The sequence below is a fragment of the Enhydra lutris genome, unplaced genomic scaffold (assembly GCF_002288905.1).
Source record: "Enhydra lutris kenyoni isolate GAN:26980312 unplaced genomic scaffold, ASM228890v2 scaffoldscaffold4, whole genome shotgun sequence".
NCBI classification, from domain to species: domain Eukaryota; kingdom Metazoa; phylum Chordata; class Mammalia; order Carnivora; family Mustelidae; genus Enhydra; species Enhydra lutris.
The window spans coordinates 3,838,064-3,982,242 of NW_019154088.1; the positions used below are offsets into that span (position 1 = coordinate 3,838,064).

General features: G+C 43.2%; 3 protein-coding genes across 7 annotated transcripts; all 3 read right to left on the bottom strand.

The window, feature by feature from the left end:
* Positions 1 to 2,073: 2,073 nt before the first annotated feature.
* LOC111140644 (gremlin 1, DAN family BMP antagonist) lies at positions 2,074 to 13,180 on the bottom strand. Of its 3 annotated transcripts, none has more exons than XM_022492841.1 (2): positions 13,014 to 13,180; positions 2,074 to 5,001 (listed from the first exon to the last, which is right to left on the bottom strand). In XM_022492841.1, exons 1-2 carry the CDS (start codon positions 13,178 to 13,180, stop codon positions 4,446 to 4,448), a joined length of 723 nt encoding a protein of 240 aa, XP_022348549.1. In that variant the 3' UTR covers positions 2,074 to 4,445. The 3 variants fall into 3 exon arrangements, with proteins under 3 accessions (XP_022348549.1, XP_022348550.1, XP_022348551.1); XM_022492842.1 differs by lacking the exon at positions 13,014 to 13,180 and having other exon boundaries at positions 2,074 to 4,763; positions 4,887 to 5,892; XM_022492843.1 differs by lacking the exon at positions 13,014 to 13,180 and having other exon boundaries at positions 2,074 to 4,763; positions 4,974 to 5,889.
* A 22,885-nt stretch (positions 13,181 to 36,065) lies between these two features.
* On the bottom strand, positions 36,066 to 87,854 carry LOC111140432 (secretogranin V). Of its 2 annotated transcripts, none has more exons than XM_022492693.1 (6): positions 87,720 to 87,854; positions 86,046 to 86,278; positions 52,040 to 52,189; positions 48,072 to 48,181; positions 40,271 to 40,324; positions 36,066 to 36,644 (listed from the first exon to the last, which is right to left on the bottom strand). In XM_022492693.1, the coding sequence occupies exons 2-6, from the start codon at positions 86,269 to 86,271 to the stop codon at positions 36,549 to 36,551; spliced, it is 636 nt and encodes a 211-aa protein (XP_022348401.1). In that variant the 5' UTR covers positions 86,272 to 86,278; positions 87,720 to 87,854; the 3' UTR covers positions 36,066 to 36,548. The 2 variants fall into 2 exon arrangements, with proteins under 2 accessions (XP_022348401.1, XP_022348395.1); XM_022492687.1 differs by having other exon boundaries at positions 48,072 to 48,184; positions 87,720 to 87,776.
* A 2,620-nt stretch (positions 87,855 to 90,474) lies between these two features.
* Positions 90,475 to 114,435, bottom strand: LOC111160501 (Rho GTPase activating protein 11A). Of its 2 annotated transcripts, XM_022523655.1 has the most exons (13): positions 113,751 to 114,435; positions 110,037 to 110,107; positions 107,897 to 107,993; positions 106,726 to 106,979; positions 105,949 to 106,112; positions 105,616 to 105,762; positions 99,988 to 100,062; positions 99,054 to 99,221; positions 96,473 to 96,602; positions 95,439 to 95,547; positions 93,489 to 93,627; positions 92,685 to 93,082; positions 90,475 to 92,642 (listed from the first exon to the last, which is right to left on the bottom strand). In XM_022523655.1, the coding sequence occupies exons 1-13, from the start codon at positions 113,877 to 113,879 to the stop codon at positions 91,491 to 91,493; spliced, it is 3,033 nt and encodes a 1,010-aa protein (XP_022379363.1). In that variant the 5' UTR covers positions 113,880 to 114,435; the 3' UTR covers positions 90,475 to 91,490. The 2 variants fall into 2 exon arrangements, with proteins under 2 accessions (XP_022379363.1, XP_022379358.1); XM_022523650.1 differs by having other exon boundaries at positions 90,475 to 93,082.
* Between the last annotated feature and the right edge of the window lie 29,744 nt (positions 114,436 to 144,179).

Below are 144,179 nucleotides of genomic sequence, written 5' to 3' on the forward strand. Positions count from 1 at the left end.
TTAAGGTAATCGTAGTCATTAAATGTGAATAATCAGGAGCTGGACCTACTTTTAGAGTGCTATGTTCTGTCCTTGTAAGAATAACTGATGTAAGTTGAGAATATCACAATTTAATGCTTAAGGGCACAGACAGGTATTGCAGTGAAACTGTATGAGATCACTACCTCCTAGCCGTGATAATAATGGTATACATACAATCTACGAAGACTGTGGGGAACAATTCAAATAAAATCTTTAGCAGAGTCTGGCCCAAGCACTCCATACCTAGTTGCTGGGATTTTTATCACCATTGTCAGAGCACCAATGCCTACTAGAAATCTCATAGCACATGTCCAAGTAGGAAGGGACCTCAGAAATCTGCCAGTTCCACTGCAAACCCAGGACATTAACTCGCTTTACCTCACATCCCTATTAAATGAGCTCCAGCATGTGTTTTCATACTTCTAAGCACCGGGAATTCACCATCTCAAAGGCACCTCATTGTGTTGACAAATCACTCTCATTATCTTCCTTCTAGTGAGCCCCAAGTCCTTCTTTCATTTTTCTCTTGAACACTTTTCAAAATTGAGCTCTTACCATTTCTTGAGAAGTTGCATGACAACTCTTTCATTACTGAAGGGTTCGGAAAACACTCCCCAGTCTTCTTTCTAGCTTTGGGGAAGAGGCTGATGCTTTCCATTGCATATCAACTCCTACCCCCTCCCCCCCCCCCCCCCCCCCCCCCCCCCCCCCCCCCCCCCGCCGCCTTCCCCCAACCACCAACTGCCATGCCCTAAGTATCCTCCTAAAACCTTAAAGGCCTAGTTGGAAGAAATAAGTTCCTTTTGAGATACAAGATATCTATTTATCTCTTTCCTACCTCCCTTCCCATGATAAATTAATCCCTGTTCTGTGAACACAACCAGTTCAACACACACATGTGTACACACACACACACACACACACACACACACAAAGAAGAGTTTCAATTTATTGGTTGCTCTTTGGGAAAGGTGATATAGAACATAATTGGGATTAAAATCAAATTCTAGTTACAGATTCATAAAACTTTGCTTTAAACCAAATTAACTTTTATGAGACTATTAAATCGCCTCTCATCCTCATACATTAACAAAGTAACTCAGTCATAATCTATATAATCCTCTGTTGGTTTTCCATGATTAAAGCACACATAATACATAATGCAGCTGATATTAAATATCTTGAGAATGACAAGTCAATAGAACTCCTTCCACTCTTAAGCATTAGCTGGTCATTTAGACATGTTCTGTACATACACTTTTCATTTAAGATTTTCTCCTTCAAAGGACTTGTGAACTATTCATTATTATGTGCTATTTGTATACACACATCAGATGTCATCCAAAATTACATTTAAAATCTCTCTTCTTATTGCTTCAGAAATGTTAACCTTTAAGGAACATTTGATTTAAAAAAAAGCAAAAGTTCAGATCCTGACTCTTGCAACACATGTTCATATGTGTCAAGATTTTATTGTTTCCCTCTGACCTGATTAAAGCCTCCAACAACATATAATGTGCCACTTTCTTCTTTGCTCAACTCAGAGGAAGTCAAATAAAAAGAGAAAAAACAAATGCTCAAAATCACAGTGACCAAGGATTTGAATTAATAATTACATTAAATAACCATAACTTTTTGTTTAACTATTCACATTCCACACAGTGGAAATTATTGTTTCCTCCAGATTTTTCACTTACATTTTTAACTTTGAAGAACTACAATAACAAAAAAACAACTTACAGACTCACAGGATGTGTGTTTTTCTCTTTTAATGCCAAGCACAAAGTGTACATCATAAAATTCATATTTGGTGTTTGGCATTATTTTAATAGGAAAGATAGATATCACAAGTATCTTGCCATAAAAAATTCTACTATAGTAATGAAAAAAACATACTTTTCATCAGTGACTCCAATACAATATGTAATAGATATGGCACTGTCAATAAATGTTGGAAGACACACCATACTTTGCTAGTCTTAATATAGGCACAGTAAGAAAAGCAGACATTTCCCTCTTGGCTAGTGCTGTGTTGGGGGGTTGTGTTTTTTGTTTTTTTTTTTTTTTCAGGGTAGTTATGCTGCCGATTATCCCAGTGAAGTTAATTTTGAGGAAATTCTCTTTACTTAAGCCAAATCTGACTTACATGCAAGACTGTGGTACAAGCTACTAAAAGAAGATTACTGCTGCCAACTTAAATCATCTCTTTTTAACAAAATTGCATGCTTGTGGCAGAGTTAAGACAACAAGAGAAATTCAGTGTCTGCTGGTTCTGAATGTCATTTTCCTTTCTAGTGTGGTTTTACATGTTCAGCTCCTTCCCCCTTCTTTTCCTCTCCCCCACCCTCAAAATTCTGGCTTAGTATTTGTGTGCTTAATTAAATCCATTCTGTGCTTTTTTGTTGGAGGATGTGGATGATGGAGAGATTAAGGGCGGGGCCATACAGTGTACACGAAATACACGGACTGTGTGTTCGGGCAAATTTGCCTCGTGTGGAATCATCAGTAGTGAGTTCGAAAGTTTCAAAACTCGACCCAATATTTTGGGTGTTCAAGATAACTTCTGCCTCAAAGTATGGTTCTGGCTTAGCTGATAGATGGAAGAGCGCCACACCAAAAAAATAAAATAAAATAAAATAAAATAAAAGCAGGCTCTTTAGTGCAATGCTGGCACCTTAGATGGGCAACTAAAATGCTAAGTCAATGGTGCTTGTTTTCCCTATCACATGTGACTTGGCTAGCAAGGATGAGAAGGTACAAGGCAAAAAAAGGGTTCTGGGGGGTGGGGACAGATTTACATAGAAAACCTCAGGCTTAAAGAGCCAAATCCAAACCGCAGTAAGGTCCACCTGCCCCACACTTTGGCCATCAGATAAATCCTAAGTAGGGATGGGGAGGAGCCAGAGTTTAATCAGTGGAGGGGTCTACCAATAGGTTCTGGATGGTTACAGTGTTGCCCGAATCCCACCTCTAGCAGAGAGACAGCTAACGCACCCAAATGCTCGGATTTTTTCCCCCCGCAAATGCTCTGATTCTCAACTGGGATTTCTCATTAGACCCTGAGAAGGCAAGGAAAGATGAGGAAGACATATCCTTTACACTTCCTCCCCGTATTAAACTACTCCTTAGCCAGAGGCAGTCTCCTTTATTTCTTTATTCTCTTCTGGTCCCCTGCTCAATCTCCTACCAATGACTGAAACAAAAAGACCCATAATATACTTCTAGCTCAAAAGGAGCAGACCCTCAACTCTCCCCTCTTAGCCTGGTTCACTGACAAGGACACAGCAAAGGGAGAATCTTTCTAATACAGGGCTGTGGCTCTCACAAGCATTACACAGAAATAATAAGCTGGGAAAGAGGTGGTTACAACCAAGCAAACGGAAGGATACGGGGACCTTCTGCTTATGAGGTGTTCGTTTTCTTCCTATCGCTGCACAGGGGTTTCTGAACTACGTCTATTTTCTGCCTGAGGGGCGGAGTCGGGGGTGGGGGTCCTCTTGGTTTCGCTCACTCACCGGGTTCTGAAAATAAGAGTGGCCAATATTTATGTTTTAAGTGTGGTGTTGTGTTACAGCCAATGTCAGCATATCACAGTGACAGCCAAAGTTAGTGATTTTTTGGCAATTTCATTTTTCCTCTGTTCACTTGGTTTCTGTTAAATACCAGGGAAAAACTCGCTGAAGCATGGGTTGCACTGTTTGGGGGTTGGCCTTTCAAGACTCTGCAGGTCTCCCGCGGGAACTCGTGTTGCGCCCAACTGGTTCCCCCACCCGTCCATCCCACCCACCTCTCCCTCCTGTGTCCCTCTTGTCCTTTGCGCACACCAGCCTCCTGGAGTCGGAAGACCCTTCCCAAAATGAGAAACAGTCACGTCTATGGTGGAATGAGCTAATTAAGAGTCCCGGGCAGAGAAGGAATTAGACTGAAATAGTCACTGAGATCCTCAGAAGGGATGGACTGTGGAAGGGGGAGGAGGACGGGAAGAAGCAGGCGCAGGTGGAAATACCTTTTCCAAGTATAAAGCAGCACTAAAACAGGTCTCTTGCCCTCAGAGTAGCCTCTTGCATTAACATTCATTCAGAAAGGAGATTCTGGTCCCAGGAGGACAAGTGGAACACCCCGGCAGAGGCTGACCGCAGCCCCGCCCCTTTTCACGTGCCTCCCCCAAGTGTGGGCTTTCCGTGCCAGCCCCCTGGAAGCGGATGCTTTTGCATAATAGGAAGCGTGCTCCTCTGGTGTCTGCCACCCCCCAGACACCCACGCACACTCATGCACACAAACTACGCACTAGCAGGCTCCTGTCAGAAGGCAGCTGCTGGTTCTTCTTGCTTGTAAGTTGAAGCCAAGTAAGAATCAGGTCGTTTTAGGTCTGGCTCTGGGTCTGCCTGAGGCTGCATCCCTAAGACAGGCTGGGTGTGCCCAGCTTAATCCAAATCGATGGATATGCATCGACACTGTTTGACTCGCGTGACCCTCTTCTTCTTGGTGGGCGGCTGCAGTTCGGGGCAGTTGAGCGTGACCATCATGGTGGTGAACTTCTTGGGCTTGCAGAAGGAGCAGGACTGGAAGGAGCCTTCCTCCTTCCGGATGTGCCTGGGGATGTAGAAGGAGTTGCACTGGCCGTAGCAGAAGCGGTTGATGATGGTACGGCTGTTGCAGCCCTCCTCGTGGATCGTCTGCTTCAGCGGCTGGGTTTTGCACCAGTCTCGCTTCAGGTATTTGCGCTCGGTCACGTGCAGGGCCTCCTGGCTGGACTCCAGCACCTCCTCCCCGGGCATGGCAGTGCCACGGCCTTGGCCACGCCCCCGATTCCTGGAGCCCGGTTGCTGGGGAGACTGAGTCTGCTCGGAGTCATTGTGCTGGGCCTTGTCTGGTGGAGGGATGGCACCTTGGGACCCCTTCTTCTTTCCTTCGGCGGTGGGCAGCAGGGTCCCCAAGAGGAGAAGCAGGGCTCCCACAGTGTAGGCGGTGCGGCTCATGCTAACAGAGGGAAGCACAGAGAGGGGAGACACAGAAGACAGACAAGTCAATTTGAAAATTAACAGCATTTAATGTTTTATCAGGCACTTCTTAGACCCTCTATGTAAGACATTTCATTTTCTTCTGACAATATCTCTATGAATCTGGTATTATTATTCTCATCCCCCACCTAGCAGTCAAGCCACCAAGTACCTTGCCCTGCCTCACCGGTGAATAAGGCAAGATGGCAGCTCAGCCAGGCCCTATCGCTTCATGGCATGTCCTCCCACCGCAGTTCCTTCCCTGCTGCTGACAGCAATCACTTCTGACGTTACCTTGTGGTCACTTAATGCATTCTTGTATTGGGCTGAATTACCTTTGTACCTCTCTAGGGAAACCCAATTTTCTGTTTAGTTTTACAGCAAGGCAAATCAACCTCACTGTCCAGGCTTCATCAGCCAGGAAAGGATCCCAGTCTCCTTTTCTCCCCAACTGGCGTGAGTGCTTCTTGAATTGTGTCTTGTGTGTTTGGTTGGATGCTTGGGAGATGTTCGCTGATAGCAGGCCTTACAAGGAGAACCCTGGCAGAGCCAGGCAAGCTGTGGAAGGAGGGAGATCACTTAGCAGGAGCAACACTGGATCCAAAGTCAAGACTGGGTTTCCAGTCCAGGTCTTGGGGCAACAACTTACCATCTGACCTTGAGAAAATCACTTTGCTTCTCGAGAAATGACTTCTTGTAAGCTCATCTCCCCAGACAGTTTGTTCACATCAAATTTGAGGTTCAAACAAAAGCAGTTTGAGAACTAACCAGATCTATGGCAGGATCTCAGACAGAATGAATTACCTTTCCAGAAAGATCACATTAACTCCTAAGACTCCTGGACTTCTCACTTGTTCTCATTTTTAAATGGGCATAGCTATTGATTATATCATTCATGATATCATGATATACAGTTTTCTACCTTTAAATGATGAAATATGTCATTTACATGTGCGTGTATCTGTGTGTGTGTTTCATCTAGGAGGTAGAAAATGGCATAAGAAAACAGGTATATGCAAATTAATTAATTATGGCATTAATAAATGCCATAGATATGTAGAATAAATTAATGATAGTGAATTATTGTGGATGGGCCTGGACTTAGACATAGGTCAGAAAGGGCAGTGAACAAGGGCAAAAAAATTAGAGAAGTGGGGGAAGGCAGAGGGAAAACTAATAAAACAAATAAGAAAGCAAGGATGGAGAGACAGAGAAGAAATGGACTATGGAATCTAAATCAGAGAAAGGAGGGCTCCTAGGGAGGCAGAGTGTTAAGAGAAGGTAGAGTGGACAGAGGAGAAAGAGGAGAAGCCAGAACATATTTTTTTAAGAGGGCAAGCATCACGCTATTGAGATTCTCTTGACACAGTGCCTCTCAACCTCAAGGAGCAGAGGATCGCCTGGTGGAGTTGTTAAAATGCAGATTCTAATTCAGTCAGTCTGCCTTTCTAACAAGCTTTGAGTAGCAAGGCCTGTAGCTCTGGCAACCTTGGGGCACAGAAAAGAGTTATTAAAATGTGGAAGGATTTTCTTTTCAAAGAGCGCAATTGCAAATTCACAGCTTTCCTCTAGGGCCATCTAACCAAATCTGACCTACATCTTGAGGCTTCCCCCATTCCCCAGCCCCCGTGCCCACCATGGTTCTGAACCTAAGGGCAGATCTGTGAGTACCCATTTCCCTGTTCTCTTTTATAGACCAGCATTACATATAATAATAAATGCAATTTAATAGTAACCTTATCACGTCCCCCCAAAGAGCTATACGAGTTCGTATGATTAGCTAAAGCAATCACCTTTCAAAGACAAAGGCCTTGCGGAATCTACATTCTCTAAGCAACAGTCCCTGTAAGTAAAGACCATGCAACCCTAAGGTTAATGTCGAATTAAGATAACTTAATATTAAATTTAAAAGATCCTTAAATGGCGCCATTTTTCTAACATTAACCTAATACTCTGGGGCAAGTTCAAGTTTGGAACTGATAATGTGACATTTAGCTCCTGTTCTTTCGACTGTAGACTCCCTGGCTTTTGTCAGTTTATGTTACAACATCCCTGTTCTTTAAACAGAGCCTTTTTTGCCTCAACAACAAAAAAATTAATTTCCTTGTTTTGTCTTTAAAAATCACTCATGAGAAAAATCCAGTTATAAGACAGTGCTGATTTTCTCCAGAGACCGGGATAACTTGAGCCATGACAGTTCAGTCTCCTAAGCAAATATATTGTGAATTTGAGAAGCTTTAACAAATTTCTTCTATTTGTTTAATTGGGGAGCAGGACCTAAACTAAAATTCAGTCTCTGCCCATTTCAAAGAGGAGCACATGAGACAGCCCTAGGCTTACACCCACAGTCTTCCCTCATCCCTACTGAAAATGGCCCCAAGGACAATTCAGCCCTCCCAGAGCAAGACCCTCAGAGCCCAACATTACAGAGACCGATCTGAAACTGACTGGGGATATATATTGCATGTGACAGTTCACGTCATAAAGCCATCCCCTCCCACACACATCTGCCCAAAAAATGCAATTTCCTTTCTCCAGACCAACATAGGACTCTTTTTATGCTCGACTTTTCCTTCCTGGCATTTTCACATCTGTCATTAAATAAATATCTAGTCCGAAGGTCGTGAGGACTTAGACATTGCCTTATCCTCAGCGCCTGGCTCAGAGTAGGTGCTCTTTTGTTAAATGAGTGCTTGTTATGGCCCACGTTGATTTACAGAGTCTCCGTTTTCATTTTAAGATGCTTCATGTGTGCCGATGAGCAGCCGAGCCTAACACAATATTTTTGATTTCGGAGAATCAAACTCCTTCTAGCCTAGAAGTATCTTAATATTTGTCTTTCTTTTTCTAGGAAAACTTCAGATAGACACTACTTTTCACCTGGTCCCATGCAGAATGCTGTGGGTTTCATTTTCCAATTGAAGCCACTGTATTCCCTGTGGCAGAAACCAACAATAAAGCAAGCAGTAAATTCACAATTAGTCAACAGTGGTTTTCAGTTTTAATTTAGACAGACTTCCTGTTCCTATGGGAGCTTTCGAACTCTGTAAGCCAAAGGGGTCTAGAATGACAGACTGTTTTCTTGTTTGGGGGGTTTTTAAAGAAAAGTAAATTTTTCTCAAAATAAGATTTATTAGGTGTGGAAAATGTTATAAAATGGTTTCTCATGTCTTAAAAAAGGCAACTTTTTAAGATCTTTAGTGCTTACTGTGAGGCTTTTGACTCTTTAAAACTTAAAACTAGCTATTTGGAGAAAAATAAAAACCAACTTCAGGAATCTCAATCAACACAGACCTCAGCTTAAAGAACAGTGGTTCTCTGAAGGACTCTGCACATTCCTCATGAGTAAGAGTTAGAAGCTTGAGAATTCTAGTAGTGCTAGAACCAGGGCTCTGTCAAGTCATTGTGGTCAATCACCCAACCTCCCCCCACACACACCACAGACTGGTCATGATTACTCAGTGAAGAAAAAGGGACTGTTTTGCTCTTGAAATCCCAATTGTATCGCCACCAAATAATCCGCACTTTGTAAATATCACAAGCATGCAGGAAATCATGAAGTTGTAAATTTCTCGAAAACAGTTCTTTTCCATATCAACACCTCGCAGAAAACCCCATTATCAAAAATCAGTCTAAATCTTAATCAAACCTCATGTTCCTATGAATTATCCCTCATGCCCAAGCATGAGCTGCAAACATTTTTGGTAATTTGCATCCATGAAATGACCCACTGACATCATTGAAGTTGAGCTGCAGTTTGTGGGTCCAGAGTGCATCATGACACCCACAAAGACCTCCCTTTATACTTGTTGCAGACAACATTCTTCTTTTCAAACCCTGCCTCAACTTCTCCTTAATGCATTTCTGTTTTCTCCACGTAATGTGATTTTTCGTGGCAAGTATTTTCGGCAACTGCTCTCCATCAGCAAGACCTGCCTACCCTTACCGTTTTTTTCCCTTTACTACTGGTCCTCCCCTCCAATCCACTTGTGCCTGAGCACATAGATACTCTCAAGGCAGTTCTTCTCTACCTGATGCTTTTCTTCAGGTTTCCCTTAGTGATCAAGAGAAAACATCCGCATGCAGGATAAGCCAGATCAGCCACCTCTGTCCGGTGTAGGTCATGGTGATTTAGTCCAATCTTCATAAGGCTCTAAGAACACAATCGTCTAACTCTAAGGAATCAGAAATAAAAATGCTGTGTGTGACCTGTATCCAATATTTTCAATGTCTTTGGGAACGTTTAGGCCAACTCCTTGGGGCACCCTTCTTACCGTATTTCTCATTTTAGCTAATCAACCTGCTTATAATCAGTTAAATGGAGTGCTGAGTGGGAATTACAGGGAATTGACAATGGGTCAGCAAGCCAGATGTCTATGCCTGAACATCTGATCCACTCCTCCTGATGAATTAAGTTTTAGAAAGACGCTCAACAGGCATGACATCAAATTATTCTCCCAGTAGAAGAAAATAATTAAAGTGACAGCAAATGCTCTAAATGCAGGCCAGATTTTAGAATAATCTCTTCCTTTTTCTCAGAACTAAATCTTTGAGAAGGGAAAGGTTATTTTTAACTTGATCTTGAATTTTTAAAAAGATAGCTTTTAGAAGTTAAGTAGAGAATTTCGTAAGAATACACTGGGTCAATTTTTTTTTTCCCAGACAAATCGAAAAAAGAAGATAGAAGAATTACTTGCTGGCAAACTAGTAGAGGATAAAGTCTCATCCTGTATGAGTCGCAAGACCCTAACTACAACCTCCCTATTTAGAAGACCATTCAAGCTAAATCAGGTTGGCCACCCACAACACACAGGACAGAAAGGAAACTTCCAGGTGGTTAAGTATCTCAACAGGTCTATGCCCACGGGAAGATTTTTTGCTGAAATGAATGATTGTATGCAATTTTTGAGGTCAACAGGAAACAAGTTAGAAAGTAATAAATATTCACTGAGCAGCACTATTGAGAGTTAATCTATAGGTTCTGTTTTGGGATGCAAGACGGGTGGTAGTCCTTATATGCATGGAATTCAGGACTTAATTTCAGAAACAACTTATAATATATCTGGTGCCATATCATGTTACTGCCTCTTCCAATACCATCGCTGATAATTAGAATTATCTCTATATTTGAACCCTGAGCATGTATGCTAAGCATTGTGCATAAATCAGACCGTATTTTATCGAGAGAACATGAGGTAGATAATATTGTCTTCCCTTTATCAAGCAGGGAATCCAGAGTCAGAAAAGTTAGGAATCTGCCCAAAGTCAAACAGCTCCTCAGTTGGAGAGTCAGGGCTGGAGACCCATTCTACCGAGCCACCAAACGTGTCTTTAATCACTGTTCTGTGGACACCTGGCACAGTTCTTAACAAGGGGCACATGAACTTGTTTTTAATACAATACAGTTTGAAGAATATTGTAAGTCAAGTAATTATCTAGTTTGTATCTTCATGTTCACATGTGAAGAAAAAACTTCTGTTGTCCCAGGAATTATTGTTGTGCTTTGCATTTCTAAGAGCATATGTTAAAACTAAAGAAAATTCCTTGCAGATGTAAGGCATGGGCTGGTAACACTTGTGATCCGTGCCTTTCAGTTGGATGCCACAGTTACCTCCCCTAACCGCCCCCCCCACCACTTTTGGTTACATAAAAGGGTTAGGTTTTCCCATCAGTCCTTAACTCTCTATTCTAGACATGCTCCAAGCTTCATTGTTGACAAGCATTTCTTCGGAAAGGGGTCTGTGGCATAAAACTTCTTGGCCTTATTTTGCTTGTGATACTTGAACATTAAGAGCAAGACAGAGGCTTCAGTTTAGAAGACAAGGCAGGCAGCTCTGGTTCAAAGATGTGAGGACTCAGTAGGTTTCTACTCTCCTCTGTGCAATCATTTCCATAAAGGCTGTGTCAGCCAAATAGGATTTCCTAAAGATCGTGGGTTACCAAAACATTTCACTCAAAATGCACTTTTAAGAAAATAGAAAACCTGTAAAATTACAAAGTTTACAAAACACTTCAATTCCTACAATGACCTGAGGGTTAAGCACACACACACACACACCCCAACTACAGTTCTAAAGAACCCTTCAATAATTAGTTAATACTACAATTGCAGAGTGCAGTTTATCCAGTGGTAGCAATAAAATCACCTACTGTTGTAGACTTGTTGCTTTGAAATGCCCATCTCTTCAAGTCCCCCAGCCCCCCCTTCCAAAAGAAAAGAAGAGAAAAGAAAAGAGAAAATTAGAAAAGAAAAGAAAGGAAAGGAAAAGAAAAGGATGGAAAAGGGGAAAAAAAAAAAAAAAGGAGGGGTAGGGGCTGGAAAGCCCTGGGGTGAAAGAAGACTCCTAACTGGGGACTGGGGTTATCTTAACCTCTTCTCTGCTATTTATTTAAGTTGTGTGTACAGCCAAAAGGAAGCCACCACTCTGGGGTCCCTGGGACAGCTTAAATCCCCGTGACCCACTTAACACAATAGATTGTTTTAATCAACTCGTGTCCTGGCACCATCTCCAAGGGGAACATAAAGAGACGCGCACATCGCTCAGATCTGCTTTTTCCAGCGGGAGATCCAATTACCTACCAGTGGTCGCCTCTCTGCCCTCGTATCATTTAAGGAGAGATTTTAACCCCTAACGTCGGGGCTGTATTTCTATGTAAAATTGCTGGGGTTCAAAGTAGGCAGAGGAGGAGAAGGCGGCAGCAGGATTCAACCCGGGGAACCGTTCGGGCCAGCTCCGGGCGCGCGGCAAGGGCTTCACGGCAGAGGCCCGGTCACCTCCTGTCTGCCCCCGCCTCGCCCGGGGACTGTCGCCAGAGCCCGCTGCGGGGAAACACCCGGCTGGGGCACCCCCAAGGCGGACCTGGGATCCGAAGGCAATGCCAAGCCAGAGCGGTGGCGAGTCCTTTCTTTTCAAGCCTGAAGTCTACAAATCGTTCCGGCCGGCAAGGTGACAGCCCCGACGCCCCTCCGACCCCGGACCTGGCGACGGGGTCACCGAGACGGAGAGAGAGAAGAGACGAAGACTGGGGCGTCTAAGCCGCCAGTCCCGCGTTGTCCGTCGCTAGCGAGACTCAGCGAGGAAGGCGGGGGCCTCTAGGACACAAACTAAAGAGTACAGGGGAAACGGGACCGGGCGGCTTGGCGCTACCTGGCCCCCGGACGTCAGCGCTTCAAGCGAGGCGCGAGTGGTGCGGGGAGAAGCCTGAAAGAGGCACCCAGCCGGCCGGTGGATGTGTGCGGTGTTTGTGGTGTGAGCATTGCAAGCTCGCTGGACTCCTGGTCCCCGACCGCCCACAGCCCTTCAGCCGACCCGTTACCCGACGCTCCGGTTTCCACCGCGGCCGAACTCCGCGTCTCTGTTCTCGCCCGAGTCTCCATCTCACCTTGACGATGGGCCAGTGGACCCTCCGCTGAGTCTCCGGTTCCTCCAGCCCACCGCGGGATCACACCTGGGACTCCCACCGGAGCCCCCAGAGGTCCCGAGCGGAAGCGCCGGGCTTCGGACACTTGGCCCCTCTCAGTGCGGCTGGCCCCGCGGTCCGAGGTCGAGCCGCAGGGCCCGGCTGCTGCCCACCGCTCCCGCTCGCCACCCCTCCGCGCTCGAGGGGTGCCCACCAGGGCTCCGCGCCTCTGAGGTGCCGGCCGGGTTGGCAGGAGCGACTGCCACACGCACCAGGAGCGCGCTAACTGGGCCCCGGGAGGTGGAAGTGGGATGCGGGGCAGTAGCTCTCGCTCCTGACATCCTCCTTGCCAGGCTTTCCACGCGGACAGCGCAAGGTGAGGTTACGGCAGCCAAGACGGTGGCGGGCAGGACCCTGGAGTTTTCTGCATAATTCGCCCCGGGGAACTGCGGCCTCCGTCTGCGCGTCTGGAGGGCTACCGCGCGTCTGCACCAAGCGGGACGCGGGAGTCTTTTGACGGGACCCTTGCGCTCTCTCTCTTTCTCTCGCTCTCATTCTCTCACTCACTCCGACGGGAGCCCCTGCACTCACCTGTCAGTGCTGCGGGTCTCCGGGGCCTGCGCTCTCGACGCGGGGCGCGGTGTGCGACCGCGGCCCGAGCCGCCCCGGCTTGGCGCGGGGTCAGCCAGACAGAGAGTACGGCTTTCGCTGCACACTGGGTCGCCCGGTCCGCGGAGGGCGCACCGAGTGCGGGGCATCTCGCCGTCTCGGGTTTAAATGCCGGCAGCCGAGCCGGACGCCCGGGGCCGCGCCTCTCCATTGGCCAGGCGCCGCCGCCGCCGCGGGACCCGCTATCCGCCCCCTTTCCCGGTACTGCCCCCGCCCCCCCGCACCCCTCCTGCCTCCCCGCGGGGTCCCCTCTCCGCCTGCCTCGCCTCTTTGTCTGCTCCCCCCGCCCAGGCCGGCTGGGAGAGGTCACCCCAGGGAACCGCGCCTGGAATGCACAGCAAATCACATTTTCCGCTCCCGTTGGAGGGGGAAGCGCGGGAGGAAATCCCCCCGGCTCCAGGCCCCTCATTCCTCCTCCGCCCCAGGCCTGGGCTTTTCCTCTCGCCGGCCCCGCTCCGCCTGCGTTGGCCCCGCAACGCGCTCCGTCGCAGAGGCTGCCCTGGAACGAGCAAGATCTCCGTAGGATCTCGACAGACGAGGCGGTTCTGGCCCCGTGGCGGGAGCGGGCCTGCAGGATGCTCTGGTTGAACTGTCGCCGCGGCTCCGGCGCGACTCGGCCGGAGGCCCCCAACTTCGAGGGCGCTGACCCCCGCGCCCCCGTTAACCCCGGCGGGCTCGCCGGCCGCCAGCAGGAGCCTGTCTCCAACAGGACACCCTCCTCTCCTCGCCCGCCGCGGGTTCTTTCAGCTCAGATGCTGACGGCCTCGGCCCCAGAGTGTACAGAAGGGAATAACAGGGTGAGAGTAAACCTAAAAGGACCCTCGCAAATCAAGGTTTCCATTTCTAAGCCATCTTTAAAGGGGAGAGAACAACAGCTATGCGAGAAGAGGCTTTCTGTAGCATGTTCAAGATGAACAAATCAGGATAATAAAACGTCAGGCGAGGAAGGTACTCCCAGGAATATAAGACAAAAAACCCCCGGTTTGTGAAAAGGCGGCGTCACATTCTGTATTTATTACTGAGAACCCAATGGATAGCGGCGAACACACTCAGCGCATAAATATTTTTCGAAAGATGAGCGAACACTTTCATTTGTTCTCTGAGCTTGAAAATTGGTTCCTCAAAGAAGCCGTAAATTCTGTGTGTCGAAGTTATAGCCCGTGCAAAAATCAACCCGGCTGCGAGGTCTGCAGACCGGCTCCACCGGCCAGGTCAGATGATGGCTTCGGAAAAGAAAAAGAAAAAAAAAAGAAAAAAAAAAAGGTTATAGAAGGAAATGTGAAGGTGCCTGTGCTCACTAAAGCAAAATAAACAAAACAATGAAACCCAACAAAGGTACTTGGGAAACAGTCCCGATTTAAGCACTTGGATAAGAAAACAAAACAAAACCCCAGAACTGCATGATTTTTTTCTCTTTAGGCAGTCATTGTGAGGAAGCTGCCAGAACACTGAACACCTACTAGATACTCTGAAGAACTTGAAATCAATTTTTCAAAATCAATGAAACAAGAAAGAAGTCTGCAATAAATCAATGTCTGTCTAGAGAATCTTCATCAGGGGAATGTTTTGTTTGTGCAGTCTGCAGTTTCTACCCATAAACTCTGTCCTCCACTTGAAATTTAGTTTCCAATAATTTTTTGTTAAATCATCCCATGCAGTTTGTAGTTGCTTGCAGAAGACGAACATTCAACGGGGCTTAAAGGTTGAGGCTGGTGGAGTGGGCTGGAGGAGATTAGGGGAGGTCAGAAATATACAAAATGTTTAGACAAGTAACAGTCCAGCCAAAGCCCACCACCAATCTGTAGAAATCAGTTGTTCTCTTTGGGGGTCAATTCTGCCTCAGAAGAGAAAGGGGCATATTTTACAAATGCCATTAACTCCTAATTTAAAATCAATGTTTTGGTCACCGTTTTGTTTTGTTTTTCCTCCAAAACTCATAAAAGCTGCCCCAAATAAAAATACATTGACAAGGGTTTTCCTTCCGAATTGGAAGTAATTGTTTTGGAGCACTGAGACTGTAGTTTGATATATTTCTATCTATCTCTGCGACTGTTTGTATCTCCGTCTAGTAAATGTTGAGATCACTATGACCCCTCTTCGGAAGGCTTTTGAGACCACAATGTCTACAATACAAACACTCCAGTCCTCACCCCACCACTCCACAGCTCTATCCCATTTCACCGAGCCCGGTCTCTTTAGTTTCACTCATCTCTCCCTGTCACTACAATGGAGGCTTCATGATGGCGGAGACTTTGTCTATAGTAGTCACTCAGGTTATACCAAGCTCATAGAATACAATGCCCAAGACAGATTTAGGATTCAACAAATAGCTGTGAACTAGGAATGTTCAGCCCACGCCCACTAACTAGGATTAGCGGCTGAGCCGAACTACAACCATCATGAATATGGTAAACACGGACCTTCACCTCACAGAGTTTATAGTCGAGAGTATTTGTAAATATTTATATAGATATCCAAGTTTTTGGCCTCATATTTGTGTTTCCACAGCTCTCAACCCGTCATTGCAAACCATTAACCAATCAGGGTGAAGGCATAAGAGTAAAACCTCTTCAGGCCTCTTTAACCATAATTACATAATTGAAACCTGCTCTTAGTAGGAGGGGGAAGAAGTAGAAGGACTCCATGTAGTCAAAGTTAAAATTTTAAATCTGGGATGTCTAAACAGTGATCACTAAGTGATAAATGTCACTTACAGAAACAACTTGCAAATTACTTTGAGGCTTTGAGAAGTGTAAGTCATGCTCAGCTACTGTTTTTATTAAGGGAGAATCTATTTCTCTTGTTCTACTCACCTATCTGTAGCATGTGTTTGTCTCCATCTAATTCCCAACATGTTAAGATGGAGTTTCTCTTTCAGATTTGGGGAAGAACCTTGAAGTCCTTCGTAGGGAAGTCTTTGCTCAAAACCGCAAAAGCTGTTCACCCAATTGTGGAGATGACGTATGGCATCTTGCATTGGATTAAGGAAGAAAAAAAGCCATTCACCCATCTGGAACTGACCTTGGTGCCCTTTCTAAAGGAAAAAAAAATAAACGTGATAATGGACCTGACAATAGTTAAAGAAAAAGATATTTGCAACAGTCAAATAACAGCTAAATGATTCCTATCTAGAATGAATTTCACTTATACACTAGTAAGAAAAAAAAATCCTCAAGTCACCCAATAGGAGTTGGCAAAGCACATGACTGGGCACTTCACAAAGGTAGAAACCCGAATGACCAATAAACATGAAAAGGCACTAGATTATACTAGTAAATAGGGAAAACGCAAACTGAAGTAAGAAGATGCCCTTGCTGAGCTCGCAGACTGAGAAAGACTTAAGTCTGCCACTATCCAGTGTTAAAGAGAATATGGAGAAGCAGGCACTTAATGCAATGGCAGTGAGCGTGTATTGGTAGGACCATTGCAGAGAGTAATTTGTTGACATGTGATAAAGTTCACCATGCCCCTAGTATACCACTCAGCCATTCTACTTCTAGGTAAGCCCCTTATAAGAACTTGAGCACATGTAGGAGGCCTAGAATTGTGTGAGTGCTTCCACTGCAGAATCATTTGTAACTGTCTCAGCTCAGGGTTGACTCCTGGCCATGACTCTTGCTCTCTGTGCATAAGCAGCAAAACGTTGACCAGTGTCCAGTATATGAACAATGCACGTACATGTGAAAATTCCGAACAATGCCGCCAAATACATGCATGTGAACAAATAAATCATGCGGGCCATTTTAACACTGTTGGGACCTAATGCCATACAAGTGTTTATTGTGTACACTACCATGTGCAGTGCAGTATAAAGAAGGCAAAAAGTCTGGACATGGTCCTTCACAGTCCTTACGTAGGCCCAGCAGAAAAAGCACTGAATTTGGAGGCAAAACAAAATCAGAATAAATTTCTGACTCCTCCTCGTAGGAAATGAGTGCCCCTGGGTTAGATATTTAAACCCTCTGAGCCTAAACTCAATCATCTGTTTTTATAGGAATGGTAATAATACCTACCTCTGGATAGATGACGGAATTAAGTACAGTGAGCTCCGTGAAAATGCCAGACACATAACAGACGCTTAATAAACAGGAGTGACTGCTTGGATACTCTAGAGCAGTTGGAAGCTGAAACAAAGACAATGGAAATGTAATATCAGCATGGGTCATGCGTTAGGTATCTCTATACTCACAGTGCTTAATGCACTGGATGGTATATAATAGGCAGTTGATAAAGTTACTAAATGAGTACATACAGAGGGGAAAGGAAGGAAGTGACAGTGACGGAGGGAGGGAGAGGATGAAGGAATGTGGGAAGGAAGAAAAGGAAAGGAAAGGAGGCAGGGAGAGAGAAGGCAAGAAAGGAAAGGCAGGAGTGAGGCAGGAGTGGGAGCGGTGGGGAGGGAAGGGAAGGAGATACCCTTCCAGTAAATGGCACAGCAGCTTCTATTTTTGGTAAGACCAGCAAATGGCATAAATATCCTAGAGAGGGGCACAGGCTGGACAGCAAACCCCCCTGGCTCTCTTTTGCCTGCGTCATAAGAATCACTTAGACCAAAAGTTAGGAGTTCTCCGACTGTGTTCACTGCAGGGGCAGAATCTGAGAAAGAATCCAGAAGATGCCTGAACGCGTAGCAAGAGAGGCTGGACTTCCCATGTGGAAGGCTGCTGGCAGAGATGTGGGAATGCAGCAGACAGAAAGGCAGACAGAAATGGATTTCTCAGCAAAAAAAAAAAAAAAAAAAAAAAAAAAATTCACATACCCAGTACCCAACTATAACGGAACCTGCTAGAAATCAGGCTCCCACCTTCATCTGCAGGCTGGGTGGCTCGTTAAGTCTGGAAAGTTTCTATTTGTTTTGAACTCTTTGATGCCACTTCACTCTTGGAAAAATTTGGATGGAACTTTAATTAGTTATTGATTCTCTGCTTTTCCTTAGTGTTTGAACGGCTGTGGGTCTTCATTTTCTAAATCTTTCTACCTACGCTTTCTAAGAAAAGCTCATTCTGCTGCAATTTTAAAATGCCAGGGCTTATTAAACTGAAGGTCCTCTGGGCTTTGCCCCATTGTCTTTGGCTGCCCTGCCCCTTTCTTTTACTTTTGGCTTATTCAACTCATTTCCAGCTTTTGTTCCCTTGAGATCTCTGCTGTTCAATAGAGGCCATGTTCTAAGATTTACCTTTTCACTTTTTTTGGTCCTTTTCTAAGGCATGGGAGCTCATGTGTCATTTTGCCCTTGCCATAACTGTCCTAATCAGTCACTTGTCCTGCATTGCATCTTTTAAAAGATTTTATGACATTATAAATATATGAAACTCCTCCCTGAAAACTTAGAAAATAAAGAAAATCAAAGAAAAATAAAATCTCTTATAATCCCACAACCCCTAAATAACCACTGTGTACACATACACAACACACACACACACACGACACATATATACATATAACATATATAGGTTTCCTTCCAGCTATATGAAGTATATGTGTGTGTCTTAAAGTTGGCTTTGATTAACTACTTAATATGTAATAAACACTAGGCTTTTCCTGCATTATCTAACTTAATCCTCACACCAATCCTATGATGGTACTATTATTATTTGTTCTTTTTTAAAGGTGAGGACACTGATGTGCAGGGGAGTCGTGTCACTGTCTCCAAGGCACACAGCTGTATAAGGCAGAAGAGGAGTTCATGGCCAGCTGATATGTATTCTCCCTTCACTTACTTTCTACACCCATTGTGATGTAGTTAGTGTCGACGTCGAACACTGTTAGAACTGATATTCAAACACCATGATTACTTCACACACAAAAAGAGCACACAAAATGCCAAGCAATTAAAATAATTTAATAGCCAATATTGTCAAGACATTTGACTGTGTAAAAGATGGACATATATATGAGGATTACAAGTTGGAATTCTACACGACTGTATTTATAACACATGGCCATTGACAGCTCAGATATGGCCTATCTTCTTGGGTTTTTTGTACAAACGCTGCCTTACTTCTGTTACCATGGGTTTTTTTTTTTTTTTTTTTTTTAGATTTTATTTATTTATTTGACATGGAGGATGGGATGGAGAGCATAAGTAGAGGGAGCAGCAGGCAGAGGCGGGAGAAACAGGCTCCCCGATGACCAGAGAGCCCAACACGGGGCTCCACCCCAGGACCCCTGGGATCATGACCTGAGCCAAAGGCAGACGCTTAAACCCTTAATCGATTAAGCCATCCAGGCGACCCTCCATTATTATTGTTATTAGTGACGCTGTAAGTATATTTTTTAAAATTAGGAGTTCATAAAGTAGTTCAGTACTTTGGGGACTAAGAGCAGAGAAGCATGAATCTGAAGGTGGAAAGTCAACTCAAGACCTGCTTTCCCTTCTAAAGATCAACATGAGCCCCTATGCCGATTTGCACTGACCTCACCAAGGATCTAAATTTAATTTTTAAAAAAATCTTGGTTCCTTCTTCACGACTTCCTTCCTTGGCATAAAAGGTTGGATCGTCTGGAATATAATTTCTCATTCCTCTTTAAAAGAAAGACAAAAATGTAAACCATGGGCTCCTCACTGCTTACAACAGAGCCGTACAAGAGCGCTTTATATAAACTAACCATTTGTCCATTAGTGTTTGTAAGGAGCTTCGTAGACATACAGCATTTGAGACACACTCTCTAGAGAAATGTGCCTTTGGGAAGAGGATCAGACAATGAAGAGACCAACGGTAAAAGAAATTCCTTGCTACTGACTTCCAGAACGTGAACAGATGTTGCCGGGGTGAGCACTGAGCTGCATTTTCCCCTACGTGGAAGGCCATGGAAGCCGGAGGGAAACGCTTCCAGAGACTGAGAGCCTTGTCTGTAATTTGTGTTCCTATATCCTACGTTACTCACCTGGGTGACAAGAAAGAGAAAACTAAAAAGGACATACTTCGGATGGGGCAAAATGGCCATGTGTCCCCAGCTCCTGGCTTCCAGATGATCTCCCAGGAGTCTCAGTAGTGGCAGGAATTTCCTGACGATTGCCCTCCCCATCAGTCTGAACGTCCAAGGGATCTCAGGATGTTCCGGCAGCATGTACCTGTCTGCCCACAAGCCAGCTGCGTTGTGGGAAAATGCGGGGCTGAGCACAGGGCAGGCTCCTCAAAATGGTAAAGCATGGTTCTTAGTCACATGGTTCTTAGTCCACAGAAAGAAAAAAACCTTTCTGAAAATAAACCATAACAATTCTTGCAGCAGCTACTCTGCTAACCAGAACAATCCATAATGTCTGTGGACAGATTAGGATGTACTTCCCCTAGACAAATCTCTGTGACCACAGCTCAGCACCAGCAACCTCAAAAAGCCCGTCCAGCCAAAATTTGAGGACATTAGCCTGAGTTCCTTGATATGTTTCCAGTCTTCCTTGACAGGAAGAGAGGGAGGGAGAGGGGGAAGAGAAGGGGAAGAGAAGGGGAAGAGAAGAGAAGGGAAAGCATCAATCCTTTCAAATAAGAAAGACAAATTATTTCAGAAATCAGCAGCTTCTCTGAATAGGTACCTAAGCTTCAGCTCTGTAGTTCTGAGCAGCTATCTCTCTCTCTTTTTTTTTTAATATTTTATTTATTTAACAGAGAGAGAGAGATCACAAGTAGGCAGAGAGGTAGGTAGAGAGAGAGGAAAGCAGGCTCCCTGCTGAGTAGAGAACCCCATTCGGGGGTTTGATCCCAGGGCAGAGGCTTAACCCTCTGAGCCACCCAGGCACCCCATGAGCAGCTATTTGAATAGCAGTTAATACTGTGTGAACCCTGTGCTAGCAACCTAGGGGGAAGAATCTTGTCATCGGGAAGAATTTCAAAGTGAGAGTTTGCTTTTCCTATAAACATTTGATACAGATACAGAGTTGCACAAATACCACTAAAGACATGAAAGGAGCAGGAGACTGAGTGGTCAGTGTCTGCTCCTACCCTTGGGGTACCCTCAGGCTCACTCTCTGCAAATCCAACACTTGAACCAAACACCCTGGTCCCTGAGTACATGTCCCCAGAGTCCCACTTCCATGCCTTTGTTCCGGCTTCACTCCACTTAGGATTTCCTCCCTTCCTGTTGAATTCCTTCCCTTACTTCGAAACCCTGAGGCATTTTCTATGATTCCTGTCATGTTTTTTACTGTCTTTTAGACATTTCTTCTTGAATGGAAGGTAGACGGTGTGAGTGCTGGTACCATTTCTTTCCTCATCTTTGAGCTCTCCGCGGTGCCTAGAACAGAGGAGATGCTCCCTCAGTAGACGTTGGTGGAACTGGAAGCAAGGACTTAGCTTAAAATAAAGGAGGCTGAGTTGAATCGTAATGAAAGTGCTCCAAAGCTCATGATTTCCACTTGAGTGTTCTGTTGATCGCATGGACTCTGGGAGCTTCCTCAGAACTATGAAGTGCGAGAGTCTATTCACAATGTGGTTGCCAGCTATGGCCCTTCAGGTACGTGGGTGGGTGTCATGCCTTCACTGCAGCCCGCCTCCCCCTGGCCCGTCACCGCCCAGACCCCCGGGGCCGGCCACCGGCCACCGGCATGTCTCATCTTTACTGCTCTCTTCAGTCCCACTGATGCGTGCTCATGGCCGCTGACTCAACTTCTCAAATCACATTGCAGATCATGCCCTTCCCTTCCCTGAAACCCTTTCTCCCTGGCTCTTACGAAACTCGGAAATTATTTGGTTTGCTAGCTGGCTTCGTTTTCTTCTGGCTCCCTCACATGCCTGCAAGTTCTGTGGGGGCAAGAACCATCTCTGTCCGGTGCGCTGTCCCCCGGCCTCTAGTGAGGAGGCTTGGAACATACTAGATGCTTACAAACCTTTCTTGAGGGAACCCATAAAAATGCAGAGTTGTTAAATCATTCTCCTTCACGCTATAAGCCCTGTTCCACCTCCCACTCTCCTTGTCCCTGCTTCAGTTTCCACACTTTGACTGGCACTCACTGGTAAAATGAACTGGGCATGGCTCTGGAGCTGAGCCCTCCAGCAGAACCATTGTCTTTAGTTCTGTTGTGGAATCAGAGAGCACATCCCTGTGTTCTGTGCTCACCCCACCCACCGAGGAACAGCCAGCAATCGTGGCACAGACTCGCTCTTGGAAGTTCTGCCGCAGCTCTAGAAACTTCTTTTGTAAAAACCAATCGTGAGACAACATTCCAAAGATCCCAGAGATGTGGCTTAGTGTTATGGCCTGTCAGATGAGAGAGTATCCACTCTCCTGATCAAGTTTTGTGAGAAATGCCTACTGTACTCTTCCCCCTGTTTCTGGGACATCTTAAACACTTGTTGGAGGCAGGTATTTTGGGTTCTCTGCCTGGTCAAACAGAGCACAAAAGACAGACGGTATTGAATAAAAGAAAGAACATTTGTGCATGCGGCCAGGATGCATGCACATTTCGCTACTGGTTTTATTGTTTACTTTTTTTTTTTCCCAAACAGAGTCCCATAACTGGCCAAGTAATTGTTCAAGGCATCCATAGTTTCAAATGCCTGTTTGGTTTTTTTTTTTAACTATTTCTTGATGGAGACCTGAGTATCTCATCTTAATTCATCTTGGGAAATCTACAGTGTGGCAGAAGCATTTTATCATGGTGGCTATGGCTTCTGAAAGCATAGTTTCAAACCACAGGAGTGTCTGATGGCCATCTGAGGGGAGGTGGGCTGATCAGGAAGGTCTGGGGTTTTAGAAATAAAAATATTTATTCCTAAATATTTTTAGAAAGAAACCCATGCAGGTAATGCCAAAGCCTGTATTTCCAATCTAGAAGGATTGTCAGAGGCTCCTTGTGGCCGCAGTAGTTTGGAGGTTGGTCCCACAGCAGGGGCATTCTTCCATTCCTTGACTCCACCCTCAAGCCCCTCATCTTCACCCATTCCCATGCTATTTGGTCGTAACTTCAGCCATCGTTTCCCTATAGATGACCATGTCTCGGAGTCACTGGAAGAACTTAAAAAGTATTTGATTCTCAGAGTTTGCTCTCGACTACTGCATCAGAATCTCCAGGGCTTGGGTCCAAGAATCTGTATTTTTACAAAACTCTTACGATGATTCTGACAAGTAGCCAGGATTGGGAATCACTGTTGTAGTGGAAAGAATTCCATTTGCACCTAAACTCAACCGGCAACTACTCAAGCAACTTTAGACAGGTCAACTCTTGGACCACCAGGAAAACAGATGAAATGACACGTAGGTAATAGAGTTGTTGCAGAATTAAACGGAATTACGTACGTGAACTCTGCATTTATGTGTATTTCGTAGATTGAGTTAGTTAATACTCCACTTGTGACCTAGAAGCTGCCCAGAGTCTTCGTCTGAAATCGTGTTGAGCTTCCTCTTCAGGGTTTAATTCGTTATGGAACTTGGTTTCTCCCTTTGTCAGTCACCAAGCATAAGGCCATATGTAGATGAATCATAAGCCCATCATGCCATGTGTTCTAAGAGCCTTCCAAGTTCATTGCTATAAGAAACGCTCAACATTTAATGCATATTGTTTCTTGATATCTCTTTCTAAATTGCCAGTACAGTTTCCATTTCTGGGAAATTACATAGACATGTCTGGATCCAACTCTTTTATCTTTGCATTTCCAACTGCTCTGTTTTCCTTCTTTCTTCCCATCAAATTCTCATATTTTGACAGTTTTAAGACCAGCTCTTCCTTGATCTTTTCCTTCCTATAATATATTGAATTGAAATGAGCCCATTCTCCTTGGTGTGCCTTCTTTCCAAACACAGAGTACTCTGAAGTTCAGATTCTCTTTCTGTGAGCGGGTTAACATCACAAAAAGTTTGTGGTTTTATCCATCATAAACAAGAGTGTTTTAAATGAACTCTGCTTCTTTTCTCCAAGCATCACAGAAAGGTTGGGACACAGGGAAATGAATTTTTCCGTAAGAAAAGTTACTTATTAAAAATAGTGAAGATAAACGTATGTAAATTGATTCGGTAGGAAGAATTTGTAAAATGCTTTACTTAAAAAGAAATACTCCTGTAGGCATCCACAGTGAATCAGAAGGAAACCACTCTGGTCTCTTGAAAAAGATGATTACTCTGTTCAGTGTTGACAAAATGTATCCAAAAAAAGCTCTTTCTGTTAAGAAGGGGAGGAAGAAGGCAAACTGCATGTGAAAGCATTTGATCCTATTTCATTTGGGAATGTTACAGCTTTGCTTGGGCACCCAGCTGATCTGAGCACATCAACAAACATAGTATTAGCCAGCAACCGTGTTTTGTATTGAACACACCCATTTGTAAAAATAGAAGAAATATTATAGTCACATTTTCAGTCCTTCTCTTTATTAAAAAAAAAAATAAGGCAATGTGGTTTGAGTTGTGAATCCATTGAAGACATCTTTGATGAATCAAGAGTCAGGGCATATGTAAAAAGTGATTCAGAAAATTTCTCATGGGTTGTGGGTGGGGGATGGGGAGGAATAGACTGTTGGGGCATAAGTCCATTGTCTTTCTGGCTCTTCCATTGACCCCTCTCACTCTCTAAGTTCATCTGCTGTTACAATAAAAATAACCCCCTCTCTCCTTTGCCAACCTCTCTCAGAGTTCTCTGGGATATGATTGATTCATTGCAAAGTAATCAGATCTCATTGAGTAACTGGTGTCATCTAAATATGATGCATTAGGGGGCACCTGGGTGGCTCAGATGGTCAAGTGTCTGCCTTTGGCTCAGGTCACGATCCCAAGGTCCTGGGATAGAGCCCCAAGTCAGGTTCTCTGTTCAGCAGGGAGTCTGCTTCTCTCTCTCCTTCTGCCTGCTGCTCCCCCTGCTTGTGCGCACTCTGCCTCTCTCTCTCAAATGAATTTTAAAAAAATATTTAAAAAATATAATGCATTCGTCCCCATCAGACACTCTAGCATCATCCAATCAGCAAGCTTCCAAAAGCTGTGTAGGACAAATCAGCTAACATCGCAGTTCAAAAACCAACAGCAATAAAAAGACCAAGGTACAGTGAAAAAAATGAAAAAGAAAAACTTCCATCTTCACCTGTTTTGTTCATGTCATTGTGCACTAGGGGGAAAAGTGATTCCCATGTCAATACTAATGATAAAAGTTTGAGTTTGAGTTTTACTTACATTCTTGCTATAATTATTTATTTTCTTTAGAACATACTTTATTGCATCAAATAAGTAGGTTGGTTTCCTTTTTTTAAAACAGAGTAATCACAGGGTGCCTGGGTGGCTCAGGTAATGAACCCAGGGTCCTGGGATTGAGTTCCACATCCCTCCCTGAGCAGGGAGCCTGCTTCTCCCTCTCCCTCGGCCTGCCACTCCCCCTGCTTGTGCACTCTCTCCTTCGCTCTCTCTCTCTGTCAAATAAATAGAATCTTTTAAAAAAAGAAAGAAAGAAATACTGGCAACAAAATCAATAATCAAAAAATGAAATCAGGTGTGCCTGGGTGGGTCAGTCGGTGAATTGTCTGCCTTTTGCTCAGGTCATGATCGCAGGGTCCGAAGATAGAGCCCTGCATTGGGCTCCCTGCTCAGTGAAGAGTCTGCTTCTCCCTCTTCCTCTGCCACTCCCCCTCCTTGTGCTCTCTCGCTCTCTCTCTCTGGCTTGCTCTCGCTTTATCTGAAATAAATAAATAAAAATTTTTTTAAAAAGTGAAATTACCTCAAACAAATGAAAGCAGTAGAACAATGTATAGAAAAAGAGAGAGAGAGAGAGAGAGCTAAGAAGCCATTCCCTGACTAAAAAAAAACAAAACAAAAATCCACAAAAAAGTACCCCCCCCAAAATAAAAAGATAAAAGAGGGTAATCTCTGAAATGACCACACTTTCTCATTAGGAGCTATTATAAAATGGAGAATTTGTGAACTGAGATGAGAATAACTAGGCTAGACCTTTGAATGAGGCTTCTGTTTACCTGGGTGTCAGTCACGCCTGTATGGAAAATACAGATTTCCTGATTATATAGTTTAGACAAAGTAGAGAAGGAAAATATGATATAGACGACCTCACTCCTCAGAATAATAGTTTATGAATGCTGGCTTCGACTTGTGTATCTATTACAATCATAGTTAACATATAAGACCTTACCATATGTTAACACTGGGACAATATTTTAAATACTGTCATCTGATACACAATATTTACTTCCATCAACTTCTATGTTCCTTTCTGTGTTACAAGGGCTAGAAAGCTAAAAATGACATTAGCTGACTCCCTGGCAGCTAGGATTCTGGGAGCAAACTAGAACACCAAATAGCTACACTTCCACGAGATTTTGAAGATGGAAGACAAGAGAGAGAAACTATGTTTCTGCTGATATTTCTGCTATGAGAAGCAGTAGCTGCAGGCAAACTCAGCATTCCTGTGTCAAGACAATGGCTTTGGGGATGTCATACATCAGTCAGTCATCAGAGTGAGAGCAGTCAGCGCTCCGTGATCTCTGGATCCTGGCTATGCTGGTGACTAGGTAAGCCCAGCTGTGGATCCCTGCCCCTTGCCCCTCCACATCTTTAAGTAATTCTGTAATCACCCAATTCCTTGCATCAGATCACTTTGATCTGGGATATCCGGAGTGAAGTCCATGTTTCTTGCACTGAAATCTGACTGATTCTGAATTTGATATCCAAACCAACATTTAATACAGGGGTTGTATTGCGGGGAACTTATCCTCACATCAATGCGATGAGGTAGGGATTACCCTTTGCCAGTTGTCAAATGGACAAGTAAAATTCAGTGGGATGAAATAACTTACTCAAGGCCGCACGACTTCGCACGACTTGTAAATAGCAGAACCCAAGGTCAAATGCCAATCTAATTACAAAGTTTCTGTGCCTAACCACTCCGCTCAGCTGGGATGGTACAGGATCAAGTATGTAACAATTTGCGTACAAACAGCTAAACATCGATTTCTGTATTTTTCTACAAACTACAGGAAGGAAGAGTCTGTATATTGTACATCTTTGAATAAGACTCCCAAATCCCAGAGCATGGCTTAGTATTGGGTGCCTAGAATAGGTTCTTGGTAAATTATTGCTGAAAGAATAAATGAATGAAGAAAGGATGGTGACGTGACAAGTCCTACTAAGGAAAGTGACACTGAAAAATGAAAAATTCGTATGATGCCCTCCTTGTGGATAAATCACTGTAATTGCCAAATTGTTTTCATTAAGATGTTTCTCACTCTTCACGTGTTCGGTTGCCTCCGCTAAGAGTTATTGCAAACATTTTTAGGTTTCCTTAGTATACATTTTTGGTTTCTGTTGGTTTCTGTTTCTCAACAAGGTCTACTGCCATATTATTAAATTCATCAAACAATGGAACATTGAGTCTGTTAGGTTGAGCTCTTAGGTCTATCCCATTCCAATTTCCAGCACTGCTTTTCCTAAAAGAATCTTTCCTTCTAACTTATAAGTCAGTATTCTGAAACCCAAATTCAAGGACCTATGTCTACTAGAATCTTCATAAACACCCTGTCTTTGCTTACAAGTTTCAGAAGCCAAGGTGCACCATCCACATGTCTCTTGCCAATTTTCACCATGGTTCCTTCTGCGCCCATTAGCAATCAAGTTTTCTTTCAGGAAATAGTTATGGTAACTCGGGCCACCCCCTTCTCGCAGGGCCCGTGGCCACCAAATCTGCTATATTTGTACACATTTTATTTTAATTGTCAAACCGAAGTGTATTTTAGAAGGAAATTTGATCCATATGTTTCTGATTCATCCACAATGAAGTCACCAGACTCTTTGGAGAGAACAGCCCGACAGCCACAAAGTCTTTTCCTTTAGAAACAGTAAGTTAAGTAGGTAAAGAGCCAGCATCTTGAATCTCGCCATGTTTAGGCCGTTGGTAAAGCCCAGGCTTCGGAGAATATTACTTTTTTAAGATATACGCCCCTTCAAATAGGTCTGGCTTTCAATGGACCTCATGAATGCCCTGGACATTCTTTTGAGGAGCGATGGAACTGACTCTTTTCAAGGACTTCTCCTTGGGGCTCTCTTCCAGGCCTCTAGGAAAGCTCCCCATCAACTGGCCAAAGTTTCCCAAAGTTTCTTTGTTCTAATTCCCAAAGCTGTTACCAGAGCACTTGACATAGTTCAAGGCGGCGTATGCCCCATTTGCTGCCGACATGGTTCCCAGATATTTCCAGGGTCAGAGGTCACGAGCAGATGAAAGCCTGTGGTGTAACCTGATGCAGAGCCTGCCCACAGATTCGCCCTCAACGTAAGCAGGACCACTGTAATGGTCCGGTCCCTTTCGCTAAGAAATGGGTCACACACAGCACTCCCTGGGGTGCAGCACATTGAGATATTTGGTTAGAATTCTGAATTCTGTGCCCTGACATTTTTTAACTGCTGCCATTGGGCAATGCCTCAGGAAAGAAGGGAGAAGGTCTACTGGCTGGGTCTGAAAGGATTTGAGAATCGTACACACAACTTTATGCCCGTCTGTCAACCCTACCGAAGTAAGAGGTGAAAATACGACCCTTCCCTCTTTATACATGTTCTACATGATCAAACTTCTACGACTTCTTTAAAACATCCCACAGAGTTCATTCTCAGCAGTTACGGCTTTTGTCAGGCCCTTAGCCAGGTCCCAGGAGAGAAAGAAAAAATGGGTAGAGTGAGGCAGACATGTGATAAGCAAATAAGGATCTAGTCGCAATGTGTACGGGGTGGGGGAAGAGTGTCCAGGAGACCTAAGGGCCAGTTCCAGCTCTGCCACTTCCTAACTGTGGAGGTTTGGTTAAGTCATGTAACCCTTCGGCCTCACATGCTTCATGGGAAAAACATGAGGAGGGAGGATTAAATGAACCGCATATATAAAATGTGCTCTGTGTAGATAGTAACACTTCTTATTATGGCCTGTTCCAGAGAGTGTATGGAAGCGTGTGTAAGACCTCCCAGGAACACGGAGGAGAGTGCTAAGAGAGCCAGCACTACCTGACTGGGGGGAGAAAATGACCTCTAACCTGACTGTATGTCTAGGGGAAAACTGCTGGGAAGGATATCTACCCACTGCATTGGGGTTCCTATTCTCCCAGGATTAAGCTTTGGTACTCTGACACAGTGAGACAAAGTTGGTAGACGCACCCAACATCGAGTCTGTCTGCTTCACAGGTAGCTTCCAGGGCTCGTAAGACCTGGAATTTCTCTGTGCCCTGAAACGTCAGCATTTCTGGTCCCCTGGCTCTTGCCTTTTTCTGCTCTTTCTTGTCTGGATGACAAACTTGAACAGCCTTCGGCCTCGCCGGCACACCGTCCCTAGGGATCTTTCTAAAATACGAACTTGATAATGCCCTGACCCCTTACAGAATCCTCTCGGGACTCTCATCCTTCTCGATAAAGCCCACACCATTCAGTATTACCCATGTGGCTCTCATAATGCCGTCTCTGCCTCTGTCACCAGGCTTACCCCATAACTTTGCCCGACCTATTACCCTTTACATGACCACCAGACTGAACTCCTCCACGTGCTTTTGTCTATGGTTTTGCACATGTGTGCATGTGTTTCTTTGCCTGAAGCATTCTCCCTCCTGGTTTTGAAAAACTCTTGGAGACTCAGCTTGGGTGTGACCTTCTGGCTTCCTCTCCCGATCCACCCATCGTGGGTCAGCTGCCCCTTTTGTGGGTTCTCGTTATACCTGCACAGATCCTACTGTGTCTCTTGCTACCCTATCGGGCTCTTGGCACAGTGGGTTCCTTGGGCTCATAAGTCATTTTTGTCTCCCACCTGGCACGGCCATGATGCCTGAGGTATTAGTGAATGAATCACAGAACCTCAGAAAGAATCTCCGCTCTCCTCTCCACCCGTACGTGCGGAAATCCTCTCTGCAGTGAGTCAACCGGGTGCCCCATGGAAGGGCTCTTTCCAATGCCAGCTTCTCTAGTATCGTGGATCCCAGTGTCCTGAGAGAGGGCATAACTAGACCTAGTTTAATTCTGAGGGGTCCTTGGAGGGAGGGCGATGGTAGAGGCTGGCAGGGTGGCACATACCAGACCAGTTCTGCCAGCTTCCAGAACTGGATTGTCCTCTAGAAGGCAGCTGTGACTGGGCATTCAGCATGTTTTAACTTCACAGCCTGGCTCCAGAGCCCCACATCAGCCATCCGGTGGACGGAGTCTGGCATCTCACTAGATAACTGTCTAGACATTAGGCAAGGCCAAGTTTCAGTGGTAACGCTATGGCAAGAAATGCCTGCGGCGGCTGAGGGTGCTCAGGCAATCCCCGCTCCCCCATTCCAGACTGATGACGGACCCTGGGGTTCTTAGGCAATTGTTTGGAGGAGCCCTAGGGAGGGAGATTCTGGACCACCTGCCGGGGATATGCTTGAATAATTACTGAATACATAAAAGACTGCTGGGTTTATGGAGTTGTTCTTGCTGATCGCACAGCGCCGAGGAACCCAGTAGCCCACCAGGTGCTCCTTGCAGCTTGCATGCTCTCATGGACAGCTCCCTCTGCCCCCTTACAATAGGTGTTTGCTGACTCCCACCACCATTGCTAGAAAAGGGCTCCAGGTAAGGTCTGGCGAAACAGGTGCTCTTCTTGGGTGTCAGAGAAAGAGCAGGAACTATTTTGTTTTCTTTTGCTTTAGTTTTGTAGTAAGAATGAGATCACCCACCCTAGAAATGGGGGCTTTCACAGATGAGGTAATAACTAGGCTTTGGACGGGAGCTGCTGCAACATTCTGCCCAATGGTCCGCCGGCTTGGCACCCTCTGCCTTCATCGTCTTTATTTCCCCTTCCATTGGACCCCACGACGCCACCGCCGAAACGTTCACCTTTGCACACCACGCTGGCTTCCTTGGTCTAGCTTTACTGCCGCTGCCTTCATATCTCTTCTCCCCACACACTTACCTTATACATCCATCAGTATTTGCTACAAGCCATTTAATGAAAACCCCCCATAAGTGTGCTTCTCAACCATACCCCACCCACATCCCCTACTATTTTTTCTTTGTTTTCTGTGCCTGCCTCCAAGCCGTAAGTATAATGGTCAACCACACCCTTCCCTCCCCCACCGCCCCCTAAGGATTCTGACAACTGCCCCGCAGTTGTCCCAGGAGGACTGACTTCCTCTAGCCATCTACCTGACATTTGCTGTTTTCAATAAACGTTGCTGTTTTCAATAAATGTTTCTGTTTTCTTGGCTCCCTTGTCCCTCTGGGCCAAGGCGGTGGCACCTTAGTGATCGCCCTGTGATGCTGTGGCAGATACGGAAGAACTGGAGACTTCTGGTCCCAGGGCCCCATGCCTCTGGCTGTGGCTGTTATCTATGACATTTCTCAGGGAAGCTTCGTATCTCTGAGAGATTTCAAAGGAAGGGGGAGGAAGAAAGGATGGTTCTGCTGCCCTTTGTGTCTACCTGAGTAAATAGGAAAAGTCCTCTCTCTCTCTCTCTCTCCTGGCAGCCAGAATGGAGGTAATTCTCTTCTAGAATGCTCCCATTGTAAACTCCTCCAGTGCTAGGGTGGCCTGCCCTCTCCATGCTGTGTTAACTCTTCCCCGAGGTCTCCTGATGGTTATGCCCACAGTGGGAGTTCAGTCTGATGGTGATGGTGCTAGTGCTTAGGCCTTACATTCTGGCCCGTGTTAAGTATTCTTTTTTCTTCCTTCTTTCATCTTCTTTAGTTCACTGTGTATGTGTGTTGGGAGCAGATGGTGGGAAGAAATAACAACCTTCCTGGCTTTTAAGATCTTTGGCTGGAGGGGCACCTGGGTGGCTCAGTGAGTTAAGCCTCTGTCTTCTGCTCAGGTCATGGTCTCAGGGTCCTGGGATGGAGCGCCGTGTCGGGCTCTCTGCTCAGCAGGGAGCCTGCTTCCTCCTCTCTCTCTGCCTGCCTCTCTGCCTACTTGTGATCTCTGTCTGTGTCAAATAAATAAAATCTTAAAAAAAAAAAAATCTTTGGCTGGAACATGGCAGAAAAACTGACAGATCCCAGAGGTGAGTTAATGACCCAGCTCCCAGGAGAACCGATGGGTTTCTTCTGTAGATGCATCCCAGTCTCCCCCAGAAAGAAATGGCCCTTTTGAATCAATCAGTCTGATGAAGGTCTCCCTTCTTTACTGCTTCAAGTCACCTTCCACTTTTTATGAGACTCCCATCTCCACCCAGGGACTCTGACCCCTCACCATCACCACCACCAGATTTTCTCTTCTGGGAAGACACTGCTAGGTCCCTGCACAGAATTTCCAGGGAAATTCTCTTCATTAATCTTCCTGTTTGGTTCCTCACTTTTTCCATAGCCTTCTCTGATAAAGCTTTATACCTTATCCTACATTGTTATTTCTAGGTCAATGCTTACCATACATAAACTACTCTTATATTTAAACCATTAATTGTGATTGTATTGTAGAAACTTCCAAATAATCACAAATGTAGAGACAGAAGTACAAATCTCCATGTACCATGACCCAACCTCAACAGTTATCAGTTTATGCCCAAACTTGATCTATACCTCCAATACCCCTCCCACCATCATTACCAGTGGCTTATTTTAAAGGCATTCCAAGACAGCTTATCATCTATAAACAAGTCAGAATTTATCCCCAAGAAATGAGAGCTCTTTTAAAATATATATATATAACCATAATACTCTGTATTACCAAATATCCAGTCTGTCACTAGTCAATTGTCTCTTCAATGTCTTTTTAATTTGATTTGAGTCGGGATACAAATAAGACTCACACATTGTATTTGGTTTGTTGTGTCTCTTAAGTCTTTTAACATCTATAATAGCTCCCCCCACAACCTTTTGTTTCCATCGCTGCCATTCATTCATTCATAAAAGCTAGGTCCCTTGTCCTATAGTCTCCCCCATTCTAGATTTTGGTGACTGCTTCTCAGCGGTGTGTTTACCATGTTTTTCTACTCCCTATGCTTGCTATTGGCAGAGACTTCGATCTAGAGGTTTGTGATAAATTGTTATGGCAAGAATATTTTGTTGACATTGCTTCTCATTAATCAACCACAGAAGGCACATAATCTCCATCTCTCCTTGATCTGATTTTCCGGTGGGTTCAGATGCTGCTGGCCTGATTTAGCCACTAGGAATTGACTTCTTGGTTTTTCACCCACTGTTGTAGAAGCCATTGATAATGATTGACCATGACGATGCCCTTTTGAAATCCACATGAGAGAAGTTATTCTGTCCTCTTCTTTCTTTCTCAAGGGCCCCTCATGACAAATTTTTATATTCCGCAGTGACTGCCAATGTGGCTCATACCATGCTACTCTTGATAGTGATTTCTAACCTTTTGAGGGTCACAGATCCCTTTGAGAATTATAACTTTATAAGAAGAAGATAAAGAACATATACGCATGGGCCGTCAGGAGTCCAATTAGTGGCAGAATATCTTGGATCTCAAGTTAACCCTGCACTCTACAAACTTGTGGTACAGCTTTGACTTTGTACAGAACCTGGGTACCTTGATCTTCCCCTCTCTAATTTGACCTTATCTCTCGCATTGATGATTCTGTCTTTTGTTCCCTGACTTCATGGTTTTTCCACTTCTTCAAGTCCATTGGTCTCTAGCTCCACTCAATTCTAACTACTTTTTTGTAGTTGTCTCAACTGAGACATTTACGGTCATTTGAAAATTTTCCTTTGTCAAGAATCCAAACTCCCCTCCTCCACCCCCAACTGCCAACTCCTTGACTTGACTTTGGTCCACATGATTTCCTACATTCTTTTGACTTCTCAAATCATTAGTCTCTGCCCAATACATAACAAAGTCTCACATCTATGACAGGGCATCTCTATGTGACTTTCTCTGAGGGTTTCAGATCTTTGACTTGTTTATGTTCTACCATGGGGCCCACTCTCTTGTCTGCCATCTGCTTTTCTTCCAAAGGTGCTGAGAGTAGCAATGCTGTCAGGGTCCTTATAAATTCAGACTAAGTTAAACTGGTCTCTCGGAGCAGTTCACCTTCTTCCAGTCATCTTTTCCTACTCCCCTATTTCTGTGTTACTCAGATGTTGTTCATGGACCATCATGAACATCACCTCCTAGCAGTAGCATCAGCATCTCCTAGAAACTTCTAAGTAATGCAAAATCTAAGGCTTATCCTGGTTCTATTGCATCAGAGTGTGTATTTTTAAGAATAGCCCCAAGTGAATCCTATTCACATGAACAATCAAGAAGTACCATCCTATCTGTTCTCCACCTTGGTCGTTCCAAATTTTTCTCACAGTACTTAATTCTTGATTGCCCTGATGGATGACTCTATCAGGCAAGGTCCAATCAGGAAAATGGAAAGCACTCTAAAGATTTCAAACAAAGGAATTTAACATAGAAAATGGGTCACAGGGTGATGGAGGGGCCAGGAAGCCACACAGGGTAGGGGAAATAACCCGGGGATGACCAATATGGCAGCAGCCATAGCCTCCTCCTGCTACAGGGACCAGGGGAGGAGGCAACATGACTGGAGCCCAGAGAGCATGCTCACCTAGCAGGAGTTGCGTCCTTAGAGAAGATGCAGCTCCTGGGAGAGAAAGCACAATATCTTGGCTCCTTCCATTCTTTCATCCTCTCCTCTCCTCTCAGTGACCTCACATTAGACGTGGACAGAGCTCTGCCAACAAGAGAGTCTTGGAAACCCAACCTGCCTTTCAGAGAACAACAGGGCACATCTGAGGGCAAACAGGCCAAACACAAGCACAATGACCTTACCTCCTCCTGCTTCACCTACACTTCCGTCTTCCCGGTCTCAAAACATCTGCTTTTAGCCATTGTTCTTTCCTTCTGTCCAATCACAGAAAAAGAGATATCCTTTGGTTTTTCTGTGAGAGTTAAAACTGGTAGGAAAAAGTAACTAAATGCCAACAAAACACAAGATTCATGGGGTGAGCCCTCCCAGCTCCGCAGGGCTCTAGGACACATGGGAATGATCTTTGGGAATCTGGTGGCCAGGGCGCTTCGGAAATCATGCTGTGAAATGTGGGGAAACTGACTGCAGAAGCTCTCTAGAAAAAATGTGTCCTGCTATGAAAAAGATGCCAATGCCTTTCTTGATTTTTATAAATGATCATAACAGACTCACATGTTAACTAAAGACAATTTAGGCTCTTCCTGTTAGATAAATTGCCGACGTTCCGACTTAATGTGCACTCATTAAAATTAAAACCAAGAATGATCCATCTTCCTCCCTCAGTGCCTCCTCACTGCTGTCTCCCTCTCAGAGACCAGGGGGCTGAGGCCAGTGATCTCAGAGCCTGAAACTGTTGTCTTCTTTATAGTGAAGGGTGGTAAAGTACACGGAAGTAATCTCACAGGTGCGCTGAATCCTGCCAGCCTTCCACTAAATTGGCTTTCTGACTTGGGAGGATTCAGCTGAATGAAAACTGCCCACCTTTTCAGAAATAGGCTGGGGAGGGACACCTGGGTGTCTCAGTCTTTTAAGCGTCTGCCTTCGGCTCAGCTCATGATTCCAGGGTCGTAGAAATGAGTCCTACATTGGGCTCCCTGCTCAGTGGAGAGTCTGCTTTTCCCTTTCCCTCTGCTGCACCCCCTGCTTGTGCTCTCGCTCTCTCTCTCAAATAAATCTTAGAACAACAACAATAAAACAAACAAACAAACTGAGGAGCCCACTGGTCACGCAGAGCGGAGCTGACTGACCAACTCTAAGCTCACTGAAAGAGGTTTTGTGACCCGGATTGTAGGCTCTGCTGCCTGAGAACCTTGGTGGTGTCAGCCCGAGTCCCCAGTGTGCCCGCAGAGCCCAGCCCTGTGCCTGGCATGTGGCAGAAACCCAATATTTGATGAACAGACACAATAACTCAAAGTCAAAGACCTCTGTCACCATGTACTGACAAGTACCGGTTCCAGCTTTTCACGGAAGCCAGGGGTCTTGGTCCCGCCATCTGTAAAATGGAGTCATGGTACCAGCCCCCGTTTACTTCACAGTATGAGTGTTCAGACCAGATAAGATCGTATCTGGGAGTTTGTTCTAGTAAGCAAATAAATTGTTTTTATAATGATCTAAATAAAAAAGCTTCCCACACCAGTGCTCGCATACACATTTATTAAGATGTAGCCAAGTGAAATGTGTCTGCTCCTCCTCTTGAGTGCAGTCTCCTTTACTGACGTGTAACGATGCCCAAGGGCCGGGGGAACTACATAATCAAAATCAAATGCCAGCTTTTCACAGACTCGGCCAAAAGAGTGCGGCCCAAAACACCATTTTAAACTGCAAGAACTCCAAGGACATTTCATTCATAGTCTTTCTTTTTACTGTTGGTGATATAGACACTTTAATTTTAATGCCCATTACAGATCCACATTTAAAAAGAAAAAAGCTCTTCTTCTAATTTAGTAGAAAGCAGAGCTGTCCGCGTGAAGGACAATGCAATATCAAAATACAGCTGCTTCTCATCCATACTAGTCTAAATTAGAAACATGCTGCCGTTCACAGGGGCTCTAATCACACGTGCACATAAGCCATACCGAGGGCTAACAGGCGGTGTGGGTTTCTACCCAGCATCTTCACTTTATTCTGGGTCCTTATCCTCTTCGGAAAAATGGGGGACCGACTTCTTGGCGACCACATTGTCCAGTCTCTGTCCTTGTAGGTATGGATTGACACTCTGAAAAAAAATATGGTTTGGTATTATACGTGAACGTCAGATAGAGACATCTCACAAAAGACGTGAGTGAGAATTGCTTCTGGCCTATTGGGTTAGAAACAAGGGAACAATGGTACCTACCACCTACCTAGTGATCACTCCAATACATCTACAATACCTCAGCGTCTGACAGATGTGTCTGTGTCCTTCACGCAACCAACGAGTTCTTTATCAGATGCAATATGTCTCGCTCCTGCTTCTTGGCACAAAGATTTGGCATGAACCAGCTAATAAGTTCTCACTACTTAGATGCCAAGCCCCATTCAAAATAACATTATTATTCTATGGCCTTCTTTAGTGGGAGAGAGCATAGGTAACGCATTAAATTAGAAGACCATTCTAAAGAAGACGACAGATCAGAAACAAGCCGGAATTAGCGTCTGCAGACTGGTCATAGGACATCCCGTTGCTGTACTGGTTCTTCTGCGCCAATGTTCCACCCCAAGAGGACTCAGCAGTGGCCCAAGCAATCACTTCCACCTTCCCTCAGTCAAGTTCTAAAGCTAAAGAAAAGAAGTAAGCTATACACAAGGTGCCTTTATTTTTGACTAAAGACTTCATAGTCTGAAATCTTTCATCTGTTGCTTCCCTGAATGAGTCAAGGTTTTTCCAGTCCTCCTCTAATACATATCTATTTTTTGAGGTTTGGATGTGAACTAGTAATTGGAGCTTTACAACATAGTATTTAGCAAGCAGAAAGAATTTCAGAAGTTTTGGAAGATATTTGTTTATTGAAGTCACCTTCCGGTAACTGAACAATAATATAAGGAAGAAGCAACGGTTGCAAATGGTCAGCAATCCCAAGTCCCCGTGAATGAAGGGTGGCCGTTCACAGGTGGGTCTCTCTTGCCAATGGGACCTTGTCTGCCTTGGCTCTTCTGAAGGGTGAGCAGGTCATTCTCCAAAAGGAATGGACCCTTATTTGTAAATGTCTTCCCACATTCTCACAGCTAAAGCCATGCATCATGAAAGGCCCTACTCACCCAGCAGAAATGCATTACAAACAAGCTGAGATTTACAAAGCGTGGGATGTCTTCAAATCTGAGAAAGGATACGTCACCAAAACACAGTACTTTGCCGGGAAGGCATCTTTAAAATACTTAAAATAACGAAAATACTTTTTATAGCAGCAATGGTCCGCTAGAATGGCCTGGCTTACTCCTGAGAGTCATGTAAGAACCTCCGGGTAGATGAAGCAAGTGGAGACTGGAAAAGTGTACTCAACACCATGAATGTCTTCATTGATTTTTGGTAATAATATTTATTCTGAAAATTCCAAGATATTAAAAAGGGCATGAGATTTTCATATTTATCAAGTATGGGAATAAAATGTTGATAAACCCTTTAAATAAGATCAGTAGTAGATTTCAAATATTAACAGACATCTTAACATGAGTTTGCAAAGGTGACCGTTTTTATGTATAAAGGGGAATTGACCTTTTCCTCATGAAGCAACTTGGAATTTAACTGGGTTTGAGTGAATCCAGAAAGTTACATAAAACCCACCGAGGGGTCTGTTGTAACTCCAGGGAGGATACCTCTTGGGAAAGGGACTTTCACAGGAGGAAGTCCTTCTCCCAGACCCAGAAAATGACAAATATTGGAGGGCAGGGGAAGTAAATTAATGAGGAAGCAAAGGGAGCAATCACTTGAGCTTTTTTGATAAATGTTCATTAGTACTGAATCCTATACATAAGAGGAATAATATTAATGATACTTGATCCTCTGAAGAAATCAAGACACTTATATATTTGTCTTCTCTCCTGGGTGAGAGAAACTGGCTAGGTTACAGAGAGATCGTTCTTTCTATTTCCTAACTGGAAGAACCACTAGGATCAGATGTTTGATCTTGATGTCCCTTGGAAATCACTGGAGAAGGCCTTGGTGATTGGTGCACTTGAGGAGGTGAGTAAATTCTTTAGTTAAGTGGAAACATCACCTGAGGCTTTCAATGAGGTGGAAGTATCACCTGAAGCAAGTTCTGTTACCCCATGGGTCCTGAGAGGGTCAGGATTTATGGCATGGGCCATGAGTTTTTGTTACTGTCTGAGAATAGGAAGAACTTGATACCACTGGGTCAAAATGACCCTTATTTTCATAAATTCTGAGCCTTTCCTATGTGGAGGAAGTTGAGGCCAAAGTACAATCCTTTATAACATGTGTCCTAGCCAGAATTCTGAGTTTTAGTAATCACGGGTCTCATAGAAAAACTACCTAAATCCTGACCCACGGTCATTAACCAAGTCAGGGCAAAAGGAATGGTGAGCCAGGAAATAGAGACAATTAAAGCTTCATGCTAAGTTATTCATTTTGGGTTGGTCATTGGTCTTATTTGGAAATGTTCTTGTTGTGCCACGGGGAGATATTCAAGCCATCCTACTGGTAAATTATGTGTATTCTGAGCTCCTGAAATAGAATTTCTTGATGTTCTCTCAAGACCACAATATACCCTTTGGACCCTCTCTGCCACCACTGGCCATTGGAAACTGTGATCACCAAGAAAAACCCCTAATAACCCTATGAACTCTTGGGAAGAAGATCTGTCAATTAATGTTACAACCAGAAAATCGACACCTCCTCGAGCACCCCGACCGGATCCAGCAAAACCATGCAGGACGGCCACAACTACCACTGTCCAGATTCCCAGATGTTGCCAGGATCCAGGCACTTGCTATTCCAAAAAAACAGTCAGTGGCCTTGGGTCTACGGCTTGGTTTGCGTATCTAACATGTTACTCTCTGGCAGCACTATGCCACGGAAAAACAGATCTTGAACTTTCTCCTCCACCTGATCAGAAGAAGGCAGGGGACCAGGCACTTCTGTCCACGAGGGCACCAGTGGATTATCAGAACAGACACTGACCACTGATTCAGGCTCCAGGACATAAAATGCACTGAGAACTCAGAGCAAACTTGACCGTCAGCTCTACAAGAGGCAACACCACAGCAGCTTGATGGGCAACACCCAGACCGATGTGCCACCCTGGGCAGCCCCAAGATGGTAAATACCTAAGCCTGCCAGCAAATTCACCAGCCAGCAAGCAAATACGGCAGATCTCATGGACTGGACATCAGTCTGGCCAGGCGAAGAAAAAGGTATGCAGGAGGAATGAGGTTTGGTCATCTCATCTTTTGCCCCTACATTCCTTCAGAATTACTGCCTGGAGCTTGCAGTGCAGCAAGCGCTTCCTTGTTCCTGTCTTGTGTTTTTATATAATTGGTGCAGATGTGTGAGCAGTTGCCCCCAGCAGCCGAGAGCCCCTCTGGGGACAGACACCCTCATGGGCTCCCTGAATTCCCACAACCCAGGGGCTGGATGCAATCCACATTTCGCAAATGCAATGGAGGTGGCGAGATCACCAGCAAGGAGGGCTCCTCGAGGAACCATGTGCTAAATCGTGGGCAAGCCAACGCAGGAGGCAAGGGCATGGACCTTGCTCTCCGGGACCCCAGTCATGCCCTCCCAGGATGGCACATGAAAGGCTTCAGCTATTTTCCAACAACGGAGAATGAGTTACACTCTGGGAAAGTTACAACTCTGGGAAAGCTCCAGGTGTCCCACCCATAGCCCAGCCAGCCACACGTTACCCTCCGCTTTCGTGTCTGTCCTCCCTTCATCTTCTCATAAAGGAGTTTCTTGTTCTAGAATGGGGAGAAAAAGAAGACACAAATGCACAAGTATGGATCAAATTTGGTGAACGTCTATTTTAGAAGCAATACTGGTGTGTCCCCCTGGATATTTGCATACACATATTTTGGAAACAAAGCTAGATGAAAGGAATGTCGTGTCAGAAAGATAGACCACAAGAGAAAAGCTGGTGGTTGTGTAGCTTTTAATAAAGTTCTCTGCAATGCCCCGAGGCACCCCAGTGTCACCAACAATCATATAAACAGGAAAATACGACATTCTAAAACACACGGGGCACGGGAAACTCAACTCCTCAGTTTGAACAGCCTTTGTTTAAAACAAACAGTTTTATCTCATTTTGCTTTTGTATCCAACTCCCTTTTTATGAGCCGTACACATAAACTGTTCTCTAGAGGAGTGTCTATTAATAACAATCCTCTATGTAAATAAATGAGACATTCTGACTTCGACGACCTTTCCTCCTGTGGCTTCAGTCAGTGTGTGCCCCCAGTCAAGACAATCGGAAAACCATTTGGTCTATAACATTTTTAATAGAGTGAACCTTTTAAAAACTGCCAAAAAACTTCTTGGCAGGAGGAAAGCGATGTTGGGGGAAAAAAAAAAACAGGCTCTGTTACCACAGTTTGTATAAGTGTTTCCACATATTGCTGTATTTCAAACACATAGTGGGCTTAAATGAGCTCTAGAATATCAGACACATGCTCCGCAGATTTTTCTTCTACTGAAATTATAAAAGACAGAACACTTAATCTGAAGGCAGAACGGGAGAAGGGCCATTGGGGGGACATATTTGTGTTGTTTTTTTAATTGGATTTTTTTCATCAGAAGGGAAATAATGTATAAAAGAGATGATTCATCTTACTCTAAATAAAATATACTGAATTTTTTTTTTTTTAAAGAGATGACAGCATTCTGTTAAGGAACAAGTTTTTACAATGCTTCTATCCTCTGAACTGTTTGGATATAGTGTCTTTTTTTTTTTTTTTTTAATGGGAGATTTGGAAATGAAAAAGACAAATGCCAAGAATGAGCTTCATAATTTTCATGTTCATTAAAATCTACCCCACCCGCAATTTACAATACGTATCTCTTGCCCAGCCTCAACTATGCAGGGAGATGGCGCCAGGGAGTGAAGGGGCCTCTGCTACTGGAAAGGCCAGTACTGGCCGTAGCCTTGGTCTCCCGCTCACTTGGGGAACTGGTCAATCTAATACTGGAAGGGAGAAAAGGCAGACGTGCAGATCACACCCTCGAAGAATGAGCACATCACCGTGAGGCTCATTCTTGTCGTCTGCAGTTGCCTTTCCGGGGACGTAACCACTCCTGTTGCACAGAGAACGTCTGGGAGCTTGTGCCAAGGCTGGGGGGGTGGGAGGTGGGGAGGGAGACTGGGGGCGAGGACAGAGGCTCTTCCTGTGTCTCATCAGGGTCCGGGGCCTGAGTGCGTGGGAGGGCATGCGGCCTGGAGCCAGGAGGGTGGGTGGGGCAGCCCCTCTGCCGGGCCTAAGCTCCACTGCGCCACCAGCAGGGCAAAGGCAGCGTCCTTGTCGTTCATCTCCTTTAGAAGGTCCTGGGGCAGATGATACCCATGAAGAGACTTCCTTCTAAAAGAAGTGCAAAAAGTCTAGCAAGCCTTCCTCTCAGAGATGGTCCCTGGGTTTGCCTAAGAGCCAGGATTAGGATTAGCTGGGATGAAGCTTTCCCACGTGTGCATGGAAGGGCCTGGGGCATTCCTGACTAGCTCTGCTATTGAATGGTTTGGGAAGTGAAGACTGGCAGCGCTCAGCCCCCTCCCCTGACACCCGTTCCTTGTAGGTGGGGTGGGGTTGGGGGAGTGGTGAGCCTGTTTTCCACATGAGTTGCAGGTTCAAGTTCACAAAAAGGGCTTTCCATTGTCCCATCAAGATTCTGGACAACTGCCCAGATCTTGGTTTCAAATTCCATTCCTAAATGGAACCAGGGACACTTCTCCAAGGTCTGATTCCAGGGCTAAGGCAGGGAAAGTTCGAGGATCAATGAAGCTAGAATACCTAATTGTGCCATAAAGTAAGAACATGCTCAGAAAGTGGTGAGTCATGTCAAAAGGACAGAGAAGCCAGCTAGGAGACTCCCACTAGCTAAATCTAGGACAGTCTGAACACCAAAATAAGTAATAATAGGAATCCACGAATCCATGTTGATAATAAATAAATTTTTAAATACATAAATGAATAAATGGGGGAGGAGGGGAGACCCTTGCTTAGAGCAGAATGCCCACCAATAAATGTAGAATGAGTAACAGAGTTGAAAAATCACCATTTGACAACTACCATGATTCTGCCGGGTATCATCAATGGAAACTAAAATTGTTGACTGCAAAGTTCCATGGGGAGAGAACATGTATACAGTCTGAAAGTATCTCCTGACAGATTATTAATTTTAAGGGGGAAAAATAGTAATTTTACACTTGAGAAACCTGGCCGACATCACTTAGACTAGGTCACTACCAAATCTGGGACAAAGTGGCATCACGTGTCTTCTGATGTCTTCTGATGTCAGCAATTATCACAGAAAGGCATAACTCAAGGCTAATCATATGGAGACATGAGGAAAACCCCAAGTGTAGAGGGTGCAACTCTTCAGCCAGGCTGAGATCCTGAAAGACAAAGAAAGGCAGAGAGGGTCCTTGTTGCCCCACTTCTTTTTTGGCTCAGGCTCTGGCCGTGATTAACTGCTTCTGGGAGGAAGCGATCCTATTCACCCCAGCGGGCTGATGAAAAGCTATGAAAAACACTTGGAAAGGAGAAACATTGGCTTTTCAAGAGAACCCTTTCCTGACTAGCGGTGAGCAATTTCTGGGTGAAGGAGGGGGTGACTGCTACCTATGGTGGCCAGTCTTTGGGCATAGCCCCTCGACACTGGGAGCACACACACTGTCCAAAAAGGCAGTCGATCCTAGACAGGACTCGATGAGACCTCTGTGCAGGGCGCATTATGAGCCATGAGCCATGAAAGATAAGAGACCAGTTGTTTTGTTTTTTAAGATTCTATTTATTCATTAGGCACACGCAGGGGGAGAGGCAGAGGGAGAGGGAGAAGCAGGCTCCCCACTGAGCAGGGGGCCCGATGTGGGACTCTACCCCAGGATCTTGGGATCATGACCTGAGCTGAAGGTAGACATTTAACCATCTTGGCACCCCAAGGAATCAGTTTTTAAAGGACTCTTGGAGTCAGGCGGTCCAGTTCGAACCCAGCTCTGTTGGTCATCAGCTCTGTGCTGTTGGGCAGGCTACCCATGTCCCCTAAACCTGGATTTTCTCATCTGTAAAATGGGAGTGATCGGGATGGGCAGATCGAATGAGATAATTCATGTACAGTATTTAGCACAATGTCTGGCACACAGTAGGTGCTCAATAAATATTACTATTCACCACCATACAATAAAATGCAATGACTATTACTCTTTGTCTTCATTCCCGTCATTGAACAGAGGGCCTGGAAGGCATGTGATGTGCATTTGTCCAATGTGTCTTGATGCATTAACAAAGAGAAAGTAATGCAGGAAACAAGACAGACGCTGATGTTTATAATATGTGAATCACTGCTAAAGACCTAGCTGAGCTCTAGCTAATGTCAGAAACAGGCAAATGTTATTAGCATATAAGGAATTGCAGTGTTGTGTGCCATTTTCTTGTGCAAGAACATTACTTTGTTAACTTACAATCCCCTGGAGCTTAGGACAAGCTTGAGACCATCATTCTATATAAACGGTGAGGAAGATCTCGCAACCCCAGTGTAGAAAAGCAAGACATGCAGTAGCTCCCCTTTATCCACGGTTCTGCTTTCCAGGCTTTAAGTTACCCATGGTCAACCACGGTCTGGAAGCAGATGATCCTCCTTCTGACATGCAGTCAGATATCAGTGTTACATCACAATGCCTACATTATTCATCACAAGAAGGGTGGCATAGGTACAATAAAGATATTTCGGGAGAGATCACATTCATATAACTGTGATTGCAGTATATCGGGATAATTGCTCAACTTTATGATTAATTACTGTTGTTAATTTCCTACTGTGCCTGATTAATAAATTCAACTTAATTGTGTATATAAAGGAAAACACACTATATGTAGGGTTTGGTACTATCTGCAGTCTCAGCAGTCACTGGGGGTCTTGGAACAAATCCCCCTTGATTAAGGGAAGACTACTGTACTCAACTGTACTCAATTCATACTTCCATGTGAAGATCAAGCAAATCAGGGCACCTGGGTGGCTCAGTCGGTTAAGCATATGCCTTCGGCTTAGGTCATGATCCCAAGGTCCTGGGATCGAGTCCCACATTGGGCTCTCTGCTCAGTGGGGAGTCTGCTGCCCCCTCTGCCTGCTGTTCCAACTGCTTCTGCTCTCACTCTCTCTCTGACAAATAAATAAAATCTTTTTTTTTAATTTTATTTATTTATTTGACAGACAGAGATCACAAGTAGGCAGAGAAGCAGGCAGAGAGAGAGGGGGAAGCAGGCTCCCTGCTGAGCAGAGAGCCCGATGTGGGGCTCGATCCCAGGACCCTGAGATCATGACCCGAGCCGAAGGCAGAGGCTTAAACCACTGAGCCACCCAGGTGCCCCAAATAAATAAAATCTTAAACAACAACAAAAAACAAATCAAGCAAATTATGTTTCACTGCCAGGTGGTACTGAGAAAATAAATGAGAGAAACTTAAGTTTAAATAAACACATAATTACAAATGATAAAAGTGTGTCATCCATGGTCATCAATCTGGTCATCAATCTGTAATACCAGTCTGTCCTGGTTTTCAAGAAGAGGCAACTAAAGTTCTCAAGAGAGAAGTTTCCATCTCTCCCGCTTCCTCAAAAGGGCTCTCTGACCTCGCTCACACTTTTCTCAGTCTCTTTCCTGCTTCCTTTTGCTCATTTCCATTCTTTTGCCTTCAGCTTCCTCGCGGGCTATTGTACAGTTGGCCGTGCGAGGCCTCCCTCTTGGATATTCCTCTGCCCTTCTCCTCCCCCTTTGCCAGTAATTGCACGTGGTGCTCATGGGATGGCCAGAACATGAAGCTGGACAGCGTGCCATTGGGCTCATTGTGATTTCATCTCAACCATGCAGCGGTAAGTTCGTGGAAGACCAGCTCCATGTCTCGAAGACTATTGTATATCAAGCATCTAGCACAACACCTGGAACAAAGCAGGCTCCGTATCTTCCACTTGTTCTTTGCTGAATCTGGCCCTTGCTTCTGTTTGGCCACACTTTGCCTCTCTGTTATGAAGTCCTTCTCAGGGCTCCTCTGTACTCTCCTACTTTTCCCCACCTTCTCTGCTCCCCTCATTCCCTCCTACCTCCCTCTCTTCTTCACTCCATCCTTTAAAAACTTCCCTCAGAGGAAAAGTTCATGCTGTCTATCTCCAGTAAACTTGACATAGCTCTTCTTTCCTCCTGCTATATTTACACCATATACCATTCTAGCCAGCTCCCCAGCCGCCTTTGAAATGTCATAGGCTCTTATCACATGGGGGAGGTTCACTTGAATCCATTATATCCATGGCCTTTGTAGCTGCAATGACTTCGTATATTTTTTTCTTGCCTTTAGTCTGTTCTTTCTCTATTGCATCTTTCCACATGCACCAGAATAACCTCTTTTATAGACTTTCATGAGTTCAGTCTCCTATTCAAGAACTTATAGATGTTTGCCTGTATTAGTCAACATGTTCAAATTCTACCAGGAGGCCTCAGAATGGCTTCACAAACAAGTCTCCCTAACAGAACCGCTTATGAAAAAGAAGAGAAATAAAATTAATGCATTTTGGAAGAAGCAAAATTAAAGCTGCTGTGGTGTTTTCGGATGGGAAATGTGTCCAGGTCAAGTGTAGAGGGAATCAATTCAATGCAACCTTAAAACGAGGTAATGGGGGGCGCCTGGGTGGCTCAGTGGGTTAAGCCACTGCCTTCGGCTCAGGTCATGATCTCAGAGTCCTGGGATCGAGCCCCGCATCGGGCTCTCTGCTCTCTAGGGGAGCCTGCTTCCTCCTCTCTCTCTGCCTGCTTGTGATCTCTCTGTCAAATAAATAAATAAAATCTTTAAAAAAAAAAAAAAAACAAAAAAAAAAAAAAACGAGGTAATGGAAAAATGAAAGTGAATGTTCATGGGGAGAGACATCTCTCTCTAAAACAGTCTAAAAGGAAGGGAGGGATTTTAGTCCTAAGACTACAATGGTCTTCGTCATGTAGGAAGCAAGGTCAGCGGCAGCCATGAACTTAGCAGGGACGGAAAACTCTAGAAACGCTTAGGCAGGGATATCTGCTCATCCATTCATGCCGTAGATGTACTGAGCAGCTACTTCTACATGAATTAACACTCCTTAGTGTTTTCCCACTTTTCCCACAGGGCTTTTGCCTTTGATTACATAGGCCCGACCACAGGAGCACAGCTATATCGCCAGTCCATTGTGATCTCGTTGCACTCATTGTCTGAGCCTGTTTGGATCTTCTTGAATCCTGACTCTGGTCACTCAGTGTTCTTCCTTCCAACTCTGGGTCACCCCTTGAGAAGCTGATAAGTACGTGTTCTATATTTTCTATTACAAACATTTTCTAAAGATGCGGAGTGGGGTAGGGCCATGACATGCGGGATACCACGTGAAGTCTCTCTCCCTATTGATGAGGATTCCTTCCCAAGCTCCCTTTGGGTGAGGTTCTCTTGCCGAGCGATCCTGCCTCTCTTCACCTATTCCAAGAGGAGATCATGAAAGATCTCATCAAGTAGTTTGCTGAGATCCAAATGCACCACGTTCACTCCATCTCGCTCGTCAAGCTGACAAGTAAATGAATGACACTGGCGAGTAGAAGAATATAGTCAGATTGACAAAACTTGTTTTTTACAACCGTACGCCAAATGGTGATGATTTCTCTTTCCAAGGGCCTACAATTTCTTTAATGGACAGTTAAGAGACTCTTGCCTAGTACTGACAGCAAGTTCACTGCTCTGCATTTGGAATTTTTCTTCTCTTTCCAAAGAGCAGAATTACATACGTCTGTTTCTAAGTTTCAGGTTTGTTTTTTTTTTAAGATTTATTTATTTTAGAGAGAGAGAGAGCATGAGTGGGAGAAGCAGAGGAAGAGGGACAGAAACTCAAGCCGACTCCACACTGAGCACAGAGCCTGATGCAGGGCTTGATCTTACCACCCTGAGATCACAATTTGAGCTGAAACCAAGAGTTGGACACTCAACCAACTGAGCAACCCAGGTGCCCCTGTTTCTAAGCCTCTGACGTCATTTTTTCTTGGTCCTGCAGAGATCGTCTCCCTCAGTCTGGAGAGAGAATTTGCAAATTTTCTCAGTATCCTTTTCTTTCTTTCTTTCTTCCTTTCTTTCTTTTTTTTACAAAAATCCCACCAAAAAACAAACCAACTTATATACTTTCTACATGACTTTTGTGAAACCCTGGCAAGACTTTAGGATGTGCTATGACACAGGCTGTGGAGGAGGCCAGAGTCGAAGTCTCTGGAGACTACAGCTGCTGAGATGGGTTCAGGTCACTGACTCGTGGGACAGGTAGGCATCTTGCATTCTAGACATGTGTGTGTTTTGGTAATTACCTAAATTCCCTCTCAACCAGAGATTCCTGAAAAATCAGCTTCTAAACAACTTTTCTTCTCTCACCCCACCCACATTGCTCATTCCCGCCATCAGCACCTTCAGAATGCAAGAGTGGAAGATCTACTAGTCATTGAGATTGGACTCACCCACTTGCCCAAGCCTGGATAGTCGTGTTCTGGATCAAAGAGGTGCTGGTGCAGCTGAAATTCTCGACTGAACTCTGCTGTGTCGGGGGTGTTCTCTAGACATCCATCATCTACTACAAACAACAAAAGGCTTTTGAGGAATGGCCAAGGCATCTATTGTTATTCTAAGAGTGAATTTATTAAAAACAACTAGACATCCAAAGGTCAGCATCTGTCCACATCAGTCACTCTGGAATTTGCTCATCCCAAACCCTCATTCCTCCTCCCACCTGTGGCAGAGACTGGTTGGCTACTCACCAAACCCACTTCCCTTTCCCCCTCGGCACAGCTAATTTCCCAGCCTTGCCTGGCAGGCAGGTGGAGTCATATGCCTGAGTTTGTGCCAGTGGAATGTGGAGAGAAGTGAGGTATTCAGCTTCCAGGCCTGGCCCATAAAAACCTCCTATGTGATCCCATCTCCTGCCCACTTCCCCACAACCCCACCTGCTGCTCTGCTCGCTACATGCTGCTGGCCAGGGCAACTGTGACTGTCATGTGTCAAGAGGAAAGATGGCACTTTGGGATTGACAATCCATCCATCCCTGTAACACCCTCACCCACCTCTAGTAGGATGTCACATGGGTGAGAAATAGCCTTCTGTTGTGTTACCACTATCATTCTTATCTGTTAAAGAGCAAATAGTTCCTTAGCAAATAGTTCCTTAACTGGTATATTTCCATTCCACATGACTCGGTGGTGTTTTCTCCTAGGTGAGCTCTTCAGAAACAATTTCAGCTTCTTGGAGAAAGCACCTTATGTAAGAATGACGCCATCACCAGACAGAATTGAGGTGTGTTATGGTGGTGATGGCATAAGCTTTGAGTCAGACAGACCAGAGCTCAGGGCTCCTATCCTAGCTCATAAGGGACAGATGGTCTTCATTCTATGGGAAGATTAACTTTGTCTCTCTAAACCCATGTAACCATCTTCGAGAAGGGCAGAATCCAGGACTTGCCTTACTGGGTAGCTGTGAGGAAAGGAGATGGTCACACACAGAACACCTCGCACATAATAGGTTCCCTCTGCTTTAGTTCCCTTCCCACCATCTCTTTTTAAATGGGAATTGATACTCTGAACCGTTCTTCAACATAAATCATGTCTTTCAGTCAAACCCAAGAAAGGTTATCCCACTTGGCTGCTGCTGTGACCTCAGCCCTACCATTACAAGACACGCTGCTCTAAGATTAAGTCCTTTTTTTACAGTATCAAATGTGCTTTTAGACAATAGCTTCAAAGCAGGGGGGCAGAGGAGGGAGAGTGAATTTTGTGATGGGCCGGTGGGCGGGGAGAAAAGAGAAGAGTCCTTTTGCAAAGGGAGAATGAGGCATCGAAGTGAATGCTGAAAGGAGTCAGACCAGCCTAAGAGTCCGGTCTCTTGGGATTGCCCTGAAGCCTTCTAGCAGCCTGAAGCACCCAGTGTCTTCATAGCAAGAAGCTCTCATGGGAGTCATTAGGTTTGAACAAAACCCCTAACATAGCACCCCACTTGTCACGGGTCTGCTTATCTAACTTATTCATCTACGGCAATTACCATGTAGGAAGGAGACAGCCAATCCCGAGAGTTCAGGCCGTCTGCAGATGGCAGCTTAACAACTTTTCATAATTGTTTCTCCAGGATTTCTAAGTGGCCCACATTGAGATGTAGAGATGTAGCCCTGCTCGGGGAATGGCGGTATTTTGGGGCCTGCAAACGTGCCCTGGGATTCACATCCTATGTCTGAAGATGCACTCTCTGCGGTCAGCTGCTCTGTCCAGGGTGGCCGGACCGTGATTCAGAAGAGAGCATGGCAGGGGAGGGGGAAGCCAAGATTGTATTCTTGGATTGCTCAACTGTGCAGTGTCATGATTCTCACTGAGGCTATCTCAAGCAATCTCCCACCAATAATGTCGAAATTTAGCTAGCAATTTCCATTCTAGAATGAAAATGATGGTCAAACAAGGGGTGAGAAACATGTTTGTTTGGTGGCCAGACAGCAAAGAAAAATGGCAGGTAATGTGCGGCGAGAAAGGGTCTGGGGACTGTCACCTGACCCAGCTGCATCAGGACCCCTGGACTGCCCCATCTCAGCTCCTGCGTGCATGAAACTAGGGCTTGATTACAGGGATCTGGACTTTCTCCTTTCCCAGGGCAGCCTGGAACCGCATCTACGTTTTCGAAGGCACTCTGTCTTCATTTTACTGATGAGGACACTGAGGCGCGGGAAGCAGGCTCGCGTACTAGAGTTAGGATTAGACCTCAGATCTGTCGGCTCAGACTGTCCCATCTCCTACAGCAGTGGTTCTCAGACTGCAGTATGTGCCCGAATTGCAGGGAAGGCGGCTTAGAACACAGGTTTCCGGGGCCTACCCCAGGAGTCTCTGACGCAGCAGATCTGGGGGAAAGCCTGGAAATCTGCATTTCCACCAGTTTCCAGGTGATACTGATGCCGCCGGAAACCTGGGACCACACTTTAAGAACAACTGTACTGTATTATATCTAATCAGTTTAACCAAATCCCCACGGGGACTGTTGCTCTTCAAATTCTGAACTAGTATTTCCTCCAACCCATCCCAAACCCCGCAAGCACGCAAAAAGTGGCTGCAGGGATTGGCTGTGTGCGGTGATTCAGGTTCTCCCGCAGGTGGCCCTGTATTCCCACCTTGGCTAGGATGGATCCGGCCAGTCTGGCTGCCCCACAGGCTCTGTGCCCCACAGAACACAGATGCCTACCCTACGTGAGAGGACGAGTATCTTTCAGGGAAAGCCTCTTTCAGAGAAAGCCTGCATTGTGTTTAAGAACATCTGAGGGGCCAAAACTGTCAGAGTTTTCGGAGCAGGACACTTCATGGTGGTTGAAGACACAGTCCTGAATCAGGGAGACCTGGGTTTGAGTCTCGGCTCAGCTACTTGCTAAGTGGGTAAGCTTGGACAGGCTATGCTCTAAGCTTCAGTTTCCATATATGCAAAGTAGGGATAATAAGTACCAACTATTGTTATTGTAGGCTTAGGGGAAAAAACTATTCTGGTGCTGGAAGTTAACACAAGCCCAACGGGAACAATGCATTATTCACTAGCGGTAAAATTAATTATAATCAGGATGCCATTTAAAGAGCCTTTACTTTGTGCGAGGTGTTCTGCTGAGTGCTTAACGTGGATCATTTCATTTAATTCCCACAACAACACCCATTTTGCCAATGAGGAAACTGGTATGTAAATCGGTCAATTAGATTGTTCAAGGTCACATATCTTGACTCGGGGTTTGAATTCAGGTAGCCTGAGTTTAGAGCCACTACTCTTAACCACCAAGGTTAACTGCTTGAAGGCCCATGTAAGGGTAGTCCACTCACCATTCATTCTCTCTGGCATCACAGAGTAGGAAAGTGGGAGGGAGACACAAGCAGCAAAGAAAAGTTTCAAGCTTCTTCCTTAACCAACTTATCATCTTCCTGGACCCACTGTCTCTCATGCCACCCCCTTGACCCCGAAGGAATATTTCAGGATAGATGCTGTTTATGACATGGTTAAAATGTCAATTGTCAAAGGCAGTAAGGAAAATGATGGACATGGATAATCCATAAACTGGTAAGTTCTAAGGACACTCAATGTGGGCAGCAGCTGTATTACAGAAAAGGCAAAAAGAAGAAAATCTCTCTCTATTTTTATTAAAAGAGTCGCAAGTGCAGAAAAAAGCATCAATTCCTAAGGAGGGAGAGAGAATGAAGGTAAAACTTTGGCAAGGGAGTCTTACGTGGGTGTATCTAACCGCCAGAAAGCACTGAGGGTTCTAGAAAAATTTCCCTTTCCAATCTACCTACAAATACATGGGTGGAGGGGGGGTGTCCTTGGAATAGAAATACTATTTCTAAGAGTATTTGTAGTGGATGTTAGAATTTTCAATTTCTTCCCGAAGACTCCACCTTCCTTGAGAACCCTAGGGCATGGCCATTACCTGTTTTTCCAATAGGACAGGGATTTGGAGGGTCTGGGTAGCCTTGATCTTCGCTGAAGTCCTTAGGAATGTTGTCACCAGTCAACTCTGCCACAATGTTTGGGATGTTGCCAAAGGGACCCAAGTGCTGAAGACCTTCATGAGCTCCACCTGCCAGGGAATCAGAGTGGGTCACTTGAGTGCAGTGAAATTCATTTCAAATAATATGTACCCAGGCAAAGCACTGTGATCTATACTGTGGAAAGAGAATAAGAAATTGAATAGTTTCTGCTGTTTAGGGTTTAAAACTTTAGTTGTGGAGACAGACACATGCCTCACATGCACCGTTTCCACACAAGGCACATTAGATACATGCCCGAGTAGAAACATTAATACAGCCTCTTGGGAGCATGGTGGAGGGAGAGTTTCATTTGGCTGATAGGATGGGGAAGGCTTCTTGGACCAGTTAGAACTCAAGTGGCACCTGGGGGGCAGGGTAGGGGAAGAGACAGGGAGGTAACTGTAGTCAGGCATGAGAATAGGCTGAAAAACAACACATTTTCCAAAAAAAAAAAAAAAGAAAGAAAGGAAAAAAAGAGGCGCGTGGGTGGCTCAGTCAGTTAAGCATCTGCTTCAGCTCAGGTCATGGTCCCAGGGTCCTGGGATGGAGCTCCACATTGTGCTTGGCAGGGAACCTGCTTCTCCCTTCCCTCTGCCTGTCTCTCTCCATCAGATAAATATATAAGATCTTTAAAAGGAAGGAAGGAAGGAAGGACATAAATCACTGTCTTCTTACAATTCTAGAACAACCACTTAAAACTCAGTATATTTACTTCAATCCTTTCTCCTCTGCATTTTTTTTCCTCTGCATTTTTTTTAAAGATTTTATTTATTTATATGACAGAGATCAAAAGTAGGCGGAGAGGCAGGCGGGGGCGGGGGAAGCAGGCTCCCCACCAAGCAGAGAGCCTGATGCGGGGCTCAATTCCAGGACTCTGGGATCATGACCCGAGCCGAAGGCAGAGGCTTAACCCACTGAGCCACCCAGGCGCCCCTATGGTCTTATTTTTAATGTCTTTGATTTTAAAGTCAGCTCAGTCAAATATATTTCCATGTATTTATTTATTAGCTTTAATTTCTTTTTTTTTTTTTAAGATTTTATTTATTTATTTGAAAGAGAGAGAGAGGGAAAGCACAGAGGGAGAGTGACAGGGAGAAGCAGGCTCTCTGCTGTTCAGGGAGCTTGATGAAGGGCTTGATCCCAGGACTCTAGGATCATGACCTGAGCCAAATGTAGACACTTAGAGGACTGAGCCACCCAGGTGCCCTGTACTAGCTTTAATTTCTTTATGCAAGTTGTCTGTTTATACTTTTGGAATTTGAATGTTTCCCTTATCCATTTGCATGAACACTTTACACAGTAAAGATAACAAAACTCTGGCTATTACATCTCCTGCAACCACATTCCCATTTCCTCTGACTTGGAATTCCAGTTGTTACAGCAATATTTTGCAAACGTAAGTTTTTAATATTTATGTAGTCATATGTGCTCTTGTTATTCCCCTTTGTGATTTCTTTTTGTCTTTCTAAATTTACAAAATTGTTGACGTTTTAGGAGTACTACCAACATTTGGATATTTTAGTGGTTTTTTTTTTTTTTTTGGTGCATGTAAAATAATTAACCAATTATTCCACTAGCATTAGTTAAGTAATCCTGTCCTTCCTATTCAGGAATCTTACTCTACCTGCATCACGGCAAACTCTTGGAATGAATTCCTATCTAATACTTGTATTGGGATATAGCTTTCTTAATGCACAACGTGCACCTTATACATGAAGGGCCAAATCAAAATCAGAAGGTGCCTTGATTAGTGTGCATGAATTTAGAGTCAACATCAGGCTATGATAGCCACACTTTCAGGAGAAGGCTCCATAGCTCAGGGGTTAGTATAATAGCTACATGCCCACCTCCACAGGACAGCCTTGCCGATAAGCTATATTATTTAAGTCCAGCTGGATGAGGCACCCTTCTCCCTGGATGAACTGTGTCAAGGTTATTGCTCTGACACCTGCTTTTTTTGCTTTTTTGACTGAACCAGCTCCCTCTGGGAGTGACACATTTTTTTTCCCTTTGGAAATATTAATGTACTCAGTAGGATCATGGTTAGATCTTAGTGTCCTGGGAATCACGTTGTCTTTGAAGTAATTTTGTTATCAGTCTGTCTTAATTTATTACACCGGATTAAAGTTGATCCTTAAAAGGGTAATTGTAGTTCCTTCAATTTCAAACTCCTCTAGCTCCCAAAACATAGACATCATCAAGTGGCTGGGTTGTTTCATTTACTTTTACGTTATATTTCATTGCTTTGTAATGGGAGTGAGTAGCCTGCAAAATTTCTGCATTAAAAAGGTATTATTTTTGGAAAATATCCATGTGAATATTTAAAATAAGGTATAATTTTATATCTGTCATAATCTAACACAATCTGATGGTTTAATCCTATCCTAATTTGATGGTTATGTGTTAAAATCTATTGCTACCAATAAGTCTCTCAACCTCTTATTCCTCACTGTTTTTGCTTTAGCATTTTGATACTATGAGAATTGCCATGTTCGAGAGTATAAGTTCCTCATTTTAATTGTGCTATTAATGGCTATTGAGTAAAAATGAAAATTGACAAGTCATATTTCTTCCATTAGCACCACCACTCCTCATTCTGTTGTTTTGCTTGGTAAATCTTTGATCATCCTTCTATTTGCAACTTTTCTGTATCTTTCTGATGGTTTTTCCAATTCCTCCTGTGGTGCCTGCCTTCAGAGACACTGGAGGGATTCCTATTTCTTATCCCACACTAACCAAGAGGGTGGAAAGGTGAAACAGACAGATCAGCGCCCTTGGTATTGATACATTTGAAACTTTGTACAATCTTGGCAATGCGGTCACCACTGTGTTTGCTAAAGGGCACGCTCTCTGCTCTCTGCTCTCTGGTGTGTCAATACATGTCTCAACTTTTGAAAGCACCCTAGCCTTAAGTGCCAGGAATTATCCAACTTGGCTTAAGGGAGAATGCATGTCTTCTTAATGCTCCATTAGTAATTAATGAAGGAAGCAAACACAGTTTCCTTTATGGAGGGCCTGCCAAGGCTCTGTTTACCTCTGTGCACCAGTGCCATTAAAATGAATGTAACACTTGTTAAGGGGAGCAGATGTTTCTTACCATCTGATACCTTATAACACAGGCTCTTTTAAAAACTACATTTGATGACCTCAAATTGAGAAACATGGAGGTAGGAGCTGTGGGAGATACATGGAAATAACAAATGCTATCCTTTGCTCTCCAGGAGCTTGAATTTTATAGACAAGAAAACACATATAGGAAATAATTAGGAAATGATATATTTGAGTATGCAACCAAATGCTAGTTATCGGGTTCATTATGTTTAGATTATGTTCAATTTATCCCACCTAAAGCCAACTCAACCAAAATGTTGCGATGTTATGGAATCTCTTTGTTCTAGGGGGTCTCAGTCTCAACCAAACACAGATTTTAAAAACCATTAATCAATCACTTTTTAAAAAATATGTCTGAAGCACATACCACATATCAAGACCTGGACTAAGAGCTAAAACCAGGTAAATGGGGGTTTCTGAGTTTACAGTCTGCAAAACATGCATGGAGAAGAACACACTTGCAGTGCAGAGCTGGAATGCACTTCTAATGTAACTGGGATACAGCAAGATGTCACAGGCATGAGGGAAGAAACATCTAACCCAGATGTGCAACACGGAGGACTTCCTGCAGGAAGCAACATACCAGTGATTATGTTAGGTGCTGTGGAAAACAAATGTAAAAGACATGGTTCCTGCTCTCTAATGGTTCTTCATTCTAGATGGTTCTTCAAGGCTAACACAATAAGCCAGTGGTATATGATAAGATAAATTCTCTGACATAATTCATTATGGTACAGACTGTAAATGATATAGAAATTCAGGAAACAGAGAGCTTTCCCAGAAAACATCCATGAAAGAGATGACACTTGAGTTGGACTCATCAAAGACAGGATCCATCATTACAGGTGACAAAGGAAGAACCACAAGTGAGAGTGCAGAGGTAGGTGTAAGTAAGGAATGTTTGAGTATCTGTGAGGAGCACTATTGGGGAAGGGGGGAGCTAGGAAAAGGGGAGAAGGCCAGTGGCAAGCAGACAAGTATGAATTAACATAGTAATAAATGGCAACCAAACTTTCTGGGCAGGAGAGCAATGTAATAATTGCATGTTACACAGAATGTTAATTTCGCAATAATTTAAAGCCCTTGTTCCCACTTAAGAATGCATATCAGAGGGGCGCCTGGATGGCTCAGTGGGTTAAGCCTCTGCCTTCAGCTCAGGTCATGATCTCAGGGTCCTGGGGTCAAGCCCCACATCGGGCTCTCTGCTCATCCTGCTCAATTCCTCTCTCTCTGCCTGCCTCTCTGCCTACTGTGATCTGTCAAATAAATAAACAAAATCTTAAAAAGAAAAAGGAGGCATATCAGAAAATTCCAATGCCTCCCCAGTCCAGAGCCACTGTATCCAAGTGTCCTTCTAAAGACTGCTATACGAAGACAGACTGGAAGAAGTTGAAGAAGTCCTGCTATAAGGCTACTGCTGAAACTCAGGGGTGGAGCAAGGAGGACTGGGGTTGGGGTAGTCATGACATGAGTAGAAAGAAGAGAGATTTCAAACAGTGCACAAGGGGAAGATAAGTCAAAGCCCCTGAGGTCTCCAAAGCATAAAGGCCCCCTGAGTAGGAAAAATAATGCCTTTGGTAAAGATAGAATCTTTCACTGCAGCTTTAAGATTATTTCAGGCAATTAATTAATTCTATCCTGTGATGATGCTTTATTTATCTGTTTCCCTCACAGCCCTACCTCTCCACAAATGTCTCTAGAATAAAGAGAAAATATTCTGGCCAAATAGGTTTTAGGCTCAGTTTTGCTTATATAAACTTTGCTTTCTTTAATGCAGTTGGTACCGCGCAGCTGTTTATGCTCAAGCTCTAGGCCACGGGCGGGTTTTCTTCGCACTGTTATGGCAGTGAAGTGTCAGTCAGTGGTAGTGTTCAGAGGCAATGGAAGCGGGGAGCGGGGAGGGAGGGGAAGAAGACCGAGGTTTGTGCGGTCCAGGCCAGAGCTCTTGGCTCTGTACTGAAACCCTCCATAACAATCTGTTGAGGCACCTTCCCAAATCTTGGGGGATTTCTCTAAGAGCGTTCAGCTCTTTTTTGCATTCCCACCCCTGACCTGTGCTTGGATTCTCCCTCCTCTGCATGTCCTTTTTAAATCGGTAAATCTGTTATTTCAGTTGGCCATCTGCTCAACCTCCATTCTTGCTTTGCCACCCATGGGCTCGGGCAGTCTCAACATGGCGGCTCCCAGCAAGAGTCCTAAGGGCCACCAGCTGGGCCTGTACCCCCAATACTCATTCACCCGGAAAAGGGCACTAGCTTTTCTGGTTAACTTAAAACTCTCTTAGTGATTTTGAAGATCAGTTGGCAGTATCTAATAAATGAAAATTACCTATTGACCCAAAAAATTTTGCTTGGCTTCAGTCATGGGGATTTTGTGGTATCAGCTGAGTTGTTTAGTTGTTTAGTTATATAGTGAGTAAATCACTGGAATGACGCCTTGTCTTGATGTCATTTGACTCTCTTATATGTAGTGCACTTAAAAGAAAAAAAAAGAATGAATCGAGTATTATAATTTAATGTAATTAAATTATAATGATATTTCACATCTCTCTTTCCTGGAGAATGTGGTTTCCCATATAGTACGCACATCCCTGAAGCATCCCCTTTAACATCAAGATTCATTTATTTAACCATTTTAAAGGAAAATTTTCACGATGAATTTCAGGTAAAGACTTTGAACAGCAGATTGGGAATACTACTGTCCCACCTCTTGATAATTTGGGACTATTACTGGTGGTATCAATGACTACGTAGTGTTCCAGCAGTGTGTTCTCACTGTGGGGAAGTGCACACGGTGACATCACCCTATGACACAGTCCCAGCTACGATGGCTTTTATAGTTGTCTTCTCCCTCCTTGTCAGTTGTTAATCTGAGTCATCCCAGGTCCTTTTCATAATGAAGTATTTACATATATAAATAAAGAGTGGGCCTCAGCCTTGTAAATCCCCTCCTCCATTTTGCTTTACTCCACACATAAATCACACGAAGATCCTGTCAAAATGCAGGTCCTGATTAATAGGTGAGGGGTGGGGTCTAAGACTCTGCATTTTTAACAAGCTCCCAGGGAATGGTGATGCCGTCAGTCCACACACCACACCTTTAGTAGCAAGAGGCTAATAAATGACAGAGCCAAACTTACTTAAATTATGTATAAAAAAAATGTTAAATTATCTCTGAGAGACGCCTTGGGGTAATGATCTTGGTTCATGGATTTGTGACGTCCAGGGTAGCCATTGAGAGGCTTTCTAAAATTCACTTGAGGGACACCTGGGTGGCTCAGTTGGTTAAGCAGCTGCCTTTGGCTCAGGTCATGATCCCAGCGTCCTGGGACCGAGTCCCACATCGGGCTCCTTGCTCATCAGGGAGCCTGCTTCTCCCTCTGCCTCTGCCTGCCATTCTGTCTGCCTGTGCTTGCTCTCTCTCCCTCTCTCTCTCTCTGACAAATAAATAAATAAAATCTTTAAAAAAAAAATTCACTTGAGGTTTCAGATAAAGGAGCTGTGGCTACCATTGACATCTTTTCATTTAAGGTTTTACTCTAATTATAGAGGCACGTGCTCACATTTCACAAGGAAAGGATCCCACTGCACACTTTTCCATTCAAACAAATCCTGTGAGAATTCAAAGTAAATTCTTCCATCTTGAAGGTAAGTTCTCACATACAGGTGATGTCGTTCACAGAGCCCGAAGACCTCACACCATCTAATACAAGAGTCCCTTCTGGCTGGGACTGGTGGGACAGTTTTGGTCAAAGTCAAGCTTGGCCAGAAATGAAGAAGATAAAAGGGGTCCGGCACCACTGTCACCTTTTTGTACTATGACTGTTTCAATAGTTTCAAAGTGCTTTTATATCCTCATTAAAAATGTTTCATGAGGTCAGTAAGACAAGCATGACTACTCCTAAGTGAGAAAGGGAGTCCTCGGAGGTTGTTATTTGCCTGAAATCACTCAGCAAGTTAGTGCTATCTGGAGACTGGGATCCCCGCCCTGTTTCCATTCCACAGTGGCACCAGGGGAACCCCCAAAATGCTCTACCCAGCCCATCCATTCCCTTTGTTGGGGGGGTCATCTTCCCAAGATCAGATCTAGCTCCACAGCTGTCATTGGTAGAATGACCTGTCAGAATAATGGGGGCCTCTCTTATTTTCCAGCTCCCTCTGAGGCCTCAAGCTGTCTGTGACCAGGAGGGTCAGCTTCCCCCCACCACGGCCGGGCCTCAGCAGAACGACTCTGGAGTAGGGAACAGCCGTGGTCCCTGCCACTGTGGCTCCGTGGCATCTGCGTGCCAGCCTCATGCCAGAGAGTTAGAGCCTCCAGACCCAGCCCTGGCCCTGTGGACTCTGTCTCACGATTGGGTAACACCCTGATGAGCTCGCAGCCAGCAGTCTCCCCCAGACTCCCACAGCCCGCAGCGCCCTGCCGGGGCTGCCCGTGGGGCCACACGACTGGGCAGCGGGCAATAAGGGAGAATTGTGGCCGGGCAGCCTGGTGCCAAGGAGCCAGTCAGCCACCTCGTAAAAAGGCAGCTCCGTGAGCAGAGTCTGGCAGGGAGTGGGTACACTCTCCTGAATACCAGCCATTCAGCTGAAGGGAGAGGAGCCAGCAGTTTTCACTTAGGTCACCACAAACAGCCCACGCTAAAAATACCCTGCGGTCTGGGCCTTCATTCCTCCTGCATGTCCCTGTGCATCATTTATGAAGGCGCCCCCCAGCTTCTCCTGCGTTCCTGGCCTGGGACCCCGAGGCATCGGGGAGGCGATTAGGAAGGACGCTGCCCTGCTCCGGTTTGTCCCTCACACTCTTGAGCCCCAGCGGAGCCAGAGGAGGGCAAGTAAACTGGAACAGAGGAGGCAGGGCCCCGGGCCTCAGAGGCCTCTGAGCAGGCACAGAAGGGGACCAGCGGGACACGGACAGTGTGCAGTTCCAGCGTGACCATGAGGGGATGAAGAGGAGCCTGCATCCCAGGAAATCCTGAGGGACAAACTGAGGAAGCTCTGGCTGCCCCACAATTTTGTCTCCCTCCCCAACCCCCCACTGGAGGTAAACACATACGCTGTTACACGAAGTACTACCATTTCCCCAAGATGGGAGGACAAATCTGTCCCCTCCTGTACAAGCCACACCTCGGATTTCTCCTTAGCACAGCACTCGGGGAATCTGGCTACACACTACTGTCCGCACAGGAGCAAAGAAGACAGAGGCACGGAGAACAAAGACACACAATTTAGCCCTTATTAAGGGGGTTGGGGGGAACACCTGAAAAAAATGGACAATGTAAGGGTGGGATCTTAAAATGTTCAATGTTCGATATTCATGTTTCTGCCTCCTTCAGGCCAAATAATTTAAATGAGCTAAAAAGAAGAAAAAATAGTCATTTCTATACATGTCCATCCTCAAAATTGACTATATAGGAGGCATTTTTGCCTAGATTCCTGGTAAGAAATAAGAGTCCCAAAATTCAGACATATTATTAAAAAGCAACTAATTTTCATTTACTGAGGACCCAAAGAAAAGAGAGCATCTTTTATACCGGGAACCTTTTATGGCTCTCTGTTGTTAAGATCCTGGGTTGAAGTCCACTTTCTACCACACTTCTGAAAACATCCCAATCTCTCTGGATGTCAATTTCCTTTTTCTTTCTTTCTTTCTTTTTTTTTTTTTTTTAAAGATTTTATTTATTTTTTTGACAGACAGAGATCACAAATAGGCAGAGAAGGAGGCAGAGAATGAGGGGAAAGCAGGCTCCCTGCTGAGCAGAGAGCCTGATGCGGGGCTCAATCCTAGGACCCTGGGATCATCACCTGAGCCAAAGGCAGAGACTTTAACCCACTGAGCCACCCAGGTGCCCTATTTCCTTTTTCTAAATTTGGGGATAGTATGCTCACAGGGGGAGGCAGCAGTGCAGGGAGAGAGCAAATAAGAGATTATATGCAAAATACTTAGTTTGCGGTCTGGTAGCATGTAGTATGCACGCTAAATAAATATTTGCTCTTTTTATTATCCAATCAGTTAATTGTGTATATTAACAGAGCCCAAATTAACAATCCTATGTATTCTTCACTCTGATGATCACAGCCCTGTATTTGGGGCAGCAAGCAACAGGGGCTCAAAACTCTGGAACTTTTTCTTAACAGCAGTGCCTCCTTACACCACTTAACACTAAGTAAGTTAATATTTGGACTCAACCTACTCGGTTTCTTCAGGGCAAGCATCCTCCACTCTTGCCCAGGTGACATAATCTGAAGGATTTGTCATCTAGTCAAGGGGGCAAAACACATAAACACATATCCAATGGAAATGCTGGTTTGTGGAGGGAGACCACGAGCACAATGTGGACGGAGAACTACGTGTCCCCGAAGGAGATGATGAATGTAGAATCATGACCATTAGAGATGGGTGTTAGGGCCTCAACTCTCCTCCATGGTAATGGAACTTGGCTGAAGCTGTTTAGAATGGTGAGGACTTATGTTGCAATAGCCACATTCCCTAAACCCATGACAAGTGACCCCAAAGCACACAGCATTTGGTAATTGAGAAAAACAAAGAAATGATTCTATCTCTGCTGAACTGGCTTATTCGTTGATTTGCCCCAGGGCAAGGGGGCTGGTCCAGGCAGTTTGCAAGTGCCATCGGAAAGCTCTGAGTGCCAGCCTGGTCCCTCACAGGGACGACCCCACGCAGCCCGCATCCTCCGCGAGCCCCGTCGTTGGCACGACCCTAAAGGTGCAGGAGAGATCTGGACTGAGTTGAATCTGCTGGCAGATAAGCAAAATATAATGCATTGTTCGGATATTCTGTCTTGAAAGGCATTTGTTTTCGTTCCTTTTCTTTCTTCTTCTGCTTCACCCGCCACCCCACACCCCCAATACGAGGATCTAAAAAACTCAGGCTCCTTTGGGACCAAAGGCAACATTATCATCATCTACTCGGAGGCACGCAAACAGTGCAGGCAGAAACTCGGAGGAGGACCGCTGCGTCTGTGGTTTTCACATCTACATATGGTCCCAATTTAGGATCACAAGCAGAGTTGTTTATTTTAGAAAAGCTTTTTAGTTCACTTTTAAGGTATTTTGCTTAAGCATTGCTTGCTTTTCAAAAGAAGAAAATGTGTATTTTTTTCCAAAGTGGTGTTTGTTTTGGCTGTTTGCTCATTTACAAAAGTTCAAATTTTATTCTGCGAATTTAACTAATTCTCCTGCAGCCACCACAAGCCCCACCCCTCCCCGACGCAGTCGCACAAAACCCCAAATTAGAACAAAATACATTAATTTGAAAATGAGGCACTTGGAGGATAGCTGTGAATTTTGCAGGTTTTTTAAAAAGCCACTTTAATAGGTAATTTGCAGCAGCACTTTTAATCCCTTCATGTAACTTTATTTGCTGCCTGAAGTGAGGTCTCTATCTGACAATTTGTATGGAGGCCAAGTATGTTTTTTGTACTGAGGTTAAGGTCCATTGGGGGTCCTTTAAAACCTTTATTCTATGATTCTTGCTCCAATTATATGACTTAACTGGGAGTCAGAGTAGAGCTTGAGTTGAGGTATCACTTATTGTTGAAAAAAATAATGTGACACTTAAACAAAACTGTGGTAGGATGAAGACATGGAGAAAATCATTTAAAAAACCATGTTAAAAAAAAAAAAACATAAAAAAGTGAAGATATACACCTGGGCCCTCAGAACCTGGCCCTGTCTAGTCATACTGTCTCCAGCTATTGAAATCTCCCAAGTTCATCTTCGTTTCTGACACTCCACTTACTGATGACGACCTTTGTGCAGAACAAGAGCCCCACATCTCTGCTCTAGAAGATGAGCCGAGTCCCATGTGCCATTCCTTTGGGTAAGGCTCTCCACTAATACGGTAATGAGTACTAACTAACGTGGTCCTCTGCTCCTGTGTAATACATCTGCATCTTAGACAATTTCTGGGGTAATCACTGTAACTTAAATCACTGTAATCCCTCACAGGAGTCCTAGGTCCTCTGGTGTAGCAGCTCAAGAGACAAGTGGGACAGCATGGGCTCTTGGGTAAAGAGAAAGGGCAGTGTAGGGTCGGTCCCCGGAGGCAGGTAGAAATCAATGCAGGTAGAACATCGGTGGCCAGACCAGAGCCAAGTAAACGTCCAGAAGGTTTATAATCAGCGATGAGGTACACAAGGAGCTAGCTTCTACACAGGGAAAGGATGAGGGAGGTCTGCAGAAGCCTGGGAGGGCTGATAGATGACATCAACACCAAGCCACGTGATAGCGGGAGTAGTCCCAGCCCCAGACTCACAGCTCTTCGATGGTTTCATCGGGGGCTGGACTTTCCCAGCCAGCCTGGGCTTTACGGGGAAGTACGACCCTGGGAACCCATGGCAGAGAAGGTGTGAGTAGGGCGTGGCAGAGACTGAGCCGGGCCCTTGCTGGATGGGACAGAGGTGGGAGGTGGCGGAGCTGGGCAGTGCTGGGCCAGCCCAGAGCCCCCTTCTGTAAGCTGCTTGTTGTCAAGAATCTCCTTTCCGAGGTTCTAGCCCGGGCTGGGCACATAGCTCAGGGATGCAATTATTTCATACAGCAGTTCCATCTACTCCTCTGTAGATTAAGATGAGGGGACTTGAGTTGAGTCAGGGAAGGCCTTCTGGACCACAACGAAGAAGGTCTCCCTGCATTAATTATTGATCCCTGACCTCCCTTTCTCCATCCAAAGTTGCTGTAAATAAGTAAGTATCTTTTATAAACAGCTAGCGTAAACATTTGTTTTGGACAGTGATCTCCTTATAGGGCATTCTTTTCTGCTTCCAATTTTCTAGTAGTTATTACCTTCCCCCTCCTCCTCCTCCTCCTCCTTCCCCTTCCCCTTCTTTCTTCTTCTTCTTCTTCTTCTTCTTCTTCTTTTTTGTTTTTTTTTAAATTCCAGCCCCAGGAAGGGAGAGCAGGTGGTGTGCGTGTGTCGGGGGTCGGGGGCAGGGGTGGGGTGTTCACTCCGATGAAATCTTCTACCCAGCTCTGGTACCGTTTTTCTGGCCTGTCGTTTTCCCGCTACACACAAATATTCCCAGCTTCTTCCTTTTGTCTCCCATGTAATCTCTGCCAGGTATTAGTCATTAAGAATAAAACAACATCAAAAACAATGAAAACCGCTGAACTTCTCACTGAGCGCCTGCTAAGTGCCAGGCACCATACCTGGGCCGAGAGCCCAACGCCGTGTTGGAGGAGACACAAAGGTGATCGGTCACAAGGCTGTGTGGCCAGTGGCAGGCAACTCCCCTCGGTGGAGCCTAGAAGAGGGGCATCCGGGAGCGCGCACTCGGATAGGCAGAGCACTCCACGTGGGAGACACCGGAATGGTAACTCATGGGTTTCTTTTGAACCTTAAAAATGGCTATCTTTCTTACCCACAGATGGTCATGGGGGTAAAGAGAGCACAATTCAAATTCACAAATAAACCCAGGCTTCGTGTTTTAACATATACATTTGTAAGGCATTTTTTAAAAAATAGCTTTAAAAAATAATTCAAAAAAATTTTTAAATGGCTTCAAGCTCTCCACCTATGCCCTCAACTAAAATTTTAACTAGAACTACTGGCGAGAAACACTGTTGGCCTGGGTAAAATTCAGTCCCTTGTTACTTGGAATAGTATGCAGGAGCCCTGTCAGGTGAAAACAGAACATGAGCCACACCAGTGAGCTGGAATGGTCTAGTATCCTCATCTCAAACAGTAAAAAGAAACAAGAGAAATTAAATTTAGTAATTTATTTTATTTACTCCAACATACCCAAATTATTATCATTTCAGCATGTAATCAGTATTTTGAAAAAATGAGTGATGAGATATTTTGCATTTTTGTTGAACTATGTCCAAAATCGTTTGTGTAGATTATACTTAGGGCACGTGACCATTCAAATGGGTCGCATCTCGCGGGTCTAGTAGCCCCATGTGGCTGGTGTCCATGTTGGACAGCTCAGGTACACAGAAGGGGCCTGGTGGGAAAAGTTCAGGCTCTGCGACCCACGTGCCTCCCTCGCCCTAGCTGTATGACCTCGTCTCTAATCTGAGGATACAAGGAACGCCAATCTTAAGGGGGCGCCAGGAGCAGAAAATAAAATAAAATAGTCCTTGTGCGTGGAATCTGGCAAATAAGAAGTGGCTGTCCTTTTACAATGCATGATTCAACACTTGTGTGATCCCGGGCAAAGGGTCTTACCCATTGGGATATTTGTTTTCCTTCTCTGTAAAACACGGGCGATAATAATACTTCATTGAGAAGATTACCTGGTACAAACATAGCACTTAATAAATGTTCACTTCTTTCCCCTTGGATTCAGATGTCAATAAACAGAGAAACAGCCAAAGGGCTAGCGGCGCAGGGACAGAGGTAAACGGGCCCAGATAATTGGCAAAGCCCAGAGTCACGAGTTAACCACGTAGCAGCAAGCATCCAGATGGCTCCAGCCCACCTCGGGCAGTTTGAGTGTACCCACTCGATGTGTTTCTTTGGGACTCCCTTTATGGGAAGCTGTGGAACGGCAAGCAGGTTCACCGGTCCACAGGCCAGTGGAGGCTGAATCTGCCTCTTCTGCGATCTCTCCCTGCGTACACCTAATGCCATAGACAGCCATTCTGTTTTAAAATCTCAGCCACGACTCGACTCCCTTGATGTCAAGAAAACGAAGATGAAAAATAAACTATGTGTTCATTGTAGAATTCAAAATCCCTAATGGTAATGGCCTTGACTGCTTTTCCACTCCGAAGTTTGCTTTTGCATATTTAGCGGCTCAAACAAGATTTTGAGAAGGAACACTTAACAATTTTAATTAAAACCATATCCTAATTATCCTTCTGCTCTTCTGCATATTTGTTTATTTTTTCTTAGGCTGGATTTGTTAAGAGTTTTGGAATCACTGGGGAAGAGCTTTTGAGGATGTTTGAAATCTGTGATTCCCAGCAGGGAGGGACCCGAGGGTGACAGGATCGGTTGTGACATCAGCAGTGACAGGCCACTCCTCAACTAGACTGGGAACCCTCTATGCTGCTCTTGGAGAAGATGCTGTAAACCCTCCCGAGCCTTTAGTGCCCCTTCGTGCTTTAATGTTCCAGAAAGCTTGTTTCCAAATGACGGTAAGATGCTCATGAAAAATACAACAAGTTTTGGGTGATCCTGAGGGCCTCAACCATTGCTCCCTCCAACGGAAAGGGGACACAAACAATCCTTGGTTTTCCCAAAAGGGACTTACAACCTCGTAGCTCTCCATTCATCCACAAGAATTCAATAAACATGAAATGTGACAGTAAAAAATGAAATAAAGCAAACATAACAAAAACACCTTCCACTAAACTAATCCCACTCCTGACCCTGGATTTATTTCTAGCACCATGTTCTATCTCTCAGAAAGTAGCAGAAACCAGGATATATATATATATATATATATTTTAATATAGGAAATAATGCAAATGTAATCAGTTAAATTAACAGTACTGTGTAAAGATGTCTTACCAAAATGGAAATAAAATAAATGTCTCGAGAATATGCATAGAGATTATTTGGGATACTAATGCTATTCTAGTTATTTCAACAGCATTAGGTACATTTTGTGGGAAAGTGGCCCTGATGAATAAATGGACTTGTAATTCCTTTCAAGGTGGTGATTTGATATTTAAGGGACTTGGGTGGGGGAGGTGCCCAGCCAAAGGAATGTCATTTAAACCTGGACAAGTTTTCCATCCATAAACCCCTTAGGGTTGTACACTGTTGAGGTCTGTACCCCATTCCATAGAGGGAGAGAAATGTCTGAGGAGGAAGACTCTCTGAGACCAAAACCGGGGACAGAAACAGAGGCTGGGCTTCCTGTGGTGCCCGGGGGGGGGGAGGGGGGGAAGGGCAGACCACAGCGCCACAGCTGGTGAGGAGGACTGTTACCAGTGTTCACTGCGTGCTCGAGATGAGGCTCAGCCAGACTCCAGCTTCCGTCCCCTCTCTGTGTCCTTCAGCACACTTTACGTGAAACAGACCCTCAACGCGTGTTTGTTTATGGGATGGCCTCCACTCCATGCAACTGGAGGCAGCTAACTGGTTCTCAGCAGGACACACGTTATTTACATACATAAAAGAACCCGGTAGAACACATCTGACTGGGGATCCTGCTAGGACTGCTCCTAGAGGTGGATTTACAGTGAGACAAAATATGTGTAAGATTCAGGGCCCGTCCTTTGCACAGATGGCTTCCAAAGCCTTGGACCTAATTTTGCATTTGTAACTTGGCATTTTTTTTCTTAAAGAGGGTTTCTCGACTGCATAAGCTTCACACCTCACAGAACTTGGATCTGCTCTGGGCTGTTCTGAAAAGCCATCCATGAATGCCATCTTGGATTTTTCATCTGTCATCCTTGTCACTCCCACTCATCCAAAGCAAATATAAATCAATTAGCTCTGTAACACTGGACAAATTAGGCCTGGGTTTCCTCACTTCTGAAAATAAAATGCAGTGGGTAGGATTCTCCAGATCCTAGGAGAGAGAGATGCGGAGAAGTACGGCATAGTGAGAAAAGAGACAGGGGCCGAGGATCTGACCCTAGCCCTAGTCCCGACTGAACTAGCAACTGGTACACGACCTACAGCGAGGAACCTCCCCTCTCAAGGCCACGATCTTCTCTACATGAAACGAGCAGGTAGACAAGATGCTCTCTAAAGCCCCATGCTGACCTGGGGTTCGGTACCCCACTTCATGCCCTGTGCCACATCTCCTGCTCTACTCTCACCGGATGTCGCCACGGTCCTTGGGAGCATTCAGTACAATGTTCTAATTCAGTGTTCTTTCTGCTATACCACATCGCACATATTTGCCAGCTGAACAGTAAATAAGGCTGATGTCATTGGCTTTGCTGGCCTTCAACTATGCACTGTTGTCATGCTGAGTCAAAGATGACACTGACATGAGCCAGCGTTGTAGCACGCAACGTGGCAGACGATGAGGGTACAGCTGCTTTCCCAGGAGAGGCACTGGATTTAAAGCTGCAGCTGCTAGAGAGAGCCAGTCTGCAGGGAAGGGCCATGTCATTTCCACGTCTCTGCTCAAACCCAAGGTTCCTTTTCTCCCGGGCTTGACCGCCCGTTGCTCACTGCTGACAGCTACGCTATCAGTAGAAGCTCCCGGAGCACCCCTCCCCCAAATCCTAAGCAGCCCAACCTCCCAGAACCACCAAATTTGAATTCCTGGAGATATTGGGGGCCAGGATGTTTTACTTCTAAAAGCTTCCCAGGTCAGAAAACTGCTGTTCTAGGTATTTCTCTCTGTCCTAACGGAACTGGAAATGCTATAGCACTTGAAATCATCGGTTTATCTCACTACCCTGGTGCCTCGTGCCACAAAGTTAACCGGGGTAGCGCTGGCTGGGGACAAGCAGTAAAAGTAGCAACAGAAAACAGCCCTATCACGGAAGACCCCCTCTTGCATGTATTATACTGCATATAAATTTGTACATGTATATGAAATGCCCCAAGTAGGCAAATTCTTGGAGATGGAAATTGGCTTAGTGGTTGCCAGGGTCTGGGGGAAGGGGACCAAGGCATGGGGTAGGGAGGGATGCAGAGATTGGGGGAATGATGGCTACAGGAATGGAATTTCTTTTCCGAGTGATAAAAACCACACAAACACACATGTGCGCGCGCACACACACACACACACACACACACAGGTGCAGCATGCCAACCAGTGATCACCGGCAGGTTAGTTACAAACACCTAACTGGCGAATGTCCTATGTGTGCAACTGGTGCTCAGCCTTCTGACCACCTCCCTCACCTAAAGACCACTTAGTAACACGCTTCCCCAGCCAGCCCTTCCACACCAGAGAAACCGAATCGTCCTGGGCCGATGGCACCACCTGGTGGCCACCACGGGAATTCCCCAAGCAAGTATTTCTGACGCCTTCATTCACTGTCTGCGAACCTCTTATGCAAGCCATTCTCCCCTTTTTTTCTTCCTCCAAGCTCAGGGCTGTTAATTCTGGCTAGGTCATGTACAATTTATACACAAGCATTCCCTTCCATCTCTTCTCCCAGCTCCTGCCCTGTGTCTCCCTGTCTCGCTACTTGGAAAGCTTAAGGAGCCTCAGCTGTAAGTCTGAGCTGTGAAGAAAAAGCAGCAGATCTTGAAGTGGTAAGACACATTTGGATTTACTAAACCAACAACGCCTCTCACCAACAAATAGTTTTGGAGAATAAGAAAAGTAAATAGCTATATAATAGATGAGAAGACGGTCAGGCTTTTAAAAAAAAAAAAAAGACTTATTTATTCATTTATCTTAGAGAGAAAGAGAGCACAAACAAGCAGGAGGGGCAGAGGGGGAGAGGACCTCCAGCAGAAACCACGCTGAGCACGGAGCCCAATGCAGGGCTCCTCTGACCACGACCTGAGCTGAAACCAAGAGTGGGGGCTCAACTGACTATGCCACTCAGGTCCCCCAAGATGGTCAGTTTTGTTGGTTATCCAATGATGCAAATTTAGACAATGAGCGTTATTTTGCCTGCCAAATGAAAAGATTAAAAAAAGGTAATACTCCCAGTTAGGAAGCAAGACAAGACTCCCATGAACAGATAGGAGAAGGTAGCCAGGCTAGTCCAGCATTTACAGAAAACAATGTAACAATATGGAGGAAATGGGCCTAAAAACAGGCATGGAGCTTGACCCAGTTTCTCTTTTCATAGAAATATATATATACTCTAGAGAAATGATCAGGAGTCCACACAAAGACGTTTGTGCTGTTATGTTCACTGAAGCAATATTTATGATGCAAACAAACTGGAGAAACTCTAAATGTCCAACATTTGGGTAATGCTTAACTGAACTGTGACATAAACATAAAAAAGGATATAATGCAGTTACTAAAAATAATTAGTGATTATTTAATGAAATACAAAAAGTTCTTTATATAGTATTAAGTATAAAATTCACATAAAAATATGAGGTATAAACATTCAGATAAAAAAGTATGATTTTGGGGATACCTGGGTGGCTGAGTTGGTTAAGCTCTGACTTCTTGGCTTCAGCTCAGGTCATGATTTTGGGGTTGTGAGATGGAGCCCCACATCAGGCTATGTGCTCAGCGCAGAGTCTGCTTAAGATTCTCTCTCTCCCTCTTCCCCTCCCCCTGCTCTCTCTCTCTCTCAACTAAATAAATCCTTTTTTTAAAAAAGTATGATTTTTTAAAACTACATGTATGTGCATAGAGAAAAATACTGGAAGGAAATATATTAAATGTTGAAAGTGGGTCTCTCTAAGTGGTGAGATTATAAACAATTTATTTTCCAAATCATCCACAAGTGGACTTTATTATGGTTATAATAAGAAAAATCACTATAAACATTAGTGAACGGTAGCATCTGTAGTCTTTAAGGACACCCCCGAATTTCTTTCTGAATGTGCACCGGCAGGAAACATTAATCCCCTAGAGCGTGGTTCTCTACTGCTGACTGGCAAAGGGCAGTATCTGGAGACATTTCTGGCTGTCGTAAGTCGGGGGATTTTACCTGCAGCCCCCATAACAGAGATTTCTCTGGCCCAACATCAGGAGTGTTGGGAGTGAAAACCTGGCTCTGGAGACTAACTCCCAGGATTTGAATCCAGATCCGATCTCCCTTAGCTGGTCAGTGCTGGGCCAACCACTCACACACTTCACACCTCAACTTGCCCTTATGAAAGGCGATCATCACATGGGATTTTGAGGATTTTCAAATAACAATATATAAAGTATCAGGCAAACAGTAGATAGATTATAAGTATTAGTTCTCTTCCCCCTAGAACCATATTTAAAGGAATAACACTTGTACTCAACGCAGTTTTTCTTTTTGTAAGATGTTATTAAAAAAAAGTTCCTCCAACCTTTTAATCCTTCTCAATTATGCATTTAAAATATAGATGGGGCTCTCCCTGGATTCTAGACCTTCAATATCCAGGTTGATAGGATTAAAAAAAAAAAAAAAGGAATTCTTGGGTCTACAATAGCGATTACCAAGTGTAGTTACCAAATGGAGGCAAACGTTCTAAGTTCTGGGGTTAACATAGGTGAAAAGCTGATCTCTGGTTCCAACAGTGCCCAACTGGGTCTGTCCTGTGATGGAAAGGCTGAGCTTGCTGAGCACCAAAGGGCACATACACAGGTGTCCTGTGCGCATCTCTCATTATCAATCAAAGCTACACATCAGGGATGAGGGCCCGTCCACCCATGTGGGTTTCTTGTACTTTTCCCTGCACTGAATGATTAGGCTCTATTTTTAAGTCTACTCGTTGAAATTAAAAATGGCCTAGGGAGACCAGAAGTCTAGACCCAAGACACCCTCCCTCCTACAGCTTCTACATCAGGACAGTGTCGGCACCGTCTGGGAGGGCTTGGGGACATCCCACCGTTGCCTCTCGCTCCTTTGCCTCAACTGGAGCAAGGCAGTCATCACCCGTGCACGCTCCTCCAGGCTGTCCTGCAGGGGCTGAGAGGTGATGCGGCCTCCCCTGGAGCCTGGGAACACAGACCAGAGCATCACAGCCACGGATCTGGCAAGCTGGGAGCACGCCGACCACTCCCTGCCTGCAGACACGTCCTCCTCGTCCGCTGCCCAGACCCCTAGGCACCAAAACTCTGACTGTAAAAAAAAAAACAGAGACACTTAACCAGGCTCCAGCGTGCTGTATACAGATCTAGTTAAGGGAGACCCAACTGCCAAAAATCTCTTCAGTGACCACACAGGCAAAAAAAAAAAAAAAAAAAATACAACTCACTATGATATTAGTATAATGCATCACTTGCTGTCAGAGTAACTGCTCTTCCCCTTCCCTTCAGAAACATTTCAGACCACAGCACCTGCACTGCTGCCATGTTTTTGCACACTCCAGTGAGCAGGGCCTCTTCAGCGTCTGCACAACCTCAACAAACGGTCCCTCCCATCATCCAGGGAAGGACAGAAAAGAAGACGACGACAGAAATAAACGAAGAGGCAGGAGAAGAGACGCGCCGGTTCAATTCAGGAGACAGGCGTCTTCCATAGTTTCCAGCAGGGGAATCCTTCCCAGCAGGCCCATCTATTCCTGCTGCTTGAGGGGAAAACGTTAGTCACCCTCCTCGTATCCAAACCACGTAGGGCTTGCTGACCCAGGCCTTCTGAGCTGTCTGTCCTACCAGAGAGTGGCATTGGAAAGGTCCCCTGGGCCAGTCGCCAGGGTGGAGCGTCCCCTGAGCCACGATCTGCTTGTGCCAAGACAGACTCTGACAGGCTACTGGGGAAACAGCTGGCGGTGCCATGAGTGGGAGGGGTCCATCGCCAGGGTCATGCCAGGCTCTGCATAAGTCTCACCCTGTCTCGGTCAGGCCACAGGCCAGTGGACCCTTCCCTTCCTGCTGGAAGACCGCCCCATGGAGACCGCCCACTGGAGACTAAGTAGGTTCTAAAGTGCTGAGGGAGGCCAGTGTCTGACCCACTGGGACCTTATAATCAGATGTGTCCCTGTGAAGAAGCATGTGGAAAAGATGGGGCGGCTACGGCAAAGGTCCGTTTTACAGATTGTACAATCAGTTTATACATTGTAGAGCATGGCAGAAAACATGTTCCCTTTATCTTTCTGACATCCCTAAGTGCTGAGTGATGGAAGAAACCCCAATGGTGTTGGCACCAAAGGTGCATGGATTTGTCAAACACAAAGACAAATATCCAATCCCCGCGCCCGCCCAATACCACTGCGACCACCATTCCTCCCGCTGAGGGCATCTCCAGATTTGGGGAGCCTTTTTATCTGCAAAGAGAGAGGACTGGAAAGACACTCTGCGGGTAAGGTGATGGGGGATGGGATGGGAGCTTCCTCGGGGCATCTTAGGGCTCTGAACAATACTGACCACATGCCCCTATTCCCCAGATGCTCTTAAGTAGAGAAATTCAGTGACATTCTTCAAAGTGTCCAGCCTTCCCTGCTGCTGCCGCCTCTCCCCATGGCTACCCTACACTCAGCACGTACTAGCTAAATAGTGTATTTCTTCCTGCTTCTCGCTGCCTGAACCTGAGTCTCCATGATCCACCTCCTACCCCTTCTAAAGGAGGTCCAGCTCAAGTTCAGCTCATCTGTGATGTCTCTTCTGGGCCAACACCTTCCCTGGATATCAGTTTTTCTTTTTTTTTTTTTTTAAGATTTTATTTATTTATTTGACAGAGAGAGAGAGAGAGATCACAAGTAGACCGACAGGCAGGCAGAGAGAGGGGGGGAAGCAGGTTCCCTGCTGAGCAGAGAGCCCGATGTGGGGCTCGATCCCAGGACCCTGGGACCATGACCTGAGCTGAAGGCAGAAGCTTAACCCACTGAGCCACCCAGGCGCCCCGAGGATATCAGTTTTTCTGATGTCCATTTAGCCGGTCCCCTCACTAGGGTGAGACGAGATGGTACGTGAAAACACAGTTCATCCTTCCTGATCTTTCTTGTGTTGTCACTCTGCAGGTCTGGATGCCTCTAGACTGACACACCAATGGGAAACCCAGCCAGGGATGGAGGAGTAAGGCAAAAAGCAGCCAAATCTTGCTCCATTCCTAATTATCTCTAAAACAACTCCATTCCTCCAGAATTTAACCTTTACTAACAGGTTAAAAGAACATAATGCCTGACTCCTGCTTATTTTATGAAGATCAATGTAATGATTTAGATAGTTTGCTTACTGGTTTCAAAAATGCATAAAGGCAACAATTCCTGGCCGGTAGTAGGCGCTCAATGATTACTTATTCAATAAACAAAACTGGAAATGTGTTAGATGACATTTTGATAGAACGCATGGTTCCAAGGCAGCTCTGATCGCTGCCTCCCAGCCATGCCGACACGTGGACAGCCCGCTCTCAAGACACGAAGGGCATGGTTTCCAGCTCCCCTGTGCTCACTCCTTATGCTGCCATCCCTGACGTCTCCAGAACCATGCTTCGTGCTCGGCTTAGCAGCTGACTAAATATACTTCTTGACTTTAAAGATGTTTCTAGGGATGCCTGGGTGGCTCAGTGTGTTAGGTGTCTTCCTTCAGCTTGGGTCATGATCCCAGGATCCTGGGATCGAGTCACATACGGCGCTCCCTGCTCAGCAGGAAGCCTGCTTCTCCCTCTGCCAGCTCCTCCCCACACTTGTGCTCTCTGACAAATAAATAAGTAAAAATCTTTTAAAAATAAAAAAGATGCTTCTATAACGTATCTCATGTTAAAAGACAGTATTTAAACAGCCACAAGAACGAGAGAAGGAACAGGGTGTGGTTGAGTGTGAAGAAGCTACCCTTTACCAGGGTTTCTGGAAAGCAGCCATCCTCAGGACAGTCACATGGCCCAGGCTCCTCAGGAGAGCACTGAGAGGGCAGAGTACTTCGTAAGACCAGAGGGAAGCCCATTCATCCAGAGATTCATGACGTTTGGTGGCAGTTTTCCAAGGCCACACTTAGGGGAAGGATGTAAGGAAGAGAGAACACAGAGTATGACCAGTGAGGACCATCTTCTACCTCCGAAGCCAAGTCCACCAGGAGATATATGTGAGGAAACGAAAGCAGCAGCTCCATGAGAATGAGGCTTTGCGTTTGTGTGATGCTTTCTATTGTCCAAAACACTGTTCTATCCATTATTTAACTTGACTATCCTATCAGCCCCATAAGATGGACTGGATCGCTTATCTCCGTGTGCAGAATGGGAAAATAAACCTCACGGAGCTTAAAGGGACTTGCTCAGTGCCACCCAGCTGGTCCGAGGCAGGACTGAGCCCTGGGTTTCCTGCCTCGGTGCGCATCCTGCTACGCTACCCACGCCACTCCCCCACGACACCATGTGCCCCTTCCACTACTCCAACTCCATGGCACGCCACGCTCAAAAATGCACGCTTAATTTTAATTGTGGTGCCAAGCTGAGGTCTGCTAAATCCTTCCAGCCTGCTTCAATAGCTTTCTCTCCAAACCATGGCGCCCAAGGTATTTGCACCAATTTGTTCCAAGAGGGCATTCTGTCAGAAAATTTGCTTCCTGAAGCTTCTCGTCCCAGAAACACCATCTGCCTGAATCCTCATGTGGTTTACCACGACTCCCAGCATCATTACAGCTTCTCAGCTAAGAATCACAGGATTATACAAGTCTACGGGGATAGAAGACAGCTGCTGGGAGAGACGCATTCAAGCCTAACACAGCTGGCTTGCCCACCAGCTCGTAAAGCTCAGGCCGTGTGACTGTGGGCAACTTTACACTTTCTTCACCGCTATAAAGGTTCTATCAGATGAGACAGAGTACTGGAAAGTATTTTTGCAAACCATAAAATACTCATTGCTACTACTCCATTTCCTCCACGTGCGTGATCCACTTTGGTCAATTACATCTGGAATATTGTTCACTTGGCTTCCCTGGGGACGCCGCGAGCTTCTGGCTGTCTCTCCCTTGGCCCAGACTGTGTGTCTCAGGTGATGGGAGACAAGAGCCTGGCTTGAACCTGCTCCGGGCTTGAGACAGAACAGCATGTCCAGAAGGACACCTGCTAGAAGCCAGTTTGCACGAGGACCTAAGCAGCCCCCACCCCCCGAAACAACCCCCCACCCCCGCCCCCAAGGAAACAGGTCCTCCTGAAGGAGAGTCTGGTCTGGCTTGCCCAGGCCGAGGCAGGAACAAGTCTGGCCTCTGAGGTCAGCGGGAAGGGAGGGATTGTTAGCGCCCCCTGCTGTCTGATGCTTAGATTTCCCTCCCCACCCAACCTCTCCTGTGGATCGATCCTATGAAAAGTACAGAGCAGTGAGGAATAAAAGGGAAAGCGGTTTTCCTGAGAAGTGTGTAGATTTAGGGGCATGAGGTACACTGAGGGATATCCCCCGGCCTCGGCACCCGATGCGTGCTAACACAAATCCCTGAGGCTACAACCGCCGGAGGCCGCAGGCTGGTGCTGAGGTGGAACCCAGCTGAAGGAGACCAGGCGGAGGGGGAAACGGGTAAGTGCCTGTGGCAGCACATCAATGCCTTCCAGTCAAGGTCATGCCTGCGCTGGGCTCTGGGATCTCAAGAAATATTTAAGGCATTTTGCGGGGACCTGGGTCCTGAGTGAGGAGGTACACGCAAAGCCAGTGAATTGAGGATTCTGAGCAGTGTATTCTAATGAAATGACTCGGGGGACGAGGGGGTGGGGGAGGTTCCTGGGTGGCTCTTCCACGAGGGCCAGTCAACAGAAAGACGAAACTGTGATTAGAAGCTTGGGATTTTCAGTCCCGCCCTCATTCTCTGGAGAGGGCCGAGGGCTGAAAACAGAGTTAATGATTGACCCTGCCTATGTAATGAAGCCTCCATAAAACCCCAAAAGTACAGGATTCGGGGAGTTTCCAGGTTGGTGAACACATCCACACGGGGAGGGTAATGCACCCCAACTCCATGGGGACAGACGCTCCTTCACTCTGGACCCTCCTGGAACTCGCCCACTGGCTGAGTTCCTGAGTCAGTATCTCTTCCGCTGGTTGTACATCTCTCTCCTCATCATATCTTTTCATAAACCAGTGGATATAAGTTAGCGTTTCCCTGATTTCTGTGAGTGGCTCTAGAAAATCAGTGCAACGAACAAGGGGTGGTGGGAAGCTCAGATTTATAGCTGGGCAGTCAGAAGCACGGGTGACAAGCTGGACTTGGGATCAGCGTCTGGATTTGGGGAGCCTTGTGGTATCTGACACTATCTCCAGGGAAGTAGTGTCAGAATTGAGTTGAACTGTAGAATACCCAGCCCGGGTCACAGAGCGGCCTGGTGAAGGGAATCTCTCCCTCCCCAGCACATGGGGTCAGAAGTGTTGTGAGTGTGGTGTCCGTGTGACAGTAAAGGGGAGACACAGTAGGGAAACTGAGTTTTTCTAACACAAATTCATAAAACATCAAAACCCGTATAGGCCAGGTGTATGAGATCTCTAAGAGAGCAAAGAATAGAGGTTTGGGGAGCCCACTGCCTTTCCTTCTTGTATTCTTATTTTAATCCTGAGCATGTGGCTTGAAAGAGTACAGAGTGACTGCAAATACCGAAACCCAAACCTCCAAACTTCACTGCACACCGACGCTTCTCTGCCTCTTCCCTTTCTTCCCAGCAGAGGAAGGGCCGGACTCAGGCCACCTGTGTTCTAGTTCTCATCCCGTCCCACCTGCTCAGGAGCTTACACCCCTCGGTTATCTGCTTTTCATGCCACGTCTTCCGCACTCCCTCTCCACTGGTTCTGGCCCACCGGCACGTAAGCAAGTTCAGATCTCTCCCTTCCTGACATGATTACCTACACAAACACCTTCTTCAGCTCTATGCCCCGCATGCCCGCCATTCCCTCTGTGAGGATGACTCAGTCTTCTGTCTCTTACCTGACCTCCAGGGTCATCTTCCCTGTCTCCTGCCTGACAGTTTCTACCCGAGGCCCCCCAGTAACTTTGGTGCTGTCCCGCCCATTGAACACTTTACACCAGTGGCCCTGGTTTCAGGTGACCTCTCCACAGATTTTTACCATGCGGAGCACTCCCCATTCCTGAGACTCTCTTCCCTTGTTTTCTGTGCACATCATTATTCTGGTGCTTTCTGGCCTGTCATTCTGTTTCCCCCACAGGTTCCTCTACCTGGCACTCTGGTAGGAGTCTTCCAGGCCTCCTTCTCAGGTGCTCTGCTCCTTCTCCTTGATCCTCACCCAGGGTCACCGCCTCCATTCCTACGGCATTAGCCACCGCGACCCTGGGGACGACCATGACATCTCTCCCTTCGCCCCAGCATCTCTCCTGCATCATATACAGCTACCTGCCTCCTGGACACCTGCCTCTGGACAGCCCAGGGTAACTTAAACACAACACAGAAAGACACCCACTATTTTCATCTTCCTGTCCTGCCTCCATGTCCCCCTCCCCAAACTCCAAACCTCCCCCTTCTCCTTTTGAATTTTTCATTCTGCATGCAATTGACCAAGATGAGAAATGGAAATCACCCAGGGACTTTTTTAAGGATTTGAGTTGAGGGTGTGCTGAATGCAACCCCAAAGAGGCCAAACTAGAGGCCCTGGCTTCCTAAAGAGCCAACCCAGCATTCTCAATGGCTCGCCCAGGATGGGGGCAGCCTAGACGGATTTTAGTCAGGATATCAAGAATCAGCCCCATTCTTTCCCTCAACTGCAGAGAGGCTAGCCAGAAACTGAGGCCCCGGTGCTGGTCAAGGTTGAAGTCGCTCTCTCCTCCAACCTTCAAATGAGAAGCAACTGCCGCCCCCCTTTGGCAAGATGGAGGCACTGCAGTCCTTTACGGAGGCCAAAGGCTGGCTAAGGCTGCTTTAGGATCTGCCCCTTCAAATAGGTTTTACCCTAAAAGGACTCTTTCTCCCTTTGATATTTATTAAGAAAACAATCTTGGTTCTCTTGATTTTGAAAAGAAAAAACTGAGGTCCAGAAGTGAGCGTTGTAAAAAGAAATTGGGGCATTTTTATGCTTAGCAATATAGCTTTAAAATTATTTGAAACCATCAAATGCCAGCGTTTACAAATTTCTAACCGGTGGTTTGTTACCTGGTCTTATCACAGAGCTAGGCATCTAGTGGCCTAGAATTGCGGGGAAAATGAACCGGTGGCGCTGAGGAGACTCTCTTTTACCTGAGGTTGTTAACATTCTGAAAACCAAAGCACATTTTCTGGTTGGGTTCATCCAAGGCCAGTAGTAGTTTCAGCTGGGAGAGCCACTCCTGGCTCCCAGGAGTCTCTGTCCCCTGGCAAACGGCTCTCTGAATCACCTCGGCCGGCTGGTGGCTTCCCTTGTTTCTTGGGACAAGAGAACCACAGTAGCCATTCAGGTAGGTCACAGGGACGCCTGAGCAACTTTGGGCTCGGGGAAAGACGGCCACTGCTGAAACGCACTGAAGCCTATCTGAACGGTACCGCTAACCAGATGAGTCGTCAGAAATCCTATCAGGGGAAAGCCAGAAGGGGGCACTGAAAATGTGCTGTTAGTAATCCACTGAATGAGAGGTTACTAACAGCACCCGCCGACTGCCCGTGACCGAGTGGGCTCAAAGCCCCACTGGACACAGGAGAAGACAAAGGCTCACAGAACTTGCCAAGGTCACACACAGCTAGTGAACAATATGGCTAGCCATCAGCCCCTGTGTTCTCTTCTCTATAAAACCACAAGTTGGTCCTCTTTTGTTGCAAATGTTTGTTCCCCAGTGACCACTGAACAATTAGCCCATCAACCAGGAGGCTGGTTACCAAGTTTCGGGAATCCTCTGACGTCTGGTTGGCCCCCTGCTGGTTCAGTGCTGGAACAGCAAAACGTCCTTCCTGGGTCTCAACAAGACAGGAATACAAAGGGAACCAACTTTATACAGCGCTCATAGTCACCATCAAAGTCAACAGACTTTTTACTCAGTGCATATCACTCTGAGCTCTGGGCAAAACCTTCTAGGCAGATTTAAAACAAAACAAAACAAAACAAAAAAACAAATCACGGAACAGAAAAGAAACACCTGCCTCGAACTGAAAGGAGAGAAGCCTCAACAGATCCAGATGTCAAATAGTATTTACTTATCTGTAGCTGCTAGATATATTTTCCCCTGCTAGTATGTATATATTCGTTCTTCAAATATTAACTGTGTGCCTACTCTGTGTCTGGGTTTAAAGCAGTAAATAAGAGTCTCATGGAGTTTACACTCCAATGGGGAGACAGACAATGAGCAAGGAAACAAACACTAATTATAAATTATAAAAGATGCTATGGGGGTTAGAAAAACAAAACAAAACAACCCCCCCCCCAAAAAAAAAGGACACCGTGACAGAGAATAGGTGTTACTCAGAGCAGGTGCGGTCAGGGCAGCATTCTCTGAGTAGAGGACTTTGAAACCAAGACCTAAGAGGAAGGTCTGCGACACAGAGAAGGGAGAACATAAGGTGTGAAGCTGGAGTAAGCCCATTGGTGTGACCAGGGTGGGAGCGAGGTGGGTGGGAGTGGGCGGTAGAGCAAGGTTAGGGGGGAGAGTGTGCAGGAGGTGTGGATCCTTGCAGGACGTGGCAAGAAGTGTTATTCTTATTTTATTTATATATTTTTAAAGATGTTATTTATTTATTTGAGAGAATGAGAGAGAGAGAGAGAGCATGAGAGGAGAGAGGAGAGGTGGGTCAGAGGGAGAAGCTGACTCCCTGCTGAGTGGGGACCCCCCCCACCCCCATGCAGGCCTCGATGCTGGGACTCCAGGATCATGATCTGAGCCGAAGGCAGTTGCTTGACCAACTGAGCCACCCAGGTGCCCCCAAGAAGTGTTATTTTTAACCCAGGTGCAGTGGGAAGCCATTGATTGAATTTTAACCCTGGAGAGTGACATTGATGGGATTTAAACTTGTATTTTTAAAGTGTAACTCTGCCTTTCCTATGGAGAACAATTTGAAAGAAACAAAAAGTAGAAGCGATGAGGTTTCTAAGAGACACTTTCATAAATTCATGCCAGGCACAATGGTATCTGAACGAGGGTGTTTGGAGAAGAGCCAGAGAAAAGAGAGGGCAGGCAAATGCAGATGTATTTTAAAGACAGAAATGAAATAAATTGCTAATAATTTGGGTATGACATGGAATGGAGAAAATGGAGGCTTATTCCAGGTTTTTCGCCTGCATGCATGGCTAAGTGGTGGCACTATTCATTTAGACAGAAAAGACTGACATAAACAGGTTGATGAAGGTGGTGGTAGAGAAATCAGGATTGACATATGGTAATTCAGCAATTCACAGGAGTCCCTAGATATACAAGAAACAAGTTTGGGTTGAAAATACAAATGTCGGCGTCATCAGCAAAGAAATAGCATTTGGAGTCAAGAGAAGAAACGAAATCCTCTAGACAGAGAATTGAGAAGAATAAAAGAAACAGAGCCAGCACTGAGCCCTGGAGAACGGATTAATTTAAAGCTGCCCTTAGAGCAGCAGAAGAAAACCGCCAAGGAGACAGCGAAGAAAAGAGTTAATGGGGAAAAGGGAAAGGGGGAAAGCCAACAGTGTGCCATCTTGGTGCAAAAGCCAAGAAAGGAAAGGGTTTTAGGAAGGTCCAGTGTGCTGAATGCTGCCAGGGTTGAATATGATGAAGGCAGAACGTCGGTGAATTGGGCAAGAGAGTGGCCGGCCCTGACAAGAATGGTCTAAGGCATCTCAAAATTCACTGTGGAAAACTGAACTTGAACTCTTTCCCCGGAGAGGCTCAGTGTGCTCCTCTTGGAAAAAAGTCTTCCTTTTCAGTTCCTCAGGCCAAAATCTTGGTGTCACCCCTGACTCCTCTTTCTTTCAGTTCCTGCCTCCCATCTACCAGCAAAACCTGTTGGTTCTAGCTTCAAAATATACCCACAATCTGCCCATGTCTCACTGCCTCTCTACCTATCGTGCTAGTACATCTCTCCCTTGGATTATCATAGGTGCCTCTTAAATGAGCTCCCCTATTCTAGTCCTCCATCCCCGTAGGAAGACTTTCAATAGAGCAGATGGAGTGATCAAAGGACAAGAGGACAAGCCAAAGACCCTGTGAGGAGTTCTGTCCCCACGTGCCCAGCCTCCTCCCTCCCCAGGCTCCTTCCAACCATGCTCCCCTGTCTTGGGCTCTGGCCACATTAGCCTCCTTGCTTTTGCATGTGCAGCTCTCTGCCTGGGATGCCTTTCTCCACCTACCACACAGCTCACTCTCCAGCTCTCAGAACTTAGCTTATCTTCCCAGGGAGGAGCCCCCAACTCCAATTTTGAGTTGTTTCTTCCATCCCCCTCCTCTGCTTTATATTTTTAGAGCACTTATAACCATCAGACTTATTACATATTTTAACTTATCTGTTTGTGTAGGGACTGTATCTCTCCTGTCCCGCCAGTCTTTGAGGTTCATGTTTCTTTGCCTGGTACCTAAAACAGTGCCTGGCATTCAAGAAATACTTGTTGAGGGACGCCTGGGTGGCTCAGTGGGTTAAGCCGCTGCCTTCGGCTCGGGTCATGATTCCAGCATCCTGGGATGGAGTCCCACATCGGGCTCCTTGCTCTGCAGGGAGTCTGCTCCTCCCTCTGCCTCTGCCTGCTACTCTGTCTGCCTGTGCACTTGCTCCCTCTCTCTCTCTCTCTCCCTCTGACAAATAAATAAATAAAATCTTTAAAAAAAAAAAAAAAGAAAGGAAAGAAAGAAATACTTGTTGACCTGACAAATAAGGGGCAGGAACCATCGACTAGGAGAGAATGGGTGGGGGGGAGGGAAGACCATCAGTGCATGGTGAACAGATGCTGGGAAAAGCAGCAGCAAAATGGTACCATAGCTACAAGGGGTATGAGATCAAAGGAGGGAAAGTTTTCTAATGAGACATATGGGTAATTTATACGATCTTATATCCTATACTGAAAGGCTAGTTTATAACCCTATGTTTGAGAGCTAATATGTATCTTTACTAATGAGATTAATCTGAGGATCATAAGATTAATTAATCAAAGTAGACAAAAGAAGGGAAAATTATCTTCAACGTGCCGTTTGTTAGATAATAAACAGACCTTCCTGCAAGGGACTCAGAGTCCAGTCATAGTCATCTCAAGTGTGGTAGTGATTCATTCAGAAATGATTTCTCGGTAGTGCAATTATGCATGCAAACACCTTTTTTTCTGAACCAGAGTATTACCTGCTTGCAAGTAATAAATTCAGATTCAAGCAGTAAATTCAGTAAATTCAAATCCTATCCCCAAGCTAAATGGAAGCACAGAGAAGTTAAGGAATTTGCTCAACGTCACGTCACTAGTAAATGATGGCGCTGGTATTGAAACTCAGGCATCTTTGCCAATAGTCTTCGTTAAACGTGTGTTAAAATTCACACCAGAATACACACATTATGTCTATTCTTTCTATAAAAATGAGAAAGCGACGATGCAAACAAATGGATGAACTGAACCAATGCTATCATCACTCAAATAAATATGAGATCAACCAACAAATTAAGTGCCAAGGTCCAGGGCTGGGAAAAAGCCAGGCTTTTTTCTTCCCCAAAGTCTTTGGACTATTTTCTATTAGCTTTCATCCAAGCTGTAATGGGCAGAATCCTAAAAGGACCCCCAGGATTGCCACCTGCATAACTGGCTTCTGAGTGGGGGTGAGACCTGTGAATATAACAGGCTGTCACCCCTTTGTTAAATGACAGAGGTGATGGGATGGCCGCCGCCATCATTACAATTAGGAGACCAAAGGGATATTCTCCCTCTGGCTTTGAAGCAGCAAGTGGCCCTGTTGTGCGACTTATGGCTTATGGCTTATGACCTGGGGTGGCCTCTAAGAGCTGAGAGGGACCCTGGCTGACAGATGACAATAAGGGACCCCAGTCCTACAGCAGCAAGAAACTGAACTCAGCCAACAACCTTAATGAGTGTGAAAGATGACCCAGCCTCCTGCCAACACCTTGATTTCAGCCTGATGAGAGTGAGCAGAGGGCCCAGCAAACCCACACCAGACTCCTGATCGAAAGAAACTATGAGATAATAAATGGGCATTATGTCAAGATGCTGAATTTGTGGTAATTTGTTATAGCGTAATAGAAAACTAAAACACAAGCCAATCTTCATCCCTTGCACAGACACATTGAGAAGCGATGACCTCACATCATCCCAGGGGAACATAATGGAAACAGGACTCTTCATTCTGAATTGTCCTAATTGTCCTGCTCTTTCAAAGCTCCACCCCTTGGGACGCCTGGGTGGCTCAGTCAGTTGGTTAAGCGTCTGCCTTCAGCTCAGGTCATGATCCCAGAGTCCTGGGATCAAGTTCTGCATCAGGCTTCTTGCTCAGCAGGGAGCCTGCTTCTCCCTCTCCTTCTACTGCTCCCTCTGATTGTGTTCTCTCTCCCTCTCTCTCTCTGACAAATAAATAAATAAAATCTTAAAAAAGAAAAAAGAAAAAAAAAAAAGCTCCATGCCTTTTCCTTTGGTATTATTCCCTGCTGAATTCCAATTCAGACTTCCAAACCCAAATCAAATGTAGCTTCTCCAAAGAAGTATTTCCTTCTAGCCATGCCCATCCACTCCCAAGCAGAATAAATTACTCCTATTCTTTGCTTCCGTGACAGCTGGTTGTCTGGACATCTCCCCTCAAACCTGCCATACATGGTGCATGGTGGTAACCTCTCCCCCTCTCCCACCCCCAGCCCGAGATTCTCTGAGGATACAGCTGCCCCAGACCCTGCACCAAGGCTGGCATGGAGTGGGCGCTAAATAATGGGACACTGAGTCAAAGAAAACGAGGCTCTGGAAAAACACAGGCTTTGCCCGCCCAGGGAGCTGCTATTTCCCTTCCACACAGATGATCAGGCGTCAGGTATTAATGGAAACTGGGAAAGCTTTCTCCATGACGACAGCTGGGGGACGAATCAAGCACTGACTGTGGTAAAAGGGCAGATATCTACTGTCTCGAAAAATCTGGTCTGAAATGGACAGGTGTGCTAGGAGCGACAGGCGGCGGGTGCTGGGAAGAAGTGAGATTCTTCCTAAAGAGGTGGCAATGATTTACTCCGATTTAAGCCCTGTGCTAGGTTTGCACGCTTGCTGATTCAAATTATCTGTTAATCTGATGCCAACCTAAACAGACAACAATCCCACAGAGGTAGCTCTCCTCGTGATGGCTTACAACTACGGGTTAACAAGACAGAAATGAGAATCGTTTATCAACAACACCCATGGCACTGACTGGTCTCCAGGGCAAATAGCATTTGTAGGAAATCACAGACTCAGGAAAAACGATTCATCATCCATCCATACAGAAGAGTATTTGCTGGTTACGCATTTTGACAAAACTCGGAGAGAATTCACATTTTTCCTCAGGACCCACTTACACAGGCCAAGATTTGGAGTGCTCCCTTGCAGTTAACCTAAACTAACCACCTTACTGCTGTCAGCTCCCCTCACTGGAGAAAGAGATTGTTCAGAATCAGAGAGGATACAAAGCAAGGCATGGAAATAAGGCACCTGCTTGTCACCAACTCGTAAGAACTAGATTCAGATTCTCTCTATAAATAAATCATGAAACAACAAAGTACTGCTTTTTAATACAAGTATTACAATGACATTGCCAGAAACATAAAAAAAATTCTGGGGGGGGATGGTCTTGCCACACTAAAAGAATTTAACTAACATTTGCTACAATTAAAACTATTTCGGGGCACCTGGGTGGCTCAGTGGGTTAAAGCCTCTGCCCTCGGCTCAGGTCATGATCCCGGGTCCTGGGAGCCCTCATCGGGCTCTCTGCTCAACAGGGAGCCTGCTTCCTCCTCTCTCTCTGCCTACTTGTGATCTCTGTCTGTCAAATAAGTAAATAAAATCTTTAAAAAAAAAAAAAAAAACTATTTCAAAAACGTTTTTTGACAGAAACTCAATGTCAGTACCTCTTTCAGCTCCCTTCGTGTTATACGATATTATCCCTAAGAATCAAGTCCGAACCCATAGGTCCTGCGTTTTAAGGATTTTTCACAAATGCTGGTTGGCAATGACTCAAAGAGAGAGCCAGCTGGGACACAACTCCCTAAAGATCAATATGGGAGAAGACGCAGGGTCTGGGTTCCAATCTTTCTTTAGGGATAACACTAGATGCTCCTTTATTCGTTCAAATATTAATGTACTAGACTTTGTGCGAGGTGCTAGGGCTCCAGCTCTGAGTGAGATAAATAAGGCCCCTGTTCTCTTGGTACTTCTATTCTTAATGTGGAAGCATGCACGTGTATACTGTAGAGAAGAAGAAGAAATGGGAAACGGAGGGAGGAAATAGTTTCTTCAACATGCGTTATTTTAAGTACTACTGGAAACTTTGAACTGGGAGAATACAGTAAATACCTTCGATGCTCTGTGGGCCCACAAGATTCATGGCCTGGTGAGCTGGATACTCTACCCGTGGTCGGGCAATGCCCAGCTGCTCCATAACGCCATGGAGCAGCCTCTGGATATCTGTTTCTGAGACCCTGTCAGGGGTCCGTGGGCTATATGCGGATGCTGGAGTCCATCCAAGCGTCAGCCAAAATACTAGGCCACAGAGCATGGTAGAAACCATTGCAGAGACCATTTTTCACCTGCAGAAAAAAGACGAAACGTGTATCGATTGGCCCCCTTCGGCCACTGTGGTGATCAATCAAGCAAGTGAGTGATTCAAGGACCACCCACCCAGTGGGGGCTGCATAGAAAAATCCTTAGGGGTTTGCACTTGCCTGAAGTGTCCAGTGTGGGCAGAACATCTGCTGTGGAAGGGTGTTAAAGAAACAGGACAACCTGAGATAGCCAATTCCCTGGTCACGTGGCAGCCTTGGGAAAACCAGCCAGGAAAGGCCGTTCTCACTCCTTGTTCTCTGCTTGCAGCTCCCTGAAAGGGCTTCATGACCCGTAACCCCACCACCCTCTCTCCTCTCCTAGTAAAGCAAGCAACCCGACGACAAGAACTTGCTTCCATTTTGAAAGCAGGAGAGGAAGAGGGACATGGGGAGTTTTCCCAGTTTCGGGGAGAAAAGAGGTTCCGAGGAAGGAGTCAGGAGGACACAGAGGGGAAAGGTGCACAGAAAGGTTAGGAGCAGTGGAAGGGAACATCTGAGCTCAGCAGACATCCGCTGCATTTGAGAAGCTGAAGGGGCTGAAAATGCAGCCAGCTCAGGCCTGCCCTGCAGGCCGGGAGTGAAGAGGCAAGCTCAGGGGTCCTAGCCACACGCCCCCGTTTGGTCTGCAGGGCGGGCATGAGGAAAGCACCTGTGTTACAGGGCTGCTGCGGGCATCAGCACGGTGCCAGGCAGAGCCCCCATGCTATCAGTATGACGCTGCCAATATTGTCTCTCGGTTCTAGAGATTAGAACTTGAGGACGTGGCAGTGATGAGGGGAGAGGGAGAAAACTGCTCTGGGGAGTCAACCTGTCTTAAAAGTTGCCTTCTACGGAACCAGAAGCCTGCAGAACAAGGGGACAAATGTTCCTGCCGCTTCCCTCTGCTGCTGCCCAACCTGTTTAAGACGGACGCTTCAGGCAATGGCTGTGCAAACCCTCCTTTTGACTATTCTTCTATGCAGGCGGCTGGGGGATGCATTTTCTTCCTTGAAAGTGCAATATTCATAACCTCCCCCCCCTTTTTTTTAAAGGCAAGGCTTTTTCCAAGCCACCCCTAGATATGGAACCTTGTTCCCCAAATTGCTGAGGCAATAAAGTCTGCAATTCTGACGTAAAAAGCTGGAGGCAGACACCAACCTCTCCAGCGACCTCCATCTTCCCCTGGCCTGCTGTGAACGCAGGATGTCTTTGTTTCATTTAAACCCCTGGCCAACACCGTTCCGATCTGATGAGCTACCTAATTTCCTCCCTCCATACTCTTTCCCTCATATTATAACCGAACTCCTAGTCCCCACCCACTCTTTGTCTGCTCCCAGCCTCCAGCTCAAGGATTTCAGCAGGACGCCCGCTCCCCTCCCCATCCTGTAAAACCCGCGCGTCTCGGGTGGGCTTCAGGGGGTCAAGCAGGCATCACTGCAGGACTCACCGAGGAGCAGCCGGAGGACTCTGCAGCGGTCTGCGCCCGGGCGGGGGTCTAGCCGCCAGCGGACTGATCCGTATCGCGCGTGCGTCACCTCCCTCCTCATCCTAGCTCCGCCCCCACCGCTCCCCCAGCAGGTGGAGGCCGCCTCGCTCGGAGGCCCCAGAACGCGAGCCAGATGCTGGTGGCTCCTGCTCTGAGCCACGCAGCGTTCAACCCACGCATTCCACGTACATTTGTCCTGGAGCTCTTTTAGCTATCGACCCTTGTGGAAGTAATTCACTTTTTCTAAGGTGAATAAGCAATTACCTAAATGTGCTAAATCACCACTTTGGCCCTTCGCCCCCCAACACCACATGTTTAATTTTGCCATCTTTGGGTTTTTTCGTCTTTTTGTTTTTTAGCCTTCTAGCTCGAAGAAGGGGGCAATGATAGGTGAGACGAAAGATGAAGACCTAAGAACTTCTAATGATGGCAGTGATAGGGTACTTAGTAAGGATGCTTTTAGGAGCCCTTTCGTTTAGCAGAAAAACTATGGGGTTATTTAATACAAGATGTTAGAAACTTCTGTTAGAAGTGATACACTAAAAACATGAAGACCTCTAGGAACATTAGTTCTGAGTGTTATTCTTAAACTTCCAGATCAGTTATCAAGTAAGATTTCTTTGGCCTGAAGAGAAATTGAATTCCCTACACATTGCAGAAATTTATCCAGGTAGACCCTGAATTTTTTGTTAAAGACTTATGGGACAACCTTAAACATGTGAATTTAGTCCAAATACAAAACTGAGATGTAAAACCATAAAATAGAGTGTGGCAACTTTCTTTCAAGACTAGGGATGAGTAAAGTACCTGGGGGCCAGAAAATAACTTGATGGCGCTAGAATCCAAGATTCCTTTACCCTGGCTCTATGCAGCAAATCCATGCTCAGCTATGGCATCATATGCAATGAAGAGGAGCCACAAAATTCATTCACAAGACACACCGCCTTTTGGTCTAAAGCCTAGCCCTCTTCCCAGTGTCTTTTCTTTGGTGGACTCCCGTTTCCAGCTTTTTGTTTCAGTCATGCAAATCAACAGGACAAATGCTGTTACTGGTTTTAGGCTCAAAGACCATGCTGGGATTTAGTATTACTTACACATACTGAAGTTTTTCAATTCAGAATTTTATCTTAACATTGCTTACTGTTATCTTCATTTTGTGCTTGGAAAAATGGAGAAGACATTACATTTTACTGCTTTGTGTTGGATGGAAATTGAGATACACCAAAAGGTTTGCTTCATAGGAAAGTTGATATTTTAAAAACAAATATATCCTGGGCTTGATGCTGATGAAACACCAATATTGAATTCTCAGTGATCATTAAATGTTGCCAAGCAGCCTTCTAATTTAAGTCCTGCGTAATTGTATTATTTGTTGCTCATGGTAAACAAATTTGTATGAGATCTTTATTTACACTTATAAGAACAAAGTAATCCTTGAAGTTAGTGCCTATGTCCATACTTTTAACTGTGTTAAGTATATTCACCTATCATTTGACCAGATATTGAGTAACATTATCTCCATTTTATATAAAATGAAGAGATTAATCTAAAATTAAACTTTCCTGACTGTCCAAACTACTCACCTTCATAGTCCTGCTATACTGTTAGCTTTCAGAAAACAAAAATGAGAGTGACATGTGGGTAGTTTTCTTTTTTATTTGTCAGAGAGATCCAGCACAAGCAGGGGGAATGGAGGCAGAGGGAAAAGTAGGCTCCCGCTGCACAAGGTGCTCAATATGAGACTCCATCCCAGGACCCTCGATCACCACCCAAGCTGAAGGCTTATGCTTAGCTGACTGAGCCACTCAGTCTCAGGCATCTCAGGGTAGGTTTTTTTTTTTTTTTTTTAATAAATATCTTTCATTATTATTAATCTCAGAAAAGCCACTAATTCAGGTAATTGTACAGTTAATCTCCTGTGCCACCTTATTGCTCTTCCAATTCAATACTTCACCCATTCCCAAGGATATAAAATGACAGCAGTACATTTTTAAAAGTTTATCCAGAGGGGAGGTGAAGTTTAATAATTGCTTTGATTCAGACAACATATATTTCAAGAGTTTATGAGTGTTTTCTATCACCACTTACTATCAGAAATATCATAAACACCCGAAGTGCATATCTGGTTTATATCACAAACCTGTTTTGATGTTATAAATCATGGTATTTGTATCTACAGGTTTTCAGTCTTTAAGTCAAATTCTTACTAATAGTGAGAAAGGGTTGATTCCTAGGTAATATAGAATTAGGAAATAGCTTTGAAATGAAACAGATATATTATTATCAAGTAGAACTTGGTGAACCAGACACATCTGATGACTTTAAATTTCTCTGTAAATATGGCTGCTCTGCGTAGATATGCTGTTGTATTCTCCTCCACTATCAGACTGTGCCATTCTGGGGCGCTTGGGTGGCTCAGTGGGTTAAGTCTCTGCCTTCGGCTCAGGTCATGATCTCAGGGCCCTGGGATTGAGCCCAACATCAGGCTCTCTGCTCAGCAGGGAGCCCGCTTCCCCCTCTCTCTCTGCCTGCCTCTCTGCCTACTTGTGAGCTGTCAGAGAAATAAAATCTTAAAAAAAAAAAAAAAGGAATGTGGCATTCTAATAACTGATCTGAAAAACTATTTTTAGTGGATCGTTCTGCCTATAGCATTACTTCCTATAAAACCTCGAGAATATCCACCATTGTTGACATGATTCTTTTCTTAAACATTTGTAACTTCTAATAACTTAAAATACAAATTTAGACAGATTTGCCTGACAATTTGGGTCAAATTCTAAAAGGTCCTTTGAATTTCATCAGATTCAGACAAGTTATTTTCCAGAAGGTTACCTTTAATGTCTATGCTAAATAAATAACATTTACACACCAGACAAAATCATCATAGGCTTTTATAAGAATCAAAAGTTAAGAATCCAAGTTAAATATACAGAGGTACATCAACTATTTTAAATTATAAAATCAAGTGTGTGCATATAAGAAATCACCTTGATTAAAAATTTCCAAGCTTAATTATTCCTCCTTCAATAATTTTAAATTCTCTATCAGACAAAACAGCGAATGTATTTGTGCAAATTAACTTTAAAAACATAGTATGGCTCAGAAGTCATCAATTATTTCTGCAGCATCATTCTATAAGAGCATACTTGGGTCATTATTCTGCTTTAGCCGTTATTCTTAGTCCAAGTGAACACACTGTACACAACTACAGACAATATAAATCTAATTATTCTGCCCCACATAGGAGTACAAGATTAAGAGGCTATTGAAGGAAGTTAATTTTTAGGGATTTTGGCAAAAACCATAAATATCAATGTAATTTAAGAAACAAGATTTGTAAGGCTTATCTTTTGCCTTTATGTTAGAAATTTCTTATAGAAACCTTCTCTGACTTAGGAGGAATAACGGGAAATAGACAACTCGTTCCATTTTTTCTATCACACGTAATACAAAATCCATACAATTTTCAAAAATTAGTTTCTCACAAACCCAGCCAACAATTTCTTTCCAAAAGTAAAGTATAACCTCTGCTTTAAGAGATCACAAGTTTAAATACTGCCGTAATTAAGAAAAACAAGTCATTTATACAAGCATAAGAATTCAAGTTGCTTGTTAAGTGAAATTAAAATCACTTAATCTTCCTGAGCTAACAAACTAACATGCAGATTATCCCGCCAGTCCTATCACCACCCTCTAATTTTATTTACAGCAACAAGTATTCACATCTGTCAATTACAAGTCTACAGGTTTACTCGTTGGTAGTAGCTGACCTTTGCCAATAGGATTTTTTGGAGAACCTTTATACCAGACCCTTTCTTTTTCTGATGGTTTCCTAAGGACCCTGTTATTTATCCCAGGAGAAGAGCCTGTATTATTATTTACAACAGATTTTAATATGTCATGATTTGTCAGGTCATCCAAAGGAATCTTAATTTGGCCATCGGATACTACTTCCTGTTTACAAACTCTGGTAGACCCAAGAGAAGCATTCTTGGAGTCTGGGTGCCTCTTCTTCCTTGAGAAAGACTTGTAAGTTAACTCCATGCCTGATTTTGAAATTGCATCACTATTTGGCTGTTCACATGCTATAAACTTCAATTCCTTAGGACCTGACTTGGTACATGAAATCAAGGAATCCTTTGATGTACTTTCTAGACCAGAGGAAAGAGCACTGTCACAGCTTACGGACTTAACCAGAGGAGAAGCCACATCACCAAGACTTGCCAATTTCTGCCTTGCAGGTTGTCTGCTGTACTCCAACAAGGAGTTAATCCTTCTGACAGACTGACGGACAGGTGTACGCTGAAACTTAAGAGGCGAGCGAACTTTGGTTCTGTTTGTTTCATTGAGAGAAAGCTTATTAAACCACTGTATGTGGTCTGACACCCTCCCGTGCTCTGCCATTTGTAAGCTCTCAGAGCTGGCTGTATGGCAGGTTTCCACCAGTGACGGCTGCCGAACGATTCTCACAGGCCTCGGTTTTGGCAAGTTTGTTCTATTACATGTAATCTGCTCTGAGGAAGAGGTGTCAGCTGGATCCTCCCTAGAAGCTGTACATTTCAGCAAGTTCTCTCCAGTCATATTCTCATTCTCATTCTCCTTTAACGGAGCATTCAGCTTGTCCCTTGTGGGCTGCTGATTCTTTATGTTTTCATCACTAGGCAATTCTGGCTTAAGTGAATGATCTCTAAGTATATTCGAATGGATGCTTTTCTCATGTTCAATCTTCGTGTGACTTGAGTAAAATGTTATAGTTGCTTCTCTATCCAATTTTTGAGTTTGATGTAGTGAGCTGTCTTGTTCTGAAAAACTATTTTCATCTGTTTTAGTCTCATGTTCATTAGATTCTATCACAGTCAAATCATTAGTTTCAAATAGATTTTTCTCTGGGCTATATTCTGTAGAAGATGTTTCATTTAGCTTCACTTTCCCCACATTAGTTACTGATGACTGCCTGTGATTTATCAATGCATGAAGATTACTTCCGGATTCAGAAAATGCTTTCTGAATTTTCACCAAAGTCTCTGTGGTCAAGTTATTTTCATCCCCACTAAAAGAGCTTCCAGTTTTGTCATTATTATGCTTATCACGTACGCTAGAAGGGGTGAGTCCATATGAACAAAGAGGGGACTTTTCAACCGTAGTATCAGGCTCCAAAGAAGAGCTCTCCACCTCAACATTTCCCTTGATTGGAGAACCTTCATTTGCAGCTATGTCTTGAAAACTGGAATTACTAGGTCCCGTCCAAGACATCCAGTAACTTGTTCCATCTAGACGCTCTGGAGTTAATAAGTTTTCCTCAGACTTACTGATCTTTTTTGAACCTAAAATAAAGTAGTTCAGTCTTTTTAATCATTTATATTTGAAACATATTTGAAATACTATTCAAATACATAGCAGATAAAGGTACTGAGCATTAAATTTCAATAAATTAAGGATGTGTTAAAAGAAATATTTTTTTAAATAAAAAGGTCAGTCAGTTTTGTACTTATATTTATAAGCATCTTCCAACTGTTCAAACAAAAATACAATGTCAATTCAATTATTTTCACTATTCAAACATGAATTTTAAATTTCTAGAACAGTAAATTAAGATATTTTATGATAAAATAACTGAAGCTTATATGTAATTATATCTAATTATATCTCAAGAAAGCCAAGAAAAACTTTTTCAGAAAAGCAATGAGAGTAGGCTTTTTGAGTAAAATTAAAAATATCATGTAACTGTACCTTTCTTTGTTAATCTTTCATCAATATCTGGGCTAAAAAGCAGACCTGTTTTTACAGACTCAATCCTATTTTTTAAACTTTGTTGATTTGCAAGTCGTCGACCAACATTTTCACATCTATCAACCCTAGAACACCCATTCTGTACAGAAAAGAAAAATTGAAAATGTTTTGGTTAAGAAATAAATCTAGTTAATTCAAATATAAGACAAAGTAAATTTTTATTGTTATCAAAATCCTCTACAGCTGATTAAAAAAGGTAAATAAAATTAAACAATTTCATACCAAACACAAATATACTTGCATGCATGTTGACAAAAACTGTAAGCATTTGTCTTGGCTTATTACTTGATATTTTATGATCTAAAATAAAAACAGCCTCGCATATTAACTAAAATTTCTTTTGTGATGACTCTGCGCTAGGACCTGCTCACAACAGTGAGTGAACAAAACAAAACAAACAGACCAAAATCTTATCCTCAGAATTTACATTTTAGATGAGGAGATTTTGAGCAGGACAAGAAAAATGGTAAATTATATATTTTACAATATACAAGGTGAGAAATGTTATGGAGAAAAGTAGAGCCGAGTAAGACGGGTATCGTGGGGTGTCATTTTAAATAGAGTGATCAGAAGGTGATTTGTGAGTAAAGAAAAATGTGAGAAAGTCATGAAGATGAAAGGGGAAAGAACATTACCCCAGAGAGAATAAAGGCCAGGGCAGTGTCCAAGACTAAAAACAGGTCTGGCACATTTGACAAACAGCAAGGAGGCAAGAAGCTGAGTGAGCAAGAGGGAGTGGGTGAGAAGAGGGCTCAGAAAGAGGCAGGCTGGTTCCGGTCCTGTGGAGAGGTACATGGAAACATAAGAATTTTATCTTTTTTTCAGAGTGAAATGAGGAGTCACTGGAAGATTCTGAGCAGAACAGTGACAAGGATCTAAAAGGAATTTAAAAGGATCATTTTGGCTGTAGTATTGCAGCAAGGTAGATGCAGGGAGACCTACTAGTAGGAACTTATTGCAGTAATCCAAGTTGGAGAGGCCAGAATTTATAGAACATTAGAAATGTAGTACCAATGAGAATTGGTCAGTCTGGATATACTCTAAAAGCAGAGGAGACATAAGATTCCCTAATGGTTTACACAGGATGGTGTGAGAAAGTGAGGAGTCAAGAACATCTATATGTTTTTTGGCCTAAATGACTAGAAGAATGAGTTGCCATAGCAGAGATAGTGAAGACTGCAGGTGGGGATGTGGTTGGCAGAGAGGGGGAAGGGTGGAGAATTAGCAGCAGTGAAGAAATACACCTTGAGAGCTCTATTTGGGACAGGTTACACCTGAGCTATCTATTGGATGGCCATCAAGTAGAGAAGTGAAGTAGACAGTTGTTAAGAAATAGTCAAGTTGTTCAGGAAAGCATTTTGGGCTAGAGAGATAGAAACTCGAAGTCTTAAGTAACGATATGATGTTTAAAGCAAATGAGCACCTTGAATGAGTAGAAACAGAAAAGAGAAATCCAAGGACAAAGCTTTGGGCACCACAATGTAAAGAAGTCAGAAAAGTAACCAGTGAAGGAAGAAAATCATGAGTAAAGTGCCCTGAAGTAGGGAAGGAAAGTATAACAAAGAGGAGCAAGTGACTAGCCAGGTCAAATGCTGTTGACAAGTCAAGTCTAACAAGGACTGTTATTTGTCAACTGCTTTGAGCACCACTGAAATTCTGGGTGATCTTGAGAGCAGCTGTATTGAGTGTTGGGGTTGAAAGCCTCATTGGAATTTAAGCAGAACAGAAAAGGAGGGAATAGTAGATATTAATTCATGTGTAAGAGTGTGGTATAAAGGGGAGTAGAGAACGGGACAATAGCTAGAGAGGCAGGGTTGAGAGTGTCTTTTACCATCCAGGCTACAGCTTTATGCTAATATGAACATCAATGAAATGGTGAAAGACACTTACCATGTCTTTGCTACTTTTCCCCAGACTAAATTTCAAACGAAGAGATCTTCGGACCTTTTCTTTACGACTGATCTTAGGAGAGAAGCAGCCTGCTTTTCCTGATTCCACTCTAAAAAAGCATGGGATTAAAAATGTCAGCATTGGGGCGCCTGGGTGGCTCAGTGGATTAAAGCCTCTGCCTTCGGCTTAGGTCATGATCCCAGGGTCCTGGGATCAAGCCCCGCATCAGGTTCTCTGCTCAGCAGGGAGCCTGCTTCCTCCTCTCTCTCTGCCTACTTGTGATCTCTGTCAAATAAATAAATAAAATCTTTAAAAAAATAAAATAAATAAAAATGTCAGCATTAAAAAAAAAAAAAACTTTGTATAAAAACTGGAGGCATTCTTACAAAATGCAATTTGAAAGTCCAGAGCAAATTATATTGCTAGTAATTAAACAGAGTAATAGTTTTCTAAAATCAGTTAAGTTTTAAGATACCATATATGAACATACTATATTTGTATAATAAATGGCCTCTCCTGTTTATCACAAGAGTTACTTCATTACTTATAAACCAGAATCATCAGAATAGACTAGCATTAGGGTGCCTGGATTGGCTCAGTCAGTTGAGAGTCTGACTTTTGATTTTGGCTTAGGTCATGGTCTCAGGGTCCTGGGACTGAGCGCCTTGGCTGGCTCCACACTCAGTGGGGCGTCTGCTTAAAGATTCTCTTTCTCCCTCTCACTCTGCCCCTCCCCCTCAAATAAATAAGTCCTTAAAAAAAAAAAAAGAATAGACTAGCCTTTAAATAAAAGGAAATTTAAAAATCACATATCAACATACAATAGAATTTTTTAAGCAAGCAAAGTAGCCTCAAATTAGAAATCATTCTCTGGAGGATATATAAAGGGCAGTCTGACTGATAAGACAATAAAGGCAGAAGGAATTTTTAAAAATTGTGACTCAAATATGATTCTCAGCAGAAAAACAAAATATTTTATTAACTATATACACCAAATGTTTATCTAATGAAACGAAATGTCCTGGATTTATTACCTGCAAACCTTTTTGCTTGCAATCCTCTTACTTCGCCTTAGTACACCTGAACTGATCAAGTGGTTTCCACTGATGGCAATGGGAGAGAGTGAACTCTGAGATGATCCTTCTGGGCTTGTATCAAAGGGAACTATAAAAATAGAACGACATGAAATGTACCACCCATACTTCCCTTTTAAAGTATAAAATATTAATAGCAATTAGAAGGCTTAATTTCCAACCCTATGCAACAACAAAATCACATATTTCTGGGTAGAAACTTCAGAAGCCAAATAAACCCAATTCAACTTAAAAAAAAAAAAAATCAGTTTCTTACACTTTAGTTGCCAATTAAGTGTCAGACTAAACATGACCTTTATATTAAAGTTTTGCTTTAACCTCATTTAACAATGGACTGTAGGGGCACCTGCGTGGCTCAGTGGGTTAAAGCCTCTGCCTTCAGCTCAGGTCATGATCCTAGGGTCCTGGGATCGAGCCCTGAGTCGGGCTCTCTGCTCAGCAGGGAGCTTGCTTCCCTTCGTCTCTCTCTCTGCCTGCCTCTCTGCCTGCTTGTGATCTCTGTCTGTCAAATAAATAAATAAAATCTTAAAAAAAAAACAGTATTAGTAAATGTAAACTACATTATTGTTATTTTTCTCAGTAATATAAACATAGTGTTGGTAATAAACACTTATATGTTATTGCTCCCTAAGTTATTAAAATATAATTATTGTAATTAGATTAGACAAATTTTGAAACTGAATCTTTCAGGGTGCCCGGGTGGCTCAGTCAGTTAGTTAAGCATCTAACTTCGGCCCAGGACATGATCTCAGGGTCCTAAGGTGGAGCCATGCGACAGGCTCCACACTCAGCGGAGAGTCTGCTTGTTCTTCTCTCCGTCCTGCTCATACTTCCTCTCTCAAATAAATAAAATCTTTAAAAAAAAAAAAAAAAAGGAAGAAGAAAGAAAAATGGTGAATTAAAATAATAGATTATTTAATAATTAAATTAAATTAATTTTTAATTTAAAAAATATCATTGATTAAGCAGGCTTATACTAATGTTCCAGTAACACAAGAATGTTTAAGCTACTTTTTAGGAGCTTGGAGAGAAGGAACCAAGAGGTTCATTTCTTGGAGCAAATATTCCAATGCAAAGACAGATAGAATTATAATTCATATTGGCCATCTGGAAACAGTCCTCCAAAGTGGAAAATACTTTAATAATTAAGAAAACACTAAGTTGGGGCACCTGGATGACTCAACTGGTTAAGCCTCACTCTTGATTTCAGCTCAGGTCATGAACTCAGGGTAACTGAGGTTAAGCCTAGTCTCGGGCTCTACACTGAATCTGCTTGAGATTCTTTCTCTCCTTCTCCCTCTGCTACTACTCTTTCTCTCTCTAAAATAAGAGAGAGAGGAAACACTAAGTTAGTTTAAAAGAATTTAATTCTCAAAATAAATAAATAAATAGAATTTAATTCTCCAACCTCTGAATACTGAAAGAAATACAGACAAAACTTCAGAGTTCTTATCATTACATTTTAACAAACTATACACAGAGAACATGTGAAGGACCATAAAAAGCAAGTTGCTATTCTGTTCAACTTTCTAATAAAACAAACAAGGAAAATCTAAACTTCCTGGATGACAGAAACCAAAGGGAGGCTTCTGGAAAGATCTCCTAACTTAGCCAGCAAATTTAAAGGAAAACTCTCAACATTGTCTGAAATCAATAAAAACCTAAAAGAATTAGAGATCACTCACTTTTTGATGACATATGAGACAAATAGGAGATAGAGGACTCTGGGCTTAGTTAGGATTTCATTTCATTTTGGGTTGATCATAACATTAACTTGTAAGATTGACCATAAGCCAACTTGTATTCTAAAGGAGCCAACTCAATCTAAGACCATACTAACAAAAATCTGATAGTCAAATTAGCAAAATTACATTTTTCTTTGGAGGCTCTGGTTGGCCACGTTAGGAACTTATAGGTCATTTGGAAGAAAATGGCTGAGATGGCAAAGAATCTGGAAACTATGTCATAAGGAACAGCGTATACCAAATTATTAGAGCTTTTATAAAATCTACTTGAGTATAAAACTAAAAAAAATATGCCCCCCCCACCGCCAACTACACCATGGTTCCTCCAATGGCGGTACCCCACAACTCGTGGACTGGAAAATCAAACTTTTTGACAACCTCAACAGGAGACAGCAATACAATCATAGCTATAGATCAGGAAGTAACTAAAATAGAATTCAGGATATCCCATCACCTAAAACCTGAGCACCACTGCTATACACAGAAGCCCAAACTCTCATTCTAAGTTATTCATATCATAACTTTCAATAGGCATGGTCAGTCAACATACACACACACACACACACACACACACACACACACACACACACACACTTATTATACAGACTTAGTGTCTATTTTAAAAGTTAAGGGACTTTATAAAAATTAAGAGATTTGATAAACAGAATAAAGCCACAGCTCCTAAAAGGGGTGACATTAATATGAAATAGCACTTTTCTCAAAATATGCATTCATGTTAACGTTTACAACTCAGTAATATAAATTCTATTTGCTACCTGATACTGGTGTAGAACTGCTACTGAAGAGGTTAGTTGGCAACAACTCAAAGTTAAAATTGTGCTTGATGGACTTCCTCTTTTTACTTGAGAAACCATGAGAGGAATCCACTGGCAGTTTACGTTTAGCATTTGGTGTAAGAATCGTGGGTGAGATGGATACCTGGGCTGAAAAAAAAAATTATTTTATTTTATTAACTCTGTGGGGAAAAAAAAGCTTTATATAATTTCTTCTTATAAAGCTATTACTTAGAGCTAACCAAAGAATGAGGGAATATGTTTACATTATCAAATATATGTTATAACTAAATTAATACCATCCAATTATTTAAAATGATAATAGGAAAGGCACAAAGAGGCAAGATTAATAGTAACTTAAACCAAATAGACTGAAAGATGCATATAATCCACATTAAAGAACATTAACATATGGAATAAAATCATAATCAAGGAGCTCAAACTGATCTACATAATAGTTTTGCTTTTCATCATAATTGAGTATTAACCACATAATTTCTTCAATCTGAAAAACAAAACAAATGATCATATTGTCTGTTATTCTGTTATTGGGCTGACTACTTTCAGCCACAAGCAAACCAAGATAAAAATGGGAATATACACTAATAAACTTCTGGTTCTAAAACAAAAATGAGATTTGAATTATTTTCACATATTCAACAGCATCCAACTTATGTTCAACAGAAAAGCATGATTTGAAAGACTAAAGATGTAACAACAGACTAAAAAATTCTTACCTACAATTTTGGGTTCATTATATACAATGTAATTAGCAATGTCACAACACAATTATACTACAGTATCTCCACTGAAAATAAGATTTGTATTTGATGTAACCAAAGTAAGTTAGGTAATGGTTACTTTTTGTATAATACACAGAAATTTTTACTTAAAATTAAAATTACATAATACCTACCAATTTTTTCCTGTTGAGGTGTAACAGAGGGTGTTCTGTTAGATTTAAGTTTATTTAATGCTCCACTAACAAAATCTGAAATGCAAAGCACATATAACCATATAATCAATTATAATTTCACATTTACCTTTCACCAATAATTCATATGATATTTGTGACTTTCCAGCATCTAAGTTTATGTCAGTTTATACATTTTAAAGTCACTTAAGGTTATGTGGAAGTAATTATTTCAAAATTGGAAAAAACTAAGATATATTTTGATTACATTCCCTACTTATACGCCTTTCTCTCTTTCTCAGAAAAAAAAAAAAAGACATACAATATAGAATGTGTGTAAAACAAATGTGTATAATGTACAGAAAGAGAATGGTAGAGAAAATCATTACTTGTTGAGGAAGAGAAGAAATGGCAGCAAGAGAGAAAGCTTGGAAGGGGAAGCAAAACCTGGACAGTGTTCTGAAGGATCAGCAGGTATTCATTCAGTAGGAAGGTAACACTGGGCAAGGGGAATAGCATATACAAAAGCATGTAGGTGAAAAAACAGTATTTATGTATACTAGAAACCAGTAGTTTGATACTGCTAGAGCAAACAGAGAGCCATGGTATGGTAAGAGAGAAGTCTTGTGCGTTAGACAGAAAAAGGCCTGTTGTCATTTTGAAGAACTTGAACTTCTCCAAAGGCAAAAGGGGGACAAAATGGTCTAATCTGCATTTTTGAAAAAATAACTGGCAGCAGTATGATAGAGGATTAGCAAACCTTATGAAGGTTCTTCTAAGTATGTTATTTAGTCATTCAAGAAATATTTATTTTGTACCTACTATGTGTCAAGCACATGTCAAATGAGACATGGTCTTTGCTTTCATAAAACTTATTCTAACAGAAAAAAAATTTTTTAAATACCAAGGAAATAAAAATATAATGACAAATGAGATCCATAGTCTGAAGTATAAATTTAATAAGCTTTACAATGGGTAATTAGAGAAGGTGCTAGTGAGGAAGTGATATTTGAGATCTAAAGAGTGGCAATTAGCCAAGCAAAAGATGAAGATCTGAAATAAGGCAGGAAGAGTGCAAATGGAGATGGGAATAAAGGTATTTCAGAGTGCGAAGTGACAAGACTTAGTGATCAGTGAGATGTGGGAATGAGAAAAGAATAGATAAGAATATCTAGAATGCTGATTTTCATGACTGAGTAGACAATGATGTGACCCAAAGAAAAGGAAATTATGCAAGGAAAAATTAGCTATGTCTATGGAACACTGACTGAAATGGATATGAAATCAAATTGTGGAAAGATCAGGAATACAGAAGTAGATTTGGTAGTCATCAGCCCAGCAATGATAGTTTTTTGAAAAACTGGGTGTCTCAGTCTTTAAGCGTCTGCCTTTGGCTCAGGTTCTGATCCCAGGGTCCTAGGATCAAACCTCACATCAGGCTCCCTGCTCAGTGGGAAGCCTGCTTCTCCCTCTCCCACTTCCCCTGCTTTTGTTTCCTTTCCTTCTCTCTCTCCCTCTGTCAAATAAGTGAAATCTTTAAGAAAAAAAAAAGAGAGAGAAAGAAGTGAATGAGGTCATTTAGAAAGAGGGCAAAGTGTAAAAAGAAAGTCAAGTATAGAAGAATGGAATATTTAAGAGGTGGTAGAAAAAGAAAATCCAAAAAATTAGACAGAACAAGTGGAGGGATGCCTGGGTGGCTCAGTCAGTTAAGTATCTGCCTTTGTCTCAGCTCATGATCACAGGGTACTGCATCAGGCTCCCTGCTTAGCAGTGAGTCTGTTTCTCCCTCTGCCCCTCCCACTACTTGTGCTCTCTTTCTCTCTCTCTGTCTCATAAACAAATTAAAAAAAAAAAAAAAAAAAAGAACAGGTGGCTAAAAATGTAGGGAAACAAAAGCATAGTGTTATAAAACACAAAGTAAATAAATAAATCAGGAAGGAAATAGTTAAGTGGCCAAAGAGATTCTGAATGATATGGGAATAAAAAAGTACCCACTGGATTTAGTAATATGGAAACTGTGACTTCAACAGAAGTAATCTCAGGCAAAAATATACCCCAAATTTTCAGCCACAATGAAATATAAACGTTCTTTAAATATGTCTGTTTACCTGATTAATCACCAAATATCACTCAAAATAAAGTTCAACTATAGTCCACTTGTGTATTACTGAGAAATCTTACACCTTCAAGTGAAACAGATACAAACCAGAGGAGACTGAACACCTTTGAAGAGCCAAAAACAGGCTATGGTCTAACTGGCAGGTAACGGTTAATAAAGCCAATCTTCATGGCACCTGAGCAGACAAACAAAGTTAATATGGGGAGAGGAAAAGAAGAAAAACGTAAGCCAGAGCTGAAGAGAGAAGAAACAACTGAGCAGCCACAGCAAAAGACACCACACAATTAGAAGAGCACAGCAAAATCAGAAGCATGGAAAAACAAACTATTCCCTCCATAATGTGAAACCATCCTGACTGCACCATGGGCCACAAGTACATGCAAGTACAGACCATCTTTCTAGAGAAATGGAAAAATATGTCTCCTGACATACGCATTTCAGGAAGTATCAGACCATTAAGAGCACATTAATCAAATCAGCTCAACAACGTACCACTGACCATGAAAGACACTTATTTAACACAATAACAATATGAAGGAACACGCACACTGGTAAGCACAGGTAAAACCAGGAACGTATGATAAACCAAATCCTTCTTACTTATGAGTTTGCCCATGAAATACTATAGATTCTTGGGCAAAAGTATTATTGAAAATTGCCGTACCCAGCATACAACTATGCTAGACTAAGTAAGTATCAGAATATCAAAAATAAAAGTAAAAGTTCCTGGAGTTTGGTTGCACAACAAAGTTAATATACTTAACAGTACTGAACTATTCACTTAACACTGGTTAAAATGATAAATTTTGTTACATATTTATCTATAATTTAAAAGAAATCAAGATTCTTCAAAGCAAATGCAATCAGATCACACGGATGCTTGTAGCACTGCAGAGTGAAATGAAAAAAAAGGCTATGGGCATTAAGGAGGGCATGTGATGTGATGAGCCCTGGGTGTTATATATAACTGATAAATTACTGTATGCTACACATCTGAAAATAATGATGTACTATATCTTGGCTAATTGAATTTAAATTAAAAAAAGGGGAAAAAAGCTAGCTATAACACACAAAAAGTAAACACTAATGGTCTAGAACTCCTGAACAATTTCAAATTGCCAATGAAATCAATGCATTTTAATGATGCTTGACAAGTGCTATCTTAACCTGTTTGATAAAGTACCTCTGGGTTTAAGCCAAATATTAATAACTCGACTTAATGTATTCATTCTGTATTTTATGCCCATTAAGTAAAAACCACTGGGCTGGATAAAATGTATAAAACATGGCCTTTACCTCCAAAAAGAGCATTAAATATAATAGGTAAGAGAGTCATGAATGAGGAGTAAATATAAAACCATATAAAAACTGTCAGAGTCTAGAATATTATGGAATGCCAGTGCAGAAAAGAGATTATTTTCCCACTAAAAAAACAGCAGGGGTGAAGTATGTTTGACGAAACACTTAAACTGAATTTTGACAACTAGATATAATTTGGACAGCAAGGGTAGATGGAAGTAAAAACATTTTATCAATAAATAGGATAAGTAAAAAAAACCCAAAGTATCTAAAAAAAGATAAAAAATGCAGTTGGACTAAAGTACAGTAAACACTGCACAAATCAGAGAGAAGAAACAGTAGAAAGGCATGCTAAAGCAATCCTATGAAAGGACCTCTAATATCAGGCTATAAGTATCAGTTTTATCAGTGAAGCTTCTGATGAACATTGTGAATACACGGCTGGGATTATATATTAAGAACATCAGTCTTGACAGCAATAAGCAGAGCAGATTCAATGAAGAGGCATGAAGATCAATAAGGAGATTCTTACAGTAAAGATGATCCAGTAAAATGCCACAGACAGCATCTTACAGAACCTGAAAACCATGAACATAAATGGTACATTAAGAGTTAGGCACCCACGGTTTAAAGCCTGAGTGACTAGAAAATGATGGTGCTGTTAACAAAAAGAAGGAATTCAAGAAGAACCAGTTTAAAGCGGGTGAAGAGCTTAAAGCACCAAAAAAAAAGAAGTGAAGATATCTTCCTAGTAAGCTGTTACTAAAGTAAAACTGACATTTGCGAGACAATATTCACCTATTTCCATGCTATAAATGAAACTCTAGGAGTGAATAAAATCACAAAGGAAAAGAAGGCAATAAAGAGGATCTGTGTCTGAGAATACCTGCATTTGGGGTAGGAAGTTTATGGGATGAAAGTATGTGTTCCGAAAATACACGTTTAAGTCCTAACTCCAAGTACGTGTGAATGTGACCTTATTTGAAATTAGGGTCTTTGTAGATGTACTCAAGAAGAGGTCATTAGGATAGGCCCTAATTCAATGTAACTGGTGTCACCATAAGATGAAAACTTGGACAGAGAGACACCCAGCGAGGAACCCATGTGACAACAGAGGTAGAGATCGGATGAAGCTGCAAACCAAAGAATGACAACAATCAACAGCCACCACCAGAAGCTAGCAAAAGCAAGATTAGCCCCTATAGGTTTCGCAGGGAACATGGCTCAGACAACAGCTTGATTTTAGCTTGTAGCCTCCCAAACTGTAAGACAGTAAGTTTTTGTTATTTTAAGCCACTTTGTTACAGTAGCCCTAGAAAACTAACACAGAAGATAATAGAGAAATCTACAAATGAGGCAAAGAAGAAACATAAGGCTGAATCATATAAGTCAATATTTAAACAAGAATGGAACAATTAATAACAATTAGTTCTTATACTCAAAAGATGAGAAATTTCCTAAAACAACTGGAAGAATGGCCTCAGTCTACTTGATCAAGGAGGTAAGAAATCTTACAACTGATTCTATCATGATGGAGCTTTAGGTCTTTTTTTCCTCCATGATAATGTTTCCTTCATCAGTTAGTTCATACTTCTAAATGATTCACATCACTATTTGAAATCATGATCTCATGCCTAACTGTTCTCTCTACTCCCAAATCTCAATTCTTTAAATCAAATAATTTTAGAAAAAATTATAATCCTGTAATGCCTCTACTCATAAACCTTCAACATCAATACCCAATATCTAGCTTCATGTTCTAATGTTTGACGTTGAGCTCAACATGATATCCTCCTAATCCTTAGGATAAACCCCTAACCCTAACAGATTATTTCTACCCTACACAAATCTTTCTTTAGAGCATCCTTCCTACCTACGATAGGATACAAGTATTCTGATGCTCTACCCAATTCCCCTGGACTCTACCGATTTTTCAAGAAGGATCAGTTTGGTTTCCTCTTTGGAGTCCCTGATCACCACAACCCGGGGAACTTTTCTCTTTTGAACACGTTTCACATTTATGCTAGAGATTTAGCATTTAATACTAGATTGTATTGTCATTTTGCTTTTCACATGCACGTGTCATGTTTTTCCAACTATGCTCTAAACTAAGAAGGCACACACCATAGAGTGTGCTTCATTACATTTAAACACACTTTAGAGAAAAGCAAATTGCTATACCTCCACAAAATGAGACTGCCACTGCCACTTACCTCCTACACTTTGTCTTCGCTTTCTTTTACAATCACCAGGAGTTTCACATTCACCTTCTTCAAAGCCTTCTAATGACGGAGTAGCACAGAGACCGTCAAGACCCAACATAGCTGGTATCTTTTCTTGGATAAAATCTGGAACATGCCCTAAACAAAAATGTTCAGAGTTAAAATTTTTCCTCTACTCTCCTTCAAAGTGTTCAAAGAGTATATACCAAAATGTTCAAATAGTATATATATTTCTAATAGTTGTCTTCACAGTTCACTTGGAGGAATCTGGGATCTCCTTCATTTAAACTAATCCTGTTACTTTATAATGTAATTACCTCTTACCAATATCTGATGCATAATCAATGAGAGTCTTCACCACCGCAGCCTGTAATCGTAGCTTTTTTTCTGTGTTAGCAGACATCTTGTCATGTCCTTCACTTGTCTGAAGCAGATTTGGTGCAAATATTACTGCAAGATTGCTGCTATCCATCTTATTCTCACTGGATCTTAAATGAAACAAGGTTTTCTCAGAATGAGCCAAAGAGAAACATACAGAGGTAAAATACCATTTTGAGCACACTTTGAAGACTTCTTACTTTATCAGTCAAACACAAGTCAAAATAGTTATCCTTTATCTACCCATCTACAGAACCAGAAATTGCTTCTGTGTGTTTAAATATACATCATAAAAACCATGTTAACTATATTGTCCACATTGTTTTTCCACACAAATTGAACATGGATATTTGATTTTCAAACCCACATACAGAAAAATTGTATTAAAAGGCTGCAAGAATGTCTAGAGCAAGCAGGCTCACTGACAGCAAGCAGAGGGAGGGGACAAATTTGAGAAGCAAGATACAAATATATCAAAAACACCGTAATTTGAAGTCATTCAGTGGACAAAGAATCCTATCAACAACAACAAGCCATTCATAATGATGACCTTAAGACAGTTAAGAAAATACAAATCATTTGGCACATAGGGTATATTTCTTATAGTGAGGAAATTATTTTTAAGAAAAATTTCCATTCTAAATTTAATTTTAAGTTATTAACTATACAGGTAAATCTAGCTAATTAACAAACTTTCATTTCCTAAGACTTTTACTTACTTACCTAAGGGAAACATTCCTGAGAAAGTTAAAGAAGTATCTTAATACATCAATTGTGTGGTCAGCCATAAGACAGGAGAGCAACAATGTAGCTTTATTCTTTTCCTCTGTTCCTAACTGTTGAGCTTTGAAAAGTGCTTCATGCAAATCAGCTGGAAGGATGGGTTCTGGCAATTCTCTAAAAAACAGCTTAAGAAGTCCTGCAACATCACAAGGAGGTGCAGAAGACAGGCACCTTTCACCATGATCCAGTTTATTCTGAAATAAATATAATAATCTTGAGCATTTGAGGGCTTAAGAGTTTACTGCGGATAAGATATCCCTTTGTGTACTTTAGAGAGCTTTAATAAAGTTTGCTTAACTCTTGTTTTAATACACATCATGCCATTTTAGAAGGCTAAAAACTAAATAAAAAAACATTTTTTCATTTCCTATAGTACTTTATAGGAACAAAGGACCACAAATTTGAAAGTACTCTAAACTTTTAAAGCATTATATAGATTGTAGCAATTATTTCATAATATATACATATGTTAAAACATCAAGTTGTATACCTTAAATGGTATTTGTCAATTATATCTCAATAAAACTGGAAAAAAAAAGCATTATATAAATAATGAATCTTTTTTTTTGAGAGAGAGAGTGAACAAGCAAGCGAGCACGTGCTTATAAATGGTTGGAGGTACAGGGAAAGGGAAAGGAAGAGAGAGAATCTTTAGCAGGCTCCAGAGCCAGCATGGGGCTGGACACAAAGCTGGATCTCACAACACATGACCTGAGCCAAAATCAAGAGTCAGACACTTGGGGTGCTTCGGTCTCTCAGTCAGTTAAGCTTCTGCCTTTGGCTCAGGTCATGATTCTGGGTCCTGGGATCAAGCCCATCAGGCTCCCTGCTCGGTGAGGAGTCTTCTTCTCCCTCTCCCTCTGCAACTCCATTTGTACTTCCTTGTTTGCTCTCTCTGTCAAATAAATAAAACAATCTTGAAAGAAAAGAGCCACTTGGGCACTTAATCCTGTGTTAATTCCTTTTTAGAAAAAAGTTTCTTCTGCCATGAAAAAGGCTCTTTGCAAATTAAATTTGTTAATAATTTATGCAATAGTTTAAATATTTCAATTCTAAAAACCAAATAAAAAAGTAGTACAAATGAAAAATTATAGTTCAAGAATATGCTTACCTTTAGGGCTCTAAGACGAATAACAGATCCTGATTTCCTAAAAAGCCCCTCTGTATGAATATGCTCTTCTAAAGATGAGCAAGCATCAACAAGAAAACTGAAAGAAAGAAATCTTTTCAGGTGGCTGGATACACATCTTACTAAATCTTATTCTTCTATCAAAGTACATGGACCAAGCACTATTCCCCCCTTCGGAAGTTCTGATGTCACAAATTTCTTCAGTCTTTGTGATAAAAGGTTAATTCTAGTTGTTTTTCTTGCTTCCTAAATTCTCCTGTCCAGCTCATCATTTTTCTGAGACAATTTCAGTAAGCTTGCTTTAATCCAACATCCTTCTTGATCCTAGTTCATTTCTCTGTTTCCACTCAGAGCATAAGATGTGTCTTTTTTACTGCCTTCACTTCATATCCCAGTCTCTCCTCAACAGTCTCCAATCAGACACGCACCCCTATTACTTCAGCAAAACAGACCTCATCTTAAATATCATGTAGATATTTAAGTAGATATTAAGGTCACCAATCCATGATCAATGATCTTCATTTCGCTTGTCCTGCCAGCATCTGACACACTTAACCACCCCCTGCTTTTCTTGAAAAAAGCTCTTTTTCATGACATTTCCCGGTTTTACTGTTGTCCCCCAACTATCCCTTCTCAAACTCCGTTTCTGGCTTTTCTTTTTCTGTCAGACCTCCTCATGCTAGTATGACCCCAAGCCCTAAGACCTTCTTTTTTTTAAGATTTTATTTGACAGAGAGAGAGAGAGAGAGAGCGAGCGTGTGTGCGCGCACACATAAGCAGCAGGAGTGGCAGGCAGAGGGAAAGGGAGGAGAAGCAGGCTCCCCACTGAGGCAGGCGCCTAATGTGGGGCTCAGTCCCAGGACCCTGGGATCATGATCTGAGCCAAAGGCAGGTGCTTAACCAACTGAGACACCCAGGCACCTCCATAGCTTTAAATATCTATCATCTGTTACATTTGCCCAAAAATAAGGCAATGTACTTTTCTCACTCTAACACTGCCTCTCAGAAAAGTCCGATACAGCCTCGTCCTTACAATCCTTCTCATAGAGGTGTGTGCTCTATTTCTTTGTACTGAACAACTTTTTTTTTTTTTTTTTTTTTTTGGTACTGAACAACTTTTAATCATCAATGTTGGCTTTAGTAGTTAACAACTGATACCACAAATTAGAATGGATGTCAGCAGCAAGCAACTGATAGCATTGTGCTGCTACACAAAGGCTGAATGTCCCAGGGGGTAAGTGACAGAATTTAACTTTTGTCTGTTTGTTTAAAGCAGGCAAAGAAATTACAACAAAGATTTAGTCATCTTGATTGGGGATATGACTTTGCACTTCTAAAGGTAGAAAATCATTAAATAAACAAACCTTTTATAGGTCATTTGAAAAGCAAAATAGTAAATGCTTACCTTATAGAGATTGTCAATCAACACCTATATGCTGAATGAGAGAAAACTGTTCTAAGGTTGCAAGGTATTCAATAAATGCTTTTGGACAACGCATCAGTTAAAAACTTAGGTTACTGAACTAAAGTAGCCAGAATGAACCCTACTTTGGACGGAGGGGAAATGAATTAGTAACAGGTCAGATAGTTGCTTTGCATGCTTCCTCAAACTATTTAAAATGTTAACTTCTCTACTAATTTCTGATGCACTTAGTCTAAAAGGTTACTTTTAAATAGTGACATAGGAAAGCTCAAGTGTTATGTAGTTTATATTCAGAAATACTTTATTTAATCTTAGCTTAAATGTTCTCTTACCCACAAAAGAAAAAGAGGGTAGTGGTGGGGGAGGGGAGAGGACCAGACTCTTAGAGAACTGCTAGGTCAAAACAAAAGTTTAAGTCAATCAGTTATTTATTTTTTTATTTATCTTTTTTAAAGATTTTATTTATTTGAGAGATTGCCCAAGCATGAACAAGCAGGGAAAGGGGCAGAGGGAGAGAGACAAGCAGACTATCCGCTGAGCAGGGAGCCCAAAGTGGGGCTCCATCCCAGGACCCTGAGATCATGACTTAAGCAGAGGTCAGACACTTAGACTGAGCCACCCAGGTGCCTCTCAACTATTTATTTTTAAACGCCTAAATACCGGTTTGAAATATTTTTCCTCATCCCAGACTTAGCTTACCTTGGAATGTGTCCATATTCTGGTACAACAGAATGGGGCAATGCATTAAAAGGTACTCCAAATATTTTACCCTAAAATGGCAAATTCAGTTATTCTAACACAAATATTAGGCATAATGTAAGTCTTATTAAATATTAAAGAAATTAAAAACCTCAGGAAATTAAAAAAATAAAAATAATTAAGAAAATTAAAATATTACAAGTAACTTTGATAAAAAGTAACAACTATATGCTAAACATTCCTTTAGGTACTGGGAGCACAAAAATGGTCAAGATAAAGTCATTGTGGGTGGGGGATGGGTGAGATAGATGAAGGGGATTAAGACCACACTTATGATAAGCACAGAGTAAGGTATAGAATTGTTGAATCACTATACTTTACACTTGAAACTAATGTAACAACTTCATATTACTTGTTCTGAAATTAAAATTAAAATAAACAAATAAAGTCATTGCCTTAAAGCAACGTAACACATTCCATCAGTTTCCAATCCCATAATGGAAAATCAATCCAGTTAGTGCTTAGTCAGGAAATCCTTAAACAAAATTTGGCCAAAACACTAACATTTTCTAAAAATACTGTTTCTTTCAGTAACCTTATGAACACTGACTTTATACTTTCCTCTGTCACCTTATAAATACTAACATGAACAAAAGGCTAAGTTGACTGGTAATGGTAATTCTTGTCACTCATTTAATACTTCTTACAGTTACATTTGAGGTGGGTTTTAGACCAGATTTTCTTTTCCACACTCTATGGAAAACTGCTAGTCAAACTGTTCTGACCAAGTCAGGGATTCCACAAACATTTAATTCCAATTTCTTCAACTACTTTGAAAAATATTTTTAAAAAGTCATATTCAAGTGTATTACTCATACTCAAATTTAATACATTGAGATCCCAAGAGTAAATGTGTATGTTACACACTTCTTAATAAAGAACCTGCCACCATCTTTATGCATGCATCTGAACTTCTTAAAAAGGTGTCATTGATTAAGAAGGTTGTAGTTTGCACTGTACTTAAATACAAGCCTATATATATCTGCTTATACAAAATTAAATATGTAGGTCTACCCAATCTCATAAACATTAATTTAGCTTAGATGTATCTGCTCTCCATGAAAGCGCTTGAAGCACTTACGTTAAGAAATCATTCAGCACTGTTAATTATTCAACAGAGTAACAAAATCTTACTAGTCTTTTTCAAGCATCTGGCCCCCTTTAATTGATAAATATAGAAGACAGTGTAGTGCTTAAGAGAGTGTGTTCCTAGTTCCAAGGCTGCCAGGATTTAAACCCTGGCTCTTCCACTTATTAGCTGAATGACCTTGATCAAATTAATTCTTCATGCCTCAGTACCTTCACATAGGTCCTAAGTCAAAGAGTTGTAGAGAAAATTAAATAAATTAAAAGATGTAAAGCATTTATATTAGTTTCTCACATAGAGTAACCATTCAAAGAATATTTGTTGCTGTTACAATGACCATTTCTAGGTGGGCTATTAAAAAAGACGCTAATGTGGAAAACCCCATTTTTGGGTAAATCAGAATTTTGTTGATACTATGCACCCAAACAAAATGCAAAAATCAGATGCTGAAGCTGATTATAAGTCTACAGAGGTCTTACTTACCTAGAACTCAGGGTTTTTTTTGTCAAGTGTATTATTCTCAATATTGGCCTCACGATAACAATTTCATAAAATAAAACGAATAGCATGTTTCTAAAATTTTATATACTGCAATATCACTTACAATTTTACCTTCAAAAGATTTCTAGCACTTTTCTTTAATAGCTCAAAACTATTATTAGCTAACAAACACCAAAGAGCCAAAGAAATCTAGTTTTCAAATATAACTTATCCTGTTCCCATTCTTACAACATAAAGATCTTCTGTATTTCTTTATTAGCATGTTTCTATTGTAATTTCCAGCCTGCCAATTAGGATGTCAACCACTGATTACCATAACAACTATCATTAGCGGAATAAGTGGCATGTGACAGGTACTGTTCTAGTCCTATCTACAGATCTTACCATTTTTTTTAAATTTTTTTTTTTAAAGATTCCACTTATTTATTTGACAGACAGAGATCACAAGTAGGCAGAGAGGCAGGCAGAGAGAGAGGGAGGAAGCAGGCTCCCCGCGGAGCTGAGAACCCGATGCGGGGCCCCATCCCAAGACCCTGGGATCATGACGCCAGCCGAAGGCAAAGGTCTTAACCCACTGAGCCACCCAGGCGCCCCGATCTTACCATTTTTAAATCCCCTAAACAACCTAAGGAGAGATACTATTATACTATTATTTCCACTTTACAGAGTAGGAAACTGAAGCATAGGAAAATTAAACAGCCCAACATATTACATCTACAGTAGGAGTAAAGCGGGATTCAAACTCAGGTCTATCTGACTCTAAAAGTAGGTATGAATTTTTAAAAAAATTTTATTTATTTACTTGAGAGAGAGAGAGTGAAAGAGCCTAAGCAGGGATTGGGGAGAAGGAGAAGCAGGCTCCCCACTGAGCAGCGAGTGGGACCTGGGGCTGGATCCCAAGACTCTGGAATCATGACCTGAGCCAAAAAGACAGACGTTTAACCGACTGAGCCACCCAGGTACGCCGGTGAAAAAATCCAGATTCAAATTTTTTTCATATACTTACAAAACCAACTATATTTGAAATCTTGAAAAAACGTTTTTCAGTCAGAAGAAATCATTCTTAGTTTATAAATATAAACATGTATGTTGCCAGTAAGCTGCAAACAACAAACTTTTCTCCAGAATGTATAAGCAATTAAGAGGTATACAAATTAACTGTGTTAGTAGCTTTCTTATCCAAGGACTTATTTTCTCAGAAACTGTAAATTAAGAGCTATGCAAATTTTATTAGTTTTCATCTCTAAATACTTTAAAAATACCATATAATCAGGCAAATACATTTAAAATAACATGCTTTATATTCAACTTATTTTTCACAATGAAATTCTTGGTGATACAGTAGATAATAAAATTTCATTCAAAATCCCCTTACTTTGACCTCCCTCAGATCAAACAGCTTTTTAATTATCCCATTGTGCCATCTCAACTTACTCACTTTAAAAAACAGCTTTATAACCCAAAAATTACCAAGCAGCAAGCTTGTTTTTTTCAAACTAGTGAACATGGAGGTATTATCTGAAACCTATTTCTAATACTCTTTCACACCTTATCTATTGACTCATTTAGAAAATTTATTGATCCTCCTTGTCCCTTTACAAATTTTATTCTAAAACAGTGGTGGTGGTGGGTAATGTTCGTCTCTCTTCCCACGTGGTACTTGTTCAAAATAAATTGGCAGTATCTGGAGATATTTTTAATTGTCAAAACTGGGAGATGCTACTGGCATCTAGCGGGTACAAGCCAGAGATGCTGGTAGACATTCTACAATGCATAGGACAGCCCCTAAGTCTCATCTCAAATAGATAATTTTCTAGTTCCAAATATCAACGTGGTGAGGTTGAAAAACCCTGTAACTTTCTCAGTGATCAAAAATCCCTGTAAAGAATCAACAATGTCATTCTTTAAATTTCAGTAGTCGACCATCTGGATTGAATTAGTCACGCTTAGCCACATTCTCTTTGGGATCCACACATAAACATTTCAGCATGAACCATAATAGTAATGGTACAGGGTGCCCTCCCCTTTCTTTTTTTTAAACCCAAACCTCTTCCCCCAGAACTTACCACTATTTCCGTGGCTGCTGTTTCATGTCTCCTGCGATCGCACTGCCCACGGCCGCTCTTGACCTTAATGCCATAGACCGCCCGAAGTTGCTGCAACAAGGCCAACCTTACCAGCCTCCGATCCCACATCCCGGACGCGTCGCTCACTCTCCGAGGCAGGATCTGAGTCCTGACCCTCGTTCGCCACCAGGTCTTCCAATTTCCAAACACTCTCAGGTTTGCACTGTGCTCCGCTGCCTTCTGGCCAAGTCTGGCACTGTTCCGGCCCCGGGCCCCAGCCACTTCCACGGCTTTTCCCTTGGTCCTCTATCCACTTCCACCAAACCTTCTCTTACTTCCCTCTGATCTAACCACACCTCACCTTTCCCTCACTTACACCGACCTTCTTTCTCGTCACTTGATCCCTTCAGCTCCTTACACACACTTCCCTTTTTTCTCCCTGATCCTTTCGGTTCACGGATCCTTGTCCGACGCCTGTTACCAGCTTCTCACCACTTCCGGTCACTTCCTAAGATCCCGTTTCCTCCAAACCTCACTTCGCCCTCGTCCTTTCCCAACGGTAAAGACCCTTCTCCTTGGCCCTTCCGCCCAGGCAGGCTCAGCCGGACGTTGGTCTCTCAAGTCCCGGGGCCCCCAGCCCTAGCCCAGCCGCCGGACCAGCCGGCTGCTCAGGAGCCTTTTCCAGTCCCGGTCCCCGCCCGGGCTGGTCGCCGCCGTCACCCCGTTTCACAGGCTGCTCCTGCCCTCCCTCAGCAGCCGGCCTGCGGCCCCCGGCCTGTACATCCCGGTGCGCTCACTGAAGCCACGCAGCTCTCCTCATGCCTCCGCCTCCACCGTCTCAGCAGCCCTGGAGCCACGACCGTCCCACCCTCACTTCCAGCCCAGGCTCAAATGCCAGCGCCAAACAGCGCTCCGCGCTCTGATTGGCCCGCTTCTCGTTTCAAAATCAGGACCTCAGAGAGTGGCCAGGAGCTGCCTGTCTAGTGAGACAAGGGCAAAGGGGGTGCACACGAAGGGCGTGGTGGGCAAAACTAAGAAGTATGGGGGGGAAAAAAGTTAAGTTGCACTTGCTTCTTCATAGCCATACTTTTGGAGGAAAACACTTCTTAGAGCGTATTTTTATACACCTGGCCCCCGACGGAGACAATACATTCGGGGAATGTAATAGACACCCATTCTTCTTGGCTGAAGCTGAAGGCCCCCTAACGGAGAAACCGGTTCTACGGAACCCGAGGTGAGACAACCTGAGTCGGGGTTCACAAACGCTGATTTGGATAACCCTAAAGCAGGATTTTTAGAGGTTACCTCGGCTTTAGAAACTGGTCCGTGTTTGGGGAACTGATAGTGATGCTCAAATCTTAGCACACAGGGAGTTAAACACCCAAAGAAGACCTGTCATGGGGGACTTGAGTGCGGGAGGAATGCGAAGTCCACTGGAGGCGGCAGCTGCAGAAGGGGCACTCGTTGGGATTTGGAGTAAGGAGGTCGGCTCAGTGCCCACGCATGGCTGAATTGTTGGTGATGCTGTTGACGAACAGGACTGCACAACCGCAACGCTGTGCCTGGGCTGCTTTAACATTCTCAAACAGCAGCGATCCCATCAAGATGTGCTTTTTTTTTTTCCCCCTGGGACGTGATTCATTTAGGGCAAGAGACTGGTACTCAATTTAAATACAAGCAGTAGGGCGAACATTTACTGTCACTCCGCCTCACCCCCAGGGAAACTCGGTGCGAGTAGCGAGAGAACTTCACCTGCCTTATCCACTGTTGCAGCCCTGTCGCCTAGCAGTATTTGTCCAATGAACGAATTTAAGTAGGGAAAGTTTTTTTAGAATCATTTTGCCCGTTTTGGAGTTCAGTCCTTGGGTAGTCTACCTTTCCCAAATCTAAAGACGATTCCCTGAAGAAACGGGAACAAAATGGAAGTGAAGCATTTTTCTGTATTGTAACAACTATTGAGCGCCTGCTGTGCAATATGGGATAAGATAAAGAGCAAAACCGGACAGTTTAGGGGAAGAGAAAATTAAACAATTGTATTAGTGGGGGTATAATTAATCAACAGAGAAGTGTAGTAAGGCAGGGAATACTATTCGATGATAGAGTATAGTAAAAGATCCTTGATGCGCGGAGGGGCAATACATCAATGATTGATCTGAAGAATCAGTAGAAATTGGTAAAAAGTGAAAGTGGGGTGGTGGAGTGGGACCAGCATTCAGGAAATAAAAGCACTGCAGAAAAGCCATCGATTTTTAACAAGAACCAGTGCATCAGAGACTAAACTGAACCTACTCCTACTCGTTTCTTTTTGCTAAAGAAATAACTTTTAAAAATTACTTAACTTGGGGCGCCTGGGTGGCTCAGTCGTTAAGCATCTGCCTTGGCTCAGATCATGATCCCAGAGTCCTGGGATGGAGCCCTGCATCAGGCTCCTTGCTCAGCAGGAAGCCTGGTTCCCCCTCTCCCACTCCCTCTTCTTGTGTTCCCTCTCTCGCTCTATCTCTGTCAAATAAAATCTTTTTTAAAAAATTACTTAACTTAAAAAAAAATTACGCTGTCTTTAGCCTCCTCCCTCCCCCAAACTTCACATTGTTCTGGATTTTAGATGTCCCAGATTTCCTTTTCTTAAAGATGGACACTGCTCTTGAACCTTAAGTGCCTTTTCTGTGTCATAATCCTTTTTTCAAAGCTGAGCTCTTTGATTTTATTTCTTTTGTCTCCTTCCTTTTAAGATGAAATTATTGGTTCTTAATGATAGTAACATAATTACATATTTGCCTTATCCATGTATACATATATACACACAAGTATATATAAAAATAATAACAATATTGCTAAATAAGACTGCTGAGTGAAGTTTAAGTTTGTATGTTTCTTTTGGTCCTCATGCTGTGTCCCATTAGAATGTACTAGCAAAGTACCCTGTTTTAAATGAACTGGACATAATTCTTCTCTTTAGTTATATGTAGATAGATGTTTATTCAACTATGCCTCTATGGCTAGACACATGGGGTATTTCCAGTCTTGGTTTTACAAAAGTTCTGTGTGCATATACAATATGCTTTTGGTAATGGCTCATTAGCATAGAGTCCCGCCAATGGAAGTGCTAGGTAAAAGAACATGTTATTTTGTTTAATATTGCCAAATTCACCTTCATAGGGGTTGTATGATTTTATATTCACACTTGCAACTTATGAGAGTTCCTCTTTCCCCACAGCCTCTCCAACAGAGTGGATTTTTGCTAATTTGAAAGGTAGCAAATGGTATCTGATTACAGTTTTGCATTTATCTTTTTATAAGTGAGGTGGAGCATCTATTCAAATGACACGTGCATACAGTGAAGTATGATGAGTCTTGAGGAATGTGGCAGATACACAGCTATGAAATGAAGTGGAACAAGCAAGGTCCAAAAGAAGGTATATAGTATGCTACATTTTGTGTAAAGGGGGCTTAGAAATACATACACAAATAGGCACTTGTTTTTATTTTCAAAGTAAATATAATAGATAAGCCAAAATCTCATAAAAATGGTAACCAATAGATGGAGAGCAAGGCCTGTTTTCCAACGGATGATCTCTAAAAAATTTTGGAAACATTTTACATGTTAGCTCAATGTGAAATACTCTGAACTCTTTTAATGACTTTTATTGGACTTTCTGCTTTGCATTTTTGTTTGTTTAAATTGTAATCAATCCCTTCCCTGAATACTCTAGATTCTGAGTCACAGGTAGAAATGTTTACCCCCCTCTCAGGTTATCAAACACTTTACTCATTTTACTTTTTTAGTACTGGTATGGTTTTCTTTCTTTAAAAAAAAAATTTATATCTCTGATCCATTTGGGATTTATCCAATGTAGAATAAAGAATGGAATTTTCCCTTTTTCCATATGGCTATCCAACCATAGACATTTTTATTTCATCTCACTTCAGCAAACTCCCACACCTATCTCCAAAAGTAGCAAAACACTACTACTGAAAGCCCCATAGAGTACAGACAGCCCCCAACTTATGATTGTTCAACTTAAATTTTTTTATTTTATGATTGTTTGAAAGGCATACACGTTTTATAGAAATCATTCTTCAGCTTTTGAATTTTGATCTTTCCTGGGGCTAGCAATATGCAGTGAGCTATTCTCTCACAATGCTGGGCAGTGACAGCAAGCTGCAGCTCCCAGCAGCCACGCCATGACCAGAGCAAACAACCCATACACTCCTACCATGCTGTATTCATACAACCATTCTGTTATTCACTTTCAGTAATATCCAAGAAATTACACGAGATAGTCAATACTTTATTATAAAGTAGGCTTTGTGTTTGATGATTTTGCCCAACTGTATGCTAACGTCAGTGCTCTGAGCATGTTTAAGGTGGGCTAGGCTAAGCGAAGATGTTCGGTAGGTTAGGTGTATTAAATGTATTTTTGACTTAGTGTTTTCAACTTATGAGTTTATTGTGATGTAACCTCGTGGTTAAGTTGAGGAAAATCTGTATATTGAAAAAGTAAAGGGATATCATCTTTATTGAAACATAAGACTTTGCTTTTAGTTAGTGCCATCATATGGCACACACCATTTTCTTTATCCAGTACCTCACGTAGCTCTCTTTTCTGTGAAATCTATCAAGTTTCTGTTAAACTACCTCCCAGAAACTTCTTCCTGTATCCTTGCTTTGAAAAAGGTGACTGGTGTAGCTTCTCAAATCAGATCCAGAGGTGATTGTCCTTGAAATCACTGCCTCTGAGGCCTGGCATGTTGCACAGGCACGAGACTCATTTATTAATAAAACAGAACCATTTGAGGAAACATCTGTCTTAAATTTGGACTTGACCTAGGGTGGAAAACAATACAGTGATTTCCTCAGGTCACTGGAGTTCTCACCAGAATAACGGACACTGTGGTGCTTCACCTAGATCCAATCCCTCTAGAGCTGAGGTCCTTGTTCCCCCACTTGCAAGAGTTTTAGCCACTGATAGCTCATAGCCCAACTCTGAAATGACTGACAAAAAATGCCAAACATAAAATAATAGCTTTCTGAGACTATATAAGTGTTCTGGAGTAAGAAATTGGAAGGCTTTTTAATTTTTTTTTAAGGTACAGGAAAAATGAGATGGAAAAGGATAATGATAGATAAACACGAATGACTAGGGACGCCTGGGTGGCTTAGTTCATTAAGCATCTGCTTTCAGCTCAGGTCATGATCCCCTATGAGGTCCTGGGATCCAGCCCCAAGTCAGGCTCCCTGCTCAGTGGGAAGCCTGCTTCTCCCTCTCTCACTCCCCCTGCTTATATTCCTTCTCTTGCTCTCTCTCTCTCTCTCTCTCTCTCTGTCAAATAAATAAAACCTTTTTAAAAATGACTAAATTAAAACTGTAAGTATATAAAAACTTAAGAAGTTTTTGGTCTTTTACAAAGCTAAATAATGGTCAGTTTATAGTGCTTTCAATCACAGTACAGACCTGATTAGATAAATTACTGTGTATCAATTACCTGGGTCATATATATTTACTGATGTGGAAGATATTTAGGATATAATTTGAGAAAAAGCAAGTCACAACATTGTATATAGAATATGTTGTTTTTTATACATGTGTATATAAAGAAAAATAGAAAGTTATTAACAGTGATCATTTTTCAGTGGTATCATTTGCATCCTTCTTTGTGTTTTTCTATTATCATCTGATTTTTTAATGGTGAGTATATGAGGTTGAATTCTGTCCCCCCAAAAGATATGTTGAAGTCCCAACCCTCAGCTTGTCAAAATGTGACCTTATTGACGTATGTACTTAGTTAAGATGAGGCCACACTAGAATAGTGTGGATCCTTACAACATAAGTAGTATCCTCATAAGAAGACGAGAAACAGCCATGTGAGGTGAGAATGCCATGTGATGGTGGAGAAAGAGATTCAAGTGTTGTGTCTAAGAACCACCAAGGATTGGGGCTCTTGGGTGGCTCAGTCAGTTAAGCATTTGCCTTCACCTCAGGTCATGATTCCGGGGTCCTGGGGTCAAGCCCCATGTCAGGTTCCCTGCTCAGCAGGGAGCCTCCTTCTCCCTCTCCCTTGGCTGCTTACCCTGATTATGCTCTGTCTCTCAAACAAATAAATAAAATATTTTAAAAAATAGAACCACCAAGGATTGATGCTTGATGGTTCCCAACAGAAACTAGGAAGAGGTAAGGTGAAATCAATACCTCGATTCCAGACTTCTAGTATCCAGAATTGTGAGGGAATAAATCTCTGTTGTTTAAAAGCCATTCATTTTTTGATATTTTGTTATGGTAGTCCTAGGAAACTAATATATAGGTGTTACTTTATAATCATTAAAAGTCAAGTTATTTCCATTTCAAAAATTAATTGGAGTTATAAGCCATATGAAGCAAGACGACCCTTGAAGGCCAGCACAGAACATTTCCTGTTGGTCCCAAAGAACAACACTAGGGCCCTTATCTGGAGCAGCTCCTGTTGAATAATCTATTTGCATGCCTTACCTTTCCTTTTCTATATTTAAGTCTCTCAGGAAGTCAGGGACCAGGTTCAGGTTTACTTCTCACAAAGTGTAGCCTGCAACTTTGACATTCCCAGTGAATGCTTTTTGGATGGATGGATGAGGAATTCCTCTAAGCAAGAAAATCTTTCAGTTGCCACTGAGAATCGGGTAAACAAAGTAACACATGAAAGCAAGAAAACACCTTGAGGGTGGAAATTAAGACTAGATTTGGGATGAGAGGAAGACTAGATGTGGGGATTGAAGCCAGTTTCTTTGCCGTGGGATCCGTAGGGGTCTTTAATACACTATTGTGTATTGTGACGTTCCAAAAAGAGGAGGGAATTAGGCTGCAAATCCCAGTATTTGCTGAATTATTTATTTTTTTTCCTGTCATTTCAAAGCACTTGGTGCCTGGTGTTTGGGGAATTAGCTTTGGTGCACTCTGCACCGTGTTTGGATAAACCTGTTAAGAACACCCTTCAGTGCTCTTCTCACTTTCCTATCTCTGCATGCACACTGTGTCTCTAAACTTTAGTCACATGTTTTTGTGGTCCCTCAGATCTAAGAAATTTCACCATAACTGTAGATCATGTTTATTTTTTTATTAAAGAATACAGAATGGAGAAGTAATATTTTGAAATCATCAAAGGTCTCAAAGATAGGTATTCCATCAATCTAAAATGTGACTGGCAATGCTTGCTTGGCCCTTGGAGTGAGCAGATAAGGGTAAGGTTTATGTCAGAATAAGGCAGGGGTAGTGTGTTTTTTGGACCCTCCAAAAAGCAGACACCAAGACATGATTAGATGCGCAGGAGATTTGTTCAGGGCAATGCTTGTGAAGGAGAAAAGAGGAAGCAGGAGTAAGGGAAGAGCCTCACGTCATGATGCAGGTCTCACACCTGCAAGGACATGGAAGGAAGTTTGGATGGGAAAGAATCTCCAATTATGGAGTTCTAAGAAATTTTGGCCGGGCTGATGGGGTGTTCCTCACAAAAAGTCACATGGAATTCTATACCTCCATAGGAATGGGCTAGCAAACCCTTAATAACCCTAAATCATTGTCTGGGAGTAGCCCATAGTGCGAATACCATGGTGGATCCAGAGGGCCAGCAGCTGGGACTATCCACCAACTATGCTCCTTGCAGCAGGATAGCTGAGGGGTGAGTTTTTATGGCCCCCAGAAGGAATGAAGTGAGATGACCAGGATTTGAATCCCAGCTCTACCACTTAATTACGTGAAAGTTATCTAACTTGTCTAAGCTCCAAATTCCTCATCTGTAAAATGGAAATTATTCAGGTATTCACCTTAGAAAGTTATGAGAATAAAAAGACTCTAAAATTCTTAACATTTTGCCTGGCACACAGAAGACCTCAGTAAATACGAACTATTATGATTACAGGTACTCAGAGCTGCCACAAAGTCAGAAGTCTCAGCCCTGGGCACCTGCGTGGCTCAGTTGGTTAAGCATCTGCGTTCAGCTCAGATCATAATCCCAGGGTCCTGGGGTAGAGTTCTGTGTAGGGCTCCTTGCTCAGTGGAGAGTCAGCTTCTCCCTCTCCCTCTGCCCCTCCCCTGTAATTGTACTGTCTCTCCCATGCTCTCTCTCCCTCTCTCTCAAAATAAATAAAATCTTTTAAAAAAAAGAAGAAGAAGTCTCAGCCCTCGGAATTCTGACAGCTGGATGAAATGCTAAAAGGTGAGAAAGTCTACACTGTATGTGAAGCTCTATCTTCAGGTTCTTTCTTCCTTCCTTCCTTCCTTCCTTCCTTCCTTCCTTCCTTCCTTCCTTCCTTTTTTCAGTTTTTATTTATATATTTGACAGAGAAAGACACAGTGAGAGAGGAAACACCAGCAGTGGGAGTGGGACTTCAGGATAATGACCTGAATGGAGGCAAATGCTTATCAACTGAGCCACCCAGGCAACCCTCCAGGATCTTTCATACGTGATCCCTTTCCCCCTGCTCCTCTGAACAAAGACCCTCTCTGCTGAACTTCCCTCCCAAATGCTTGCTATAAGAGAAAAGGATAGCATTTCCATTCCTGCCCCCGCCCCCACCCCCAGAGTCACACCACACCCAGTCTTGGCAAGTTTCCCTTGAAGAGTTTAGAGTATTTATCTATCTTGTGTACCTCTTAAGGAGGTCAGTAATGCTGTAAACAGAGGAGAGCTCCTAGCTCAGTCAAGCAAATAAGAATATTGAAAAGGTCATGGCTGTAAAGTACATCATCACTATAATGCACAGAATATATGAGGCATTAAAATCCCTAATGCCTAGATTTTTATTAGAATTTATGGATGAGCAGAATGAACTACCTCAGTACATTTTTTTTTTAAAGATTTTATTTATTTATTTGTCAGAGAGAGAGAGAGAGAGAGAGCGAGCACAGGCAGACAGAGTGGCAGGCAGAGGCAGAGGGAGAAGCAGGCTCCCCACAGAACAAGGAGCCCGATGTGGGACTCGATCCCAGGACGCTGGGATCATGACCTGAGCCGAAGGCAGCTGCTCAACCAACTGAGCCACCCAGGCGTCCCAGCCTCAGTACATTTTTTATGGCTGAAATTAAAACAGGGGTGGATTCACTTAACCCCTGCCAGCAGCCTTAACTTCACTGAATGGCCTTCTGTGTTCCGAGAATCCTGTCTGTATGGAACCTGACGTTTTGGGTAGTAGTTATTGCTTTGGTGCCTTCCCTGAAGAGAGAGAGAAAAAAAGATAGGTGTTAATAGAACCAGCTGGTGAGACATCCTTGCACATTCAAGACCAGGCTGATGGTAAGGGAGTGCTGATGGTTTCTCAAGGATTTTGAGCACCCAGCCCCTGGCGTCCGTAATGTTGACCAGCTCAAATGCAAGACCTGTCCTTCCACTGGCCATGCAGCAGGGACAGCTCTCCACAGATTCTGTTCCTCTGCACCACACCAAGCAAAAGTGGTCATTAACTAAAGATAGTGGCCTCACAGCCCAGGAAGAGTGGACAGAAAGAACATGAAGCCATGTGGATATTTCACGACAAGAAGAGAGTCCTTACTACCTGAAGGAATTCTGGATGAAGCAGTGAACGGGGCCTGATTTGGAAATATTTCTAGGAAATGTTTTCTAAGAAAAATTATGGAGGAAAGAGCTTATTCAGCCACATAATCTTATCACCGAAGTTATCAGGTGTTAGTTTGTAACCTTTTGAAAACCTTGGATTCTTCTACCCTGTGAGGCACCGTCAAGGGAAGAGACAGAGGGAACAAGCATTTATTATACACAACATGCCAGACATTAATCCTCACAGCAGCCCTATGGAAGTAGGTATTGTCCCTATTTTACAGATGAGAAAGCTGAGGCTGAGAGAGGTTAAGAAAGTTGTACAAGACCCTAAGCTGTTAATTGGCAGAGCTGGGATTCCAATCTCATCTTCCTGGCTCCAAAATCCATTCCCAATGTCATACACACAACTGATTGCAACAACTTCCCTGTGGGGAACACGGGCAGCCTTGGGAGCAGCCTTGACACCACCTTTTGATTTGAGTGGCAACCAAAAACCTGTCTTTCTAAACATGTGTCTCTCACTAATCTCTAATTTCCTGTGAGTAGCTGGGTACTTTAGTTCTGGTTTTCTTTTAAAATGCGAATTATCCAGAGAGATGAGACACTTCTTATAAATAAATCTATCAGATACTTTTTTCTTTTCTTTTTTCTTTTTTCTCTCAATTTCTTTCTTTCTTTCTTTCTTTCTTTCTTTCTTTCTTTCTTTCTTTCTTTCTTTCTTTCTCTCTCTCTCTCTCTCTTTCTTCCTTTCAGAGAAAGAGAGAGGGCAGTGCACCTGGGTGGCTCAGTCGGTTAAGCATCTGCCTTTGGCTCAGGTCATGATCCCAGGGTCCTGGGATGGAGGCCCACATCAGGCTCCTTGCTCAGCAGAGAGCCTGCTTCTCCCTCTGCTGCTCTCTCTGCTTGTGCTCTCTCTGCTTGTGCTCTCTCTCTCTCTCTCTGACAAATAAATAAAATCTTTGAAAGAGAGAGAGAGGGAGAAGGGGTGAAGGGGCAGAGGGAGAGGGAGAATCTTAACAGGCTCCACGCTCTGCACAGAGCCCAAGGAAGAGCTCAGGTGCAGGACCCTAAAATCATGATCTGAGCCAAAATCAAGAGTTGGATACTAACTGGCTGAGCCACCCAGGTGCCCCAGATACTTTATTTTCTCAAGGACAATCTTGATAGCATTAGACCATGGTTCACCTGGGGAGGAAACAGAGGGGTTTACAGAGGAAATGGCAAAAAAGAAATAGTTGGAGGTGTCAAATACATGAATCTATTTCAAAATTTTACCTGAGGCTTACCTCAGTGATTGATCCCTTTTGCTTTTTAGGAAGAGTAAGTTCTCTATTTTAAAATGTACATGCCAATTTCATTGTATTGTTGTAGGACAAGGGCCATGGGTATGTGGAAGACTAAGGGATTTGTATAAATGAATCAATATAAGGAAGGTGTGGTGTGGTGCTAGTTCAATCTGTAAATGACTTCATTTTTTGTGACCAAATTCTCTCTTCCTAATCCACATGGCTTCATTCTCTTGACCATTTATCAAATGTAAGTGGGGAAAAAAATATCTGGACACTAGAAACACTAGAGACCAAGTTATATAGACCAAATTTGTTGTAGAAAGTAAGGTCTAATATTGCAAACTGAAAGAATTGCCTTCTAGGAAAAGACTGAACACATTTTTTTGTGATTTTCAACATTTTATATTAGAAACATTGTTTCTATCAATCTTTTTTTTTTTTTTAAATAAGTGCTGTATTAGAATTTACCAGCAGAGGGGAGTAAAGGAACACAAAATACCTTTCAGTTTAGGATACGTGGTGTGCATAAACAGGGTGGCAAAGTCGGCAAACCCATGCCTTTTTATAAGCCAGTGGATCCAGGTGAACACATTAAATTTTATGAACATCTCAATCATTAATAGAGGCAAACATATCTGTAGGTCATAAAGGCATTATTGACTTTCTTGATTGGCAGGTTAAGAGATGAGAGGAATGGACTTTTTTTTTTTTTTTTAAGATTTTATTTATTTATTTGACAGACAGAGATCACAAGTAGGCAGAGAGGCAGGCAGAGAGAGGGGAAGGGAAGCAGGCTCCCCGCTGAGCAGAGAGCCCGATGCGGGACTCGATCCCAGGACCCTGAGATCATGACCTGAGCCGAAGGCAGCGGCTTAACCCACTGAGCCACCCAGGCGCCAGGAATGGACTTTTTTAGTGCATTTTTATGGCCAAGTTTGCCAAGTATAAAGTTTTATTTTCCAAGTCTCCTGAAGCTGTAGTGAAATCAACTGTACTATACTCAAATAAAAAATTTTCTTAATTTTGTATGCCTATTTTTGAGTATTCATTTAAAAGGAAATTCCCATGAGATGGATTTCTTAAGACCACTCTATATCATGGCGGATGGAAATATGACTTGTACAAACTGTACCTCAGACATATGCAGCCTTTCCTTAGACAAGGAGTGGATGTGGGAACACGATCCGATGCCAGTTCGAAATACACCAGAAGTGCGTGAGCACACACACATGCACCCACACAACCTTTGGGAAGCCAGTTATTCACCTCTAGATGAGAGCTAGTTAATGTTCCAAACCCTCTTTCCCTATATCTTGAAAGAAGGAGACCTCGGGGATTAGAATTATGAACTAGACAGAATAGATTGCACGTTCATTGTCAAGAACCTGAGATGCTTGGTGAGTGATTCCTGTGCTGCATTAGAGACAAAAAGATACTGAGGAGGCCATTGCAATCAAGCTGAGGAGACCACTGAGAGTATATTTCACAATGGGATAGCTCTTGTAGGAAACCTGAAGGCCAATCACCAGTAAACGAGAATCCCGATATCTAACCAAGGTGCTATTTACCAAGTTTCTCCTTCCGTTTCATTCATTCCATAGTTCTCCTAGAGCCGTTTTAAAAGATAAACTGAGACGTGTTAAATAATTTAAGATTTTACTTGAACAAAAGTCTGTTGGAATCCTGCAGTTCCAAACTGGGAGTGGTTAGGTGTGCTTCACCGACAGGTGCTCAGGGAGAGACTTTTAATAAAGAAAAAGTGAAAACAAAGCAAGGAAATTATTGATTGGCTATAGCTTAATGCCTAGTTGGCTGTTTGTGATTGGTTGTCCTCGGGTTTTGACTTTGTAAACTTGCAGCATTTACAGGCTTGGATTTTGGTTCACTTAGGCTGCCAAAGCATGAGAGCCACTTTAGTCCAACGGTCTCCTTATTTAAATTAACAGTGGTAACTAGAGTTTTGTGCTCTTACCAGGAGTTGGATCTGGTAGGCCAGAGAAGGAAAATGTCAGCTTTAGATTTCACTCCATGAAGTGTCCACTCCTCAGTTTCATTCTCATTGGCTCTTTACACAGGATCTAGGAGTCATACCGTCCTCTTTGTCTTAATGAATATGCTGAATACGTTGTTATTTACATGGTTTAACAGGTTTGAAGGTCTTCTATTCATATGATGTTTTCTAGTCCCAGCATGTCAAGTGTTGGTAGAAAGACTTAATGTATCACATGGTTCCAGAATGTGTTGTCATTTGCTAAGATAGGCTTGATTTGTTCCTGGTCTTAGTGAGGGTTTTAGAGCTCAGCTCGCTAGGCAATCAAGGCATTCTGGGATTGCTGGGGAAGGGTGAAAAAAATGGAATGTCAGCTAGGCTTCAAAGATAAAGAATACGAGCATTAAAGGGGGAGTAAAAAGGCAATCCAGGTACGAGAAAACGGTTAGTAAGAGCACAGTTCTATACTAGACAGGACCTGATGAGTTATGAGGAATGATGAGTGATGGCAGGCTTCAAGTAGTGGAGACCCCTTAGTCTCCCAGAGTTGAAGGGATGCCCGAGCAAAAAACATGGAGAAAAGAAAAGACACTGTTTTGGGTCTAACACATATACATGGGACTGACTCCAGCAGGTTTCTCTCTCTCTCCCTAAATTAATAAATGTAGATGTATTGAATGGCTAAGGATAATGACTGTTTCAGAGTTTGGGAAGTAAATGAGAATATGTATGCAAGCCTCCCAAATCAAGCCTATCTTAGGCTCCTGTGGGTACCTAACCGATATTAACTTCCTTTCCATTCCCCAGTCATCAAAATCTATCCCAAAAATACCATTCTCCAAGAAAATGGCAGTTGGTAAGCATTAAATGTTATAAATCTCAGAGTGTTCCACAAAGCACATTATCCTTAGGAATTTTAATAATAAATATAAACATAAATAATAAATACTTTATTTCTCTCTCATCCTCTTGTGCTCTTTGCCCAAGAAAATAGTCCCTTCAAGCTCATAAAAAAGGTTCACACTTAAATTCTATCAATAATTCGTTAAGGCAAATCTTTTCTATTTTTCTCTAGCAACAGACGCGATGCAAATGTACAATGGTTGGGAACGTTTCTAAATGAAATCACTCTAACAACTCAAGCATTTCCCCGGCTTCTGTTCTGGAACACACATAGGTACTATTTTTGTAATGTGGGCTAAATGCCTTAAAATGAATTTCACTGTTAAGGAAACAATTATCCCTTGGTTTGATGGCAAATTTTCCCTTTCATAAGGACCACCAAATTTATGGGGGAGAAGGGGAAAGCAAAATGAAGTATGGTGTTACGTTTGCACTTAGAGTAAGGTTATTTTGTGTGTTGGGCCATTTTGGTAGATAATGTTAGATAGTGACATGGTCGCTTAGCAACCCTGTCATCGAGAAACTCAGGATTCCTATTTTACTGGGAAATCATAAGGAGCGATACCTAGGAGAGTCCATCTATTGTTTTTGGTGATTTTTTACAAAATATTTCATTGGAGTTCAAATGAATCGGATAGGGTTAGAAATTTAGATAGTAGGATTTGTATTGGTGGTGGTGTTCTAATAATGGAGAAAGGATATTGATCGATTTTTAGTCTTGGCTGAGTACTAAAAGACTTGCTCTCAAGTACAAGAAGGAGTGATTTCCCCTTACACAGGACAGCTCCATGCCCAGAACAGCTGTTCTTACCTCCTCTTGCCCAGTGCTAACATCTCCACTTGGACTTTTAAACCTGGCAAATTTTTCACTTCAGGATCCTGTTAAATCAATTTCTCCTTCTTCTCTTCCATTTCCAGTTTTTCCTTCCAGCCTAAAAACATACTCATCTCAGAAAAAAGCAAACAAAAAAAAGTAAAAACAGAAAACATGTTTTCAGCTCTCCAGTTACCCTCCCATCCTTTCCTACCCCCCCACCTTTGTTTAAAAAAATATTTTATTTATTTATTTGACAGACAAGAAATCACAAGTAGGCAGAGAGGCAGGCAGGGAGAGAGAGAGGAGGAAACAGGCTCTCTGATGTGGGGCTCAATCCCAGGACCCGGGGATCATGACCTGAGCCAAAGGCAGAGGCTTTAACCCACTGAGCCACTCAGGCACTCCTCCTCCCCTTTTGATAAAAACCTTGAAGAGCATTCCACATTGATGGTTTTCAGCTCCTCACCTCCCTCGAGTCACTGAAGTCTGAATGCTATGGCCTTTAGTCCACTGAGAATGCTCTCACCGTGGTGACGATAATCTGGTTGCCAAATTCACTGGACAGTTTTCAGTCAATATGTCACTTCTCTGGCCAACCTTAGACCTCTTTTCTTCTGGCTCTTCTGACCTTTCCACCTGTCTCTCTCATCCTGTCAATGCTGGGCTTCCGTGAGTTTTATCCTCAGTCTTCTCCTCCTGTGCTGTGTGGTCTGCTGAGTGAGGTCATCCCCTCCTGTGGGCTTCACTAATTACCTGTGGTGACTTCCAAATCTACATTGTTCTGGCTCAGACCTCATTCTGGAGCTCCAGGCTCATTTCCAGCTACCCTTATAAATTGCTCTCCTTCTGTATCTCCTCGTCTTCCTAGTGCCCTCACCTCAGTAGCACCAACAGCCTGCTCGCCCCCACCCTTTTGTCTCATATCAGTTAAGGCCATCACAAATCAGAAATCTGAGTATTCCCAGATGCCTTCCCTTCCATTATATGCCACATCAAGCAACTCCTCAGAGCCCATATTCACCTCCCACATTCACATTCACCAGAGTTCATACTCAACTCAAGTATCTTTGGAATCTGGCCTACACTAACATCCCTATTTCATTCAACCTGTGTTCAGGACAACTGAAATTTCCCGGTTGTCCTCCTTATCACCAGTCTTGTCCTCTCCACCTCTCCCTGCGCCCATCCATCTCATTTCCCTGATGATGGAATTAACACCTTCTAGAACATGGCATACCAATGCTTCACATTTTGTTCTTGCCTACATGTTAGCATCAACTCTACTATTTGCCTTGTCACACTCCTTTATGCCTTTGTCACACTCCACTGCATATCCTATGCTCTGACCATCTCCATGAGAAATATCCTGTGGTTTCCTAAATTGAATGTCCTTCCATTCCTTTGTACTTTTACATACGCAAAACCCTGGGCCTCCCCTTTCTGCTTCTCTGCCTTAAGAAATTTATACTTTAAAAATCAGCTCAGCCATCACCTTCTTCGGGTTCTCTCACCAGGGAGGACTTAAGTACTCCTTCCTCAGTGCTCTATCACATTTTATCTGAATGTATTTTGACACTTACCACTCACATATGTGATGTAAATGTAATGTACTGATTATGTATTTACAGATATGTCCTTGATGAAACTGTTAGCTGTCTGATGGCATTCAAGAAGTCTTTTTTTAAAAAGTCCTTATATCCCCTTTTCCCTAGCACAATGTAGGTGCTGAGTGAATTCACTCAGAAGACTGAGTGAATGAATGAACAAACATAAATTATTTCAATAGTGAACATTAGAAGACAGGAAAACAGACCCTAATAGAGGTTGTGTAGCCTGTTAGTTAAAAATCAGTAAGATTTGGGATGCCTGGGTGGCTCAGTCAGTTGAGCATCTGAGTCTTGATTTTGGTTTAGGTCGTTATCTCAGCATCATGGGATTGATTTCCACATCAGGCTCTACACTCAGCAGAGTCTGCTTGGGATCTCTCTCACCCACCTCTCTCCCCAACACCTCTAAATAAATAAACAAGCAAACAAATAAATAAACAAATAAAATCTTTAAAAAAAATAATGAAAAATCAGTAAGATTCACACCCATTAGGACAGCTATCAGAAAAACAGAAACTAGCAAGTGTTGGTGAGAATGTGGAGAAATTGGAACCCTTGTGCACTACTGGTGGTACCTCAAAAAGGCTCAACCACTATGGAAAACAGTATGGTGGTTTTTTTTTTTTTTAATTGAAAATACAACTGCCAGCAATCCCACTTCTGGGTACGTATCCAAAAAGATTGAAAGCAGGGTCTTGAAGAAATATCTGCACACCCGTATTCATAGCAGCATTGTTCACAATAGCCAAGAAGTGAAAGCAATGCAAATGTCCATCAACAGAGGAATGGATAAAGAAAACACGACTTACACATACAATGGGATATTATCCGACCTTCAGAAAGGAAGGTACTCCTGTCATGATACAACATGGATGAAATTTGAGGACATTATGCTAAGTGAAAGAAGCTAGTAACAAAAAAATAAATATTGTATTATTCCACTCATATGATATATGTGAACCAGTCAAATTTTTAGAAACAGAAAGAAGAGTGGCGATTACCAGGAGCTAAGAAATGGAGAAAAGGGGAGTTGTTTAATGGATATAGAGTTTCAGTTCTGCAAGATGAAAAGTTCTGAAGATCAATGCAAATATACTTAACACTACTAACCTGTACACTTAAAAATAGTTACCATGGTAAATTTTATGTTTTGTGTTTTGCCATAAATTGATAAAAAAAATCAATAAAAGCACAATACACAGTATATTTGACATGGGATAGATATTGTCTGCAGGCCAAGGGCTTGATTGGAAGACATTTATGACTTTCGCTTTCATAGTTCGTATCAGGCTGAATGTATTTATATTATTTACCTTGAATGCTTTTCTTTGAAAAAAATTCTATAATACAGATAGCATAATATTTGGATAGAATAATAAAACATAACAATGTGAATTGCCTTGGATGGATTATAATATGGCATGAATAACCAAAAAATTCCATTTCCTTTCTCAGGAAGGGTGCTGTACCCTTTCACCATCTCCATTATGTTTTGAGTAGCACGGAGTGATTGATAGAGTTCAACATTAACAGACCCGGCAGTAGTTCTGTTGGAGTTCATAGTCTGAACGCTATGCCCCAATGCAGACAATTACCGAGAAAGCTTAGACAGTCGACCAAAGGATGCACATGAACATATACACACATGCACATGAACACGCACACTCGCACAGACACACACCCCACTTGGGGAAGCTCTTGACGCATCCATGAGTCAGGTTCTTGAATAATTAAGTAATGTTGAGAAAATACGTATCTCCCTAAGAGGCATATGTTGAGAAAATGTTTCTAAAGAAGAAGGTAAAGCAGGAACTTCAAAACGTCTCTACCGATCTTCATTGACTTAAAAAGATTGACATGAAATCTACAAAGAGCAATCAGCACTCATCCAAAACTTGGACCTCCCTTTGAGCTGAGTTTTTGGTCTTTAATGATCCTTTAACAGCAGGAAACATCTCACATGTTCCCTTTAGGGTTTCAGAAATTTCCTTTTTCTGAACCTATACATTTTTTATCTCTCCCATGGAAAACATAAACACCAGGGGTAAAATGGAATTCAGGCTTCTTAAATGATTCCCTACTCGAATGTGGCTCATTTTCCATCATTGAACCGCTGGGGTTACTTCAATTTTAAAAAGAAAACCTGTTAGCCACTGAAATTGAAGCAGTTGATTCAAACTGGCGAAACTGACAAGGAGGGGACCTGTGAAAATTGCCATGTGCTTAGGGTGCAAGGGGAAATCCCTGATATAATAGTGCTTTCCTCTCTATCTGCAGCTTGGGGATGCAGCACAAATGCCAAGCCTGGCTTCTCATCCCTCCCAAATCTGTAGTAAGTGCTTCTCTGCTAGTCTGAGCCCTGCCATTTCTGAATTGCCTGGGAGCTATAGAAAAACATCATTAACTCAATCTGTGTTAACCTGAAAAGCTGAAAATAAAAATAGCATCAAGGAGGCCACTTCCCTAGATCCCGTTATTTTGTATATTGTATTTTTCCTTGAGCTACTGTTGCTTGCTGACCATTTCCTCATTAGAGCTGCTCTTTTCTTTGTCCGGCTTTATTGAAACTTAATTGACATATAACATTGTGTAAGGTGTGAATACTGTCATGATTTGATGCTGTCTATACTGCAGAATGATTACCAACACTAAGGTTATTTAACACATCTATCACCTCACATAATTGCTGCGTATGGGGGGGGTAAAAACACCTAGGAACTACTCTCTTTTCAGCGGTTCTTTTTTTAAAATTTCATTTTGCATCTAGCTCTGCCTGTCAGCAAGTTTACTTGGAAGAAAGAGAAATATCCTTCTTCACTCCGTGCAGAGGCAGGAAATGGAGGGGAGCAAGTCTATGATACTGTGAGATCGCCTCCCTAACCCCACATATATTTATGCAGATGGCACTACACAAAATTGAATTCCTTTAAAAAGCGGGCTTACTGGGAGAAATCACTAAAGCTAAAATCCTTTAGAAACTCTTTGAAAGAATATGGAGGAAGAGAGGTGAGGCAGTGGAGGGTTTCTAGGCTGATGGCATGTGTGGTATGAAGACTTATAATAATATGCTAAATCTTGCTTTTTATTTGCTTGCTTTCTTGCCTTTTTGTGTTTTGGTAGGAGCCTGCCATAGAGCCACTGATATTTGATCCCTTTTCTCTCTTAGCAAATCATCCTGGAAACTATTGCTTGGTCTTCTGATACCAGCTGGAAGAGATTTCTTAAAGATTTTATTTATTTATTTGACAGACAGGGATCACAAGTAGGCAGAGAGGCAGGCAGAAAGAGAAGGGGAAGCAGGATCCGCACTGAGCAGAGAGCCTGATGTGGGGCTCGATCCCAGGACCCGAGCCGAAGGCAGAGGCTTTAACCCACTGAGCCACCCAGGCGGCCGTGGAAGAGATTTCCTGTAGAGAGCCACAGTATCTCAATTTTACCTATGAATGATGACCATGTAACTTCTCACATAAACCAAGACAGATTTCAAAGTCAAAGTGGTCAGCTGGAAGAATTAATGGACAGTAATTGATCGACAGCTGGTGAAAACCAGGATGGATGGGCAATAATTCACCACTAGGCCCCTGGGTATCGTTAGTAATCCAGATCAGGAACTGGCCCACTTCAGTTTCTCAGGGAGCTCATGGGGGATGCTCTTTCCTTCCAAAGACCCTGCAAGCAAGGGTGAAACTGCAAAATCTCTGGGCAATTCTCTTTCTGGTTCACACTGTAGCCTCAGAAAGAAGTCTCTTGTTTTGCTTGTTTGAATGCTTATTAGCAATTGTCTATTACCATCTGCATGAGTGTGCTAGGGCCACCATCACAAAGTACCATGAAGTTGGGGGTATGAACCACAGAAATGTATGTTCTCATAGTTCTCGAGGCTGGATGTCCAAGATCGAGGTGTCAGCAGGGTTCGTCTCCTCCAAATCCGCTCTCCTTATTGTAATATCACGGCCTCCTCACTGCATCCTCACGGGGTCCTTCCTTCAGGCATGTGCAACCCGGGTATCTCTCTTGAGTCCTAATCTCTGTATCCTATAAGGACACCAGTCAGATTGGATTAGGGGCGATGGTAAAGTCCTCATCTTAATTTCTTTGCCTCCTTAAAGGCCTTATCTCCAGAAACAGTCACATTCTGAGGCCTTAGGGTTTAGGGTTTCAACATATGAATTTTGGGGAGAAAAAACTCAGTCCATAATACTGACAGGTCTCTGTCATGTAGTCATTCATGAACCAAGAATTGGACTCACCAGACACCTACTCTGCCAGCACCTTGAACTTGGACTTCCCAGCCTACAGTACTGTAAGCAAAAATGTCAGTGAATATTTTTCTGATATTTTTGTTATAGTAGCCCAAACACACTAAGACAAGGTCTGATCATTTGGCAAGTTGCAAATAGGTGGATTTATAGGGAAAATCTGGATGAGGTACACACAGGGCTGTGTCAGACCTGAGCCACGTGCTGAGCTATAATAAAATATGAACCAGGAGACTGAAATCACTTCAAAATACTACAGTCAAGTTGCTTGGATATCAAATGCTTACTGAAGTCAGAAAGTCTGTCTGTTTTCATTACAGCCTTGAATGAGGGAGCCCCATGCAAGCCTTCCAGGCTGATGCCTTGATGCCAGCCAGCAGATCAGCACTCATTCTCCTCAGGGGGTGGCAGCTGGGGAGCTCCTGGTGATATTTCATTCTTTCCATGAGAGTGTCAACATGGTTTCCTCTGATACAGAAAAGTGATCTACAGAGATCAGAAATTTGAAAAGAAATAACCCGAAAAGTATTATTTAGCTTTCATGGTTAATAGCATTTATGGGCTGCAGATAATTAGATGTAGGGATGAAACCATGAAGTCATCAGAACTGGAGGAACTTTGATAGGTTCCAAATTCATCTAGAAAGATCTTCAAGAAGGACTGTGACAAACCATGACTGAGGAAGGATGGAGGAACCCTTATGATGAGACCTTATGATCCTAAATGACCAAATGGGATGGACTGGTGGGTCAGATGTGTGTTGTTCAACACCAAGGAATTTTCCAGTTCTCAGCAGACACTGACTAGGTGTCCTATAATTTAACTCAATTTTGACCCTACCTACCTGGAGATAGTGTCAGACACCACAGGTTAAGGGCATGGTCCCACAAGGCTGCTCCCACTTCAACTGCCATTTGCAAGGCCAGGTTGCTATCTGTGTTTCTTATGTTTACCAGTTTATTGTAAAGTATATTATAAAAGATACAGATAAACAGCCAAATGAAGAGGTACAGAGGGCGAGGTCTAGAGGGCCCCCAAATGCAGGAACTTCCATTCCCAGGGAACTGGGGTGGGCCACCCACCCCCATGTGGGTGTATTGTCCCTTGTGGAAGCTCATCAACTCTTGCTGTTCATGAGTTTTTATAGAGCTTCATCTAGAGCCACCCCCTTCTCCTTCCCAGAGGTAGGTGGGTGAGGCCAAAAGTTCTAACTCCTAATTACTTGCTCTTTCTGGTGACCAGCCCTATATTGAGGTTACGGGGCCCCACCCTAAGTCACTTCATTAGCATAAACTCAGGTGGGCTCAAAAGGGGCTTCTTATAGGGGTGCCTGGGTGGCTCAGTGGGTTAAAGCATCTGCCTTCAGCTCAGGTCATGATCTCAGGGTCCTGGGATCGAGCCCCACATCGGGCTCTCTGCTTGGTGGGGAGCCTGCTTCCTCCTCTTTCTCTCTCTCTCTCTCTGCCTGCCTCTCTGCTTACTTGTGATCTCTGTCAAATAAATAAATAAAATCTTTGAAAAAAAGGGGGGGCTCCTTATAAATGATAGAACACAGACCTATGGCTGAGGAAATCCCGAGTTTTAGGATATTTGTGGCAGGAACCATGGACAAAGACCAAATATATTTCTTATTACACCACAGTGGGGACAAAAGGGCACATAGTTTTTCATTCAGTTGTGTTTTAAGACAAAATAAAAATAACCAAAAAACATTTCATTCGAATAGGTGAGCAAAGGCATTTGAAGTTTGTGTTATGGACTGAAAAAAAAAAAAAAAAGTCCTCACCATACACTTACTTGGGGACGTAAATATGAAAGATACAAAAATGAGGTATGCCCAAAAGGAATGATCTAGAAATCTCCATTTTGAGGAGAGATCCAGATGTGGCTTTGAGTGGAAAAGAAGGAGATTCAGAGTCAGCAAGGTGGAGTCAGAGCCGAAAGGAGCAAAAAGGCAGACCGAGGAAACGGACCAACATTTGTCTCTGGTGCGTCTCAACAGATTGACTAGGATAAGCATCTGAGGGTCGGGGAAACTCAAGGAATGGGCAGGGAGTAGACACCCAAGCCTCAGCACAGAAGGACAAGTTCCACATTGCCAGTCTAACAGTTGTCAGATGGCTGATCAAAGTAGCTGCCTTTTCCTCAACTCTCGATTAGCTCTCCCCCAGTCTGGGTGGACAAGGCATCTGTGAGCTGGCTGGCATCCTCCAGCCTGCACAAGCCTCAGCGGGATCAAGCTTCTGCGGCCTCCGTGCCTCTCTGTTGCCCAAGTGTGATTCCCTCCGCCTAACGGTCCTCATCCTCCCCACCCACCTGCAACACCCACATCAGGCTCTCTCCTCAGCAGGGAGCCTGCTTCTCCTTCTCCCACTACGCCCCCAACCTCATTTGTGTTCCTTCTCTCACTGTCTCTCTATCAAATAAATACATAAATCTAAAAAAAAAAACCCCGGTAATTTCCTTATAATAAGAAATTATACTCAGGACATTTTAGGTAGTGTGCATTTCTTCTTTTTTCTTTCTTTTTTTTTTTTAAGATTTTATTTTTAAATAAGTGCTACACCCAGCATGGGGCTTGCACTCTCCACCCTGAGGTCAAGACCCTGAGATCAAGAATGGCATGCTTCACTGACTGAGCCAGCTAGGGACCCCCTCAAGGGGAGCGGATTTCAAAGTCGTCTATCAATCACTGCTGAATCCAACCCCACCCTTCCACCCCCACTGACTCCAGAACTGAAATAATTTTGAGACCCCAAGCGTATGTCAGTTCAAAATCTGTTATACGAGAATAGAAGGAAGTTACAAACTATTGACAACTTGTGATTTTTTAAAAAAAAGACTTGCTTTCCATTTTCTTTGTTCGAGTAAAAAGAGAAAGATCTCTGGCATATAACCAAGCATATCAACAGGAAAGGCCATGATTTCCTTTTTTCCTATTAGGGAAGAGGCACTTGGCTTCTAGCTTCCCTTTACCTTAGCCCTTTAGCCTCTGAAGATTTGTTATTTCCAACATGACACCAAGTATCTCCTTAGCAACCATCTCAAATAGGGTCAGATTTATCTTTCCTGATGAGGATTACTACTTCTTTCCTTAAAAAAAGAAAAAAGCGTTTTTTAAAAAGATTTTATTATTTGACAGAGAGCACAAGTAGGCAGAGAGGCAGGCAGAGAGAGAGGAGGAAGCAGGCTCCCTGCTGAGCAGACAGCCTGATGTGGGACTCGATCCCAGGACCCTGGGATCATGACCTGAGCCAAAGGCAGAGGCTTAACCCACTGAGCCACCCAGGCACCCCCCAAAAAGCATTTTTTAATAGTTATAAACCCAAGTCTAACAGAACATGATTTTTAAAGCAAACAAAAGTAAAACGTAATTTTACAACAGAAGCCCCTCTAATTGGAAGTCTATATCATAGAGTGTATAGCTGGTCTAACAACGAAGTCAGCTATGAAATAGCTATGAAATGACCAAAAAGTCAGCTATGAGAAAGAGTACACAATGAAAGAAAAGCAAGAGGCCTCAGTTCCTGGTCTCTGAATTATCTAGAAAGCTGAGCCTTATCATTAATGGGAGATTTTAGTGTTTCTGCTGGAAGGAAAATGAAGATATTACATCCTCTTGTAGCATTTTGGGTCGCCGTGAATGTAAGCCCTTTCAAAGGGCTGACGTTTTATACCCTAAAGGACAGAACAAGGTTTTACAGCTGTGGGATCAGAGAAGGGCTGGTTGTTCTGTCTTCCAATTCATTACCACACATCATCTATGGCTTTTGGGTAATTGAGCAAATAATGCCCTTGACAGCCATTCTCCCTCTTCAACGCCAAGGCAAGGTAATTAATTAAGGCCAGAAGGGGATTGTTAACGGCTGTTAATGAACCACAATTGAGGGAATTACCTAGGAGAGCACTCTTGGTGTCTATAGAAGTACATGAACAAGAGTAGTTTGGGTATCGAATGTTCCCAACCCTTCCCGTTGCTTTCATCATGGAAGGGCACATTAAAGATGAAATGACTGGGGAATTTCCAGGACATAGCCCTGCCTGATTACGCTTGTATAACTTTGAGTGGCTATTTATTCTCAAACCCCATCATTTCCAGAGAAACTTTTCTAGGACACACACCTAATATGGAGCACACACTAAAATATAATGACTTGGACAACTAACGGTTTAGACAGTATTTGTTCAACGGTTTGTGATATAGTTTGAGTGTCTCACAAACATCCTGAAACAGGAGGTGAGGGACCTTCTGCCCTAAAGAAGTCATTATCTCAATGGGGCCACATGAGGGAAACAAGAAACAACTGGAGACCAATATACCCTAATAATACATAATTGTGAAAATGAGGAAATCTCACTTAAAATGGAGCTGGAAAGCGCTGAAGGGGGGTTGCTCATGCTCTTACCATTCCTCTCAGCTTCCATAAGCAGCAAGAAGAAGGAAGAGAATTCTTATCTTGAAAAGGATGAACACTTTTCACATAGGAATTTAATGTCCTGCTTTTGAGAAAAAGAAGGCAGGGCCCCTGGCTGGCTCAGTCAGTAGAACATGTGACACTTGTTCTCAAGGTCATGAGTTTGAGCCTCACGTTGGGTGTACAGATTATGTAAATAAGTAAAAAATTTTTTAGAGAAAGAAAGAAACATTGCACTAAGACCCACTTGTGGCCAATGAGAAACCACCCCAACCTCAAACTGTCCTCTAAAAACTTTTGTTTAGGGCACTTGGGTGGCTCAGACATTTAAATGTCTGCCTTCAGCTCAAGGATCATGACTTGACTCCATTGAGTCCCATGTCAAGCACCCTGCTCATCAGAGAGTCTGCTTCTCCCTCTCCCCTTACCCCACTCTCGTGCTCTCTCTCACTCTCTCAAATAAATAAAATCTTCAAAAAAAATTTAAAAACTTTTGTTCAAAACAATCCTCTCCAATTCCCTCATAAAACTTAATAAAAGCTGACCTTCCCTTTGTCTCCTCAGACTTGCATATAGTGTACCATAGCTTGCATGTCCTCCCTCGCAATTCCTCAACTATTCTGGAATGGACACATTTCACTGGAAAATAACTGGCTGTTTTGGTTTTAGTTGACATAATTGCTAAACTGCCTGGCATAGGCCCCAAGTACTAAAGAAGTTCAGAGAAGTGAGAGACAGCTGTGTGGGTGGGGTGAGCAGAGCAGGTTGAGGAGGAGAGGTGGAATCCAAATTGGCAAAGAGGAGCAGGGGGCAAGTAGGAGAGAAGCAGGGCGAGGATGGCCTGCAAGAGAGTCCTGTCTCCCTAGAAAAGAATGTCATGCCAATACATACAAGATATACATACAATTCATACAGGATAATCCTTCCTTCTTCATTGTCCTTTTCCCCTTCTCCTTTTTGCCGAAATGTTAGAGATGATTTGAGGTTACCGAGTATCACTACATCTCCTCCCAACACACACACACACACACACACACACACACACGAGGAGATAGGCAGAATGCCTCACACCGCACATAGTTCTTCGGTGACAGAACATGGAACTACGCTCAAACAAATTAGATCACCTACTTGTGAGTCTTGGCGTCTTTCTTTCTTTTTTTTTTTTAAGATTTTATTTATTTATTTGACAGACAAAGATCACAAGCAGGCAGAGAGAGAGGAGGAAGCAGGCTCCCTGCCAAGCAGAGAGCCCGATGTGGGGCTCGATCCCAGGACCCTGGGACAATGACCTGAGCCAAAGGCAGAGGCTTAACCCACTGAGCCACCCAGGTGCCCTCAAATGTCAGTTGGATCGTTGTTTTGGGGGCAATCCCACAGGATCATGATGGCTCAGGGCAGTCCCTGTTGCTTAAGGGGGTAGTTTCCATCCTAGCACTGGATGTTTTGCCCGCAGAGCAAGAATGCTTTGCCCACAGGGTCTTTTGCCTGAGTTAAGAGATAAGGAGAAAAGAGGGACTTAATCAATTATAAAGTTTGAGGTCAACACAGAGTGTGTTGAAGTCCTCTTTCAAGGCAACTATGTTGTTAGGATATACGTACTTATTGTTTGAATCGAAGCATTTATTAGATGGATAGATAGGTATTTCTTTTGGTTTGGGGACACAGGAAATTTACTGATTTATTAAGGTGCTGTGAAAGAAAGTTCGGGAACCTCTGTCTAAGTGTTATGAAACAGTCTTCTGGGTTGACATATTAGCACAATAAATATTAGTGTTTAATATATCAAAATAACTTTGATAATTATTAAAGATAAAAAGTAAAAATTTTTGGAAATGCATCTCTAGTCAGTGTCCCTCCTCCGCATTAACCATATACCTGTGGATGAACGGTATTATGTACCCATTGATGAATATTACAAATGAATATAAAATTATATTCCTATTGTTAACCCTAAAAGTAAAAGACCTGGTTATTTTACCAGTGAGATGAGTTTATTCAGGAATAACACAGGAATTGTAATTCAGGACATGCCAGCTATGGCAAGCCACAGGCAGGTCCCGAAGTCAAAGAGAGGAACTTTATAAAGAGTAACTTTGTAGAGGAAAAAAATTTGGGAGGGGCTGAGACCAGAGTTCAGATGGTGATGGCTTCCTATTGGCTGAGTTGGTGAGTTGTGTTTTTTTGTGTGTGTTTTTTTGTTTTTGTTTTTGTTTTTAGAGGGAGGTAGAGAGCACTCGTGCAGTGGGGAGGGACAGAAGAAGAGGGAAAGAGACCATTTTAAGCAGGCTCCATGCAAGGCACAAGGCTTGATCTCATGACGCGGAGATCACAAGTGCCAAAATCAAGAGTTGGATGCTTAACTGACTGAGCCACCCAGGTGCCCCACCCCACCCCACCCCACCCCACCCCATTTTAAAAAGGGTTCCTTTATTTAGCTCCACACTATTTCTCTTTTAATAGGTGTAAGCAGTGGATAATCTTGTTCGCACAACTACCTGAAAAGTTTTATTGTACCAATGCTACTGAATTATATGCCAACAGTCATGTCCTGCTCATCAACAACGATCTTTAATGATCCATCAGCTCTACTAGTGTTTTGTCGAAAGCAAAGTTGGAAACCTTTGAATTCTAAAACAACATACTATGCAGTCATTTACTTTCTCAGTTGCGGAATTTCCAACTGTGCCCTCGCTTGTACCCTAGAGGTTTCTAACCTGGGGCAATGCACCTTATCAGCCTGTGGGAAGGATAAGAGGTGTACTTTTCTGTTGTAAATGAGAAGAAGGGCTAGTGTAGAGGGGAGGTGGGAGGGAGAGGCTGCCAGGCTAGTACTGGTAAGCTCACAAGAAGATCCGTGTTAGGCAAGTGCGCATGGAGGGTGAAGACTTGGAAATCAGTCCCCTCAAAACTGACTGTACTTAAATTAATCTTGGAAAGCCTCTGCATATACCTAAGAGCACTGAGATCCCAATGTGAAGACCACTGCCGACCTGAGGGAAGAATTTTACTCCAGGATAAGGACACCATGGCATCCTTGGACACACCTGTATGGGCTATGGGGTTAAGAAGCAAACATTTTGGGATCACTCCCTTCTTTTCTTTCTCTTCCCCGGGTTGCAGATGAATATTGCCTCTGAAGTCAGACTGTAAGGTATAAGTTTTTAGTTTCCCCACTTACCAGTTTTCTAAATTTGCACAAGTGATTTAATTGTGTGCTTTGATTTACTAATGTGTGAAGTGTTGGTTAATACAATATTTAGCTTATAAGATGGATGTTAGAATTAAAGGAATCCAAGCACATAAAGCTGATGCAGGCTGGCTGGACCAAGGACCCAGCGAGGGCCCCTCAGGATCAGCCAAGAGGGTTCTTGGCTTCACACAGTATGAAAATCAAATATGAGCTGAGAGGAAGTGAAAGCAGAGTTTATTAAAGACACAGAGTGTAGATATGGACAGACCATCCAGGAGACTCAGAAAGGAAAGGAGAATGAGTCTTATCTTTGCTGTGGGTCTGGGGTATTTATTAAGGATGGTGGGTCTGATGCAGCGTCTCCTCAATAATCCAGGAACAAAGACGAATGTTTACCTGTCTTTCATAAGTCACTTATGCCCAGGAGCAGGGGCCTTGATGAGTCAGTGGTCTTGGAAAACTTTTATGAAGATCTTCCCTGTCAGGCCTTAGATGGTATCTATTGTGCTGGAAGACTCCAAAGAAATGGTTCAATCTTGAACTTTATGAGGAGGACATATATTACCTGTTTTATAAGGTACGCATAAGGCAGGGGCATAAGTCCTGGCCAGAACAGAAGCAGGGAAAGAGGCAGTTCTTCATGGGGCCCCTTTAGATTCTCTGTCTCAGAGTTCTCAAGAATACCGCCTGGCTTATGACAAGGACTCCGTTAATGTACACGATTACAGAGGTTCAACTGTGCTCCATTAGGGGGAATCCTGCCCTCCATCCTGGGAGGCCTAGCAGGACCATGGTGGGGTTTAGGAAAAAGGAAGCCTTTGTGGACAGTTCCTAAAGAGAAACTCTACACCTGAGGCTCACAGAGTAGGGAGATTAAGAGAACAGACCCACAACAGACTCAGAGGAAAGGAGTGAAAGAACCAGCCACTGGAGTTTTCTTCTGTCCTAGACAAAAAGAGCCTTCATGAGTTCCCACGAATTTGGAGGCAAATTGCTGATCTATAACAAACAGTAGGCTTGTGTTGGACACTTCAAGGGAACTGGGAGGTTTCCATCAGGCTCCTCAGTTAGGCTGACAAGACTGGAACTCAGGCTGTGGGTTAATGCTTCTTCCCTTTCGTTCTCTGCCATTAAGCAGATTTATATCCCGGTATCATTCTGCATTTCCTTACTTACTCAACAAAGCAAACTCTTCTGGTTTTGTTTCTTTTTTTCTTAGAACACTGCTTTTGGCTTCTGCCTAGTTAATACTACATTGCAAACAATACAAGTTTGCATTTGTCTGATATGCTGAAGCTAGGCATTGGGGAATACAGGAGATATCTTCAGTGCCAGAAGGTGAGTTAAGCTGAGGAATCTACGAAATGAGATGTCTTAAGATGCCTAGGCTTCCCAAGGAGAAGGATTTGTGAGGACAAACATCTCTGAATTGGGGCAAAGATTGTATTGATAGACTGACTCTTTCATCCTCATTTGCTAGTTCCCCTGCTGCTTTGCTTGGTAAATAAGGCAGGTGGGGTGATGGAAAGAGTGCAAACTGGGAAGGAATCAGGGTTTTTTGCAATCAGAGGCCTTTCACCAAGGTCTTTCTTAGGTTAAGAGGAAAAAAATCCTCCTGTAATTTTAACACATGGACCCTCGTTCTGACCTTTGGAGCCACACAATGTGCTCTGTCCCCCACGCGCCAGCCTGCTCAGCATGGCAGACAGCTATCACACCCCCCGTAGGTAGTGTCTCCTCACTGGCCCCAGGGAAGTTCTGGGACTGCATCCCTGGGCTGAGTCAGGCCTTGTGGGAAAGGCACCAAACCCATGCTGGAGTTTGTCTGTCCACGGGGATGGAGGCCCTGTTTACTCCATCCATGATACAGCTGAAAGATATTTCAAAATTCTTTTTTAAAAAGTCAACTTATGCTCTGGGGTTTTTCTAACCTGACTGAAAAACCAAAGGCTTCTCTGTTGTCTCCACTCACGATTAGGCTTCAGTCCACTCATCCCAGCAGACGCCATGACGGAAGGGTCTGGTATTCACCTTCCTTAGCCTGAGCCCACTATGTGGGCTTCTTGCTTGAGTCTGTCATCAGGGCTGCTCTGGAAGTGCTAACTTTCCTGTGCTCCAAGAAAGGGGGAGTCAGGCCGGGGTATGCTTGTGAACTCAGCCCCCTGGGATTTTCCCTTCACCAGCACCCACACAGGGAACGTTTGCCACAGATCTCGCCGGTCCCGACTGCTAGAAGTCTACTTACAGCAGGCATCTGCATTAGGCTAGAGGGTTCCCAAAGCAATCTGTCCCATGTCCAGGGACCACTTTCTAGTGTTTTCTCAGCATAAGGATCATTTATTGAAAGCTTCCTAGGGCCTGGCACTGTGCTAAAGATTTCTTTAACTCACACAATGAGTTATGCTCATTGAACCTATGATATAGGTTCTATTAT

Bases quoted from the DNA above. Each gene is read 5' to 3' on its own strand.
- LOC111140644 (XM_022492841.1), bottom strand. From the start codon at position 13,180: ATGCCCCGCACTCGGTGCGCCCTCCGCGGACCGGGCGACCCAGTGTGC. The intron at 5,002-13,013 runs GTGAGTGCAGGG...TCCCTCTGTTAG, and splicing joins GAGACCCGCAGCACTGACAG to CATGAGCCGCACCGCCTACA.
- LOC111140432 (XM_022492687.1), bottom strand. From the start codon at position 86,271: ATGGTCTCTGCAATGGTTTCTACCATGCTCTGTGGCCTAGTATTTTGG. The intron at 52,190-86,045 runs GTATTTACTGTA...ATTCCCTGGCAG, and splicing joins GGGCCCACAGAGCATCGAAG to GTGGAGCTCATGAAGGTCTT. The intron at 40,325-48,071 runs GTGAGTCCAATC...TCCCCATTCTAG, and splicing joins ATCCAGGCTTGGGCAAGTGG to AACAAGAAACTCCTTTATGA.
- LOC111160501 (XM_022523650.1), bottom strand. From the start codon at position 113,879: ATGTGGGATCGGAGGCTGGTAAGGTTGGCCTTGTTGCAGCAACTTCGG. The intron at 106,113-106,725 runs GTAAGTAAGTAA...GTTTCATTTAAG, and splicing joins CTCAGGAATGTTTCCCTTAG to ATCCAGTGAGAATAAGATGG. The intron at 100,063-105,615 runs GTAAGTGGCAGT...TTTGCATTTCAG, and splicing joins GCGAAGACAAAGTGTAGGAG to ATTTTGTTAGTGGAGCATTA.